Source organism: Lepisma saccharinum, chromosome 27, assembly GCF_977018435.1.
Source record: "Lepisma saccharinum chromosome 27, izLepSacc3.1, whole genome shotgun sequence".
Lineage (NCBI taxonomy): Eukaryota > Metazoa > Arthropoda > Insecta > Zygentoma > Lepismatidae > Lepisma > Lepisma saccharinum.
The window spans coordinates 55,351,368-55,495,546 of record NC_139255.1 but is presented as its reverse complement, the minus strand read 5'-3'; the positions used below and the strand labels follow the sequence as shown (position 1 = coordinate 55,495,546).

At 37.7% G+C, this 144,179-nt stretch overlaps 5 protein-coding genes across 5 annotated transcripts; all 5 read left to right on the top strand.

The window, feature by feature from the left end:
* The first annotated feature begins 2,503 nt into the window (after positions 1-2,503).
* LOC145980263 (uncharacterized) lies at positions 2,504-5,146 on the top strand. The gene has a single exon (XM_083113271.1). The coding sequence runs from the start codon at positions 2,504-2,506 to the stop codon at positions 5,144-5,146; it is 2,643 nt and encodes an 880-aa protein (XP_082969397.1).
* A 132-nt stretch (positions 5,147-5,278) lies between these two features.
* Positions 5,279-7,837, top strand: LOC145980262 (uncharacterized). The gene has a single exon (XM_083113270.1). It carries the CDS (start codon positions 5,279-5,281, stop codon positions 7,835-7,837), a length of 2,559 nt encoding a protein of 852 aa, XP_082969396.1.
* Positions 7,838-16,525: 8,688 nt separating this feature from the next.
* LOC145980261 (uncharacterized) lies at positions 16,526-17,125 on the top strand. Its single transcript, XM_083113269.1, has one exon. The coding sequence runs from the start codon at positions 16,526-16,528 to the stop codon at positions 17,123-17,125; it is 600 nt and encodes a 199-aa protein (XP_082969395.1).
* A 26,365-nt stretch (positions 17,126-43,490) lies between these two features.
* LOC145980326 (PHAF1 protein CG7083) lies at positions 43,491-106,574 on the top strand. Its single transcript, XM_083113358.1, has 11 exons — positions 43,491-43,689; positions 78,352-78,434; positions 83,176-83,259; positions 83,727-83,770; positions 88,111-88,270; positions 91,412-91,628; positions 94,174-94,385; positions 96,993-97,075; positions 97,751-97,844; positions 98,164-98,310; positions 101,552-106,574. Exons 1-11 carry the CDS (start codon positions 43,626-43,628, stop codon positions 101,618-101,620), a joined length of 1,257 nt encoding a protein of 418 aa, XP_082969484.1. The 5' UTR covers positions 43,491-43,625; the 3' UTR covers positions 101,621-106,574.
* Positions 106,575-123,597: 17,023 nt separating this feature from the next.
* LOC145980014 (programmed cell death protein 6-like) lies at positions 123,598-142,703 on the top strand. The gene is made up of 4 exons (XM_083112979.1): positions 123,598-123,749; positions 128,581-128,687; positions 137,444-137,712; positions 139,174-142,703. The coding sequence occupies exons 1-4, from the start codon at positions 123,703-123,705 to the stop codon at positions 139,273-139,275; spliced, it is 525 nt and encodes a 174-aa protein (XP_082969105.1). The 5' UTR covers positions 123,598-123,702; the 3' UTR covers positions 139,276-142,703.
* Positions 142,704-144,179: the final 1,476 nt, after the last annotated feature.

The following is a 144,179-nucleotide window of genomic DNA, read 5'->3' as shown; positions in this document are numbered from 1 at the left end:
AAAAACGTCTGAAAGATTAAAGATTCGATTTTGTAACTTAATGTTATTTATAAGTTACACAGGAGGATATGAAGCCAACGAGAATAGTAGGAATGACTTGAAGTTTGTTTGAAGTTCGGAAAAGCTCATTTGTGCATGTTATAATGCAGAAAGTTGCAAGTGTAAATATTAAAGCAATGAAATCTAAGGTAACGGTTCCTATCGTTCTATGATTTTTTTAAAAAATTCTCTTAGCAGGAAGGCTAATTATCGTAGAATTTTAGCAATCATTGTTACACGAAATTTGAGCCTTTCTTAAAGTAATTAGCACTCTTTGGATTTTTTAAAAATATTTATGTTGAAAAAACAACTTAAAAATTACCTTACGCAAGCTTGCACGCTTCCCAAGGACAATGTATTTTCCATTGACAAGGGACTGTAAGTATCGTAGACTAGTGGGAATTACTGTAGAAGTAAATCGGAACCTTAGTAAAATGAATTTAGGTAATTTATTTATAATGCTAAGAGAACCAAACCTGGCCTGCCTAACCTAACTACGAAAGCATACATTGAACCAAATCATAAGTAATCACTAGTTTTGGAAACAAAATGAGTGTAACTAACCTACATTTGCAATATATGCAAAATATTTTACAAACGTTTACACATGTGTTACTGTAAAGAAAAATCCTTTCTCACTGGTGCCACGGGAGGAAGATTTTGTGTTTCAAATCGCATTTTAATCTATGTGCTTTAATCCAACCCTACAGAATTATGGATGTTACTCCTATTATTAATAATAATATATTTTGTTGATGGAATCATCTAATTATACCTGTAGTTAATATTATTGCTGTAATAGCTCTTGTTGCTGGTCATGGGCTTTGATCTACTAGATGATATGGGGTGATTTTGATTTCTTGACATATTTCCTGTCCTGGTATCTTCTTCAGAAATATGTTGTGTCATAACATTTTTCTTGAAAGCACTCCCGGGAATAGATTCCATGATCCATTTAATGACAAAAATTGCATTGTTAGCCAGTTGTAGGTTAGGCAGTAAGCTTCAGGGACTCTTTCTAAAAGATAATGTGGTAAAACTTTGCTTCATATGTTAGGAAGTTTAGTGCAATATGTGTAATATTTTTTTATTTGCATTACCACACACTGTATGGTGCCATAAGAAGTAGTTACGATGAGAAATAATGTGAAAATTGAGTAAAAATAAATCAATTGAATGGTGACAAGCTCATAAAATTTTGCGCAATTGTTGAAGGAGCTATCATAGAATGGACCGTTATACATTTGACACTACTTTATTCAACAGATACAGATAGTGATCTAATGCATATTCATTTTCAGTAACTTTTCTTTGTGTTGACACGCTTTGACCTTAGCTCACTAACAACTCTTGCATCTTGGAATTTATCTTTTTTGAGTGACATAAAATGCAGAATGCTTTGTCTTGCATAGTTATATGTTTCTAAAATAATTTTTCGTCTTTTATTTTTCTCGTAGAGCTGAGATATGGTTGGAGAAAATATGGCGAAAGGACTTGAGGCACAAAACATACAAAAGTTACAGAGTTTGTAGAGACAATTTTTCAGAGAAAATGTTTATGAATTCTAGTAGAAATAAGTTAGTGCATGATGCATACCCAGATGTAGAACCAAGTAAGTATATTGCATTTCTTATGGAATAACACTGTCATCAGTTATGTGGCTCATGCATAAGAAATTGTATTTTCCCTTTTCTGCATTAAAAAAATATATGCTTTAGAGATAAATTTTGCTTAAAGTACATAACACCTAACAACACGGTACATTGCTTGAGGATGTTAGAAACAAATGTATTTAATGTTTCACTAAATATTCCAAGCAGGATGGATGAAAAAGATATGATATTCAGCTAAACAGTCCTGTAAAATATTTGAAAAGTTTGATTAAAGGAAATAAAATGCACATATTTTTCTGTTTGAGACTTTACATATGTGAACCTACTATGGAAATGTTTGTTGAGTGTGTTAATGATGCTTTAATAATTTCAGTAACTTTTATTCCAGTGAAAGTCTGTAGGACCTCAAAGAGATTATCATACCTTATGCAAAATATATTAATTACTAGTGATTCAATAAATATATATATACCTGAATAACAACGTGTTTGTTTATTTTCCCTTACATTTGTTATTAGCAATAGAATATAATGTTTTACGTTTCCACAGTATGTGTTAGATATTATGTGAGTTGGCACCTGGCAATATTGTTTACTCTGTTTTCCAGGCAATAGCCTGTGCAGTATTTTCCTTGTTCTATGCTGTGTTATATTACTGTCATCCCGCGCAGAAAAAGTATGAAGATTGTCATGTTTTTTACTGTGTTCTGTACATGTTCTTGAGAATATAGCCAAATGATATTAGCAGCGAGTCTTTTATTTCTCGATCCAACATTTATTGGCGACCGTGACAGGACCTGTCTTTCTTTCTGTGTTGGACCGGAGAAGAAGTAAGTGCAAATATCGGGAAAAATGTCAACGGACATTGATCGTCTCAAGAAAAGCCGTGCAGTGGCTAGGTCAGCTTTTACACGTGTTTCGGAGAAGATTGCAAATGAGTTAGCGATGCAAACTCCGGACAGGAATGTTATTCAAGCAAATATCCAGTTGCTTGAAAATAAGGCAAGTGATCTGCATGCTGCTGACATAACTGTTTTTGATTTGATGTTGGAATCTGGTGCTAGTGAAAATGAGTTAGGGAAAGAACAGTCAGTGTCGGATGATTATCAGTGTTCGTTCAACAAGCGACGTATTGAAGTGTCGAACTTTTTGAAGTTGTCGGAAGGAAACTGCTGTCACGGCGAGTCGTTTTCGGAAGTAAAGAATCGAAGATTCAAGTTACCTAAAATCGAACTGAAGAAGTTTGGAGGGGACTTGAAAGAGTGGTTACATTTTTGGGGACAATTCAAGAAGATCGATGAAGATGATACAATTCCTGCAGAGGACAAGTTTCAGTATTTGATACAAGCAACAATTGAAGGTTCTCGTGCACTCCAGCTTGTGAACAGTTTTCCACCAACAAAAGAAAATTACCCGAAAGTTGTGCTGTCCATGAAATCACGTTTTGGTCGCGATGATATGCTCGTGGAAGTGTACGTGCGTGAACTGCTAAAATTGGTGTTACAAAAGGTGTTGAACCGTCAAGAAAAAATTTGTTTGAGCACTTTGTATGACACACTGGAGTCCCAACTTCGAGCATTAGAATCGATGGGTGTTACCAGCGACAAATATGCAGCAATGCTGTTTCCATTGGTGGAGTCCAGTCTCCCAGAGGATTTGATGCGTGTGTGGCAGAGAAGAACATTGTCTGCTGCTGAGGAAAATAATGAGACAACACCGACCGGAAGACTGCAGTCCTTGATGTCATTCCTGCGATCTGAAGTGGAAGGAGAAGAACGAATCAACCTTGCAGCAGCTTGGTTTGAATTGGATGGTGCAGCAGTGAAAGTTCGGAAGAAAAGGTGTTCTCCACCGCGTCAGCCTATTATCCCCAGTGCGACAGATTTGTTGAGTGTCAGTGGTGGTAGGGAGAAAAGTTGTGTGTTCTGTGGTGGTAAGCACAGTTCATATGATTGCTTTAAAGCCCAGAAAATGTCTCTCTGTGAAAGACAGAAGGTTCTAAAAGATAAAAAGCATTGTTTTGCATGTTTAAAATTTGGTCATTTTTCGAAGAAGTGCAAGGCCAATTTGAAATGTATTGTTTGCAAGAAAAAGCATGTTGTATTGATGTGTCCTAATATTTCAGACAAAGATAATGATTCTGACCATTATTCTGAAGGCAAAGAATCAAATGCTGAGGTAAACAATACACTGATAAACCAACTTGAAAATCCGCATGTATTCATGCAGACATTGGTAGTAGATTTGAAAGGTAACTACAATAGGAGCAGGAATGTGAGAGTTCTTATTGACACAGGTTCACAAAAATCGTATATATGCAAATCTCTTGTAACAGATATGGGTTATAACTCCATTGGCAAACAAAGTTTGATACATTCGCTATTTGGTGGTACCATGTCTAGTCCTTGTAATCATAATGTTTATAATGTTAAGGTATGTAGCATTGAGAGAGAATATTCGTGCACATTTGATGTTCTTGATCAAGATACAATATGTGGTGAGATTCCTTATGTAACACCAGGTGTTTGGTTAAATGAGCTGAACAAAAGTCAAATAAGGTTAACAGATACTGGTAAGATGAAAGGTCCAGTTGAAATTCTTATTGGTGCGGATGTTTGTGGTAAATTACTGACTGGCCATGTTGTGAAATTAAAGTGTGGTTTAGTGGCTGTGGAAACTCAGCTGGGATGGACACTTATGGGTAAAGTTCCAGGTGAAAACAGAAAATCAGATACAGCTTTGTTGGTATCGAATTTATATGTTGGTGAAGCCGTAGCTGATCTGTGGGAACTGGATACCATAGGAATCAAGGATCCCATTGCCAAGAAGTCTGCGGAAGAACACACACTGGCTGTCAAAGAACAATTTTTGCAGACATTGACATTCAATGCTGAAGGAAGATATGAAGTACAGTTACCATGGAAGGAAGATTGTTCGCCTCTCCCCACCAATAAAGATCTAGCAGAAAAACGACTTTGGTCAACTACACAGAAGTTGAAACAAGAACATCTGTTGCAGAGTTACGATGGAGTGCTACAAGAATGGTTGTCCGAGGGAGTCATTGAGGTGGTTCCAGAGGATGAAACAGAGAATTTTGGCCATTACTTACCCCATCGACATGTAGTGAAAGAGAGCAGTAACACGACAAAAATTAGACCAGTGTTTGATGCTTCTGCTAAAGTAAAAGGACAACCGTCTTTGAACCAATGTTTAGAACCTGGACCCAACTTGATTGCTCTTATTGCTGATATTTTACTACATTTTCGGAAAGGAAAAATTGGAGTTATAGCAGATATTAAACGATCTTTTTTACAAATTGCTGTACACCCTAAAGATAGAGACTACCTGAGATTTCTCTGGTGGCACGATATTAATACTGGAACGGTTCAAGAATTCAGACATACTCGTGTAGTGTTTGGTGTTACGAGCAGTCCATTTCTGTTGGGTGCTGTTATTGAACATCATTTGGATCAAGCATTGCAGAGTTGTCATTAGGGGAAGGAAGACTTAGCTTATACAGAAGATACTATTTTAAAATTACGAGGTTCCTTTTATGTGGACAATTGTGCCACCAGTGTAGACAATCACAAAAATCTCCATAAATTTATAAGAGAATCACGTGCAGTTATGGCTGAAGCAGGTTTTGACCTTAGAGGGTGGGAGTATTCAGTCCCTCAAAGGGTTAATGAGGACATTAGCCCTACTTCAGTGTTAGGACTCAGTTGGAATCCTCAAGCCGATACATTTACAGTTAATTTTGACATTGAAGATGTTGAGCTCAAGACAGTTTCGAAACGTGTGATATTATCTGTAGCACACCGTATATTTGATCCTATAGGTTTTACTTGTCCCGTGACTCTTCTACCAAAATTGTTACTTCAGCAGACTTGGGCAGAGGGGCTCGGATGGGATGAGCAAGTTAGTGAAGAAATAAGAACACAGTTCTTAAACTGGGTACGAGAATTGCCGATGTTGAAAGAGGTAAGGATACCCAGAAGTTTCATGGGCTGGGATTATGAATCCAATGAACTTAACTCTATGAGCATTCACGTGTTCTGTGATGCTAGCAAAGTGGCATATGCATCAGCAGTTTTCATGAGGGTTGACACAAGGAGAGGTGTTAGCGTACAATTGATTGAGGCAAAGGCACGAGTGGCTCCAAAGAATAGTACAATTCCTCGGCTAGAATTGCTTTCCGCAATGGTGGGAGCAAGGCTAGCAACCAGGATTCGAGAACATTTGAATTTAAAAGATAACTCCATTATCTTTTGGACTGATTCTTCTACGGTGCTGACTTGGATTCGACGAGAAGGAGTTTGGGGAGTATTTGTTGGGAACAGAGTTAAAGAAATTAGAAAACTGTCTGATCCCAGTGCATGGAAATATGTACCCAGTGAAATGAATCCAGCTGATTTTCCTTCAAGAGGTTGTGATGCAAGGCAGTTGTTGAGATCCTTATGGTGGGAGGGACCTCATTGGTTGAAAGGAGATCCGTGTGAGTGGCCACCGATGGAGTTTCTTATCAACAAGGAGGAAATTGACAGAGAAAGAAGGAACGTGCTACCTTCATCAACGATGCTTAGTATGAAAGCTCAAGATGCTGAGTCTAGATGGTATTACAGATATTTCTCTAACTATAACCAAGTGATTAGACTCATTGGATGGATCAAAAGATTTTTGTATAATAGTAGAAATTCGAAGAATCATAGATCTGGAGATCTTGGTGTTCGCGAACTTCAGGAAGCAGAAAATGCAGTATTAAGACTAATACAACAAGAAGCATTCCGAGCAAAGGATGACAAATCCCTTTCCTCTTTGTGCACATATGAGGGCAAGGACAAGATTATTCGTTTGAAAACCAAAATTATTGCCAGAGAAGATACTGAAAATTTCAGGCTTCCCATAGTTCTTCCAGCACAACATCCAGTCGTTAAATTGCTGATAATGTATTGGCACAAGAAAGCATGTCATGCAGGTGTAAACATATTACTAAGTATTTTAAGAGAGAACTTCTGGATCCTTCGTGGTAGAAGAGCTGTACGTTCAGTGCTGTCGAAATGTGTTACTTGCAGGAGACACGCAGCCAAACCAATCCAAGCTCTTCCAGCACCATTGCCAGCTGATCGAGTTAGAGATGCTAATGTATTTGAAGTAACAGGTGTGGACTTTGCAGGACCTGTTTATCTTAAAGATGGCAAAAAGGCATGGATATGCCTTTTTACATGTGCAGTATATAGAGCCATTCACTTAGAGTTAGTTACTTCTCTATCAACTGGGATTTTTATCCAGGCTTTTAGACGATTCGTGTCAAGGAGAGGCAGATCCTCTGTAATCTACAGTGATAATGGTACCAATTTCAGAGGAACTGAGAATGCATTTATGACACTCGATTGGAAGAAAGTTGAAGAATATTCCACAGCTCAGCGAATCCAGTGGAAGTTCATTCCACCCAGTGCAGCCTGGTGGGGTGGTTTTTGGGAGAGATTGGTTCGTGTCCTGAAGGGTCTGTTGAAAAGAACACTCGGAAAATCAGTTTTGTACTACGAAGAAATGACAACAATCCTCTGTGACTGTGAAGCCATAATTAATTCACGTCCACTTACCTACATGTATGAAAGTGAGACAGAATTAGTTCCTCTAACACCTGCTATGTTTTTACAAGAAATCAGGGAGACGGGTGTACCTGATTGTGACCATGTGGATTCTTCAATGCTCAACAATCGTCTCCGTTACTGTCAGAAGTTGAGACAAGATATCAGGCATCGTTTCAGGAATGAGTATCTTGGACAGTTAACGCAAAAGGCCATAAACAGAGCATGTGGGTCTGTCAGGGTAGGAGATATTGTGTTGATTGGTTTTGACAATATGAAAAGATATAATTGGCCATTGGGTTGTGTAACTGAGATTCTTCCAGGTAAGGATCAAGTGACAAGATTGGTACGTCTGAAAACTTGCCATGGTGAACTACTTCCTCCTGTCCAGAGATTGTATCCATTGGAGGTGACTGCAGTGGAGGGTGAAGCAATGAAGAGTTCATTACCTAAACCACAAACCAAAAAGAAACATCAGAAAGACATTCTCCCTCCCACTGAAACCAAACCTTGTACCACACGTAGTGGGAGAGAGATAAAATTACCTAAGAAACTATTATTGTTTGATATGCCAACTCAGGTGGGAGGATGTTAGATATTATGTGAGTTGGCACCTGGCAATATTGTTTACTCTGTTTTCCAGGCAATAGCCTGTGCAGTATTTTCCTTGTTCTATGCTGTGTTATATTACTGTCATCCCGCGCAGAAAAAGTATGAAGATTGTCATGTTTTTTACTGTGTTCTGTACATGTTCTTGAGAATATAGCCAAAGGATATTAGCAGCGAGTCTTTTATTTCTCGATCCAACAGTATGAGTATTAAATCATTAAGAGTAATGTACTTACTCTGAAACTGTTCTCTTCTTCTGGAGTAATTCAACATGTAAATTCATTCTTGGTGAAGTATAACATGTCACCATAGTGTGTGTCCGACCAAGAAACCTATCAGTATGACACAATGGTTTGTCTAATGGAATTTCATTAACAATATTATGATAATATTCAATACAGTGGAAATTATTTGATGTAGGGTTTTAAGGATTTCTTATAGTCTTTTACGTTATATTCCATATGTTTAATGCTAACAATATAATTTATATGTGTAATTGGAAGTAAGATGCTTGAAATAAATTTTGGGACTTGTAGGCATAATGACCATATTGGGCCATTCAATGTATGTGAGGAAGAATCCTCTTATCTAATATCCTTACTTGAGTTTGAACTGTTCTTTTAGGTCTACTTTATGCACAGAAAGGCTTAATTTGGTTGAAACTACCGTTTAAAGTGGGATCCGAAACACTATGGGTCTCCACCGGGTATCGAACCCATACCTGAGTTAAAAAATGGGTGTGAAGAGCCCCTTGAGAAAGGTTGAAAGTGAAATGTTATAAAGACTTGCAAAGTATATACACAAAACTTCGAACTTCCTCAGAGACAGTATAAGAGCCCAGCTCTTCTCAAAAAGGTAATGACATTTCTTAAAGTGCTATCATTATCTCCCAACCTGGTCAATAATTGGTAAGATCGAAAGTTTGAGGAAGGAATAATCTACACATTAGGTAGGAATAAGCCAATCACTTAACATTTAGACATGACACATTGGATGGTCTAGCCCTTGCAGCAAATCATCATGAGTGAGACACCTATGTTCAATACGAGGCCAAGTTAAATTTACTTCTTGATGGAAGGGATGATATGAGAAACATGCACCAATGATCGACCTGATAGTGTGAAGCTTGAAAGAATGATTATTTATTAACTCTTTATGTTCACTTTCTTTTAGACTGACTAGAAACATGTGTGACATTATTTAGAAGTAGCAGGGATTTTGTCAATATGGCATCCACTATGAGTGAAATGTTGCTGTTCAATGGTTCATTTCCAAGTGGCATATGTCACATGTCACTTTGGTGTGAAATCTCTCTAAATTGCAAAAAATCCTGTTGGTTTCTTTGTCATCAGCTGGAAATTTGCACATTTCTTTTGTTTTTTTAATTAGCTTTAAAAAATTCATGTGCAATATTTATTCTGAATGCATGGATTGTATCATCTTCAGTAATGTATTAAGTATATGAATATATAAAATACATATCTGTGCAGAATAAGATCTTTCAGTGGTGTATTTTTAATTCCATTGTGTGTGTGTTTAGGAGTTGGGGTCTGGGAATGTGCTTATCTAGCCTGATCCTACATACTCAATGACTGCTTTGTTTTTTATTCTAAGAGATTCATATTTCGAGTCCAGATTTTTGGGTAACTATGAAATATGTAATGCCATATGATGAAATTGTAGTCAATATGTAGAGTGGTTCCAGTAAGTAACTTCGAACAAAACTCGCTTGTATGACATACTCCTACTCCCATTCTAGATTAAAAATTAGGGATTTTTGACAAATACTAAAATGAATAAGCATGCAGTGATTAGTTAATAATATATCTTACAAACATTCACACGTTTTTAGAAATGGGTTGAAATTACTCTCATGCAAACCAGAAAAGTGAAATTTCATACAACTTCGATTGATTGATTGATTTGGCGTTTCGAACCACTATGCGTCTCCATATACAACTTCGAGATGGGGTGGTTGCTATGTAGGCATTCTAGGTTAACTTGTGTAAGGTGTGACCTTTTCTTACTCTATTTTTCTATAACTATTCATTATCACCATCATAGTAGTTTTTACAGAGAAATAGACTCATAGAATTAAAACAATTACAATTTTATTCCAGAAATTATTCTGTTTGATAACTTCCCCAATGAGCTGTGTCACTCATAACTATTATTTTATTCTATTCTCTCATGGCAGATGACACTGAACTAGTTTCTATGTCGTATTGTCCAAAATACTATTTCATCTACAGAACACTGAATGTAAGTTGTGATAGAAATTAACTGTAGTGTAAAATATTTACTTTCATCTACAGCATAACATAACCCATGGTTCTACAGAATAGTTTCTCAACCTATAGGGTGCGACCGACTCCTGGGTCCTGAGGGGACATTTGGTGGGTCGGGAAGTTGGGTTCGAAACTTTGTTAACTGGGTCTTAAAAACCTATTACCTTAAATTACTTAGATATATTGTTTTAACAATTTAAATTCAGGCCGTGTTGTTGTAAAAGAGCAAATATATGATTATAGACTAGGTGCACACCCCTACAAAGTAATTCCGCTTGTTCCCATCTTATGGGTCCCATGAAATGTAATATCCTTCAAGGTGGGTCCCCGACTGAAAAAGGTTGAGATCCACTGCTCTACAGCCCTGGAAGGGCCTTGGCCTATCAACTGACTGCCAGTCTGCCTCCCACAACCCTACCTAGAGGTGTGGAGATCTTCAACCAGTAATGGGGTGACGTAGGGTCAACACATCGAACCCTCAGCTGTTATAGGAGATTTCCCAGACTGGGTTACGCTACTCACTTGTAGGTTCCCAATTTTCTTAGGATGGTGGTTAAGTTTGGAAAACAAGTACTGACTGACTATATGTATATATCTTTTATTCCAGTATATTTCATACCTACAAGCCGCCAGCCGATTTGTAATGGTTTCGTTAGATGAATAGCGTTAATGTTCCATCAGTAGTTTTTAATATACGTTTTATGATTTATTCTTATTTCTTGAGACAAAACCTTCGAATCCTGTCTTTTGTTTCCCTGGCATTTTCAGCATCAAATCCCCCCCCTCTCAGTGTACTCCACTGATATCAATTGCAGAGAAAGTGGATGCATTTGTCTTTCGTTTTATGAGGCCATAGACAGATCAATGAAATTTTCTACGTTGGTAAATCAGAAGTGTCTACATCTTGCGATTGAATATGGTAGGCCTACACAAGGGAGAAAATTACAGTGATGGCACCAGAAACAGTTGCTGGTATTAAGTATGCTGTATCCTGCAGATTGCCACCCACGTTAAACTGTGCAGCAATTGTTATGAAGAGAAAGAGACAATTTGGGAAATGTTGCAACATGGCTCGAGCGCCCTTTAGAACACTTTGGGTAGCGCAATGAACCGCTCACCCCACCCTTCCATTCCTGCTTTCATTTTCTGCTAATAATTCGGGACATATCTAGTAAGGTCGTAGTATTTATTTTATTTAAGTTCATAAAAATGTTCTACAAGGATAAATACCATTGTTCGGTTAATGCAGGGGTCCTGGGTTCGAATCCCTGTTAGAGCTTTCTTTGTGTCATCAATTTTTCATAGCATCGTCGCGGTTAGCCTAAAATTGGAAAAATGCGACGCTAAATAAAAAACGACGAGGGAGGGTTAAAATGCATTGATCTACGAACAAAGTAATCGCCGTAGAGTTTACACAAGATAAAATCGCGATTTGCCCAAAATGTCAGAAAAGCAACGCATAATAGGGAGAATACGAATTATTACCACAGATAATACACGGACCATTTTTCATGCACAACGGAATGATTTATGTGCTGGAAATTCAGGAACTTGAAATTATTTTCGTATGTTGTGCTTCTGGGCTACTTATTCTGTATATCTCGTAACTTAGATGTAGAAATCATTCAAACATAACGTGCATTAACTGAACAATGGTATATATCCTTGTAGAACATTTTTATGCACATAAATAAAATAATTAATTCGAGCTTACGAGATATGTCCCGAATTATTAGCAGAAAATAAAAGCAGGAATGGAAGGGTGGGGTGAGCGGATCATTGCGCTGAGACGCATTCAACTGTCACTGCCAAGAGTAAGATATGATTGGCGGAGAGGTTGCTATGACAACGCTTTACGTTTCGAAACAGCCGTAGGGTGGCTCCACATGTCCGGTTTGGTATACGCACAGATTACAAAGGAGAGATAGGAAGTAAGCGATCTTATTAATCTGTGGTTTGGTCCGTAAGGAGGTCTGTTCTGGTGTCAGTCTAGGAAGAAGTGAATAGTTGTATACCGCTCTTCTGTAAAACCTAGACTGGCCAAATAGGAACGGTCTAATCTAGGAAGAAGTGAATAGGTGTATACCGCTCTTCTGTAAAACCTAGGTTAGCCGAATGGGATATAAGTTCCAATTTAGGAAGAAGTGAATAGGTGCAAGCCGCTCTTCTGTAAAACCTAAATTGGCAATCTCGGGTGATAACTCCAAGTCTAGGAAGAAGTGAATAGGTGTATGCCGCTCTTCTGTAAAACCTAGGTTTGGGCCACCCTAGTTTGACCTTTCCAGTAAGTTTGAAATTATCTATTGATCTCCAAGTTCCAGTTATGAATTACCTAACCACTGGCTGTAAGTATTCCAGCAGTAAATAAACATTTCATAAAAACTTGACGACGTTGGTTGGATTTGTTCTGCACCTACACTGAAGATAGGTTTCAGTGTAGACCCTTAGAGCCTCAATGCTCCCGGCTATAGGAGTAAAGGGTGAGGAAAGTTACTAGGAACGTAACACGATCCAGCGGAAAGCTATTTTACAACCATGCCACGATTTAGTTAATCAGGAGATTTTATGGTAGGAAATCTGTAGAAAGTTGGGGGTAAACAATTTTCTCAAACCCTTTTAAGTTCGATGTTGAACCCATGTCGTTTGTTCCACCATTTTAAACAATTTTGGGTGGGGGATATTTACACTATTACATAACTGTTAAAAATAAGTAACGCAAGTTCAAAACTCTAGAAAAGCAGACGCAGAATTACAATTATCCGAAAAAAGTAAATAAATAGTAATAAATCCTACGACAATTTGGAAGCATTTAGCATACTTTCGAAGTTTAAGCAACACTTTTAATTATCGCCAATCCACACGGCAGGGAGGGAGAAGAAAATATAAATTCTTAGTAGTATGATTGATGCTATAACCAGCACACTTATAGCGTAGAAAAGAAGAGCTCATATGATTAAACAGCCCGATTTGCCTACACTTAAAACTATGCCAAGATGCCCTTTTTCCCCAATTCTTCAAGTGTGATATGCTCTTAATCCTAAGAATCTTGAATCCTAGTGTAGAAAAGAAGAACCCTCAATAGACAGATTTGCCTACACTTAAAACAATGTCAAGGGGGGCATATACCCCAATCGGCTATGTGTGTACATATTTAAATCTAAAGAATTTTGAGCCCTAGTGTAGAAATGAAGAACTCCCCTCAGACAGATTTGCCCATGTGTGTAAAAGCTACATCTCTCAGTTTGTTGTCCATAAACTTGTCAAAAATATGCCCCGCTTGATATTGTTTTGACTATACTTAAAACTAGGGCAAAAATGCTTATATTCTCATCCTCTACAACTTACAGATCAATACAATAGGACAAGGGCAGGCAAGAAGTTTCATGTTTTTTCTAATCTTTGATCAGTTTCATGTCCCGGCCAGCAATAAATTATGCACGCCTGGGAGATTTTATATGCTTGCATGCATGAGATAAAATCTACACTGTGCCCTTTCAGGGAAAATTGCCATGCCATCATGCTATTAACTCCAATTTACTGGAAGAGCATAAAACTTCACTCTTGCATGTTATCATATATGCCTGAATTGGATTCAGGTTTTGCCTTGTTCTGATAATATATACCCGAGTGAGACTTACAGAATATTCATTGCACAGTTCAAAGTCCAACTTTGAATTGTATTTAGCTGATATAGAGCTCATAACTCCTGGGTTCTGATATTCAATGTGTATTGCATGTGGACATAGTTCCATGGCTTATATGCTTTGTAATCAAGAGGCTTCTGTGTTTGAGGCCTCCCCTGATGGCAAAGTGTTAATATTGTTGCCTTGTAAACAAGAGCTCTGGGTTTGAGTCCTGGTAAAATGTGAGGCCTCCCCTGATGGCAAAGTGTTAATATTGTTGCCTTGTAAACAAGAGCTCTGGGTTTGAGTCCTGGTAAAATGTGAGGCCTCCCCTGATGGCAAAGTGTTAATATTGTTGCCTTGTAAACAAGAGCTCTGGGTTTGAGTCCTGGTAAAATGTGTAAGATTGAAATACATGTGGCAAAATAATATCTCCACACGTGAGATTTTGAGAATATTCACTGCTAGTTGATATACAACTGATAGCTCCCAGATCTGAAACCTGGTAAAGTGTGTTGTACAACAGCATAATAGAGCAAAATTATTTTATATTGGGGATCACCAGAGCCTAGTTATTGCTGTTGTCTGGGTATAAAAGCACCAGCTCAGCCACTAGCTGCTGTTATAATTGTTTTGGCATATTATCCATAGTTCTGTTTTTTTGGACCAATAAATTTTATATAAACAAACAACAAAAATGCCAAATCAAAAATATTGCAATCAGTGTAATAAAAATATATCTAGTTCTAATTGGTCTAGACACCGGCATATTTGTGACCCCAAGAAATGCAGAAAGGCCACAAAAATGTGTCCAAGATGCCATAAAAGATTAAGCAAGGCTTATTACAAATGGCATAAGTGTATTTGTTATGAACAGTCATCAACATTGCCCCCACAACCATCTACATCTGGTCTGAAAAGGAAGCATGAAACACCTGTTAATGCTGGACCGGCAAAGCAGCCACGCTATGAACCTATCCATAGCAGTTTTAATGGCCAACTTAGGGATTACCGGTTTGTATCAGAGCCAAGATGTGACATTAAGAATTTTTTGAACAGTATAAATCCTGATGTGCAGGCAATTCTAAATGCACAAAATGGCTCTTATAAGCTGTCCCTCAAATTGTTTACACAATATAAGAAGCCAAATGGCACAAAATTTACACAGCCCCACATAACAGAAACTGTACCGGTATATTCAAATGCAAATTCAGACAAAATAATAAGCAGTTTGATAGATCAATTGAATATTAAACACTCTGAATTTGCTGGAAAAGAGTCTGGATGGAGCCTATGCGGATCTCCACACAAGCTATATGTTAATATTTCTGAATTCAGCCCATTACAAGGATCTACATATTTGCCATTACCTGCCAATATTAAAAACAAACAAGCCGTGGTTAATATAAAAAATAATGATGAGAAATGCTTTTTGTGGTGTATTTTAGCTGCTTTGTATCCAGTTTTAAGGAATCCTCAGAGAATAAGTTATTATAAACAACATGAAAATGATTTTGATGAAGAAATGGAGGGTTTAGAATATCCAATGTCTGTTCAGAATATTGATAAATTTTAAAAAAGGCCAGGGATATTAATGGTAAACAATTATCTATTAATGTATTTATTTGTTCTACTGGCCGTGGCAATTGCTTGATAGCACCTCTCAGAATCAGTACATTTGATGATGATTCTGTTGTTCCGATTGTTCTGCTCTTAATTGAAGGGGATGATACACACCATTATACTCTGATACATAATCTTGAAGCTTTAGTCAGAAAACAACTAGAGTCGACGAGCCATATGAAAGCGGCTGACCTTGAACAAGCCTCGATGCGCAGTAGCAAAAGGAGGTGGTGGAGACTGCCGTGCAAAACGCGCGATGTCGTTCTTTTGTTTTACGAGCGGCAAGAATCGGTTTGGTTTTCGTTGTGACTGTTCGTGTTTCTTCAGTGTGATCACAAAAATTTGTCAATATACGTGTGCAAGATGGCTACAGAAACACCTAGGCGTCGTATTCTACACAAACAAGCACGAGATATGGTGTACAAAGTGTATCAGTTCTTCCAAAGTGAATCTCGCAGTGAAGACAGTGTCTCGTGTTCGTCAGGGAGCGGTGTTGCCAAATGTCAGGAGCGTACAGCGGCTGCATGTGGGATAGGTCTGCGTACAGTTCAGACGATTGCGAAGGAAGCCAGGTCGTCGATCGGCGATACAGGGTCGGTTTCTTTTCGCTCGCCTGGCAAACGTCGTAATCGGCGAAAGAATGTTACGCACTTGGACGATTTTGATAAAGGGGTATTGCGTAATATTATATTTGACATGTACGCAAATGGCGAATTTCCTACTGCAGTGAAACTTAGGGCTAAATTGAAGGAAGCTATCGGGTTTGCAGGCAGTACGTGGTCAGTGTTAAAAATTTTGAAAAACATGGGGTTCAGATATAGGAAAGGCAACGACGGGAGGAAATTTTTAATGGAGAGGGGTGATGTTGTAGCTGCGAGAGTGATCTTCCTCAGAACCATGCACGAAATCAGGAAAGCTGGTACTGCAAATATATACTATTTAGATGAAACCTGGGTCAACCAGAATCACACGAAGACGAGCTGCTGGAGAATGAGTGATGGTTCTGGTGGGTTAAAGGTGCCATTAGGAAAAGGTGCTCGTCTTATAGTGTGTCATGCTGGTTCAGCTGCTACAGGCTTTGTGCCCCAAAGTAAATTGGTTTTCCGCTCCAAAACAAACAGTACTGACTATCATTCAGAAATGGCGTCTGCCGTGTTTCGAAAATGGTTTTGCGAGCAGTTCTTGCCGTTTCTCGCTCCCGAATCCGTGATTGTAATGGACAACGCGAGCATACATTCCTTGCAAGTGGATAAAACGCCTTGTTCGAATACAAGGAAGGCGGATATTATGGCATGGCTCTGTAACAAGAACATTCCCCACACAAGCACGCAAACCCGAGCAGAATTGTTGCAGTTGGTGAAACATCATACACCAACTCACAAAAGTTACGAAATCGATATAATAGCAAGAGAATATGGTCACAGAGTTGTTCGTCTCCCACCTTATCATTGTCAGTACAACCCGATTGAAATGATTTGGGCCCAGGTGAAGGGGTACGTAGCTGACAAGAACAAGTCTTTCAAAATTGCCGACGAACAGAAACTGACTCACGAAGCAATAGACAGAATAGGTGTTTCCGAGTGGGCAGATTGTGTGGCTCACGCAGAAAAAATACAAGAAGATGACTTCCAGCGTGAAATAGTCAGAGATGATGTCATCGAGAAGGTCATTATAAATTTGGAAGACACGGATTCCGAAGAACTTGAATCAAGTGACGAGATTGACAGCAGTACGGAATGAGCGTTATGTAAGTAAATGGCATTCTATTTTTTATTTTCAGTTCATGTTATGCATGCCAGACAGTTGTTTTGTTATTGCGAGTGCCACAAGACCGGCGCCTGGTATCTGCGGCAAACGAAGTTGCCTTTGCCGCGCCGCGAAAGAATGAATCAAGTTCTTCTCTCGTTTTCTCAGTAACCAAATAACATATCGCCGTAAATATTATACGAACTTAAAATTTGGAGTTTTCTTTGTAACTTTCTCACTGGAAGTTATTTCAAATCTAATTTAATAAAAATCGGCTCGCAAGAGAACTTTTTCTCTATACAATAATGGTCAATAAAATATTTAATTTCTTTCACTTACTTTCAAGATTCTACACATTTAATTTACAACACAACACGATTGTCTAAATCTTTCTGGTAATACTCGTGCTGGATTGGTATCGATTGTTGCAATAATAGCCGTGCAGCGGCAATTTACAATTGTTCGAATGTAAGCCATTGTTTTTTTTATTTTGAAAGAATGGCGAGAACCTCGAACGGTGAGTAGGTGGCAACAGCGGAAATGTATCTCCCTCTCTCTCTGCGTGGACTTGTCAAGGTCAGCCGCTTTCATATCGCTCGTCGACTCTAGACAAATTTAATAGAATATTTAAGTTTTGCCGAAGATGTTTAACTGTATTTGAAGGTCAAAAAATGGTGAATGGGGTTCAGGAAGTGAATGCAGAAATTGCTAAAAACAAGTTAATTGAGCATCTGAAATACTGTGGCAACCATAAACTTGTTCATATGGTGATGCCTAATCCAAGTGAAAATGCCAAATTCAAAAAATTTGAAGCCTTGTTGGAACACCCAGCATATATAGTCTGTGATTTTGAATCAAACCTCAAACCCCTTGCATTCTGCAGCCCAGATCCTGATGAATCTTCAAGTACATCATACCAGCTACATGAACCTTCTAGTTTTTATTATGTTGTTGTACAGGATGGTGTTGTTAGTAAAGGATATTTATACATGGGACCAGATGCCATCAAAGAATTTGCACATAGAATAGAAAATGAGTGCCATGACATAGCATCTAATATCTTATTAAAATCAAAACCCATGTTGCCTTTAACAGAGGATCAGATTGAAGATTTCAAGAATGCAGAAAAATGCCCGGTTTGTGATTCTGAATTTTCAGATACAAATATCAAGGTACATCACCATTCTCATACAGATGGTAAATTCTTAATGGCCCTGTGTAATAGCTGTAATATTAAGATCCAGAGACCAAAATTTGTCCCTTTATTTTGCCATGGTGCATCCAATTATGATTTTCATCATTTGATCAGGTACGAGGGGTTTGACAAGCAGAATTTAAATATTTTAGCTGAAAATAATGAAAAATATATTGCCATTAGCAAAATAATTAAAGTTAATAGTGTTCCTATTCACTTAAGATTTCTTGATTCATACAGAATTCTGTCTGCTAGCCTGGCTACACTGGCCACTCAATTATCTGATGATCAATTCAAAATCACATGTGCTTTGTTTCCAAATCAGGAGCTGAAATGAATTAGGCGGAAGGGTGTATATCCATATGATTATGTTACAGATTTTTCTAAATTTGATGAGTGTTCTCTGCCACCACAACAAGAGTTTTACAGCAAAATCAGAGCATCTGGAATCACTGATGATGATTATCACCATGCCCAGTTGATGTGGAACAATTTAAAATGCCAGACATTTGGTGATTATCACAAGGCATATTTAAAACTTGATGTGACCCTCTTAGCTGATATACTTCAGGCATTTAGAAAATCTTCCATGCAAAATTATAAGCTGGATCCAATGTATTTTTACAGTGCTCCGGGCCTAGCATGGTCTGCAATGTTTTTAAACACTAAAATGCAATTGGATCTGATCCAGGATCAAGATATGTATCTGTTTATGGAACAATGTATAAGAGGAGGCATGGTGCAATGTTCTCAGAGATATGCCAGAGCAAATAACAAATATATTCCTGATTATGATCCAGCACTGCCATCAAATTATATACTGTATGTAGATGCCAACAGCCTCTATGGTTATGCTATGATGAAAAAACTGCCATATGCAGGGCTTGAGTGGGTTGAAGATTTTAATATTAAAGATCTTCAGGATTTTGATGACAGTAACTATGGCCTGTTCTTAGAGGTTGATCTGACAATTCCTGATGATTTACACAACACATTTTCTGATCTGCCCCCAATTCCTGAGGTTAAGTGTTCACCTGGCTCTAAACAGAAGAAATTGATGATGACTCTAGAGCCGAAACAGGATTATGTCATATATTACAAAAACCTCCAGTTCCTGATGAATCATGGTGTTCAAGTGACCAAAGTTGGAAAAGGTTTGAGGTTCAGGCACTCAAGATGGTTGAAGCCATTATTGATACAAACACAGAGCTTCGAACATCTGCAATGAGCCAATTTGATAAGACCTTGTTTAAATTGATGGTCAATTCTGTGTATGGCAAAACAATACAAAATGTCAGAAAACATATTGATGTTAAAATAATTACTGACCCCAGCCGGAGCAAAAAATTGATTGCAAAGCCCAACTTCAATTACAGAAGAATTTATGATGAGAATATGGCACTTTTCAACATGAAAAAAAACAAAGATTAAGTTTGATAAGCCTATTTATGTAGGGGCTGTGATATTGGAATTGGCCAAATTACACATGTTAAAATTGTATTATGATGTGTTGAAACCTTTTTATCAGGATCGTGTAAAATTGATGTACATGGACACAGATAGTTTTGTTCTTGATATTCAAACAGAAGATGTTTATAAAGATATAACACAGCCTGAATTGCTTGAATATTTTGATACCAGTGAACATACAAGGATTCAACCCCACAACAAAAAGGTGCCTGGCAAGTTAAAAGATGAGACACTTGGTGATGTTATTGTGGCATTTGCTGGGTTAAGGGCCAAGATGTACAGTTTTGAAACATGTAGTGGTGTTGTTGCCAAAAAGGCCAAGGGCATTGGCAGAGTAACTGTGGAAAAAGAGCTTGAATTTGAAGATTATAAAAATTGCCTCAAGACCCAGAATTTAATAAGAACATCAGAATCCAGAAATCAGAGTGTGGATCACTTATTGACTAGCAATATTGTAAGAAAAGTGGCTCTGGACCCACATGATGATAAGAGATGCATTTTATCATGTGGCATACATACTCTACCATGGGGGCATTGTGATTTGAAAAATAGCAATCAATGCCCAATTACAGAGCATGATTTGAAATAAATAAACATGCCTATGAACTTATTTGGGTTCAAAAAACAGGCTATTATGGACCTGCCAACACCACAACCCTCTTCTGATATAATATCTAAACTAAGTGCTTTGTTAATTATTCATCTGAACAGCATACTTACAGATGTTGATGATGAAACAGGTAAAATATTGTATATATTTAACAATAATTTAAATCATTACCAATTACCTGTAGGTGGTCAATTGCAATTTATTACAACCCCTGAGGGTAATGTCAAGATTTCAGTAGGGAGAAATATTTATAGAATTAAGCACTCAAACATGGTTTCTGGCACTGTATATACTGTTTCTGCTGGTGACTGCTTATATATTGAGGTCCCGGGATCATATGACAAGCTTATACCTTTTTTTATAGAATTAAGAATCAGATATTCAATAATAAATAACCACTAAAACAAAATGCCTAATGATATATTTAGCCATACAAGACATGAAGATCACAGTGATGAGATTCTGATGCTTGATGTCAGAGTCAAGAAATTAAGAAGTGATTTACAAGCTTTACAAACCACACTCAATGCCAGTCTTCAACTAGAAATTACAAATTTACAATCACAATGCATGGACCCTCTTCTTAAAATTGACTCAGAACTCAAAGTGCTGCTTCGGAAATATACTGACCTGGCCACATTAGATAATTTTCAAAGTTTAGAAGAGGCTGTAGCAGCTCTTCAAGCCAAATTTAAGACCCAGGCCACCAACTCTGAGCAACTGAAACAACAATTGGAAGAGCAGATAAATAATGTCCAGACACAGCTCCAAACAATTGTCAAAAGCATAAAATCACAAGAAGATTTTGATCTAGTGATTTCCACTCTAAAGGAACATATTCAATCACTCCAGATACCTAATCTGGACCCCTTGAACAATGCCATAGCCGAGGTTAAAGAAAAAATTGAGACACTTGAAAATTTTATGAACAACTTGCCATCTTCTGATGCTTTGAGTGCAATAACTCGGAGTGTTGCCAACATTAAGCTGCAACTTGAAACATATGAAGATTTTGGAAAAATTCAAAGTACCATAACCCATCTTGAGGGTACAATAGCAGCAGTGCAAAGTGATTTGACAAATGTACAAGAATCTCTAGAATCTCGCCTGCCTGGTATTGTAGACACACTTGTCAGTGTCCAGCAACAGATCACAAAGCTTGAAAACCTCAACACTGAATCTGAGCTATCTCATTTTCATCACTTGATCGATGATATCCAAACAAAACTTGAAATTTTACAACAATCAACACCCACTCAGGCAGATATAGCCCTGCTCCAAAATGCTATGCAAAATGTGGCTGATGCTTCTGAATTAAATAATGTGAAATTGGCACTTGAATCTTTGCAAAATACTGTATCAAATCTGCCTACATCACAGGAACTTAAAAATATTAAGAGAGCTGTGAATCGCATATTGAAATCAGAAGATATCAAGAATATCCAGACAGAGATCAAACAACTTACTCAGACAGTGGCCACTCTACCAACTAATCAACATATTAATGAACTGCATGCCCTGTTTGAGGATATCAGAAGACAGGTCCATGATCTTACTGCTCAAAATTCAAAATTGGCAGTTATTGAAAATTTGCAACAAATTGTAGCTAATATCAAGCAACAGCTAGGGACCATGGAATCCAATCAAGCAAATGCTCTGTCTGTTTTTGCCACCCAGCTTCAAGAGATTGTGCAACAATACAAGAAACTTGTTGTGGACATAAAAATCAAGCCAGGCCATGATGATGTTGTTAGGACCATCAATGAGCACCTTGAATCTGTAACAAGCAGATTGCTTACAGCAGAAAAAGAAATAACAGGCATAATCGAGAATCCTAAACATACAGTAATTCTTGAATTGTACAGCATCCCCAACAAAGAATATGATTCACCATTTACACCAGGTGGCAAAATATATATGCTGTCCCCTGCACAATTTTATTACCAGTTTTTTGTTGGGGGCACACTGAGACCAATCAAGATCAAATATTGGCTACAACCACAGGCACACCACTACCCTACCTTATCAATAACAAATGCTGACAACAAACCAAAAATCACCAGTGTAGAGTTAGAGGATTTTACAGATCCCAATACATTAGAAACATCTTATGCTGAAGATGATGGCTCTCTGGAATTTCATATACAAATAGGAGACAAACTGTATTTAGAAAATCCTGTAGTATCAGCTGCTGAACACCCCATAGTTGCAATATTCTTGTTTTCATATTATGTCTAGACAAATTATTGTTGATGAATTACACAGACAAGCCAGACATAATTATAAGAGACTGCCAGTAGTCACAAAAGGCATAGATGATTTATGGCAGTGCGACTTGATTGAGATGGCAAGTGGACAGCTGAAAAACTTAGACAAAATCAACAAGGGCTACAAGTATCTACTCACTGTAATAGACACATTTTCAAAATTTTCCTGGGCTGTGCCACTCAAATCCAAGACTGGAAAATGTGTTACAGAAGCCTTCAGGACAATCATCAATCAGAGTGGAAGATCACCGCGCTATTTGCAAACAGATAATGGCAAAGAATTTTATAATTCTGTGTTCCAACAATTTATTAAATGCCAGTCAATACAACATTATTCGAGTTACAGTGATCTCAAGGCCTCAATTGTAGAGAGATTCAACAAAACCCTAAAAAATCTTATGTATAAACAATTTACACTTCAAGGTAATTATAAATGGCTTAATATTCTTCCAGAACTTCTACATAAATATAACAACTCGGTCCATTCCACAATCAACATGAAACCCTCTGAAGTAACTTCATCTGATGAGCAAAAATTGATCAGGACTGTTTATTATCCTAGATACCAGCCAACAACAAGAAAAGCCAAATACAAGATGGGTGATCAAGTAAGAATCAGCAAATATAAGCACTTATTCAAAAGAGGCTTTACAAGAAACTGGAGCACTGAATTATTTACAGTGGTTCAAGTTAAACTTGGGACCCTTAACACATATATAATAAAAGACCACCGAGGAGAAATTCTCAAAGGCCGGTTCTATGAAGAAGAACTCAGCAAAACTAAACAGCCTGACACATATCTCATAGAAAAAATCATCCGCAGAAAAGGCAACAAGTTATTTGTCAAATGGCTAGGACTTCCAGAACACAGCTGGATCGATGCAGACAAAGTGATAATATGAGCACCTGGGATGTTATAGAAAAGGCTGCCAGAACCTGAACAGCAGATTAAGAGAAATGGCAAGTTGCTGCCTGATAATATTAGATGTCTTATTGTTGGGCCATCAGCTTGTGGTAAAACTACACTAATGATTGATAATTTTTATTAGCACCCAACTGGTTAGACTGGAAAAACAGGCACTTGTATGTTTTCTCTAAGAGCTTGGAACAATTAAAATATCAGCAGCTGATGAAGCTATATGATGGATTGGATATAGCCACTTTTGAACCAGATGTTAAGCCACTCCATGACTGCTCGATAATTCTGTTGTTGTGTTTGATGACATTATACTGGATAATCAAAACAAGGTTAGAAATTTCTTTACACAGGGCCGACACAAAAACATTGATTGCTTCTACCTGGCACAGACTTTTTCAAAAATACCGAAGCAGCTGATCCGAGACAACAGCAATTTTATATGTGTGTTTCATCAAGATCATACCAACCTCAAACACATACATGATGAATATGTAGGTGGGGACTTGAGCTACAATGATTTTTCCAAGTTTTGCAGTAGGTGCTGGAATCAAAACAGTTATCGGTTTGTCACAATTGATATGACAAGAAAACCCAGTAGTGGCAAATACAGAAATAAAATCAACAATTTTCTAGACATTGAAACATATATAAATAACCATGAAAAGGCCAATCATTGATGATCTTAAATTAAGAAATTATCTTGTAAAAAGATTTAAGGGATGGAAATCAGAGAACCGAGGAATTTATGAACAACACAAACAAACAGAACAGCCTATTATTGATGCTATTAGTGAATTAGGTAAAAATATCAAAACTGTTACAGAGCAAAATCAAAATTTGATCACAGAGCTTGTACCTGTAGCTGCTAGGAACATATTAGATTATCCAATCACCCCACTTTCTAGTATTCATACACCTAGTCCTGTTGCTCCTCGAAGAATTGAAGCTACTCAGGATCCTATTGAATTGGGTCTTCTTGCTCAAAAATATTTAAGCACACCTAAAGACAACAAAGATGAGGTCTTTGGCTTATATGCTTACACAGAGCGTGATGGTAGCATCATACATAGAATTGGCAATTTCAGAGTAACATTTATGGGAGATGATATAATTGTATATTCAGAATCTCATCTTGGAGAAAGAGGTGCTTTTCTTAAATATCCCGGCACACCTGGATTGTGGGAACTGATGACTAGGAAAAGGCCTGGCAGCTATACAGATCAAGATTATGACCATTACAAAGAAATATTAATAAAATCAGATGCTCTATACCAGAACAATGATCCCACACAAAAAAGAGTCAAGTCTAGCAGTGGAGCAAAATACAACAATTTAATCAAGCCCATATGGTCACAAATTAAGACAGGCAGTGGAATCAAACAATACAACACCCTGCCTAAAGAATCTGTCTGGGTTGATGATGTCAGGAAACTTGTAGATAGGTTATTGGTGATAGCTGGGGAGGAAAATGCTGGCAACCACAATTTTTACAATGAAAAGGTTGGAATTATGGACATGATAAGCACAAAATTGTCTAATTTTATAGTGAATGACACTAAGGGGATTGGATATCTTATAAAAATTATTAATACTCTACCACCTAAATTTTGGAATATTTCTGAGGGTCGGGGGTTGGTTAATGACATTATAAACAAGCTGCCATTTGAACTACATATTCCAGGCTATCAGTATTGTGGTCCCGGTACAAAATTGGACCATAGATTAAACAGAGGGGACCCTGGTGTTAATCCCCTAGATGCTGCTTGTAGAGACCATGACATAGCATACAACACACATTCTGATCTTGACAAGAGACATGTTGCAGACAAGAAATTAGAAGAGGCTGCATTTGGTAGATTTGTAAGCAAAGATGCTTCTTTGAGTGAGAGAATAGCAGCATTGGGGACCACCATAGCTATGAACACCAAACAAAAACTGGGGTGGGGGCTGTGAATATATATATATAATAAACCTAGAATGAAGGCCAAGAGTGTTATGTATCAAATACCTTATGCAGGTCTTAAATCTCTTAAAACTATTGATAGCCTTTTAACCAAAAAGCAGCGCAAGAAAAAAAGCTCTTGTCTTGCCAAGGGCCATGGTATGAAATTATTACTTAGCACCCCCCAATTAAAAAAAATTACAACAATCTAGAAAAAATTGCATGTGGGGGGATTTATATTTACTATCCCGGCCATCTTAGCAGCACTTGGGGCTGTTGGGAGCTTGGCTGGGGGATCAGCTGCCATAGCAAAAACAGTAATAGATGCCAAGAAAAATAGGGCAGAATTAGATGAAATAAAGCGCCATAACCTGGCCATGGAGAAACAAGGCAAAGGTGTTAAGAGAGCCATGAATAAGTTTAAAAAAAACAAGAGCCGCTTACAAACCAAGATATTGAAGCTTTAATCAAGCCACTGGGCATCAAAAATTTTAGAGGTGTGTACATGTCTGATTCTTTACCAGAACAACCACTCAACAAAGAGTGTGGCATTGTTAATTTGGATAAGTACAAAAATCAGGGCACTCACTGGATTTGTTATCTTAAATATTTAAAAAATGAGGCATTTGTGTTTGATTCATTTGGAGGTGTTCCAACTGAAAATTTAATAAAATATCTAAAATCAACTAATCTTTATTACAATAATGCCCGTGTTCAAAACTTCAAAGATGTTAATTGTGGACATTTGTGTTTATCTGTTCTCAGATATCTGTCTCAAATAAATAAACCATCAATTGAAGATTTTCAAAAGGCCTTGTGGTATTTAAAACATCATGGGGGTATTCCATCTCACCAGCCAAAATTCAATATTGAAACTCAAATTACATGATGATATAGTATATCCCAAAACAATAGCTCTCAGAGCATTTTATGGCATGTACTTGATCCCTAATATTACACACCACAACAACAAAATTGCAGTTGGTGATCAAAATATTGTCATCACTCCAGGGCAGTATAATCTGTCCACTCTAAATGCTCAATTACCCAGAGGTATAATATTAACTCAAAATTCTGTCACTCACAGAGTAGAGATTGTATCTGCTACAGAAACAGTGGATCTGGGTACTATAGGAGAGCTGTTAGGCTTTGAGAACAACACAAAACTTGAACCAGCCATCAAACACACTGCTATTAATATACCTAAATTTTTAGCCATAGAGACTCTGAATATTCACTGTAATGTGGCTGAGGGTATGATCACCAAATCAAATGGCATAGGCACTCACAAACAAACTGGCATCATTGCAACATTTAAACCTAATTCTGAATTTATGGAGCCAATCATCTACACTCCATCCCCAACATTATATTTTCCTGTGTGCCATAATAGAATAGATTATATTGAGTTGATGGTCACTAATGAAAAAGAAGAATTAGTTGATTTTGCTGGAGCCACAACAACTGCAATCATAGAGATTAATATTTAAATAAAAATACATACAAGAAAAATGGAAAATATTGAGAGTTATGAGCTACAATCATTCCCCCCAAACAGGAGGACATTTGCAAATTTAAATCAACCCAACACAGAGATTGAGGTTGATCTTGATGTAGGGGATGGCTTTATACACCCCCACAGAGCAGATCTATACATCAAATTTGATGTTGTAAAGTTCGATGGTACAGATTATCCGGCAAATTCAAATATAAGATTGGTAGACAATTTTGTGCCGCATCTGTTCTCTGAAATTGAGATCAGAAAACATGGTGTTGTTATAAACAGAGTGGATTATCCCGGCATTACCTCCACAGCTTTGGCCACACTAAAATTATCCAAAACCGAGGCTTCTTACTACAAAATAGGTGGATTTGAGGCTGGTGATAAAATTATATCTAAGAGCCACACAGTGCTGTTCCCTATGCGCCTGTTGCCAGGATTCTTCTCAGATTACAAAGATATTATGTGGAAGGGTGGTTTAAGAATTACATTTAGAAGAGCTGCCAATGATAATAATGCTTTGATGAGGTACAGTACATTAAACTCTACAGGGGAAGCTATGCCTAATACCCTACCTGATGAGGTCAAATGCATTATTCAGACTATGGAGCTAAGAATCCCGGTTATTGAATATGAATCCAGTTATGCTCTTAAATACAAAGCAGATATAATAAAAAATCCACAGATTCCTTTACAATTTTATACATATCAATGTGTACAGAAGCCTGCCGCTGGTACTTATTATGAGTTTGATGCTACAAATTCATTCTCCAGTATACAATATGACATGCCGGATTTTGTGGTGGTACTGCTTCAGACTGGAAGATACAATAATCAGGAAAAAAAATCAAGTAAATTTGATAACTGCAACATCAAGAACATATATCTTAAAAATGGCAGAAATGAGGTATTTCCTAGAGAAAATTATAATTTAGACATGTCCAAGGATGATTTCCTTAAATTATATGAAGCATTTACAGCATACAAAAGGGTCACTACTGGCAATACTGACATGTATTACACACCAGATGAATTCAAAGCACAGAGACCCATGTTTGTCATCAACACTTCAAAAAGGAAACAAGTTGTGGTTAATGACAGGACAAACATTAAAATTATCTGTGAATTCCACGATACACTCCCTGATGACACTATATGTAGTGTTATTCTTATAGGGGGAAAATCATATATTTATGATGTAAGAAATGAGAGAGTCACAGAGCAATTCTAGAAGATTTCTGCACAATGCATTATCTTAGTACTAGATATGCAAGTTGAGGCTGGTGTCCAATTAAAATATTGAGCATATTCCAGGTAACATATTAACATAACAGCAACAAGTATTTAAGCATATATTACATTATATTATTGTGTAAGCAAAAGCTCTTATGAGCATTTTTGCCCTAGTTTTAAGTATAGTGAAAACAATATCAAGGGGGGCATATTTTTGACAAGTTTATGGACAACAAACTGAGAAATTCAGCCTTTGCACACATGGGCAAATCTGTCTGAGGGGAGTTCTTCATTTCTACACTAGGGCTCAAAATTCTTTAGATTTAAATATGTATACACATAGCCGATTGGGGTATATGCCCCCCTTGACATTGTTTTAAGTGTGGGCAAATCTGTCTATTGAGGGTTCTTCTTTTCTACACTAGGATTCAAAATTCTTAGGATTAAGAGCATATCACACTTGAAGAAATGGGGAATAAGGGCATCTTGGCATAATTTTAAGTGTGGGCAAATCGGGCTGTTTAATCATATGAGCTCTTCTTTTCTACGCTATAAGTGTGCTGGTTATAGCATCAATCATACTACTATTCTTGCAAAATCTGAAATATCGTCAATGTTATTTTCGTCGTTTTTATAGGTTCACATATAAAAATTTCAAAGTGAGGAGCAAGGGCCCCTTGCCACACCTTGAGGATGGGTCTGCAGCTAACATTCCAAATGCAATGGGCAGTACAAGCAAAACGTGTGAATGTAATTGAACCCATTTTTCAAAACTTCCTCGGTTTACCATAAATTCTTCCTACACTCCGAAGAAGCCACGAGTCGTCACTGCTCTAAATCATACACTTTTACGCAGATCTGCATCCTTTACAACGAATCAACGAAACAATTGAAGCCGACAGTCTTGGCGGAGTGGTTAGCACAGTGCGCTACGACGCCACGGCCCCAGGTTCGAATTCCGGCAAGGGCATATCACCACTCATCCTCATCGCCGTGATTAGCTACAAAGTGGCAGAAAATGCGAAGTCAAATACACCATATCAATTCTATGCAGGCAATTAGCAACGCTACCCCAATTGACGGCTGACATATGACTATTTCTGCCAGTCATATCGTGGACGTGGTTTTTGGTGTTACTGAGTAAAACCAGCTGCCCTGTGGTAACTTTGTCGAGTGTAATTCTGACTTTTGCATGTTTGTTCTGAGCTTGTTACCAAAAAAAAAAAAACATTCACCCCCATGATTTTTTTAAACTTCGTCTCCTTCTTCGTTAGAAACTCTGCGCTTACAATACGTTCAGCAACTTATTTTTTCTCCCGCGAGCAGCGTTCGGCTCCTTGAGGAGCGAAAGTAAACGATGTTAGCCGAACACAGCCGAACCCATCCCTGATACTTTACTTTCCAGCTACCAGTCGAAAAAGGCAGCTAGTATACGACAATCCTAATCAGTCCGAAATCTATAACACAATCGAGTTATATGGTTAGGAAAATTGTTATTTCAACATTCGTTCTAAATTTAAACCCGAGTTCTTCACTGCTTACATTTGAAAATTTTAATTTTCTCAAAATTTAGGGAAGGGCTGTAGACCCCAGCCACCCCGTGCGTACGCCAGAGACTGGTGTAATAGCAGTCATCCGTGCCCCCCCCCCCCCCAGTTCGAGCACTGTTCAAAACAAACAACAAACTCAAATGTGTAATTCTAAAGAACGCCAGTAAATTCATGATAGTCTCCCTTGTAATTATTTTTCTTTACAATTTTTTACTGTTGAAAAAACAAAGTGGGCAGATAAGCTTTTCTAGAATGTAAAGAAACTTTCTATTCTTTACTACTTTTTCATTTCGTATATTATTATTCAGGTGAAAGATAAAAAAAAAAAATCCAACTGGATGCTCTCGTATTAGTTCTACCAATGTTTCTAGATGTCAGCAGCTGCTAAATGCAGTTTTCTGTACTAAGCAGCCATCTGGTGATAGATCTTTTAACTATGTTGTCAGGAATACTCCAACACCACCTGGCCAATGAGATACGTAGCAAGATGTTGATTTGTCACGTTCATCCTCACCGATTTGGTTAAACAAACAAAATACAAATTGTGTCATTCGGAACCCGGAATTGTCCTTATACGGCACGTGATTATCAAAAACAAAATAAAAGGTACATGTGGCAAATTTTATTTCACTTTGTTAAATTAATAGTGTGCTTTTTGTAGTATTTTTTGGGATGATTTCAAATGCGAGGTTGTTGCTATTATATAAAACTGGCTATTTTGTACGTTTAATTAACTGTACAAGACATTAATTATCTTAATGCGTACTTTTAATCGATTTTTCTTTTGGACTTTACTTCTCGTACATCTGTTTCTTGAGTCCAAGATTGATAGACACTGACCCGGTGATTGGATGGGGGATGGGTGAGACAAGGACAGTTTAGTTTCTCTTGGTAGACAAGGCTTAGCATTAAGATGGCATAGTGAGGGGCAAAAAGTGGGGGCAACTACCCCCCACGCCCCCTTAATTATAGCCACTGCCAAGGTCATAGGATGGCATATCCTCTAACCCACTTTGACGCAGGTCGTCTCTCTTGTATAATAAACAACTGATAGCGGCTGCAAATGCAAGGAGTGGTTATTCATTCTCTGGGTACGCAAATCAATATGTTATAGCCTTTGAAGTGCAATTCGTAGTTATTGATTGTTTTGAGTTGTTTTAATTCGTTTTTTCCCCACTTTTTGGCTAATCTCTACGATGACGATAGATGAATATTGATGAAATGACAATACAATCACAAACAAACATGGACACAACACAAGGATTATGCTGACCATGAGTCCAGACCAGGCGCGGCTCGTGCATTATTTACCCGGGGGTTCACTGAAGTGATGTGACATATATTCACTTTCCGCAAAATATACTTCCTTCGCCCAACAAAAGGATGGGGGAGGGTTTAAAAGCTTTGTCAAGAATTCTTTTTATCTGGGAGTATAAGGTTTTGTTGTAGGGGTGTGCGAATAAATTTAGGGCTGAAACTACAATAAATTGTGCCTTTATGAAAAAAGTTGAGTTTTGTTGGAATATCATGGACATCCTCAAGTAGGGGCAAGTAATATATTTTTTCCCCACGAGGAGCAAAAAACACTCCTTCAGTCTAAAGTTACTGCAACGCTTTTATAATAATTACCAAAAATTACTGTGACTGAAATTAAATTATATGCGTGTAATATATAATTTTTGGTTTACATTCAATTTCCATGGGGGGCGGCCCCCTTTTCCCCTTCCGGACGTCCATGCTGACTAATCAGAACTGGTCCTACATTTGTTAAAGGGAAATGGCAACTAATGGCATGCGCATACTAGAAATCGAACCTGAGACCCTTTCATTTATACGCGACAGGTTTGTTCAAATTTGGGGCTGGTCGACCAGCACACGCTTTTTTTCAGTGGACAAGGAAGTTTGTTTACGTTAATTATGTGCATTTCTATCGGTCATTTCTTACCTGCGCGGACAGCAACGCCTACACTGCATCAAATGACATAACCTAGGTAAAGTCCATCCCTCGTTTCACTCGCAGCATCACTTAATACTTTCCAACAAGTATCCAAGCACTTCAAAAACTAAAAAAACTTGAGACTTTGACACCGAGCGACAGCGAGTCACGTCTTCGCGCCATTCTTTCTCTTTCGCGAACCCGAAGTGTTTCCACCTTTAAGGAAAAACCTCTGAATGCATGCACAAGGTATTTTGGTAATGTATCTCCTTTATTTTAATTCATCGCATCTAATTCCAGCTTCTATTTGTTTCCACTCATCCATCTCTGACACAATCTTGCATTTATTCCAAGAAGTTCGGTGCAAAAATGATACAAGAGAAGATTGAATATGTAATGTGTGCGCTTCAAACTTGAACCGCACGCAGCAACACTGGAAGGGAGGAAGCAGCGAGAAAGGAGCCTTGTCCCGCGGCTTCTGCGAGAGAACGAACTGCGCATGACCGTTGGGTTGAACATAGGTTCTGCAAATCTCATCTCCCATGTATTTTGTCCTATACCCTCCTCGCGCTTCTGCTCCCGCACGAAGCTTTCACAATGGCACGAGCTGTCCTGTGGGGGTTCAACTGAGGGTCTGTATCAGGGCGGCCGATTCGCGGTTTCTTCTTCTCAGCAAGAGAGTTCGCCGTGTTACGGGCACAAATACATGACTTATTGTGTAGAATTTTTAGCGAAATAATGTGAAAATTTAAAGACATTGTTCATTGTTCATTCTCGAGGTGATTATCGTATATTACTGGGGGTTCACTGATCCTGTGCGCTATAGGGCCAACCGCGCCTGGTCCAGACGCCAGAGATTCGCTAGTCTGCAAAATGCAGTCCGAAAGGGACACCTCTTTACACACTCTTAAAAATAAATGAAATTTGTGAAAATTATTTTGTACCATACTCTTCTGCATTGAAGAAGAATGTGTTGATGAAGGTAAAACACTGTAGGATTTGATTTGGTTTGTGTTCTAAGTCCACTTTATGCACAGTAAGGTAAATCGGGACTGGACCTACAGTTTAAAGTGGGATCCGAACCACAATGCGCCTCCACCGGATATCGAACCCCGGACCCCTTGATTACAAGGCGATGACGCTACCACTGCGCCATCGGGGAGGCCTAAGCACTGTAGGAGTGGCCCGAGCTGAATCCTGAAATATCCTGTTGGTCCCGGGCAATAATGGATCAGGGTACCCAAATTTCTGTTCTGGATCCAAGTAATCCAATTTCCGTTCCGTATTCGAGTGGTCTATTCCATTTGCCTTTCTGAATTCGGGTACAGTCTTTCTTGGTCCGGGTCGCGAAATCCGGTTCCTGAATTCGGATATTTTTGATATCTCTAATCATGGCCACAACGAAGGTGGGGTTATGGGGGTCAGAACGTCTCCTCCCCCACCTTGGGCCATCATGTTACACAGCAAGTTACTTTTCCCCACATTTATAATGGACAATTTCTCATCCTTGTATCATTTTCAACTAACAAGATGCAGTCACTGTTTGGAACGGTAGAGCAGCATTTATCAATCGTTGCACCCCATTTGTAGGACTTTCGATTCATCCCGTACCAGAGTTGTTGCTTGAGAATAAGAGCCACGCCCAGTGGCGACAATTGGGGGAGGACAGTCTCCCCCCACACACACACACTTTTTGCCATTTTTGTTCCAGCACTATGCTAAACCTTATCTACCAAGGGAAAGTCAACTGTCCTTGCCCCACCCCCCACCAGTTTTGGAACCCAATCGCCGCCACTGACCACACCAGGGTTGTTTTTTTTTTAAATATTTTTCATTTGTTTGTACCCCCACTCCCCCATACAAAATTCCTGGGATTCGCCTATGTCACTAATCTACACTTCCTATGCTTTTGCGTAGTTGCTGTTTCATATATAGATTCATTTTATAGTTTGAAAGAAGTAACTTGAATGTCTGCTGCGCATATGATCGGATCGATATGTTTACATGCTTTATCTTACTTCAAGGTTTTTGAACTTGGAATTATCGCGTTCAGCTGACACCTTTAATATCCCTTGTGCTGACGATTGTTCCGTCTCATAAACTGCCTACGAAGTTGGTGGCAGCTGTTCAGTTCTGATATGAAATGAGACGGAGCAGATAACAAGTTATAAACTCACACACTGACCTTAAACAAAGAAAAAACTTGCTTCCCTGCAACAACTCGTCTCAGAAGTATTATTGCCCTTGCACTTGTTTCAAGACAGTTAATTCTTAAGCACAGGTACCGTAATGTTCCAGATATGGTGGCGATCTTACTGTTCTGTTAACTTCAATCAATTTCCTTTAGCTTTCCTCTTCGATTTTGTTTCACACAAAATTTGGAAGCTAGACAAAGCTAGAGGTCTTGGGTTCGTAAGGTGCGTACAGTGGGATGCATAAATATTGCCAAGCAAATTGTTCATCACCATGTTCATACTCTTTGTTTTATCCAATGAAAGACTCAAGAATTGAAACGAAAGGACAAACAAGCTAACAGCCTCTACACCAACATACTTACAAATCAATTTTTTAAAAGATAAAATATTTTTAGATAATAAATTTTAAAGATAAAAACTAAAGATTTAAAAATATATATATCTTTTAAAGATACACACGGTGCAAGAGAAAGAAATTAAAATAGTCATGGACAATTTGTCAAGCAATACTTGTGCATCCAGGCCCGTACCCAAGGGGGAGGGGGCCTCCCCGATGGTGCAGTGGTAGCGTCGTCGCCTTGTAATCAAGGGGTCCTGGGTTCGATTCTCGGTGGAGGCACATAGTGGTTCGGATCCCACTTTAAACTGTAGGTCCAGTCCCGATTAGCCTTACTGTGCATAAAGTGGACTTAAACAACAAATCAATCCCAAGGGGGAGGTATGGGAGTTATGGTTCCCCATCGAGCTATGAAATATTTTAATGCGAACCTATAAAAACCTACGAAAATAACGTTGATGATTTTTCAAATTTTGCAAGAATTTCAATTTTTCTTGCACAAATGAAAGAGTTGTTTCAGGAGAGGGGTAGGCCCCAGAAGTCTGCAGTCCAAGGTATGTGGACCCTTTTCACCACCACTCAGCAGAAGGATAAGAGAACTTGGTCTTCTTTCTCCGACATTATGTTATTTCTACAACTGATGTCGATCATGCCAGCCAAGGAATGGCTTAGGATTAATGAATATATTCCAAATGGGAGAATCCACTTCACAGCAGAAGTGTTGCTAGATTCTCTTTTCAAGAATTTGTCTGAAGCACTTCGAACAGATACTGTTATTTTTCCAAAACACTCAAGAAATAAGTACAATATTATTTACAAGATTCGGTTAATCGGAATTTATTTTACTGCAACTTTTCTTCTTTACTGCTTGTAATTATTTTGATTCAAAATATTTTTTGAGCATACACAACGGTCTGACCGTACAGTGGGATCCATGAGTATTACCGTGCAAATTGTCCATGACTATTTTCATTAATTTTTCTCTTACATCCTGTGTGTTTTTAAGCGATGGATTTTTATGTATGCTGGTGCAGAAGTTGTCAACAGTTTGTTTTGAGTTTTCTCTTAATTCTTGAAGCTCTTATTGGGTCAAATAAAGTGCACGAACATGGTGATGGACAATTTGCACGGTAATACTCATGGATACAACGCCGATAACATCACAGTGTGCAGAGGACATCAAGGCGAACAAATTCGATGCTACGAGCCGTTGAAAATGACATTTTTTTTATCCTGCTATATATAGCATATATGCAACCCTATTTGATAGCTTCTTGGTTGCCACTGGCATTTATTTTTGGCCGAGTCTGCTGCCACGCACGTGTCAGCAGTAAGAATAAGCGTCAAATTTGCTGCTGCCACGTAATTCGTCTGCTAAGAGGATGTTACAAATCTTAAGAACAGATTAAGACGAGAGAAATGCAAGTTTATGATTAGTGGGAATGAATGTGCAGGTAATTTAGAACCTTTTTCTTTATAAAGCATTTAGCGATATTATTTTAATGCTAACAGAACCTAACCTAACTACGAGAGCATTTAGGTTTATCTTAGAAGAATGCTAAGGGACATAATCTTAAAACATTTTTTGTGAAAGTAATCGCTACAACTTCACAGTATGTGTTACAGACGTAATTGCATCCATAGCATGATGAAATCACGATAAGACAAAGACCGAGTCTGCTGCCACGCGCATCTTTTTTGAGGTTCCAGCAGAAAAAGAACGTGGCAGCAGACACTGCCTTTATTTTTACTATCGAATAAGATTCTAAAAGTGAAAATACGCCATGGAAACACATATCCTTTGCTAATTTGTATGACTTGTGTCTTAGAGGCACCATAAAGAGGGAGATAATAAAAGCACAAGTTATTTATACTGGTATTATTACCTCATATGGAGCCAATACTTTACTTTTACACTTAGGGAATTAACATATTTTCCACAACTTACATTTTCATATCATGGTAGAATTCTATAAATAATACTTATGCACTATTTGTATTAAATAATAATAAAACGCACACACACACACACACACATATTTATTAATGCAGAAATTTTCTTTAGAATTTTGTACAGTTTCTGCGTTTTCTTTATGGATGGTACCGATACGATGGCAGCCTCGGGTTGCAAATGTCTACATTGCTGTCGGTCTCGTCTTGATTCGTAAAATTCTGCCTCCTTCTCGTCTCATCTAGTATAAACACTAAGCAATATATAAAACGTTTGATTTGATTTGGTTTATGTTTCGCCTTTCTTCCACTTTGGCTAATCGCGAAGAAGAAGATGACTGATGACATGATGAAATTGATGAAGGGACATTCACAAAGAATACCCATGCCCAGGCCGGGATTCGAACCCGGCACCCCTGGCGTCGTAGCGCGCTGTGGAACATACGTATAAAACGTGCCACTGTACATATTTTCACACCGTATAGTCATCGAGGCAAACAACATTTCTTAACGCTATTTTATTGGCGTGTCGGTTACTCAAAAAAATATAGCCTAACTACGTATGCAACCACGCAGCATAGGTTCGCAATTACCACTAATGAATTGATTTTGTAATTAAAACAAAATCCTTGACTTGACTAAATAATCAGGCAGAAATCCACATGTTATGTCCAGGGACGGCGCTAGAGGGAGGCTAGGGGGGGCTGAAGTCTCACAAAACCGGTCTCAGCCCCCCTGTAACCCCCTAGATTTTTGTAGTATGGTAGATGCATTTAGACTGAAAAGTTCAAAAGAAGTTTTCATTTTTCAACATAAAACTTCCATTGGGGCAAGTTTAATGTTCAAATACATTTTCTAAATTGGTTAGATCGCAAGGTTACGTTATTACGATGTGTTGTAAAATCAAAGGGAGGGGGGCAGCTGCAGACATGCCTGGATTAGGGATGGCCAGATCCGGATCCTAGCGGATCCGAAATCCGGATCCGGTTGGTCCCGGATCCTAAAATTTTTCGGATCCGGATCCGGGGATCCGGAATTTTCAGATCCGGATCCGGATCCAGAACTTTTGGATCCGGATCCGGATCCGGTACTTTTGGATCCGGATCCGGAATTTTCGGATCCGGATCCGTTTTGCCATCCCACCTGCGCTTCTTTGGAAAGTAAGAATGTGCTTATAACATATTGTTACCTGCAAATATAGATATATATATAATATACATACGTACAATTATATACCTGGTGGGCTGAAAAGTTCGTAGGCTGACTCATAGATGGCGTTACTAGAATTAAATCCATGTGATTTTTACTTAGTACTAACCTTCAAAAGATACGTGTATAAATTTCACAGCTGCCGGATAATTAGTTCGTGAGATATAGCATTGTGAGTGAAGCAGCTTTTGTTATTGTGAAAAAATGGATAAAAAAGAATTTCGTGTGTTAATAAAGCATTGCTTTTTGGCGGAAAAAAATACTGTTGAAGCCAAGGCTTGGCTTGATAAACATTATTCGGACTCTGCACCAGGAAAATCAACCGTTGAGAAGTGGTTTGCTAAATTTAAACGAGGCGAAATGAGCATCGAAGACGATGCACGCAGTGGACGCCCCAAAGAGGCTGTTACCGCCGAAAACACTTAAAAAAAGTCCACAAAATAATTTTAAATGATCGTAAAGTGAAGTTGATCGAGATAGCTGAGACTTTAAAAATATCAAAGGAACGTGTTGGACATATTGTGCATGAATATTTGAACATGCGAAAGCTGTGTGCAAAATGGGTGCCGCGTGTGCTCACAATCGATCAAAAGCAACAACGTCAAGACAATGCACCGTGTCACAAATCAATGAAAACGATGGCAAAATTATATGAATTAGACTACGAATTGCTTCCCCATCCACCATATTCTCCAGATCTGGCACCCAGTGACTTTTTACTGTTTGCAGACCTTAAAAGAATGCTCGCTGGAAAGAAATTTAGCACTGATGAAGAGGTAATCGCCGAAACTGAGGCCTATTTTGAGGCTAAAGAGAAATCGTACTATAAAAATGGCATCGAAAAATTGTATGACCGCTATAATCGTTGTATCGCCCTCGAAGGCAACTATATTGAATAATAAAATCGAATTTTGTCAAAAAAATATTTTTTACTATGTTAGCCTACGAACTTTTCAGCCCAACTGTTATATAGTGTGTGTACGCGAGTGCGCGATTTGTAATTATTTAATACACTTACAAGGGAGGTCTAAGTCTCCCCCTCCGATTTCCATGAAACTTGGCAGGTATATATAGAGGCCCCCCCCCCTCAAATGTCAAGATGAGGAGAAATTGAAGTGGGTATCTGACCCCGAAACCACGTAAATATGGCATAGGAAGAAACAGGGGGCATAGGGCCTCTCTATACACCTGTCAAATTCCATGGAAATCGGAGGGGGACACAGGGGTCAGATGACCCACACGTCAATTTGTACTCATCTTGATATTTGAGGCGGGTTTTGCCCCCTAAAATAGTTTTTTAGCCGAAACAAAAAAAACACGTATTTCTTCCTTTGGGCCCCTCTATACACCTGCAAAGTTTAATGAAAATCGGAGGGGGACACAGGGGGCAGATCCCTACTTCAATTTATCCTCATCTTTTCATTTGAGGGGATTTTGCCCCTTAAAACAGTTTTCAGCTGAAACAAAAAAACACATTTCTTCCTTTGGGCCCAACTATACACCTGCCAAGTTTCATGGAAATCGGAAGGGAACACAGGGGTCAGATACCCACTTCAATTTGTCCTCATCTTGACCATTGAGTGGGTTTTGCCCTGTAAAACAGTTTTTTAGCTGAAACAAAAAAAACACGTATTTCTTCCATTGGGCCCCACTATACACCTGTCAAGTTTCATGGAAATCGGAGGGGGACACATAGGTCAAATGCACATTTAAATTTGTCCTCATATTGACATTTGAGGGGGGTTGCCCCCTAAAACAGTTTTTTAGCCGAAACCAAAAAAAACACGTATTTCTTCATTTGGGCCCGTTTATACACACACCTGCCAAGTATCATGGAAATCGGAGGGGGACACAGGGGTCAGATCCTCACATCAATTTGTCCTCATCTTGACATTTGAGGGGGTTTTGCCCCCTAAAACAGTTTTTTAGCTGAAACAAAAAAAAACGTATTTCTTCCATTGCGCCCCACTATAGACCTACCACGTTTCATGGAAATCGGAGGGACACAGGGGTCAGATCATCACTTCAATTTGTCCTAATCTTGACATTTGAGGAGGTTTCCCCCCCTAAAACAGTTTTTTAGCTGAAGCAAAAAAAAAACACGTATTTCTTTCTTTGGGCCCGTTTATACACACACACCTGCCAAGTATCATGGAAATCGGAGGGGGACACAGGGGTCAGATCCTCACTTCAATTTGTCCTCATCTTTACATTTGAGGGGGGTTTGCCCCCTAAAACCGTTTTTTAGTTGAAACAAAAAAACACGTATTTCTTCCTTTGGGCCCCACTATACGCCTGCCAAGTTTCATGGAAATCGGAGGGGGACACTTAGATAACCTCCCTTGTTAGTCTACACTTTGTAATTATTTAACACTGCATATATTATAATGTTTTAATTTAATTTGTAAAACTGTAACTGTAGAACAATTGTATAATTTTTGTATAACATTTCTATCTTGTTATATGTGTTAAAGGTTTCATCCTGGAATTGAATGTCTCACATTTATGTATGTTTTCATTTCCAATACATTCGAATGAATACATATTCGTTTCAATGGCATTTACAAAATCACCTCTGACATTTTATGTTAAACAAGTAAGATTATTTTTGTGCACGAGTGTGTTAGCCGATGCGTAGCAAAGTATTTTAGGAACAACACTTGAAAAAAATTATTGTAGGACTAACTAATGAAAAATTTCTTTGTAGTCTAAGATGAAGATCATAATACCTTTTAAGGTGTGGTAATATTATAATGGGATTGAGATACGAAACTCTCGGATCCGGATCCAAAAAATCCGGAATTTTCGGATCCGGATCCAGATCCGTAACTCTCGGAGCCGGATCCAGATCCGTAACTCTCGGATCCGGATCCAGATCCGGAACTTTCGGATCCGGATCCAGATCCGTAACTTTTGGATCCGGATCCAGATCCAAAACTTTCAGACCCGGATCCGGAACTTTCGGATCCGGATCCAGATCCGGAACTTTTGGATCCGGATCCAGATCCGTGTGGCCATCCCTAGCCTGGATAACAGTGGCCAATGATCATTTGATACTAAGTAATTGGCCAATCACGAGTCCTCAAACTTGCTACGAATTCTGCTGCCTGCCTGGTAGGTGGACGTATTCAGTGACTGTGATATTGTTCTTTGATTGTTGGCATATACAGTTAATTGTGTACAATTATTAGCCTTTATTAATCGTATCACTATATTTCGGAATATGTCTAACAGGTGTGACAAAGCAGGACGACAATGAAAATCTAAAGAACCGTCATACATCTTTTCTGTTTATTAGTTCCTCATTCGAATACCAACAATTGCATGAGTGTTAGCAATGTTCTCACATTGGTTTCCTTTCATCTATCCTTAACGCTGCAAATATTCGAGAGGGAGAAATACGATGTAAAGAATTAAAGAGTACACAAACTACCTCAATCTTAAATGATAAGAATTGGAAATATCAAAATAGGGCTCCCAGCCCGGATAAAACTGCTGCCTTGATATAAAGGGATACCGGGTTTGATCCCCGGTAATATTTCATTAAGTGATTCGAATTCCACTAATATCTATATCTCTCGTCCCGATTAGCCTCTGAGCATATAGTGCACCTTACTTCAAATTCCAGTCAACTAATCATTTCAACTCAGCTAACTTGTGCAATTTTATTACTCGCAGTCTTAGTCCTACATGTTAAATAATTATAATTTGTGAGGTTAGAAAATAATTTCTGTTGGATTCCGTGCAGGAGAATCAATCTTTGAAGCACATCTAAAACTTTTGATCCAATTCTCATCAGTATTTATGCATTATTCATTCTGAAATTAAATTATAATCTTCAGCAATTATTTTCACTGATCAAAATGCCCAGAGAAAGAGTTGCAATTATATATATTAGTTAATTTTATGTTAATGTATTTGCCTCCTAATGAAGGTGAATTTGTAGTGAAAATATGTTTGTTCCTTGGGAGTGACGCCTCCTAAGTGGACGGTATTTCTCGCATCCTCCTCATTTTTGTAGGTATAAGTTCTGAATTCCAGTCGTTGAACAAGAAAACGTAACACAATTTCATCATGTCGATAAGGATGGAAAATATTGGATTGATCTTGCCCACGAGAGGGACAGATGGAAGGCTTGTGTTGTGATGCTGCAGGCATAAACCTTCGGGTTTAAGAAGGCTAGAAAGTGATTTAGTTATGTAGTTAGTTGGTAGAGAAAACGCTATCACTAATACACTTTCTATTGAAGGGTGGTATTGTTTATTTGATGTACTTTGTTAAGTTAGTGCCGCTTTTTTGAAGCACGAAAAGCCACAATCTATCGCCGCTCCCTACTGTTGTGATTAAGTGTGCTAGTTTAGAGATATGGCACACTCAGAAAGAAACTCAAAATAAAGACCTTTCAGCAGCTACTTGCAATAGTTGAAACATTCAAATTTGGCTCTTACGAAGTTTATAAGCTTTGTGTTATTGAAATGTTCATACCCCCATTAACGGCTGCTTGCGGCAATGCAAGTGTTACGTCTGTAATCGAATTAGTAACAAGAGGTTTAGTGTTCTATCTATTTTGTCGTTTTGGAAAGAGATTGTAAAATCTTTGGATTTGAACAAGGTTGTAGCTGCTCATTAAAACAGACGTAAACTGTACTATCGTAGTTTCTTGCTGTGGTTCATTTTCTCATTTTAGCAAAAAAGTAGCTACTCAAACCTTTGCCGCAGTAGCTCAGTCGTAGGGCGTCTGATTAGCATGCGAGAGAACTGGATTCGATCCCGGCGGGGGAGATTCGGATTTTTTCCCCCCACCTGTTCAAGCGGCTCCGGCGCCCACCCAGCGTCGTATAAAGTGGATACTTGGAGGAAACTCTGGGGGGTAAAGGTGGCCAGGGACGTGGTGCTGATCACACCACCCCCACCTTCGGCCGTGATCAAGAAAGTGTGGGGCCCTAACCCCACACCCCTATACGACTTTTTTAGTAGCTTACATAGAAACAGTGTTACGAAATTCAGCGAGTAAATAATTGTAGTTTTAATGGTGTATCTTGTATTGTTCATATGAATATTAAGTCTGTGATATAATTCCACTCAATAATGGCTTAGGAAAAGAGAACAATATAATTATTGTATTTTATTTGATATAAAAGATTCGTGCCTGGAACAAAATGCAGTGATCTATCTTTGGATCTGACTGTAAAATGTGTCACTGGTAAAATTATACACAAGTAAAGTATTAAGCAAATACCTTTTAGCCGGTATAAGTTATCCCCCCAACAATTTGACTCCGAAATATTTAGCCCCGTACTTATTTCAGGCTGGCGCCGTCACTGGTTATGTCTGAAGAAGTTGCCATAGTAAGACAAATTAGGTTTAGGCAAATTTTTCAAAGAACATACCAAATTCTTGGACACCCAGTTTCGATTTTATTGAGTTTTCTCTCGGTCTCGAATGATCCTAAGGCTCGTTCTTGTCTCGGTCTCAATTTTTAAGAAGCTGTTTCGGTCTCGGTACTATTCCTAGGTATCTCTTTTATGTGTGCTGAAACAGGTAATCTTTTTCGATGACCTTCCAAGACTTCGCTATATGTTCACTTGGAACATATTCTCCAATTTGTACTGTGCGTGACTAGACTGGCCGTAATTTTCTTCATGGTCGAGGCTTGCCGCTGCTTACTCCCCCTTATAATCTCTATAGAGTTTTAATAAATGAGTTCACGAAAGTGGTAGTTTATTTGAACAGGAGTGTACAAATAGTTCAGTTCGAAGAAGACGCAACTATGAGAGCTTTCGCAAGTTTTCGTAGAATCTGATATTGTTGCAACTCTTCTACCTACCTAAGTTCGTTGTTGTTCACGTGCAGTTTCAAATATCCTCCTGCAATAAATCTATTTATTTCTTCTATGTCATTTACTGCGCACAATCTAGGAGCGTAGATACAAAATCATGCGTAAATGACTAAAATATATGCTTGTAAAGGTAAACAGTGATAGTGCGCTATGAATTTCTCATACAAACCAGCTGTTCTTACGTCATTCGTAAACTTGACAGCTGGGAAACAACAAGATGGCGTGAGAGTGTAGCAGACAAAGAGCTGCCTGTAAAGACAAACGGTAGTTTATATTTTAGTAGTATTTGTGGTTTACTGTAAGTCATATGAACTTCTGAAGATAAAGTCAGTGTAAGAGAGATGCTAGAACTTGAAGTTGTTCCAGAGAGATCCCTTGGATGTGAACAATGGGAATTTATCTTAGGTAAGATAATATTTGTTTTCTTCGCAGTACTGCATAATGAGACAAAGTAAATATAGACATTGTTTTTTATTTCATTTATGACGATTGGAAATATATGGTGGCTAATTTTGGTAGCATTTATACTTACCCAGAACTGGGGTAAAAATGTATTACTCCAACACTTCACCTGTATACTTGTTTGTCGCAGTGTGAATATACACCCTGAGTAGTCACAAACAATAACCTAACCTTTATGTTGTGTCAGACGAATAAAATGAGGTGACGGGAAGGTGATATTAACATATTCATTTGTGCACGAAGAACATGCTACGTTGACTGAGTTTTTAATTTAAAAAATCTGGTTTTATAGATCGAAGTTCAGTCGCAAAAAGTGATGGTCATCTATCTTTTTGTAGTTCGTCCCCTTTGAATTGACAAGAAACGCACCTAAGCGTAATTCGATAGTTCGGCATTGAATCGGCCAAAAAATGCTACTAAAGAACGTATCGTACGGGACCTGTTAAAAAAAATACATTCTTTCAGCTGTATATTAGGATACGGAGCGTTGCCCTTGAACACTTTTAGCGATTGTAACGTGAAGGAAAGAAGTGTGCTTGTGTGTCACGCCTTGTATAGCTTTTCCCTAAGGGACAAGAGAGAAACAAATTATAGCTCTCAAAAGTATTATTGATATACTTCGCCAATGTTTCATTCACTTTGGACTGGTGCAAATAAGTGAGATGTTTTTTTGTTTTGTTTTTTTAAAAAAGAGAATACATTCTACCAATACATGTTTATCGGGCTTCATTGAAGATGACGAGAGTGTTCCCCGATTTCTTTCAAATTTTGTATACTTTCTATATGAGGCCTCCTGAAGGTCCCACTGCAGAACATGGGCTGCTTTTTCCCTCTACATGATGAACTTATATCCCCTGATAGTACGTACATTCTGCGTCCATTTTCCGGTGTTATTTTTCCGATTACTATTATATTTTTGTGCAAAAAAAATATTTGGTAAAAATTTACTATCCTTCGAACACCTCTAATTTTTTCGTTTTGTCAATTTTTGACATTCGTACTTATGTATCTGCTTCGCGGAACATTCCTGAAGGTGTATCAACGTTGTTTTGATGAAATTTGAACTATGTTTCCTAACCTAACAAAACTAACCTAACCACGCGCCAATGGTTCGTGGGGCTAGCGCCAATGGTTCGCAATTATTTCCAATTTCTAGATCCTGATACTAACACAACACCAAATTTTAACTATGTTTCCTAACCTAACAGAACTAACCTATCCACGCGCCAATGGTTCGTGGGGCTAGCTATTCTCCGTCGGAGAATTAATTTTCAACGAACAACATGAATTTCAGCTATGAAACATTCCCACATCACACAAAACACCTTTCCGATGTTCGACAATGCTACAGGAACTTATTACGGTAAGTAGTTTCTTCTGTAAAAATAAATAAATGTGTCTGAAGGATAGTAAACAAGTACCCATTATTTCAGACGAGTAATGCCTACAAGGTTAGGTTAGGCCTGTTAGGAACATGAATCTGACATTACAATTTCACCGTCACGTCTGTAACTTGAAAATTTCACGTGACGTTAGGTTAAATTAAGTTAGGTTTGGCAAACATACTTGAAATAACACTAAGCTTACACTGTTTGGCAACACTGTAGACAGTGCAACTCAGTGTCTACATTCCACAAAACATGGCTTCCTCACTTTTTTCCAGAGAAATGTAGCCATTATGAAAAGCAGTATTTTACACTTTACTCACGTAATATCCAGTGACCGGGACTACATAACCTCTGATACTTCATCTGGAAAACTTATTTGGTTAGTACATTCTCTAGTAAATAAATCGGAGAACACTCCAGTCACCTTCATCTTTCCATCACCATTTTCATTCACTTGGTGCACTAAATAAAAATTCTAACATTTCAAATAGCTGCTGCACGAGCAGCATTCCATTTTGTTCAAGTACACACAAGCAAATTAGAATACAGATTTGGATTGTAGGACTACATATTCATGTTTTAGATTTTTTACACTTTAGATAAGACATAAGGTTTGAGTGGAAAATGTCATTCCCAATATTAGAACTACATGAATAAAAATTAGTGACTTATTAGCCTACCAGGACTGTGGTGATAGAATGTGAACATTTATTTTGGTACCAGTTCGATCTCGGGACAACACGTCTAACTCGTTTATTTCGTCAATTCTTACATTCGTACTTACCTATTCTGCATTGTGTTATTTTGCTTTTCTCACGAAAATAATTTCAATTTCTGACATTAACAGTAATTGTTGTTTTTCCTTTTTTCGCTTCCGTAACACACAATATGGCGGTCGCAGCTTGAGTCGCATCATGGATCATGTGGGTATGCAGTGTTTCCAACATTTGTAACTGAAAAATACCTGAGTAGCCCCAAAAACCATTTATGGATAGCCACAAAAACCATTTATGGATAGCCCCACGAACCATTTCCAGCAAGGTTAGGTTCGGTTAGTTTAGGCAAGCATAGTTAAAATTTTGTTCGTAAAACAATGCAATACAGCTTTAAAAAAAATCACCTTCACTTCTTGCAAAATAACGGCGTGGTTGGAAACACTGACAGGAGGTTACTTCATCTAACGTACGCAACATCGGGTGAAGCAAATGGAAGCAACAACTATTGTGCATCATAGACATATTTCCCTTCGAAAATACATGAATTCCCGGTGAAACAGATTGAATGATGAAAGAAAATTGCTCCACGAACTAAGAAAATGCAACAGAAACTCATTTCGATAAGTACTTTCTCCTGTAAATTTTAAGAAATCCGTTGTCCCGAGATCGAACTGTTACCCCCCCCCCCCTCAAGGTTATTTCACATCACATCTATTCAGGGCTTTCGTCTTCCTTTTGTGTGACATGAGAAAAAATAGCTAAAACCATATATGAACACTAACTGACCTAAAATGAAATATATAACACTACCCTGCCCTGTTCTGAAAAAATAAAAACACACCCTTTATCTCCAGTGTATAGAGATATTCAAGCTGGGAGTGTTGCCTGTCTTAGACACAGTGGCGTATGCTGGTTCTAACGAGTGGGTAATCTCTGACCCTTGATCCTCAAACTCCAAAATGGTTGAAAATACAGGGATATAAGTAGTACTAATACAAGCTCTCCGACGACTGTGTTTATCTATGCACCGGATACACATGTAATAGTTTGCAACTGTGAACAGGGCAGTATATTCGTTACTGATTCATCATTACATTGTTACTGTGGTTGTCCGTGTTTTAGCCATAATGTAACAACGTGAACCTCGGATACTTCCGTTTCAGCACAAAAGTACCACAAGGCACCTGGACATAAACCTGTAGATATTAACCTTGCAACGATATTTGCAAAAATTTGACATGTAGCTGGGCGTAAACAGCCACATGTAAGCTGAAAGTCCAATAAAATTTATTGTTGTTGAAATTTGACATGTAGGCTGAGACAAAATCCGATATTGACACTTCGTTTTGTTCACTTCTTCCTTCGCCTGAGATGACTGCTGATTCTCTGGCTGGTAGGCTATAATGTTCGGACTACTGGACGCGTTTCGCGCTTCGTTTTACAGCTAATAATGTGTAGTTTGTCATTTTTCATAAAATTTTTGTGTTCCTTGCAATCCTGCCGTTTGCTGTTTCGCTGCAGGAAATGACGTCCCAAATCCGATCAAATGGTGTGTTGGGTTGCCAATATCCAGGTGGCAAAACAGTCTTTTTTGAATGGCTGTAGCGTCAAATCGACACACCAATGAGTAAAATGTTACTGAGTAAAGTTGTTTGCTTTGATATGCTCTATACAAATCTGTGGTCCGTGGGCACCATTAAAATTACACCCTGTATATATTTAAAAAAGAAATACAGCTGGGTCATCTGCGATTACCTAGATGACCCAGAGTATACACCGCTGCTTAGCCAATAGCTTTGTTGATAGTTACATTCTACACATGAAGAGAGAACAGAACATGAATATACTAAGGCAACTAAATGTAACTGTCTTAAACTATTCGTCATTCAAATTACCACTTTTGCACTACTATAGCTGCCAATATGGCTGCTAGATTCGGGTCCAATGCTTGCTTAGGCCGAAGTGCTCGTTGTTTAATTCTGAACTAATCGTGGTAGAAACACAATTTTTACATTTTTCAGTTCCTACTGTACTTATGTCTCTTAACACACATATCTACCTGTTTCATGGAGAAATATTATCCTTCTGTGTACTCCTACAGGATTCTTTGTTTGCAAGCAGTCATTCGTTTGCTGTTGCAATGCACTAAACGAGTATGGGGTGCGAAGGGCTATTTTGTCACTAAATTATTTCATTGGTAGGTTAGCGGGGTCTGGTTTAGGGCTCTTGGGATTAAAATAACGCTCCTTAATGCTTAAACACCTGATCACGTCTTGAGCACAAAACCCTTTCGAGCCTCGCTTGAAAATCTGCAAAAACTCGTGTCCAAGTCGACTGGAAACCAAGAACACCTGTTCGTTCAAGTCATGTTTCAAATCATAATTTCTCTGGTAACTAATACTTAGCGGAAATTTTAACTGTGCTAATTAGTTTCTCCAGGCTGTGAACTTACTCCCACAATAGTTTCCAGTATTCTAAAGCACTTGCAAGAAATCATTGAACATTCGGAACTGTTCCGTTTCCCTTGTTTACATTGCGATTCAACATTCGAGAGAAAATTTTGAATTATTGGAATGTTTTCATGTATTGTGAATGCAATGTGTGCCCAAGGATATGTACTGAAGTGGGAAGTATCATTCGGTCAGGGTTACCAGACGTTCTCTTTTTTCCAGAGATGTCCTACAGAATTTTTAGCACTCATAATTAGCATTAAAGAATGTGGATACAGTTGGAGACACTGCATGGGATAGTTTGCTGAGCAAACACTTACCAGAGTACAAATATTGAACTTTTTTTTTTATTTATGTCCTCACAATGAACCGATAATATAATTTTCACTTTGTAAAAACGTTAGGTATAGGTTCAGTGGGATTTATAAAGAAAATAACTGTTCAGAGTTTTATAATTATAGAAACTGAAATTTAAATGAAATAGCTCATGTGAGAAGTGTGTATGAAATGACATGTCCAGTGCTCTTGGTTATAAGATCAAGGGTTTCATACCCATGAGTTCAGTTTAATAAATTCTTTGTTTTAACTTAAATGTGTCAGTTTCAGATTTTCTGCTAAGATTTTCTACGTGTGTGTGCATGCAGGGTGTCCGCATTTTTTTTTTAGGGAAGGGCAAGGAAGATATTTTTTCCAGATGGGAAGAGGGTGCAAACGATGCATATTTCCCTCCACAATAGCATTTCCCCTAAAAGAACACACTTTCAATTTGAATTTATCATGTGACTGAAACAAAATTATATGTGTGAAATACAATTGAGATTGCTTTATACATAACTCAGTTCTGCGTAATTCCTATTTATACATAAATTACTCTAGGTCCCGACAAAATATAATGTAAAAATTTGTCAATTAAACCGTATTTGTACATAATATGAAGTTTGGAGGTTTACTAATTTTTATAAAATACAGTTGATTTGTATGTAACCAAGCTACAACAATGTCACAGGGGTATACATTGCTTGTCGGTACAATTTTTTTTGTACATAATCGCGATATGAAAGTACACATGTTAAAAAGATGCCGATAGCTGATGTTTGCTGTGTTACATAATATAAACAATAAATGTTATCAGTTGCTACTGGTTGGCCATGGACAACAGAAGGAGGAAACATTACATGCTTGACCAGTTTATTAATCACATAAAACTAAAACTGAAATACAGTAGAGTCTCGCTTACCCGACATAAACGGGCCGGTAGTACGTCGGATAAGCGAAAATGTCTGATAATAGGGAGGTGTTAAGAAAAAGCCTATTAAACGTCAAACTAATGTTATAATTTTGCACATTACTAACCTAATACAGTAATCATGTTTTACAACAATACAGAAAAAATTAACTGGAAAAATGAAGTTACAGTTAGAGTTGGGTAGACTCGGGAAAAACTAAAAATAGACTACGCTCACAACTTGCATTTCTTGTTGCCAATTGATGATTTTTTTTCCGGTGGTATGTCGGATAAGCGAGACTCTACTGTAGCAGATGTAGGCATCACATGCACCACACTTTGCACAGCCATTAGTAAAAGAAATGCTGGTTTTAGGCAAATTTTTAGAATTTGGTAATAACTCAACAAAACAGAGCTGTCAAAGAGAGGAAAAATATGCATATTTGGAAAAACAGCATCTTACCTATATTTAAGAATTAAACTTTTAGATTCATTAATTTACCACTTTATGACAGAAATAATCTGCATTATGTATATCTTGTTCCTCAAAATAGATACAATCATAGGCGTAACTTGGCAGGGGCCAGGTGGGGCACTTGCATCCCCAAAATTTTCAGGTTTATTAAAATTTACAAGTTAGCGGACCTGAGGAGCAAAGTAATAAAGAGTAATATTTGTGATTTCGCAAATGTCATAGTTATTTAACAAATAATCCGGGATGCTGTTTTTATTGGATGGAAAACCTTTTCGAATCTCTTCCCCAAACTTAAGCCCCAGGTTTGATTCTACTCCCTCAAAATTAGGCCCAGTTTGATTGTTACCTCAAAATTAGGCCCAGTTTGATTCTGCCCCCTCAAAAGTAGGCCCAGTTTGATTCTGCCCCCTCAAAAGTAGGCCCAGTTTGATTCTGCCCCCTCAAAAGTAGGCCCAGTTTGATTCTGCCCCCTCAAAATTAGGCCCAGTTTGATTCTGCCCCCTCAAAATTAGGCCCAGTTTGATTCTACTCCCTCAAAATTAGGCCGTTTGATTCTGCCCCCTCAAAATTAGGCCCAGTTTGATTCTGCCCCCTCAAAATTAGGCCCAGTTTGATTCTGCCCCCTCAAAATTAGGCCCAGTTTGATTTTGCCCCCTCAAAATTAGGTCCCAAGTTACACCCATGGATACAATTACAGTATTTTAATAATAATATGACATAGTATCTAAAGCTGATTTGTAAGTAATTCTCGGTTATAGCTATATATTATTTTCTCTTCATCTTGACATACATATAACTCAGGTTCAACTGTATATACTTTTAGGTTAGTATTAATTTTCCAGTGACGCTATGCACCCAACATTCCGAATGACCATGTGTGTGGGCATGTAATATTCATATATTATTTAGTATGAATGATTGTGTCTTGCATTTTGACATTTTGGGAACAGTGTGCCTTACTTTCTGCTTATATTGATCTTGTAGCATTAGATTCAAACAAGGTTTTATTTACTATTATGAACAAATCAATGGATAATGCAGCATTGTTATTTATACCTCATGTTATAAGTGACCGTGTTCAAATCAACTTATGTAATTGAATGTTAGTGACAATGGTTCTACATTAGCATATGATGTTAATTGGAATTATCCATTATCTAGCACTTTTAACTGTACTTATTCTAACACTGCAGTTTGATAGAGCACTACTTCACTTGTCTTCAGGTGAACAAGTATACCACAAATTGACTTATGTAGGTATGGAATTTGTTTTTTCGGTATATATTATATCAGTCATCATAATGGGATGACAGGGGGATGTGTCCCCCCAGTAATCTAGTATTGTGTATATTATGTATCAAACATATTAATAATAATAACCTGTGGTGCAACAGCCCATTTAGGGTCTACCTACCGACTACTGGCCTCACTTTCACCTTCCAAAGTGGGAGGTCATCAAACCAGTTAGGGGGTGATGTGTCGTCAGCACGACAAATCCCCAGTCAACGCTACTCATTCGTAGCTCCCCAATTTCCTCACGATGGTGGGTGGCCACCGGTCCCATACACAGGCCGAAATCTCAGGAGAAAAGTTGTTACACTTCCCCCAGGAGACTCGAACCTGCATGATGCCTTAGATCACATGACCACGGTGCAGAACTACATGAAACATATTGGTATGTAACATCAATTTTTTTTTATCATGTCCTTCCAATAAAAAACATGCATTTGCATAGAAATCCTCAGTCTAATTATATCAAATGCTTCCCTGCAACAATGGTTACACACAACAAAGCATTTAGTTGCAGATGTTTGGAGATACGGCAGATAGCAACCCCCTCCAGGTTCTACAGCATCGACTACCTTTGTGAACTGAAGGAGAAGTGATTTCCATTTTGCTGTGTTCCAATAATTTCATTTTACAAAAACGCTTGGATCAATCATTAACTGTACTCTTTCTCTTTTCTCAATGTATCTTGACACCTGTGTGCTCCTGCAAAACTCTTAAAACCTGTTTGAAATCCAAAGCGTGAGAGGAATGTGATGAGGGCCACTCTGCACATGTTACTGGAAACCCTGAATCTTATGCAGAAATGTACGATTTCCACTGTGCATGACGTTTTCAGATAATAATGCTAGTTATTTTGATTGAACAGCAGTTTTTTTTTAACCATGGATGTAAGGGGGCTCCCCGGTGGTGTAGTGGTAATCCTGTTGTCTAATAATTGAGGGGTTCTTGATTTGATCCCAAGTGAAGGCATGTTGCAGTGATTTGAATTCCATTTAAACTGTAGGTCCAGTCTTCAGTTGCTTATCAAACAAAAATCAAGCCCCAATCCCACAGACTCACTCACTCACTTACATAAATTCTCGCCATGAGGCAGAGGCACCCCACCCCCTAGGTTCAACTGAAAACACTAACCCTTAGTGTGTCATATTATGTCATGTCATACTGAGCACCGAATGTTATGTACTGAAGTAAGACCATTTTTATTGTATGCAACAGGCAAGTACTGAAAGAGATGCCGATACGATATGCATACTTTCCTGTACTGGCGGTAGCCTCTCTAAAAATCAGCGCCCGTTTTTTTCTTTCGTCAGCATTGTTATGAACTTTTTCTTCTTTGTTTCTTCAAGTGGTCTGTTTGTCGTTTTCGATAATTGCCTATAGCTTAATGTGAGTTATGTTGTTTTCTATTTCTTTTTTGCATTGTTGATAAACTGTTTTTTTTTTGTTCTTCCTCACAGTGGAGCAAAAATTGCAACTGCTTTCAAGGAGCAATAACTAAATTACATAAATTAATAAAAACAAAATGAAAGTTTCAGATATATTGCATTGTAGCAGAAGGAACAAGAGATTATGCAGCATGTACCGCCATATACCCTCGACTACAGCCTTGTACCAAACGTTCCCAAAGTCCCCTCCCCAAGAGAACTGCAAGTTCTGACTGGTAGAGAACAAGGTGCATGATATCTCCAGCTCTCCTCTCCTAGGATGGAAGCACCAACGTGATGGCTGCCAAAGTTTTCCTCCGATGACAGACCACTAGAAACTGTACCAGTATCTTCTGTAATGCTGGCCTCTTGAGTAAGACATGGTTACCCATGTATTGCTTCCAACAACCATAAGTTTGTCATCATGATTGATCAAAGATGTGGATGAGTAGTGTAAAATAAGTAAAGTAGAAAAGAAGAGTGTCAAAAATACTTACTATTACTTGTTAATAAGCAAGGAACTCTAATCTGGAAAATCATGCACAGACATGCTGCTTGTCCCTGTCCCGAAATTATTCCTGGACATGCTCATGGTCTGCAAATAGTTATTTTGGTCACAATGTGTGGAACCAGCCATCAAGCCTTTGGTTGGTCATTTATGTAACACACATATTTGGAAGATTATTTTCCCAAATAACTCCAGCCTTTCACCTCCCACAACATGCCACCACATTGCCCCCAGGTACTGCCAAAGTCTCTCGCTGACCTTGAACAGCCAATTACTTCAGCCTTCCACCTTCCTGAAAAGTGGCCGTTGTCATGAATTACCTTGCTATTAGACATGTCTCTCGTGCCTTGTGCATTTGCATTAAATGTTATTTGCACTGATTACATCTCCCAAGTCCTTTACCTAATACCAAATTATCTTAGAATTGATTTTCAAGGTGTTCACCATGTGGAGGGCAACCCTTACGAGGGCAGACTCGTGAAGGTGAGGAAGGGCTGGGTCATTGCGCTTCATACTTTTTGCCATTTTGTTCCCGCACTATGCTAAACCTTGTCTGCCAAGGGAAAGTAAACTGTCCTCGCCCCACAGTTTTGGAACCCAATCGCCGCCACTGCTTCCTACCAAACTCTGTGAGCAACTGCAGTGTTTTGAATATAATGCATTGACGCTAGCCACGGAGGCCGTTCCCTTTGCTTGTTGTTCTTGATGGTTATGAATTAGAACCTGACTGTAGCCGACATACACCTGGAGTGCTCATCCGAAGTGTCCGGATTGAATGCGGAAGAGTTTAAACTGCAATAAAACGCTAACCAATAAGCCAGGGTGAAAAATCGCCAATGTAACAATAAAGCATGCTAGGTTGGAGATGTCATCTTAGGATCACTCACCTTCGCGATTAGCCAAAAGTGACAGAAAAGCGAAGTCAAATAAAGCAAATCAATCAAGCATGGCCGGAGCGTGTTATCGCCCCATACCGCTTGCGATTGTTGGTAGTGGAGACCATTGCTCGCCAGAGGCGCGCTCGGTTCAATGGTGCAGTCTGGGAACTTTTTGAACCAACCTCCGGTGTAAGGTATAAATTCCATGAAGTGCTTTCTCCCTTCATTACAGCCGCGATGCGTAGTAATTTGCAACAGAGTTCATAAACTCGTGGATACTTTGTACAGTGACTTTGAGCGGGGGCTTGGAACACTGCACTTAACACCTCAGTGAGTCTCACTCTTGACTTCATGCGTAATTACGGCTATAAAGGTCAAGGCGAATCGATAAAGAGTTCGAAATCGTACACTCAGGCAAGAAAAGCGAGAGGACAAAGTTAAACCCAGGAACTATACCCGAGGGGCTCTTTGTTTTTCGATTTTTCAACTGAATATTTTTATATAAAAATTGAAAATTAATTACATTGTTGCCTAGGGTGTTCTCAATGTTTCTGTATTACTTTTGTTCACAAAATCATAAAGGTGACGTACATAGGAGGCAAAATTAACGTGGTGTGCCTATCAACCCTCTTCCTCCCTTGCGATGTGTGTTCCGACGTGACAGTCATGCCAGTGACAGTGTACAATTGGTTTGTAATTATGGTAATTTTTGTATTGATGCAACGTGTTTTTTTTTAGGTTTAGTGAATGATAAAATATGTGCATGATGCTCATGCAAAAATTGATTTTTATTTGTTATTAATGATATTTTTTGTAATTATTTTGTAACTGCACCTATGTAAACAACAAGAGGACCTCCCCGATGGTATAGTGGTAGCTTCGTCACCTTGCAATGAAGGGGTCCCGGGTTCGATGTTCGGTGGAGGCACATAGTGGTTCGGATCCCACTTTAAACTGTAGGGCCAGTCCCGATTAGTCTTACTGTACATTAAGTGGACTTGAACCAACAACTCAATCAATAAAGAAACAACAATAAACAAAATGGTTTCTTGAATTTTTGTGATAAAAAATGTAGGCATCTGAACCCCCACCCCTTCCCCCTTCAGGTAAGCTAGTTTGTTGTGCGGCAGGGGTAAGCATCGGATAGGATAGCGTACAGTCTTAGAAAAAAATACCTGGGCCACGGGACGTAGAATTTCGTAACGTCTTAAAGCCTGTTGTTTATGCAACCCAAATAACAAAATATTCGCTTAAGTTTGCCTGGTGATTCTGAGTTCTCGGGAAGGATTGAGCTTTGATAGCATGAGTCACATGACTCGTGCCCCAGCCACAACAAACAGCTGGGTGCTACGATGCCTCCAGAAGAAAATTTCAGGAACTGGTTTCTTGACAAGACCTACTCGTAAAGAAATACTATTCTTCCAAGTGATATTAGAGTCATTGTCAAGAGGTTCGCTGAAATGATGGTTCTCATCACAGACCACATGCCACACGTTAATTGTTTAAGTCCAGTTCATGCACTGGACCTACAGATTAAAATTGGATCCGAACCAAATGCCTCTCTATTTGGTATTGAATTCGGAAGCCTTTCATTACATGGCGAAGACGTTACCACTACGACATCAGAGAGGCAATGGAACCCCTTGAGAAAGAGATAAGCGAAAATTGCTACGTGACAAACCATATTTGCCCGTAAATTTTAAAAATAAGACAATATTTTGTACTGACAGTTTCGAACCGTGGGAGAGGCATATATTTTTTTGTACCATCGTCCATTTCACGAGTTTATAATTCTTCCTCACCGACACGAGTAACGCGAGTGGTAGAAGAAAAGCGAAGTAAAATAACTGAAACAGAAATAAAAGGAAAAAGCGAAATAAATTTTATTCATAATATTCTGCAGTCACTTGAGTTGTATTCACGGGATGCTATCTTTAAAGAAAGCCGTGGTCTCTTCCTTGTCTTTTTTGCTTTCTTTGTGCTTAGTGTTGCCCACGAGACGAGATTTTGGCCTGTCTCGTCTCGTGGAGTCTCGTGGAATAGCTGTCTCGTCTCGAAAATATTCGTTTGTCTTATGACACATGGTCAATCTCGTCTCGTCTCGAATTTTTAAAAGCCTGTCCCGTCTCGTCCCGTGGGCAACACTATTTGTGCTCTTGCTTCCCCCGTCACGATTGGTCTAAAACTAATTAATGCGACGTTAATTAAACAATCCAAACAACGAAACAATGCACAATCAACTGCACAAAACGACATTCCAAATGTTTTCGAATCGGAAAACAATTGAGATGCTGTAAAATGACTTAAGATGCAGTAATAAAGTGGGAATTCGGTACCGTATAGAATTAAATCGGTAGAGATGTTCGATTTGATTGGATGTTTGTTATTTAGATTTACTATTCTTTCACTTTTGGCAAATAGCGACGATGAAGATGAGTGATGCTATGATGAAATTGATGAAGGGACACTTACCAAGGACACCCACGCCCAAGTCGAGATTCTAACCAGGGACCCATGGCATCGTAGCGCGCTATGCTAACCACTCCTCCATGGAGTGGACATTATAGCATATTTTGTGTGCTCAATTGGGATCAATCAATGGAATGAATAGGCATATTATATGATTAATAAATTCATATCATAATACCACGTCATATTATTCGGCACGAAGTAACATCAGAGACATTCAATCTTGCATTTTTGCCTTTCAACTAATTCTTTGAATTCAGGTTAATCACAACAATAAGATAAATTATGAAGCAAATGATAGTGAATGTGGGATATTATTACGAATTACCTGACAGAAACAACATTAAGCAGGCTCGGTGGTCAAGCTCATTAAGTGATTGACATTCGATATCGTCGCCAAAGTTCCCGGGTTTGAGTACCGTCCTTGTCGGGGGTGTTTGACTATTTCGTCATCAATTTCATGTAATGGTCACTCGTCCTTATCGTCGCGATCATCGAACAGGGAATAAAAATTATAAAAATAAATACGATGGAAGAGTACTTATTTCATCTCTCACGAAATCTCCTACAAAACCGGAATATATAAAATACATGTATATTCATTCACATACATTTTCGATTTCTATATTTAACTAATCGAGACCGAGAACGGGAGAGCAATTTTCAATTCGACAAACCGAGAGACGGAGAAACTGTCAAGTCTCGTTTCTTCTTGGCACCTCCGTAATCGAGTTGTTCTGTTTGTCATTGGCTTTGTATTGGCAATTATTGCCAGTATTCTTCCCCTGCAGGTAAACCATAACGATGAATTATGATGAAATGAAGCAGATAAAAGGGCAAGAACAAGAAAGTCATGCCTGTTCGGGACTCCAACCCAGAACCTTATGTAAAGAGATTTGAAATTCTGGAGAAGGCGTCCGTGTTTCGCTTGGTTTTCTCTTTCCTCTACTTCTCTTATATTATCATACATGTATAATAAAAATGGATCTGATACGATATGTTGCGATTAATAATTGTGCTGGTTAGATGCTACAGATGTGAACTCCAAACTGCAATATATTATTCCCTTGTGTTTCGTATGTGGTTGAACATGAAATTTTCTTACACTGTGACAATTTCTTTCTTAGTTTTGGTTTGGTGCACAGATATGCTAATCTGGACTCGACCTTCAGTTTAAAGTGGGATACTAACCACTATGTGCATCCACCGTGTATCAAACCCGGGATCCACTGATTACAAGGCGACGACGTTATCACTACGCCATCGAGGAGGCCCCATGACAAAATGTTATTCACTCGATCTCTACCATAATTTATTTCAGCATTTACATTTTCGATTTCTTCTTCTTTTTTCCTTTTGTTAACTACTCTTATACAACTCTTTTTGCGTCTTCGAATTTCTTCTTGTTTCAGAAAAAATACATGCAGGCTGTATAAAAATCCCCGTTCAAATAGATAAAACGTTCACTCTCGAGAACTAATTTACATGTTTATCACTAAAGTAACCATTAGGAAGGAAACTATTGAAATGGTAACTGATATAACTGCAGATGAAATAATACTTACAGTATATGGTGAGTCATTCACTCTTGCTGACTACGGGCGAAGGTCACTGAACTAAAGGGTGGTGGCAAGCAAGCAAGCAGGCAGGCTTCTGCTCTACCAAAGACGAGGTCACGTGTTCCAGTTATCAATGGCGTACGAAATAAGGAGGAACACAGCTATCTGCCGTATGTTTTGGTCCCGTCATTGCACTTTATCGTCGTGGCCTTGAAGTTCCCTCAGGGCACTCCTACGTAAAGGCTTCTCAGCTAGAAGGATATCTTCCCCATTGAGTGGAGGAAAAGTGGGTGCGTATAGAGGTCCTTCAACTTTCGTATTCTTTTTCATTTCAGAACCCGTGCTGTATCGTCGACTTAATCCAATCTATCCGATGTAGGTTTTAGGTTCTGTTTCTGTTCGGTTATTTCACGTTGTCTTCCTGCTTATGTTATTCGCGACGAAGGTTCTGGATTCGATAATCTGGACAATAACGGGATTGTGTTAGTTGCTTGATTTGGTGTCTTAAGTCCACTTTATGTCCTGTTAGGCTAATCGTGAATGGACCTATAATTTAAAGGGGGATCCGAACCACTATGTTCCTCCACCGAGTATCGAACCCGGGATCCCTTAATTACAAGGCGCCCACGATCCCACTGCGCCATCGGGGATTGTGTTCGAAACGAATGAATCAAATTTGAGTGATATGATATGCAACCATTGGAAGACTATTGAAAGAAAAGCTATGGGAACCTGCCAGTTTTTCTACTGCAGACAGGAAACCATAAACATGGAAGAGAAGCTTATATTCTATGAAACCTGACGCTATGTGCTCGAATACTGGCTAAATATAATCCATAGAGGCATAGCAACGTTAAACAACCTCTTATATGATACATATAGGTTAAAAAAGGTCAAAATACAAAGATTGTGTGCGCCTCACTGATGGCGTAGTGGTAAGGCCTTGTAATCAAGGGGTCTGGGGTACGATACCAGGTGATCGCACATAGTGGTTCGGATCCCACTTTAAACTGTATGCACTTCAGATTAGTTTATCTGTGCCGGTGACTCAGTCGGTAACGCGTCTGACTACCATGCTATAGGTCCCGGGTTCGATTCCCGGCCGGTTCAAGCCCGGGAACTTTTCTAACGTTGGAAGCGGCCCCAGCGCCCACCCAGCGTCGAATGACATGGGTACCTGGGGGAAACCCTGGTGGTAAAGGCTGTCCGGGGCGTGATGCTGATCACATCACCCCCACTCACGAACGAATCAAGAAAGTGTGGGGCGGCGTGATGCTGATCACATCACCCCCACTCACGAACGAATCAAGAAAGTGTGGGGCGTTACCCCCACACCCCCTATACGCCTTCATGGCGTAGCGCCAAGCACAGGTGAGAACTTTACCTTTTTTTTTTTTTGCATAAAGTGGACTTACAACAAAATTTCAACTTGCGATAAAGATTATGATAAGGTATTAAAGAATTGGGTCTAACACATTTTTTTATTGTTTACCAATGACATTATTAACTAATATTCTTAATTTCAGTTTCAAGATGAAATCGGCTACGAAATAAAAGGAGTGGGTTCATATTTCTGTTACGAAATTCCACTTTTGTAGTAGACCTGTGCCACACTAAGTTGTGACAATAAACAAATCTGAGACACTTTCAAAGTATTAAATTGCTATCTACGTATTTGGGAAAAATCTTTCAATATAATACTTTTTTGGACGCGTCAAATCATAGTATTTAATTCCTGTTTTAGCAGCTTTAAGAAACCTGATTTTTTTTTGGGGGGGGGGTTACAAATGCCCTTTCTGCTCCCGTCAAGTTACGCCTATGACAAACAGGAATTCAAAGTAAAAGACTGTCCCGACTAAATCGGGAGACACGTCTGATAGATTTACAATTGGGAAAATCATAATTAAGCGTGTAGTTGAAAACAACCTATTTTCATATATTGCATGCAGCTCTACTTTTTCTGCAATGTGGATCAAGAACTGGGGACGTGGAGAAGCACAACACTCCACGTAACCAATAGTCACGTGACCCTCTTTGCTTTCCTGTCATGTTGACCTTCGCGTGGAACACATTTCTCGGTGTTAAGACAGGCAAAATCACCCGATCATCGAAGGGTGCAATATGTGTTGCCTACCCTCCTGCATTACTTGCTCCTATTAACGCCTTATGGGGAAGAACTTTTTTCCATGACTGTACATCGTGAAAACGGGTGTTCGAGCGAGGCAGGCGATTTTTATGGTCCTTAACGTAGTTGTGACGTCACTGGTCATGAATATGCTACGTCCGAAAACAATGCGTCTCCAGTCCTTCCCCTCGCCGTACGCAATGCTAGCTTTTTTGTGCGATGCCTCGTACTAAAGGGAAGAGCAATGACCTTGAGAGAACAAAGGTAGTTTGTTGTATGCAGCCTGTCTGCCGCCACTCTTTATTATAGGGCACTATTATTTCGCTAATGGTCATCATGCAACCTGTTTCGTAATTCGAGCTGTTATTACCCATGATTCTTTGTTCTTTTCGCGTTCGTGCACTCGGCATAATTTCTCATATATCTCCAGTGTGGGGAAATTACAGTAACTCTTTTGACATTATATAGGGTGTTCCAGTGACCTTGAATCAAAGTAGCAGAGTAGTATGAGAAGGAACCCAACCCTGTTTCAGACACGCCTCATTAAAAAGTTATAAGCCAAAACTAGTTGGGGCTGCCTATGACAGTGGAATAAGACAACGTATATAAGTTTTTAGGGTGCACTGCCTGGCAGTAACGGCGGACGATTTCGTGCCGTGCCGTGCCGAGCCGAGCCGAGCCTAGCCCCCTTGCATCTCCTCCTGGCAAGAATCCTTGCTGCCTGTAATATCGTCAGAATGACTGCAGGGATCTTAGAGTGGATGCAACAGAGCTTCTATAAGAGTATTGGGCTGAGTATACCTGTTCCTCTCTGTCGTTCTTTCACCCAATCGTACATTCTCAATCGCTGAGATTGACTTAGAGATGTATAAAATGGTGCCTCTATTTGTCGACCTAAAAACAAATATCTGATTTTCGAAAATAAAAGTGAGATGGCAACACGGATTTTCACAATTGATTTTTGAAAATAAAAGTGAGCTGGCAACACTGATTTTCATAATTGCTTTTCGAAAATATGTGAGCTGGCAACATTGATTTTCACAATTGCTTTTCGAAAATAAAAGTGAGCTGGCAACACTTATTTTCACAATTGCTTTTCGAAAATATGTGAGATGGCAACACTGATTTTCACAATTGCTTTTTCGAAAATAAAAGTGAGCTGGCAACACTGATTTTCACAATTGCAGGGGTCTTAACTGTACGTGGCATGACGCTTTGTGGCTTGTGGGTCATGCATTAGTTACTACCTTGCGTAAGACTACAGGATATGCGTGATAGTTTCCTCTTATAGTCTCGTGTATATGCTTGTTATCAAGTGAACGTGTGTGCATGTTTCTAAATAGCTTTAATATCAGATTGGCGAATCGAATGCGAAACCACAATTACAAGCGTACAGTATTCTTAAATGCGAATACTGCGAGGCCTCCTTCACGGGTTTGAAGACACCCAAATGTCTAAGTCCCTTCCACATAGTGGACTGCATTTTGCAGACTAGTAAGAAGGCTCTGGCGACAGGACTCACAGTCAGTATAATCCTCTGTTGGGCTGGTTTCACTCCCTTCATCAGTCATCACTATGGCTCGGAAGTTGAGGAAATATTCTTTTTTTTCCTAGTGTCCGAAGACTAGGCCCAACGTAATATATGTTCATTTTGGGTCATTGTAGGCCAGAAAAAGTGGGTTTTATTTGTCCTTTTTTTCCTTTTTCGGCTTTTTTTGGCTTATTGGTCCTTTTTTAGGTCTTAACGGCTTTTTTTGCAACTTCACCTTCTTTCGACTACGTTTTTACTGCCCATTCTCAATTCGAATCATCATCAGTTCATCACCTCTTAAACATCCTTTCTGTAGTAAAGAAATAAATAAATATATTTGAACCATCCCTGAAACGAGAGAAAAACATTTTTGCATGATTGAAATATGATCCGAAGTCCTATTTCTGTAACCCTAGTGTGGTTAGGACAAATATGATTCTTCAAATATGATTTTCAAGTTATGTTAATCTAAAAAAATATAATGTCTGAAAGAAGATGCATTTCATTCATATAGTTTTCTCGCACTGTGTGTTCCATACCACTAGAATTTTTTATTTTTTATTCATTAACTATGTAATTAAAACTGAAGTTATTAATTAATTTGGATCACATTTATACGTCCTTTTTTCCGTTTTTAGGTCCTTCCTTTTTTTATAGGTCTTTTTTTTTGGCAATTTATAGGTCCTCAACTTCCGAGTCCTAGTCATCACTATTCATTCTCATCTTCACGATTAGCCAAAACGGACAAAAAAAGCGAAGTGAAATGAAGTAAAGGTAAAGCAAGTTCCTTGTGCACGTAGCACTGTGTGCTGAAGGCAGATTTACATTCTCCATCTCGGGCACTTTGGAGGTGATGTGATCACCCACCCTGTGAATCGAACCAGGGTCTCCCGCGTGGCAGTCAGACGCCCTACCGACTAGGCTACCGGGACCTAAAATGAAGTAAATACGTCAATAAATTGGCTTATTGATTTATAATAGTTATTGTGTACGAGGGTCACTATTTATATTTTGAGCCTTGGCAACACTGATTGAAGTTAGGCGCGATTTGACGTTTGCACGGAATCGTCTGGCATTATTGACCATAACGTACTTCAAATGTTTTGTCAATAGCTTCATTTGTGTTGTTTATGTTGCCTTGGAGATTGCGCGACAACAATAAAATGGAATTAACTCGTGAACATTTTCGTGCGATGATTTTTTACGATTTTCGACGTGGATTATCAAGACAAGAGTTCACCGATCAACTTACTTCCACATTTGGCGATGAAGCCCCATCCTTTGCCACTGTGAAACGCTGGTATAACGAATTTAATCGTGGCCGCCATTCGCTCACCGACGAGATTCGCGAAGGTCGTCCAAAATCAGTTGTTGTTCAAGAAAACATTGATGCTGTGCAAAACCTAATACTGCAAGATCGTCATGTGACATACTGTGAGATTGAGGAAACCATAGGCATTAGTTCCACCAGCATATATAAAATATTACATGATCATTTAGCTGTGAGAAAGGTATGTTCTCGTTGGATCCCACACAATTTGACAAAAACTCAAAAAGACGCTCGCGTCAATTGGTGCAAACAAATGCTCAATAAATACAATCGTGGTGCTTCAAAAGACGTATATAAGATTGTAACAGGTGACGAATCATGGATATATGCATATGAGCCGGAACGTAAACAGCAGTCGACTGTACGGGTGTTTCAAGATGAACCCAATCCAACAAAAGTTGTTCGCGCTCGAAGCACATCGAAACAAATGGTCGCCTGTTTTTTCGGGAAAACTGGTCACGTGGCAACTGTGCCTTTAGAAGAACGTAGAACGGTCAACTCTGAATGGTACACAACAATTTGTTTGCCAGAGGTCTTCGGTCAAATACGGAAAACAAACAAACGCCGTCGGATCATTCTTCATCAAGACAATGCCAGCTGTCACACATCTCGTCTAACAACCGACTTTATGAACAGTCAAAAAATCGAATTGATGGGTCATCCGCCGTACAGTCCTGATTTGGCACCGAATGACTTCTTCTTGTTCCCGAACGTCAAGAATAAATTGCGTGGACAACGATTTTCCTCGGCGGAAGACGCCGTTGATGCGTTCAAAAACCATATTATGGAGGTGTCTCAAGAAGATTGGAAAAACTGATTTGACAAATGGTTTGAACGAATGCAAAAATGTATTGACCATAAAGGAGAATATAAACAATAAAGCAGTTTTCAATGCCAAATTCCTGTTTTTTCATTGTTAGGCTCAAAATATAAATAGTGACCCTCGTAATAATGATTATCATACCCATGGTGATATTACTATTATGATTTGTACCACTCAGGGTTTATCAATGACATTACCCCCTTCCCTCCTGCAAAAATTTCTGCCTACGCTCCGAGATAGAAACTGTATGGGATACCATCCTTAATGGAGAATAAAAGATTTGAGGGGAAAGCTGAACAGGTTCACGGCCCACTGCGTAAATAAGCGTGGCTAATGATTTCCACGTGCTGCATAATCGCCTTGACTTGCAAGAATGTCGATCACTGCGCTTCAATATCACTCACTTTCCATACCCTCCTTGTACCACTCTTCCTTCCTCCCGTAAACAGGTTACGTTTCCTTTCGCACAGTCTGCGAACCACAAGGTCACCGTTTACGAGGAGACTGATCGCCCCTCCAAGGTGCAGACTTCTGTGCTACGCTCCGCTCCTTACCACTTGCATGGCTGGTTTGGTAAAATGCGATGCGTTTCAGTGGCGTATTAACAAACGACCTTTTCTTGCGGGGATCCGATGACCTTTTTTCATCTGCCGCGTGTTAGGGAGCTTTCAGACCGAAGCGACAAGCGACAAATATAGACGCCCAAGCGACACGCACGCTTCCCCAATGGCATAGTGGTCGTCGCCCTGTAATCAGTGGGTCCCGGGTTCAGATCCCACGTTAAACTGTAAGTTCAGCCTAGTCCCAATTAGCCTATCTGTGCATAAATTAGACTTAGAACTCGTCTCCAAGCGACACGTACAGCTTGCCGTGCCGTTTTGGTTCGAAGGGTTGCGTTTATTCCTGTAGGTTCGTTTCCAGGTGACACGTGTAGTTTGTTGCTTCGATTTGGAAGTTCCTTGAACTGGCAGAGACCAAACCAATACGCGACAGGCGATGCGTAACACACGAGACGAACCTACTGAAATAAATTAACCAAAGCGACACGACAAGCTGTGCATGTCGCTTGCGTGTCGTTCGGAGTGGGCAGTTTTCTCAACAGTGTACATCATGTCACCTTGGTCTGTAAATGTTTTTTTGTACAAATTGGAATTGCGGTTGTCGCTTGTTTCTTCGGATTGAGGGAGTTTCACACCCAAGCGACACGCGACACATGTCGGTTGGGAACGAGTCAATCAACAGCAATGTTTCGATTGGTGAAATCCTCAAGCGGGACAAGTCGCTTGTCGCTTCAGTGTGAAATCTCCGTTAGTGAAACCCCTGCTACCTGAAAGCTCCTTTCGGGAGATTCCACCCCTGAGCGACTTGCGACGCATGTCGCTTGGGAACAAGCCAATCAACAGGGTTTCATAGCGGCATGATGAGCAATAGAAGTCTGCGTTCGATTGGGCTTATCGCGTCGGTGTGAAATCTTTCGACATCAAAGGACCCTTGTCCCTGCGGCGAACTGGAGAGAGAGATATGTGCGCTGGATGGTTTGTAGGGGGGGGGGGGAGAAAACGTAGCATTACGCTTATGGGAGTATTAATTTACATGTTCTCTTGGGAATATCAAACTTACGATGGCGTAGAAAAACACATGAACGGAAAGAGGACACGAAGATTTTATTCGTCGTCGGAAAAGTCAAAGCTCCCATTTCATTTGCCGGAAGTTGAAGTTGGTCCTTCTCCATAAGGAATGCATGGGATTCTGAAAATTCTTATATTTTTCAAGCATCGTGTCTAGTTCAATAATCAACTTGAAAATCCGCTTCCACTTGCAACATGGGGAGAAGTTCAAACTCTTGTACAGTCAGGTTTCTTTTTAGTAGCAGTGCCCATTCTGATGATAATGAAATAATGCAAAGCTGGTGCCAAACTGTCACTCTTCGCCTTAATCGACGTCCAACTGTTACTTTTGAAAGTGTCAGGTTACAGGCTTCAGGCGTACAATAGGATTGTCACGTACCATAAGTTCCACTGACTGTACCCTGATCGTAACTCGAACTCAGGCCATGAAATCGTTAATCGATCACTCAATGCGCTCAGCCACCGAAGTGTTGTACCTATACAGGGTGTCTCAAAAGTAATATCGCAAACTGACACAGGTGAAAGTACACGATAATAGAAGCAAAAAAGTCTCAGTAAACATGGGTCTGCAAACGAGCCGTTTTCGAGTTAATCGCGAATGTGTGATTACAAGCCGCCACTGACTTCATTGTTTGTAAACGTCGTCCTAGTTGGTAAAATGCTAAAAATGTGTGGGTACAAGCCGTCATTGATTGCATTTTGTAAACACCGAGTGCTTTACTCCTTGCGCGGTGCGAGGTTTGCTCTTTGTTTACAAAACAGAAGATTTCCGAGAGGTGGCGTTGTAATCAAACAGGTTGGATTCAATCAGTACACAATCTAATCGTACTGTGGGAGTCACTTTTCTTACTGTATTATTAGCATTTTACTAAACTAGGATGACGTTTACAAACAATGAAGTCAGTGGCGGCTTGTAACCACACATTCGCGATTATATCGAAAACGGCTCGTTTGCTGACCCATGTTTACTGAGAGTTTTTTTGCTTCTATTATCGTGTACTTTCACCTGTGTCAGTTTGCGCTATTACTTATGAGACACCCTGTATAAGGATAAACAGGGTGGCTACTAACCGGAAATTCCTTGAATTCCGGGAATGATACGTACGTGAATTCTGCACGAATGTTTCTCCACAGACGTGAAAAATTACAACTTGAAATATGTTTTTCACAATTTAGCTTTAACCTTTATCGATAATGGAAAATAAAGCTGTGTCGAAAATAAAATAGAATTCTCTCAATCTGCTCAGTCTGTCTTTCAGTGTCATTTGCAGAACAATCTGAAAGACGGAAGATTTTTACAACATAAGATATCCTGAAGTTGATTAGTTAAATTTGAGTTTGAAATTCTGATACAAATAACAATTTTTCGTAGATTTGTATATCACGGAATATTTGTGTGTTGTGGTTGTATCCCAAGGGCGAAAGAAACAGTAGGTGAATTGTCAATTATTATTTATTATTTGAAGTAGGGTTACACTTAAGCTTACAGTATTTTTACACGGATTATCTTACTATAGAAACAGCTTTTTACCCTACATGGATTAATTTGTTATGCTATACAATTCTGCTAACTGTTTGTAAATGTATAACTAATAAATAATAACTATAAATATAAATGTGCCTATATAATTGAAACACACAAGGAATAAAAATACAAGAAATAGAAATTAAGTAAGTATATGTGAAGGAGGCAATGAGGCAAATGAGGCACGTTGTAAGTATTCGTAGATTAACATTTTAATTTGTTGTTTGAATTTTGCCAAATTTCTCTCCTTTTTCCAGGCTACAGGCAGTTGATTCCACGCCTTACTTGCCAGCCATGATAAGGATTTTGATCCGTATCTTGCCTTGTTACATTTTCGTACTCGGATACTATTGGTGTTATTAGATCGCCGATTGGATAATGCATGTTACTACATATAATTACCTTGCCGCTTAATAAGTGGTTGTGTGTGTGTGAATTGCCTGATGAATTTTGAGTAGGGACGCATATTTGCGTCTGGATTCAAGCGTGGGTAGTTGCAGTTCTTGTCTGCTCGATCGTGAAGTCATGTGTGGTGTATTTCGTATACTACGAATTGCCCAATTTTGCATTTTTTCTAATTTGTTGGTGTTTTCATTCGCGTCGTCGCCTTGTAATCAAAGGGTCTCGGGTTCGATACCCGGTGGAGACACGTAGTGGTTCGGATCCCACTTTAAACTGTAGGGCCAGTCCCGATTAGCATTGCTGTGCATAAAGGGAACTCAAAATACAAAATCAATCAATCAACCATTTTCATTCGGTCTGTTCTGGACAAGACGATGATAATGAGGTGAAATAGTGACGTCAATAAGCAGAGGGCAATGCCTGTTTCCCACCTACAAAATTTCATTTCCTTAAAACGACACAGGATGTGCAAAAAAAAGGAATAAAAATAACAATGGACAATTTGCCTACCATTATCTTTGCCGTTGACTGTACAGATGCATTTCAAGTCCGAGTATCTGAAATGGCAACTGCAAACTCCGCACCTTAAATTAAATACCGTTTAATTGAATTGAATTGAATTTTTTGGGTACGTTGGAATCACACGGACCCAGTGGCGTGCCCAAGGAGGTGTTGGTGGGCGTTATAAACGCTCTAGACGAAAGCGCAGGCGCAGCGTTTTGTTTATAAAAAATTTCCGCATGGCGTCCATCGAAAGGCATGTCCTTCTGGCAGAAATAAACTCTGCTGCGAACACTGTTACTCATTTTAATAACGTTGTAAGAAGAGTTAAGGCACACTCATCCTGCGCATGTTGCTTCATATCACTCTCTGTTAAAATTATAATACATTTTCCAAAGTAGTGCAGTTTGAAGCCATCGTGCACGCACGTTGTCTGCATGCAGCAGACGATTCTCACCGAACAAACAGGCCTCCTGGCCTGTGCGTTTGGTGAATGTCGTTCTTTCACGAGATGCACGGAATGAGACTTTTGGGACAGCATAATGAACCTCACGGAAGCACTTATGGGACAGCCAGTTGCCATAACGCGTTAAACTCTTGCGACTTTCGGAACGGGCCCATTGTTAATATATTTGTGTGTGCGTATGTTGTGGGTGGTGGTGAGAGGCGACGTAAGGCTGTGAAATAGAGAAAACATGTGTTTGTACCCTTGAATTTTTAGAAAGTTCGCCTTGAAAACCGGGAATTACAGGTGAATTTTAACATGGTCCTAGATTGGCCACCACCCTGATGAACAGCATTCTGAAGTGGAATGATACTGTTCTGGGAGGAAAAGGAAACCCAAGGTAGTCTAAAACGGGGAATGAGGCTAGCGTGAGCAGTCTGCAGCCTAATTGATTGGTTCATGCCCAGCGACACGATTGGCCGATACGATCTTGTGATGGCGTTCTCCAGCAAAGTTTCCACTCGCCTTGCCGTTTTTGGGGGTTTACGCGTGTGAAAAAATTGACACATTTTCTTTCCCGTCCGTGCACCCAAATGTTCGTGATAAGGCTACGCTTCAGCGATGTACAACCAACGGCAATAAAACGGGCCACTTAGATCCTGAAATACTATAAGTTTCCTGCAAGGCGTTGTGTGTGTTGCATAACTATACGGCGGTGGTAGAAGTTGCCATTGAAAATTTGCTGTTTAGATCTATTCGTAGCCATTGAATTAGGCAACACACACACCACCTTGCAGGAAGCGAGCATTTAAGGATCTAGGTGTCCCATTTTTATTGAGGTGACTTACCTAAACAGGTAACGAACCTTTCTATATAAAAAATAATCTTTCATGTCGCTTTTCTGCTTATTTAGGCTAATCGCGAAGACGGTCGCGTTTTTAGGTCTCAAATCGTAAGAGGCAATTTGTATTTTACTCGTTTCTGAATTGTCGAACTACAGTTATACTCTGTCCCTGGGATCTGTGGAAGAAGGCTGCGCATAGCTGCAGAGAAGCAGAGGGCGGTATGGAGTGGGCAGAGCGAAGCAGTACACGCTGCTGGAAAGGTTTGTAACTGCATTCGCTTCACCCCCTCCACGCAGTCCACGTGTGTATTGGTGGAGCCGTCTCGCGTAACGAGCATTCCCTGACATTCGCTACGAGACTCGGCGGCAAGCGGCCCGGCGTCAGCGCTTGTCTTTCCCGGTGAACGGGGTCCGCGACAGTCGCACGCTACAGTCTGTTTTTTTCGCTCTCCCTGCCTTCGCTCTCTTTCCCTTTCTGTTGACGTTGCAGACTGACGCCAGTATAATCCTCCGTCGGAAGTTGTGTTGTGTTGTGTCGTGTCCGTGTGTTGAAGATTGTGGCTTAATATGGCACCACAAAAGTTTACATTACAACAAAGGATTTATCTTGTCGAGTGTTACTTCGGAAAAAGGAAATTTCCTGGTGTTCCCGTTCCACATAGGACCACTATATTAAACGTCGTGAAAAGGTTTAGAGTAACAGGGTCAGTTCTGAATAAAAGTGGAAAGAAAAATGGGGATTTTTTTTAAAAAAAGTATACAAAGACAATCCGCACACCATCCGTGAGTTAAGAGTTGTACGAGAAATCTGGAGAATTACAGTAGACGAACTTGCACGTGAAAATGCCAATTTCCTTCGGAGATGCCAGGAATGTGTTGCAGCAGAGGGACATCATTTTCAACACCATCTGTAGTCAGGGTTAGTAAACAATATGAAAAATATAATTTTAATAGCCGGCTCTAACGACTGTGGCGGACCCCGTTCGCCGAGAAAGACAAGCGCTGACGCCGGGCCGCTTGCCGCCGAGTCTCGTAGTGAATGTCAGGGAATGCACTGTACGTGCGCAGACTTGTTTTCATTCACTTGCTCCGGAGATACTCGGAACAGAGTGTATTGGGGACTGGACCTACAGTTTAAGGTGAGTTCCGAACCACTGTGGACCTCACAGGGTATCGAACCTGATCCCCTTGATTACAAGCCGACCTTCGCTTGCCTGTAGTTGAAAATTCGACGGCAGCGCCATCTTGGTTTTATATTGTATTAATGTCTACGCCCACTGTTGGAAAATGGCCACAGAATGCAATAAAATTGTGGTGTTTGGGATGTGATAGAGCCATAAATAATGTAACTAACCGGCCTGAAAGGGGTGATCCTTTAATAAGACACTCAAATGTCAACCTCACTTCCACGTAGTACACTCTCATGGACATCCGCAGGATTTTTTCCACAGAGGGGCAAGGAAGATATTTTTTTAATGCGGGCAACCAAGGCACATTTCCCCCAAAAATAGTGTCATTCACTAAAAAAAACATTGCTTAAATTTGAATTTATGGTGTTCATGCAATATTTAATATACATTATTGTGGCTAAAATTAAATTGTATGTGTGAAATAATTAATCTTTGGTTGACTTTTGTTTTCCAGGGGGGCCACGGTCCCCCCTTCCGGACGCCCCATGTCATGGACGTCCGCAGGATTTTTTCCACGGAGGGGCAAGGAAGATATTTTTTTTCAGGGGGGCAACCAAGGCACATTTTCCCCAAAAATAGTGTTGTTCACTAAAAAAACATTGCTTAAATTTGAATTTATGGTGTTCATGCAATATTTAACACATATTATTGTGGCAAAAATGAAATTATATGTGTGACATACATAATTTTTGGTTGACTTTCGTTTTCCTGGAGGGGCATGGCCCCCTTGCCCCCCCTACACTCTGGACTGCAGTTTGCAGACTAAGGAGCCTCTGACGTGGCCATGGCCAGTATAATTGTGTGCTGTTCACTTGTTTTTGCCCTTTCACCATTCATCCTCATCTTAACAATTATCCAAAAATGACAGAAACGCGCACTGAAAGAAAAAAATGAAATGAATATAAAAAATGTAACATCATCTGACGTAACTTGGCCTAAAAGTTGTAACTGAAATCGGCCTCCACGTACAGTGTAAATCCGGACGTACACATAGGCCCACCATTTTACTGACGTCAGCCTCTGCTCGGGAAGGGTGGGGGGATAAATGCGTGATGTTCTCATACGCGCAATTGAACCGCAGCCTGCGTTGTGCAGACACCCACCATTGTAGCGTTGTCAAGGACGAGCAGTTGCGAACTGCGTATCTGGCCTCAACAATTGACGGGAAGATGAAACCGCGGGTGGGACAGCAGTTATGAATAAAATGAGGCGTTTATCCTCGAAAGCGAACTTGAAAACAAGGCCGCTTTGCTGTTTCCTGTTTTTGTGAGCGTGGATATTTTGTTTTCCACCGTTTGAGCGTTATTTTGTCGTCTTTCTGCTACGCTATTCCGTTTTCACCATTTTTAACGTATGCTCTAAGCTCCTCGGCCTGTACGACTGGCGATGTCGCTGACCGGGGTCAATTGTTCTGTGAGGTAACTGTTCACCGCCATCACCAGCGAGCGGTTACTTTGTCGGAGATTGCTGTAACGGGTTACGAACGGTCATCTGAGGGCGTGCATGGAAAGAAAAACATGAAATTGCATCTTTCGCACACGCTGACGATTCTATAGACAGCATACGCGTTAACGTAGTGGTAAAACATTCGCCTTGTAATGAAGGGGTCCCGAGTTCGTTCCCCGGTGGAACCGTTTTGAGTTCGGTTCGGATTCAACTTGGAACTGCGCTTGTAAAGGGTGTCCCCTTTTACAGACACCCAAATGTCAACCTGTCTTCCATGTAGTACACCCTGAACTTCACTTTGCAGACTAACGAGGCTCTGGCGTCTTGTCTCACGTGTGTTGTGAATGTTCCGTTATCCATTTCATGACCACTTCGCGATTAGCCAAAAGTGGCAGAAAAGTGACATAAAATAAGTCAAAACCTCTTTGAATTGTAGGTCAAGTCCCGGTTAGCCTATCTGAGAGTAAAGTTGACAAAGTCATCCTCTGTGTCTCCGTTACGTCAGTTCATCGGTGGCGGAACATATTCAGTGGTCAACTCCCGATCTCACCACCAAAAGTTTCCTGATTTGGAAATGGATGTTTCTTTGCGAGTGCCCTTGCATCCATAGGCGTCCGAAAGGGGGGCCGTGTCCCCCCTGGAAAATGAAAGTCAACCAAAAATTATGTATTTCACACATATAATTTCATTTTAGCCACAATAATATGTGTTAATTATTGCATCAACATCATACACAAATTTAAGCAATGTTTTTTTTAATAAACAACACTATTTTTGGAGAGAATGTGCCTTGTTTGCCCCCCCTGGTAAAAATACCTTCCTTGCCCCTCCCTGGAAAGAATCCTGTGGACGTCCATGCTTGCATCTATTTCATCTAATCGTCATGAATCCTCGGCCCTCCCTGATGGCATAGTGGTAACGTCGTCACCTTGTATTCAAGGGGCCCTGGGTTCGATACCCGGTGGAGGCACACAGTAGTTCGGATCTCACTTTAAACTGTAGGTTCAGTCCCGATTAGCTTTTCTATGCACGAAATGGACTTAAAAACAAAACTCAAACTCGTCGTTCATCTTCATCGCGACGATTAACCTAGGTAGGAAGAAAAGCGATGTATAGTAAAAAAAATTGACAGCACAAAATACGATGCCAGGTAGGCGAAGGAGGTGAATAAAATATAAAAAGCGACTCATGTGGTCGATTCCTTAAATTATTTTCCAACACCATGCAGATATATCTAGAAATTATTATATTAGCTGTACTCTGTCCCAGGAATGTATGGAGCAAGAGAACAAAAACAAATCTTTGCGCTAGGAAAGACTTGATAGGGCATGGCCAATGAATGCATGGGATGGAGAGGGGAGGGAAGGTACCAGCTGTTTACAGCAGCATGCACTGCTTTGGTCTGTCCACTTGCTTTCTGTCCTTCTCTAGCATTATCTGCGGCATTGCTTCACACATTCCTGGAGTATATAACACATCTTATGGAGAGATTTCAGATTGAAGCGTCTCGCTTAGGAATGAGCCGATCAAATGCAACGTTTCACACCATAATGGCATTGCAAGCTGTACAAGCCTTCATTTGATTGGTGAAATCGTCAAGCGACACACGTCGCTTCGGTGTGAAATCACCTTTAAGGAGATGTATGTCACTTAAACTGGTCCTCTTCTCAAGAGCATGGATCATGTCACCATTGTCTAGTGGTGTCTTGCATATGCAGTTAATGTTGTTTTTTATAGACTGGATGTGGCCCTTATTGCATTCCACTGTGGTGTCGCCTCAGTCTGAAAGGCACCAGCATGTTGAGAAATTAACTCACAATTTCACTATTGAAGATTATGGCGTTCCTTTGTGTCTGAATTGTTGCAGTTAGTCAAAAGTAGCTTACAGTAACATCCTCCAGGGGTTTATCCAGAATTTTTAATGGTGTGGGGGGGGGGTTAAGTTCATATTTATGAGGGTGTAAGAGTAGGGTTACTAGATCGCTGTAAGGAAAATGTAGGACATGCTGTCCCAAAATGTAGGACATTAAGTCAAAATGTAGGACGCAACACATTCTCAATAAATAATACATATTTCTATAGAACACGTTAGGAAGTAGTTGAAAAATGACACATCAGTTTTTTAAAAAATATTTCCCAACGAATATTTAAATGCAAAATTTCAAAACTTGCAATCGTACTAATCAATGCACCTCTTACTTCTTGATTTAAGTGGTACTTCTCAGAAGAGAGAATTTTTATCAAAATTTCAGGTTTAGTCAAACTATATATTGATGTTAGAGTGGACAGTCAAACTCGTTGAAATTGTAGGGACCAATACCAAACATTTAAAGTGGCCGCGGTGGCTCAGTCGGTAACGCGTCTGACTACCATGCTAAAGGTCCCGGGTTCGATCCCCGGCCGGTTCAAATCCGGGAACTTCGAATAACATGGGTACCTGGGGGAAACCCTGGGGGGTAAAGGCGGTCAGGGGCATGATGCTGATCACATCACCCCCACTCACGACCGGATCAAGAAAGTGTGGGGCGTTACCCCCACACCCCCTATACGCCTTCATGGCGTGGTGCTAAGCACAGGGGAACACTTTACCTTTTTTTTTTTTTTAATACCAAACATTTTACAGACTTTATGAAAAAATAATTTCTCTCGTGAGTCTGTTGTGCTGATGGTAATGAGAGTACTCTCTCAACATTTGAATTATGACCTGTAATGGCAAACAAATATTCAGCATTTACTGTAATTTAAAATAGTTTCATGTTGGGTAGTTTTTAGCTCAATAACAGGGTGTCTACATCCAGAAATCTTCTTTTTCTGGACTTTTCTACATTCTACTTAGGTAAAGTTGGAAATTAGTAATTAAGAAAATAAATATTTATTTAATGAAAATCCCTACCAAAGGGCCAGTTAAGATGAAAACTGAAGCTGAATTTAAGAAGAGAATTAGATCTGCTATTTCGTGTTAATGCATCTTGAATTGTGTTTGGCAGACAAGCGAGGCTTTGGCGTCTGGACTCACAGCCAGTATAATCTTATGTGGGGCTTATCGGTTGTCCCTATATGTTTATGACTATCCATTCATCCATCTTATCTTACCATCATTCATCCTCATCTTCGTGATTAGCCAATGGGACAGAAAAAGTGAAGTAAAATAAATGAAATCAACCAATCAATAGCAAAAATTCTTGACCAGAAGAATAATTTATTGCCTTTTTAGTGACTTCTTGACCTACTTGTTGATTTTTTTTACTTTTTCTTGACTTCCATGACTTTCTTGACTGGCAGACACCCTGAATGACTTTGTTCTCTATACCCCTGCTTTACAATCAAATTGTATTGAATGTTGAATAAGAATGGGCAACACCTTGTTCCATCAGTATAAACCCTAAGGCAAGAAATTCTGCTCAGGCATTGAACAGTGACATTATCAGAAAGTGGTCCCAAGACTTTGTTCATTAATTGCTTCAGTTTTCCCGTTTGTTTAATAGCAGGACAAACTTTATTCTTTATGTGCAATGACTGAATCAAAATAAATTTCACTATTGAGTTTGGAAGCGCAGTCCATAGACTTGTAATTTGCATGACTTTTTTCTGTTACGTATTTTCCTAATTAATATTATGTGACGCTCAAAATGTAGGACATTTATGATATTTTTTTTCAAATTCCTCCCGGACGCTGGACATAAGGCTAAAATGTAGGACATGTCCGGGAAAATCTGAACGTCTGGTAACCCTATGTAAGAGTATATTTAGAGCCAAAATGACCATGACTTGGGTCTTTGTGGAAAATTTTAAGGAGTGTTGTGGATATTTGGGGTGTGAATCCACCAGCTCTTGAGGTATGCCAAGAGGTGTTTCATTGGGTCACATTACCACTGTTTTGTGACTTTCTAGAATTGGATCCACTACTTTTCTTTTCCAATCCCCCCCGTCCTGTCTCCTCAATTGCCATTGCAATACTGGATCATCTGCGAAATTTTGATGCTTCCTCACACAGGAGACCGAACTCAGGAGTGCTCACACTGAACCAGTAGCGTACGCAGGATTTCATCAAGTGGGGTGTTATTTCTAAAACTTTTTTCCAAATTCACATTACAATTTTTTAAATATACTTTAATTAAATAATAATAATCACAATTAATTAATAATACGTATAATTAATTAATTAGCTGAATTAATACTAATAATACTACTAATACCACTATTACTATTAAGTAGTAGAGATTACATAAATATAGTATTTATGAAAACAATAGAACGAAATTACTTTCTAGTCATTCGATTTTTATCAAATTCTGGGAGCATTTTTTTGTTTCTTTGTTACGAAATAATTGTCTGGACAACAAGGTGAGACATTTCATGGGTGAAGAAGATCCATATACACAACAAAATATATTAAAATAAATTGAAATAATCAAAGTATGGAACTCATCCAAGGAGCTGCGCTGATCTGATCGGTAGAGCGGCTGACAAGTGACAATCACGCGGGAGATTCGGATTCGATTCCCGAAATTGGTTGGAATTTTTCCGGCTTTTTCCCCGCATAAATGTCCCCGATAATTCACATCTGTATTATCTCACTGTTTTTACCAACAAAACATTTTACAATAGTTAAGCTTATTGTCGTTTGAATAATTGTCTAGTCAACAAGGTGAGACATTTTAAAGAGAGACATTCAAACGAGCTGTCGTAAACAATATAATGGGAAGGCGAATTGGTGACTATTCTTGTCCGCCTAGCCTTTGTCTATACATTAGCCTTTTACAACGTACCAATAACTTTATTTAGTTCATTCTCATTGTTCACACAAAAAAAAATACATGTTCGTTTAACACTGTCGTATGTAGAGGGATGGCCGATGGTGTTCCAGCCCCTACCGAAATTTTGAGAAAATCAGAATTTTCAAATAAAAATCCGTTAAGAACTTTAAAAAATCAAAATGAGTAAATGCGAAACCTCTTTTAAAGTGAATCCTGATTACCATTTTTGTCCTTGAATACAATTTTAATAGACTGGAAAGCTCCAAAAATACGAAATATTTTATTATGCATCCTGCCCTTGAAAACGAAGACATGTACTATCCACATTTACTATTCCAGCTCCTCCCGGAAACAAAAATCCTGTGTACGCCAGTGTGTTAAACATTGTTGCAACTGAGATACAAAACAACTTTTTCCTCTTTTAAATCATAGTTACCCTAACCTAACCTCATAAACTCGTGTTTATTTTCAAGGCATCACTGTGAAAGACGCGTGTGTTTGGGATGCTGTGCTTTTCTCCATGCTACATGGAAATAACAATTCAAATTATTATTATTATTATTAGTAGTAGTAGTAGTAGAAGTAGTAATAGTAATATTATTGTCCCAGATCTTTGACTGTGAAAAATTGGCCATTTAATTTTTTCCCCACAGCATTTTTCATATTTCACAAGCTCAAAAGGGGGGGGGTGTTCAAACCCCGTAACCTCCCCCTTGCATATGCCACTGCACTGAACGGAAAGAGTCCCAACCATTCAGCTATGTGGGAGCTCAAGACAAGTTACTGAATTGAGGCAATAATGTCAGACAACTAGGGTGACAAACTCTCCCGTATTTGAGCTAATTTTTTTGGTTTGAGCTAATTTTTTTTGGTTTGAGCTAATTTTTTTGGGTCCTCCCAGCTCCTCTATTTATTATGCATTGTTCATTAATAACAAAGATAGCGAAATGTCTATTGGAGTGACCAATACAAAATTTCAAGTCTCAAAATCTTGCAGGTTTAACCTTTAGCAGGCGGAAGTGATGTCATATCTTGCAGTAGTTGATTGATGCTTAGTTCTGCAGCAACAATGAACAAATACATATAGGTTAGAACTAAGAAATATGCAAATTTGTATTCTCCATTTTGATCTGTATATTATGTAAAATGTAAATTAATTATTTTGTTTAATATTATCCATTCCATAAACATTTACTGGAGTGATGCCACACCACTAAAAATGCACAATGACATAATCTCCCATAATCTCTCGTAAATTCAATACCGAAAGTTTGAAACTCTTAAATTCATTGCTGAAAGTTGGTCACCCTACATACAACACACAGGAAGTCCACAATAAATAATAATGATAATAATAAGTCCGTAATAATATATAAGACTTCAAATGAATGAGTGTGTGGGATTTTAATGGGTAAGAAAAGTTGTTTTTATTTAAAATGCACTATTTAAAGTATGAAGCTAGACATCTCAGGTAACATCTATTCTAGGATTTGGATGCTATCGCCAAAATCCTCCTACATGCTGTCAACATGCTTCTACTTTCAGGCATTAAACTAATAGATGTAAGAATGTGCCAATTAAATTGAGCTGAATGAAGAATGAAGTTTCAATAATAATTTATTGAATCATTAACTACATAGGAACACAATGTATTGACACAATTTATTTTCTTTCAGGAATGCATTTTTCACAAGCAGTGGCAATAATTCAGTCTCAAGTTGGCATTGTAAAAGGTGTTCAAGTATTGTATAGTGACATAGTAAGTATTTTCTTGCTCTCTTGTGTGTGTAAGGTTGAGTTCGAGAATGTGTGGGCCCCACCTCTGTACCCCCTGTGTCTTGTACCATATGTGTATGCACACTGCTTCATGTTAAGGTTCTCGAATTAGTGAATTTAAGGCAGTGCTCAAAGTGGAAATTTCTAGCTGGGAAGATGCTTGGTCGAGTTTGGGGATGCTTGTATGGATCAACATGGAGACAATGCAGAAGGTGGAGGGAGGAGGGATAGCATCACTTTGAGTGCTGATTTGGGGACAAAATTAAAGGCTGGAAATGTTTGGAAACATGTTTTATGACACAAACATATTGTGGCATTCTTTCCTCATTATTTACATTATGACGGGGGTTCCCAAACTTTTCGTTTCACAGTGCACTTAGTGTATCAAGATTTCCCGCGGCACCCAAGTCAGAATTGTCTATCTAACCCTTGAAACGCTCAGTTAGTGTGGTTAGGTTACTTGCCTTAAGTTAAAAAATAAACAGGTATTTCAAATTCAGAAACATTTTAAGTGTAAATATTACTGAATAAGAACATATTTGGAACAATCATATCATTGAATCAGTGGCAGCGATTGAGTCCCAAAACTAAGGGGGGGGCAAGGTGGCAAAACTAGGGGGGCAAAGACAGTATATATCCCTTTGTAGATAAAATTTAGCATAGTGGGGGGGGGCAAAAGTGGTGAAAAATTGTGGGGGCAACTGCTCCCCTAATCGCCGCCGCTACTGCATTGAATCAATAAATATTGGAACATTTCGTGGCACCCCTGTAAGCCAGTGATGGTACCTCAGGGCACCATGGTGCACATTTTGGGTATTGTTTCATCACTTTGAATTTTTTTGTAAGCTAATCTGTTCAACTGTATTTTCAAAAACTGAGTGTTTTTTTGCAAGTTTTTTCAAAGAAGGTTTGATTCTGTTTAACGATTATTTTTTTTATATTTGGTGCGGTTTGTACACACATTCATAACAAAAATAATACAACATACACCAACTCAAACAATATTATTTGTAATTTTTTTGTACATGATTTACAGTGTGATATTATGATAAGTGTAATGTTCTGAATTCAGTAGCGTACGCAGGATTTCATCAAGGGGGGTGTTATTTCGAAAACTTTCTACAAATTCACATTACCATTGTTTTATTATACTTTATTTAATTAATTAATAATAATAATTAATTAATTAATAATTATTATGATTAATTAATAAATTTAATTACTACTAATAATTATTACTAATGCAGCTGCTATTTATGAAAGAAATAGAACAAAATTACATTTCTTTTGTTTCTTTGTTACAAAATAATTGTCTAGTCAACGGTTATTTGTATATGATAAGTCAGACATTTTAAGTGTGAAGAAAATCCATAAAAACAAGCAAATATATTAAATTTATTGAAATAATCGAAATATGAAACTCATTCAAGCAGCCGCACTGGTCTAGTCTGACAACTTCGTGGGATATCCGGGTTCGATTCCCGGAATTGGTTGGAATTTATCCAGCCTTGTCTCCGCACCCAGCCTCATAGCAATGGGTACCTGAGAGCAACCCTGGGGGATGAAGGCTGCCAGAGCATGGTGCTGATCACATCACCTGCAAAATAGTTCGAGATCGAGAATCTTTGGGGCCCACCACAGCACTACGTGTGCCTTCATGGCACGGTGCTATATGCACGGGGGAATTTACATTATCTTTATCTATGGAACTCGCCCAGGATGATGATGAAGCGCGAGAATACATGTTGCTAAATTCCACTGAGTCTATGTTTTCGTTGAAAAGTAAGTTTATAGACATTCCAACACATTTATCACTTCTAGGTGATTCACAAAGCACTTCTTCAACATTATTTAATGATGTGGATGTAGACTCATCATCACTTGAGAGTTCACAAGGGGATGTGAAATCAGTACCGGGAAGAACGTTTGCAATAAAGTCGGCACAATGCGACGAAGCAAGGAATTTTCACAATTCTCGCGAGAGTCACTGCGCGACTTTTTGCAAAAAAAATTGCAAAATTGAACTTTGCGGCCGCTTAGATTGTGTTTGGAATGTTGTTTTTCTCTTCATGCTGCATGGGAATAATAATTCAAATTATTATTATTATTACTGTCGCAGATCTTTGACTGATAAATTAGCCATTTTTAATTTTTTCTACAGCATTTTCCATAATATTTCAAAAGCTCAAGGGGGGGGTTTAAACCCGGTAACCCCCCCCTTGCGTACGCCACTGTCTGAATTAGTGAAGTATTACTTATATTAAATAATTTATTAGTGACATGTTTTTCAGTATAATTTGATACAGGAACTGAATCTAGACAGTAAATGAGAATTCTGCTCTTAAAGCTATTTTAAGCTACTCAGTGTGTTCGGTTTCATTCTATATTTTCTTCTAGCATTAGACTTCCCAGAATAAGGATTATCAACTTCATTTAACCCTCATCCACAGCATGTACTACATTTACAAGCTGCAAGAACTTAAATTACATTGAGTAAATTTTAGTCTCTCTTCCAGGAAAGAAGGCAGAAAAAAAGAAGTCACAAAGGGGAGGGGCAATCTGAATCATACCACCAAATATCATACAGAAATGTATATTTGGTCTTTAAAAAGCATTTATTTATCTACCTTTTTTTTTCTTTGCTCATGAGGAAACACTTGCCTCCTCCCCTCTGGCGTTATAACTGCACCTTCCTTTATGTATTTTATTTTCCAAATGAAGGAAGAACTGCCAAAGTGCACCAGTTGTGCAACGAGCTTTTTCTTTTATGGTGGAATATTCGGTAAATGTCTCTTATATCGGAGACACATTTCTTCATTTTTACAGAAGAAACTACTTACGGAAATGAGTTTCTGTAGCATTTTGAAAGTTCATGGAGGTATTTTCTCACCATAGAATGCTGCACAACAAGAAATAAGCACTTTTGATATAATAAACTTGCATTTTGTGCAAAGCGACAACATTATGCCGTTGTTTCCATTATGTTCCTGCAGATGGCGCGAGCGTCGAAAGTCACGTGGTCTCACCAGTGTTTCCAAACGTGGGGCTATCCGTCAATGGTTCTGATGACATAATTAACACAAAAGTAGGTATTTTTCGGTTAAGAAGGTGGAAACACTACATACCCACTCACAATCACAAAGCACAAGCATGACGCGCGAGGATCCACAGCTGTGCGTGCCATATTGTATGTTCCGCAACGGAAGAAAAGAAGCAAAAGAATTACTCGTAATGTGAAAAATCGAAGTTATTTTCGTGTAAAAAGCATAGTGGCACCTTCAACTAAAAGTAAAGTAAAGTAAAGTATTCCCCTGTGCTTAGCACCATGCCATGAAGGTGTATAGGGGGTGTGGCGGTAACGCCCCACACTTTCTTGATCTGGTCGTGAGTGGGGGTGATGTGATCAGCATCATGCCCCTGACTGCCTTTACCCCCCAGGTTTCCCCAGGTACCCATGTTATTCGATGCTGGGTGGGTGCCGGGGCCGTTTCCATCGTTAGAAAAGTTCCCAGATTTGAACCGGCCGGGGATCGATCCCGGGACCTTTAGCATGGTGGTCAGACACGTTACCGACTGAGCCACCGTGGCTTTGTTCCGCAATACACAATTGGTAAGTACGAACCATCCAAAACACAAAATATCTGATTTTAATGTGTCTCCGATATAACAGACATTTACCGAATATTCCAATTGTATGTTATTGTCAGTTGTTTGAAGGAGTCAGAAAGCCATTTCTGTGGCTGATTGAATTGAATTCTTTTCTCACAGTCTCACTGAAGATTTCAAGTTTAAGGCCTTGCTGTTCTTTTGTGAAAATCTCTTCGCCAGTTTAATCAAATCACCATTCCACTCATTGTTCATGATAGCCAAAAGTGGCAGAAAAGTAATGCTTAGTACAATAATGCACAAGTCTGAATTAAACATTTTAACTGATCATATGAATATATAAATATACATTTTTGTGTGATAAATATCTGTGCAAATAGGAAAGTACATCTGAAGATGATAATTATGTACCATGTTTTTCGGATTATAAGATGCAAAGTCGAAAACTTGGACTAAAAATATATATCACACTTTATTCTCAACTACCGGTAACATACCAGTACAATGAATACCCAATTACACTTCATTTTCACTTTCACTCATAGTGTTACGCTGAGTTACTATTATTTCTATGGTCTCGTCCAATTCTTCACTTCTTTTACCAATTGAAACTATTTTGCTGTGTACATGCAAAAAGAACATTTTTTTTTCCAAGTGTGATCAACTGATTTTCTTATTTCTGTCAGTCGTGAATCATTTTCTCATTTGGTGGTAGCCCAAAATGTCTTTCTTCTCCCATATTACCATGCTCTTTTGCAAATTGCACAATTAGTAATTTTGTCTCTCGTGCACAGGAGGCACTGTGTAGAAATTTACTTTTGCGCTAAAAGCTTGATTGCTGGATGTCACTGAAAACTGTTGACTGCCATATGCATTCGGTCCACCCACAAATGTCTACTGAACACGGAACAAGTCATTGGGGTTAAAACAAGATTTCGCTAACTGTCATTTCAGCATGCATTGATGAACCTTCAGACAGTAAGATGCAGTTAAATTTTAGTTAGTTTTTTTTTAAAGGAAAAAGTGCATCTTATGATCTGAAAAGTATGGTATATTTTGTACATTAACAGCTGAAAGTAACTAAAGAAATTATCTGGATATTTTTGGTCATTTTTCAGAATCCCTTAGGAGTAGATCTTATTATTAATTTGCCTCAGGATGGTGTGAGATTGATATTTGATCCTGTAGTACAAAGACTGAAGGTAAGGAACACTTTAAGAACACTTAAAATATAATATTTGAATACTAATTGACATTACATACTTTTAAACCTTGTGTGATTTAATACTTAATAGAATTTACTAAGCCACAATGATGAGAAGCTTGGTGCATTATTTCTAGGTCAAGATTATATGTATATTTTAGTAGAGGGAAAATGCCTATTATTATTGATTGTATCAGAGAACCTTGGATATAAATAATAATGTAGTTTAAGTTTTCTTGTCAGTGCATTGAATAACATAATGCAATGTTATCTAATCAGAAAAAAATCTGTTCAAACATGGAGAATTTGACATTTTATATTAGAACTCGTTTACGTACTCCATTCATTTAGGTGATGTGTCACTACAAGAATTTACCTGTTTTAACTACAAATTTCTGAATCTGATAGCCATTTAAGCATTTTGACAGTCTTATGTTTTATTTAAGAATATTATTTCTATTTCAGATAATAGAGGTTTACAATATGAAGCTTGTAAAGTTGAAATACTGGTGAGTACTTTTATATTTTAGATAACTTGTTAAATCTATTAACAATTCGGACCTGAGAACGTGGACATCACTCACCTTACATTCAAACTGCTGTTCCTCTTCATATTCCATGTCATATCATGTGTGGTTGATTCATGATGATCTGTTTGGACTTTTAACCACTCTGCATGGTTCATTGTACCACTATGTACAAAAAGTACCCGGAATTTGTGAATAAAAGACAAAATACATGGTTAATCATCAACATTTATTTTGTCGCCTTCAAAATAGGCCACCATCAGTTGCAACACACATATGCCAACGCTTCACCCAGTCTTCAAAACACTTTTCAAACGCAGAGGACTGTATTGCCCTGAGTTCCTTCTGCGAATTTCCTTTAATGGATTCAATTGATTCAAAACGCCTTCCCCGAAGTGGTAACTTGAGTCGCAGAGAGAGAAAAAAATCACACTGAGCCATATCTGGAGAATATGGGGCTTGGACGAAGACATGTTTTGAGTTTCTGACCAAAACTCTCAAACAAGAGTCGACATGTGGGACGACGCATTATCTTGGTTCAATATCCAAGAATTATTTTTCCGTAACTCTGATCTTTTCTGGCGAACATTCTCACGGAGGTGCCTCATAACGGTCACATAAAACTCTTTATTCACAGTTTGTCCCGCTGGAATGAATTCTGAGTGCACAACACCACGATAAAGAAAACAATGAGCATGACCTTAATTTTTGAGCGATTTTGGCATGGTTTTTTTTGGATTTTGGTTCATTTTCGAAGCACCATTCCGAAGATTGTTGACCTGTTTGCACGTCTCATCACCAGTTATGATGAGTTTCATGAAGGTTGAGTCACAGAGGCTCGCAAAATCATGTCTTCAGCAACATCCCTGCGATGTGCTTTTTCCAGGAAATTCATCTCCTTCGGAACAAGTCATGCCACGATGCGTTTCATGCCTAACACATCAGTCAAAATGTTGTGAATGGACGTGTGTGACATGACAAGCTCACGAGGCACCTCTCTCACACACTCACATGCTAGTTTTCAAGCACAATTTTCCATCGTTTTCATCAGTCGTCGACGTGGAAGGTCGACCAGAATGGGGCAAATCAGAAACAACGTCTCTGCCTTCTTTGAAAGCCTTGTACCATGCATACGCTTGTGTTTTCAACTGACACGAATCACCAAAGGCCTTTTGTAGCATTTTCAACGATTCAGCACACGACAGTCCATTGGCAACACAAAATTTCAAATAAATTCTTTGCTCGATATTTGTCTCCATTCTGCAAATTGCAGGACACTCATCAACACAACTAACGTAAACAGCTGCTGTGCACAAACTGATGGATAGATTACTCTACCCTCTGCGTGGTCATTCAGTACAGTGCTGCCATCCTATGGACAAAATGAATTCTCGATACCTCCAATGTCGGACTTTTACCAGCCAAATTCCAGGTACTTTTTTTACTGTAGGTATACGAACCAACATTTCAGAGACTGGTTCTGTCTCCCATCTTCAGGGTAGTATATTTTGCTGCGAGATCATATATCGGTAATTCCTGAATACAGGGTGTGTTTGGGGAAAATGGCAGACTGCAGTATAGCCACCACTAAATAACCCTCCCAGCCATTGTTTTTCTTTCCATTTGCACTGTGCCTGTTCATATTGATGCCTTTCCCAAACACATCCTGTGTTCATGGACTACCGACATACGATGGAGACAGTTGGTGCATATACAGGGTGTAGCAGAAGTGATAGCACAAACTGAAGCAGTGAAAAGTACATGAAAGTAGAAGCAAGAAAAGTATCGATAAACATAGGGTCGCAAACAAATCGTTCGCAAGATAATTGTGAATGTATCGTTACGTTCTGCCACTGATTCGATTGTTTGTACATATTGTAAACTTGTGTCCCTCTGCACTCTAAGGTGTCTTTGTTTAAAACTGAACACTGCCGAACATGTAACATACTGTACAGTACAATGATCCTTGGTAGTCAACAGTAATGTCTAGCGAGGTGAACCTTTTAATTCTGTTATTTGTTACTCAGCATGACTATTCCAAGTAACCGAAAGTGGTTGGGTCAACCGTACTGAAAATGGTTGGCGAAACGTAAGAACATACCATTGGGCAATGGTAATTTTGGCCATGGTTCCAACGTTGGGCCAATGTATGGTTTTACGTTGGGCCAACATACTGAAAACTAAAGAATGGATATGTTTGTGTTCTGATATATACTGTACATAATTTATTGTGAGGCCAAATGTAAACAATGGTACAAATTATTTATGAAAAAGAAACTCACACCACTTTCTCATTCACGTGGCATCATTGTTTTCAACGCATCGTACCTTCAAGTGGTAGCACAAAAACCTTCTCGAGTTGACTTAGTTTTCCACGTTTCATGGAATTTAGTCTGCACATAACATTGCTTAACCACCTTCACAATAATACCTGTAAGAATGTTCTTGTTCTACTACAGCAAAAGACACAAACAATAACCAATTCCCAACACATATTTCATCCATGGCAGCTGACAAAGGACTGGCGAGTGACTGCAAGTTAAAAATAGCTTCTACTTTTATTTTTAAGAAAATGTTATATTTACAGTATGTGCTGTGACTGAAATATTCGAAAGGAATCACTGTTACATGTTGTTTATTTTACACTCTATAAATTACAGCATACACTTTAAAGTTGTCTTAGCATGAGAAAATTGTTTTTAAAACTGATTTTGACTCACTTTTCCATGGTTGGCAACCCCTGTTGGCCCAACGTAAGACCAATGTCAATTTGCCAACCAACATAAAGCCAACCTTTCCCACGTAAAAACTGACGTTGGCCCAACAGTTGTGGTTACTTGGGATGGCACCTCACATCTGAAAAACATATGATGTGTACAAACAATGTAGTCAGTGGTGTATCATAACCATACAGTTGCAACCCCATGTTTACTAGACTTTTTTTTGCTTCTACTATCGTGTACTTTCACCGTTTCAGTTTGCGTGATCACTTCTGATACACCCTATACAACAAATCAAGTACAGTGGTTTAAAGTCCAAACACACCATGTTACCTGACATACTTGCACCATCTTCTCTGCTACCAAAAGCCAGTCCTACCAGCATTCATATTCTTTCCAAAATCTCCTTTGTCTGCGCAATAGATTTGTTTTGTCAGCGTGTGTGTATGTTTCCAGATTGGTTTTCTTGTAAGAGTACAAAGGCTAATGCTTAGTGAAACCTTGTGTAGTTTTGAAACAGTTTTTAGATTAGGAAAATTTCGTAACTTTGTTTAAGGGTAGAGATGACTGATATTAGCTCTGTTAGGAGAGAGGGAATATGTTTTCAGTTTGTAAAGAACAATAAATAAGTATGCTTGTGTTAACCAATGTGTACTTTACTTCAACAAAAGTATTGAAAATATGAATCAATTAATTTAGCAAGTGTCTTATTAGCAGAGCTCGGATTTGTATGTAATTACATATTCTATTCCTTGCTAGATACATCCCTTGAACAGAAATATGTCAACGAATTACATAACTGACATGACTTTGCATAAGTGTTATGTTACATATTTGCCAGGATATTATATATTTTACATATTTGCTAATTAAACATATTTTGGTAATTTTTTCCCATCTTGATATTTTTTTCCTATATTTTTGATCTCTGAAACATGATGAAGAAAATTTGTATTTCATGTGATGTCATATTTTCTAATCAATGAGATGCATAGTGCTTACGGTCACCTAAAATTGACCGCCAAGTCGAAAGACATGCCGAAGAAAAAAAAATGGAAACTGTTATTTATGGAAATATGCTGGAGTCTCCTCTCCCCCCTTTTTTCTGGTTACATATTTTTGTTTCTCTTTTAAGTTTAGGCAAAGACAAAACTTGGCATCGGTGGACAAGAGAGCTACTTTCCTATACGTAGCCAGTTACACAATATGTTTCCTTGTACAAAAAGAACAAAAGTGGCTATGTATTTTTTCACTCGGTTGTTCTTTCTGTAGACTTTTTTTTTTACAATTTCTTGAAATTCTTGAAATCCCCTGGATACTCGATTATTATTAATATTACATATTCTTTGATACTATATATTTAGCTACATATCCTTTTGATAATACATATTTAGGAACACATTTTTTCAATTATTGTTACATATTTCTGTACATATTTTGTACATCGATATTACATAAAAATCCGGGGTCTACTTATTAGTGGCGTCACAATTATTTAACCTTGAATTACTATAGATGAAACTTTGAATATACAGTAATTCAGTCACAATGCATCATTATTATTATTATGTACATATAATAAATATTGTTCTTCATTTCCAGTGGTATTACATTCAATTCTCCAGAGGTTGTACCAAGCATAGAGCAGATAGAGCATTCTTTCGGTGCCACACATCCAGGAGTGTACGATACAGAGAAACAGTTATTTGCTCTCAATTTCCGAGGTCTTTCATTTTGTTTTCCAGTGGAATCTAAGTACCAGGTATGTGTTGAAACTGGCCAGTCAGGTGCTGGATGCAACACTACATAAATAAGAAAGAGTGGACTAAATAACTTTGTAAAGAGTTATGCATCGCCGTCGAGTATTGTCTGGTTTAACGGATACAACCCCTCATCAAAATGTTTCATGTATGCAGTACGTAACTTTTTTACTAATCTGTATTTTCAAAAAGTCTTCATTTATGTCACTCTTTTTAGCATAAGGGACCATGTTTTATATACATAAGATAGAAAAGCAGTTTCTGCACTATCAGAGTGTTGAGAAGCTGAAATCCATTCCATATCCTTAATATTATAGAGAAATGTGTATGAAAAATGTTTATAAACTTTCGTTCCCTAAATAATTACTAATTTAGTACATAAACTCGATGATCTTACTCACACAAGGTTAGGTAAGATGAATAGTAGTGCATGTGGCGGGTGATACCAACTACACTAAATGGATTTTTTCAAAAACTTATCTCAACAATTTTTGTTGAACTTGCATTTATACTGTTGGTATATTTGTGAATCAACGTTGGTTTTAGATATGGGGATTTTTTCTCATATACTTAGAAGGTTGCAAAATGACCATAAGTGCCAACACACTCAAAAATTTTAACTGAATCAATCAGTCAACAGTAATATTTTAATAGGAACACAATTAAGCCTTGTTTCGATGACAGAAAACAACACTACACGTGCTGAACAAGGCAGTCTATATTTTCACAATGTGACATTTCAATCATCTATAAGGGCCTTCCTCATACTTGAAACAGTCAAGAAAAAGTTGAGAAATTATACTTGTGGTCAGGAATTTTTACTATCACAATGACTGATTGATTTAGTTTATTTTACTTCAATTTTCTGTCTCTTTTGACTAATGGCGAAGATGAGGATGCATGGTGATAAGATGGATGAATGAACAATCACAAATATATAGGGAGAAGAACACGAGCGCCACATATGATTATACTGGCTGCGAGTCAAGATGCCAGATCCTAGCTAGTCTGCCAAATGAGTCCATGACGGATTAATAGATAAGCAAGTCTAAGTTTCTTGTTAAATATAGCATCTTAACTGCCTTTTTGGTAGGGTTTTTTCATTAAATAAATATTTATTTACTTAATTGCTAATTTCCAACTTTACCTAAGAAAGGATCGTATAAATAAAGGTTAAGAAAAACAGAAAAAAAAAGGTCAAGAAAAGTCAAGAATTTTGGATTCATTATTTTGATAGACACCATGAAACCAAACTTAAATCTCAGTTTTAATAGTATTTTTTTTAATTATTGAAACATAAACTGCCTTAGTCAGCATCTGTAGTGTTTTTTCAGTGATATTCCCATTATTTTAGTCTCTGTATGTATGTTTGTGTGTGGGAGGGGGGTGGTTGCACATACATGCGAAGAAAATTATTTAAGGAAAATGTTACTCTGGGTTGAAAAGTATTTCCTATATATTTATACAAGCCCTTCTGGTGTTCCTCCTTCCATTCCTTCACTATAAATATGAAAAGGGCTCCCACTCACCTGTGGTATGAATGTTCCTGTGTTTGATTTCTAGTGGGAACACCCGAAAATGTCAGTGTTTACCCAACATTACCAGGATAGTTTGGGTGCTACTTCAAAAGTAGAAGTTGCAGCCTCCAGTTTCGAAAGCCAGGAAACAGTGCCGATGGGAGTTGATGCATCACCAGGCATCACTTAATGGAAAGGAACCTTGACATTCCCTGGCTCTCAGAGGGCTTTTACACCGTGGAGTGGAGTTTTTCAAAAATATATTGTCATGTGAAATCAGTGCCACTGTTTCAATTAATACAGGGTGTCCACAAATGAAGTATACAACTTCGGACTGTAATAAAAATAAAATTGTAATATATAGGAAATAGTTCGTCTTGAGAAAATAGTTGGTGACTTTGAAAGTTTCTTTGTAGACTGGCAACATTGCACTAGTTCAAGACTGGCGAGTGGCAGCGCTAGTTGTATTGTTTACAGATATAGTGTCTCCACAGTAAAAAAGCCGTATGTGTGTGTCTTGTGGTTTGCAGTGGGCTAAGATGCTTAAAGAGACAGGAATTGTTTTAAAGCGTACGACCATTGGCAGACCTTTGTGGGAATGACATATCTAAACATGCTGCAACCAACAGAGTGCATGTGAAGGTCTACTGACCATGTTATATAAAACTTCCACAGTTGGTATGTAGTGTAGAAATATAGGCCATGTCCGAAAGGTGCAAGACCATACTTCAAGCGAGCATCCTCAGAGTATGGTCTTGGAGTGCGGTCTTCAAGTCGTGGACTGGAAGTGAAAGTCTTTCGAATTGCACTTCGACTGCAGCACCAAATACGATCAGTAGATAAAACAGAGTACTCCTTGTTTTCCCCACATCTTAAACACTTGTTTTTCACCATAGAAATCACATAGCATTTTCAAATGTTCGTACACATACAGTTCCACACATTAGAAGCACTTTAACCAACAACTTGCTGGCCCATAATGTATATTTAGCCTGTGTTACTGGCTTTCTACCTCCGCGATTTTAAACAAATGAACAACGTGTATGGAAATCACGTGACCTAGTCAGCAACCATATGTACTGCGAGCTGTGCACTTGCGTACTTCTGTTTTTGGTGCTTTCGAACTGTACTAGGTGACGCCACTTCCGTCAAGTCCATACTTCAAGTCTGTACTTTGTACCTATCGCACAGAGCCATAATTTCTTTTATTTTTATTTCTATTAAACTCCGAAGTTGTAATAGTTTTTCTTGTATGTATGCATTGCTTGCATTGTAGAATTATTTTCCTGTAGTTTACGGTTATTACAAGCATAAGAAAACAGTTTTTCATGTGACGTTTCAGGAGAACACATGCTCCCTTCATTATTTTCATTTTGACTAAAGATAGAGTTATAACAATGGTTAGCAATTTTTTTAAACAAAAATAATCTGTTATATAAATGTCTGATGAAGGGAGCGTCTGTTCTCCTAAAACGTCACAACGAAAAACTGTTTTCTTATGCTTGTAATAACTGTAAACTACAGGAAAATAATTCCAAAGTTGTATATCTTATTTTTATACATCCGGTATTGCACCCAAGATTTACTGTTTACCCTGTAGATTATTTATTTTTTAATCTCTCTCAGCCAGGTTATGCGCATGGACTAGGGTCTTTGCAGTTTCCGAACGGATCGTCTCCCGTTGTATCCAGGATGTCCATATACACGGGAAACAACTTGTCGGAGACCAAGGCTCCTACCTTACCCATGTGTTGCTACTTCAACCACTTGTACCTAGAGAGCGTGGAGGTGATGAGGGAGAACCTAAGAACACAGGGCATCAGGTTACATGTTTTCACAGAAGGTGAGGAGCATTTTATTGGCATCGTACCTGGAACGTAACCATACCTTAATGTCATGTAGAATTTATTGTGATTAATCTGATAGTTGAAATATGGCATTGGATATACTTAATGTTTGCTGCCTTGGTGGCTAAGTAGCACAAATACATTAATCGGGGCTAGATTTGGTAGACACTTAAATAAGTCGATGCTGGAAATCGAATCCGGGGCTTGTTGGAATGTTTGACCCACAATCTCGCCCTGATGGTCCCAGATTCAAGTCCTGTCGTGTAACTGTTTCTTCGTCAAATGCATGAGATCATCATTCATCTTCATTGTCCTGATCAGCATGTGCAAAGGGATGGTTTGAAGGTGTTACCACCCTCTGACTCATCATTTCTGTCACTTGTGATGCTGCGATCATTCAAAGATGTAAGTGAACCGTACAGTTTGTAAGACCTTTTGGAAATGGATACAGTATGTTTATACTAACAGATTGTGTTTTATATGTATGGAGTTCATTGTAAATTGTCTAGTGGCATTTTGATGTTAAATAAATAATGTTAGATTTTGCAGTGCATATCTTTTAACATCAACTCGACACCTAACCTTAAGTGCATTCTGAGGGTGTTTGAATACACAACTATTTCGAAAAGAAGAAAAACGACTGGAAAATTTGGCAAAATTCAGGGCTGACTACTAAAATGTAGGACAATCCCCCTCCTCTCCCCTTTCGAAAAACCTGCCTTGCCACTGGCCTCAAGAGAGATAGTAACATAATAAAAAATTAGGATGGACCAACTTGCTGATATCAACATTCTACTGACCAGATAAACAATTGCAAATGTTCCTTGAAGAACATAACCACCTAAATTCATGGATGTAACAAACAACTACAATGGGTTTGTCCTGTGAAAGAAACCACATATTTAGATATTTATACATTACAAAACCAGGCCATGTGAATTATACGAGAGTCGTTCCGAAAGTAAATTTTGGCATTTTTTTCCACAGGGAAGCTTTATTACAAACAGAAAAATACAATGTCATAACAAAATACAATCTTTTAGCAATTTTTCTACATAGTCGCCACCGACATTGATACATTTGTTGTACCATGAAATCAAATTCAAGAAACCCTCCTGGTAAAAATCGGTGCCCAGCGATTTAAGGAAGTTCTTCGCAGCCTGTTGCATCTCTTCGTTGCTTCTGAAGTGACGTCCCGATAGTGCTGACTTCAACGCAGGAAAAATGTGAAAGTCTGATGGGGCAAGATCGGGGCTGTAGGCTGGGTGATTCAATATCTCCCATCCCAGACAACGAATGTGTTCTGCATTGACCCTTGCTGTGTGGGGTCTTGCATTGTCATCCAAGAACAAAACCCCTCAACATCGTCTCCATTGACACTCTGTAGGCGTCGATGAATATCTGAAACACTAGTCCCACGTGCCCATTCATAGCGCATGACAGCACACACTATAACACATACTTTAAAAATATTTAAAAGTATTCAAAAAGCACAAAAAATGGTACTTACATTTTATGAGTACTTTATTTACAAAACTACGTTTTGAAAATCTACTGTTCTCTACTTCAGGTCCAAAACTTCGACTACGAAAAACTTTCCATAGCTACGTCAAGATATTTTAAAAACCAGGAATAAGGATGTGGATTTGATATAGGTTAGACAGGAATTCAAAAACAATGCCTAAAACTGTTGTAGCCTCCATAGTCCGTTACAAATTAACAGTCCCTGAAGTTAAAAGATCCTTTCCATCTAAAACACGTATTTTAACATTGAACAATTTTAAAAAGTTTAAAATCTGCCTGGATCATTTCACTACCCGCAGTGTCCCCAGAATGTTTCCTCACTGAATGCAGGAAGTTGTTCGCAAGCAGTTCTCCTTCCGCTTATTTCCCCCTACTCGCTTACGTCATATCATATGCAAAGTTGTGCGTTATCTGAGCTGCCTGCACTTCCATTTGTGACCACGTTTCCAGCACACGTCTTTCCGCCATACTGGTTTGCACTCGAATGAGCTCCGACACATCTCTCTTCTTTGGCACTCTGCGCATGCGCCATCACTCCTCTGCTCTCGCTCGTCCCGTTGTGAATTCAGGAAAGATTGTCTTTTGTTATGGCAATGTGTTTTCTCAACAGCTTCCCTGTGGAAAAAAAATGACGAAACTTACTGTACCTCGTATGTTAGCATTCATAAAAAACAATTTTCAAAATGACAACATTTTACACCAAATTATAGGCTGTTTAATGCTGTTTGAAGCTTATTGAAGCACATTGGTCATACCACAATTTTTAACTTTTCCTTATCATAAGTTAATACATATAGACAAACCTGCAACAGATGAATTGTTACTCTATTGCTATTTGCCAATATAAACATATCTGCAGAGAAACTTAGTACTCACGTTTCCTGCAAAGCTGTTTTTAATATTCTATTCATTTTGGAGGCTAGTCGGAACTTGTTTGACAGTACGGACTACTTGAAGGTATTGTGCAGCCAGATCAAGAAGTGATTTCCATGTGTGTAAATCTTTGTTCATTTCCAGGTCCTTCCAGATTAATGGAGCCGAAGAAGCAGTCGCTAACTAAAGAAATAAAGTTTGGTGATACGTGCCAGGATGTTGCCAGTGCGCTAGGAGCACCCTCTCGGGTATTCTACAAGTCAGAGGATAAGATGAAAATACATAGTCCAAATGCACATAGGAGAGTAGCATCTAGGCGTTCTGACTTCTTCTATAACTACTTTACATTAGGAGTGGTGAGTTTTTATCCTATAGATTTTTTTGTTTTTTGCATCCGGGATCTTTGTATGATTTTATATTTGTTTAATAAGATTCATGTAGTGGTATCATGTAGAGCTAATTCGATACTTGTAACAATTCTCACCAATACTGATACTTGAAAATCATAACAAAATATTGTTAAACAATAAAAAATTCTAACAATTCAAAATATTGAATAATATTAGTGTGTAAGTATTCCATTCAAATTATATGTGTCAACTTACCAGAGTTTTGCTTTAAAATATTCAAGAAAAAGGTCATAATTAGAGCCTGGAAGTTTGGCAAAATGCCTCTTTTTATCTACTGCATATATTGATAAAATTCTTCCGGATATACGTATTTATGTTGTTTCGAATGTTTTAGAAGCCTTTTCATTTTGCCTATTTTGCCTATTTGGGACCCCACTGCCTATTTTTAATTATAATGCCTTTTTTTGCCTTTTTCAATTAAATTTGACCATTTTTGTAAAAAAATGTGTATATAAATTATTTTTCTCCCAAAAGACAACGTTGGCATTTATTTTTCTTCCGTTTATTATGTGAATAATTTTCGCCTTATTTAAGTAATATTGAACTCATGCATGTTTCAACATTGCTGAAGGAGAAAAGTGTGAGAAAAATGTATTTCATGCTCAGTTAGGATATTGCCTTTCGGTTAACATTTCCTTGTGCATGATTGACTGCTGAAGTGGACAGGTTGATTTCGAACACAAAGAAGATATTTCTGAAATCTCCCTCTCGAACCAGAAAATTTAAGGAAGTTGCATCTGAGCTTAGTTTACCTCCGCAACCAGTGTTGACCAGATGAGGAACCTGGATATCAGAAACTATATATTATGCTAACAACCTTGAAAAAATTAGTGAAGTGATGGATGCTCTTCCAGAAAATGAAGCGGCTTCAATTCGTGAAGTGAAAAAACTCCTGTGCTATTCAAGTTTATTTTTGCACATTATGGTGCATTGCCAGAGACAATTACAATTATAGCATCCATGAAAATCTATGAGGAATCTATGCAGCAGATGATGGAAGTGCCAGGAGAAAAGGGGTCAGCTGTTGCGGAAAAGTGCAAACGGGTAGTGAGTGCAAATGAGGACTTGAAACAATTGAAAACATTTTGTGATATTCTAAAAGGTGAAAATGCTGTTACCAAAATGAGTCCAGCTACATTAGCTTGTTTTATGTATGCTGCAATAACTTCTGTCGAAGTAGAAATATTATTTTCTATTATGAAAAACATTCTCTCTGATAGACGACTATCAATGAATGTTGAGAACTAAAAAAAAACACCTTGTAGTTATGTGCAATCAAGACGGAGAAAATTGAAATGCTCGTCCCAATGTAGATCTTAACATTTTGCCAGAAATTATAGATAAAAGTAAGCGACTTCCAAATGTGCCTTTTTTCGGTTTATTTTGCCCTTTTTTTTTTTCATTTTTTGTGCCTATTTTCCACATTATAAATGCCTTTTTGCCTGCCTATTTTAACGAAAATAAATGCCTGAACTTCCGGGCTCTAGTCATAATATTAAAGTGCATGTTATGTAATCACAAAATCCAATTTTTTTTCACAATACATGTGCAAAATAAATGGAAACTACGAATTTTGAGTAATTTCCAGACTCCACAAAAGTCCACGTGCACTGCTCGAAGTGAGGGTGATGTAATGGGGATTGTATCTCCCAGCTAGAAAAATGTTTGCAAGCCATCCCCCCCAGCTGTCTCATGTCACCATGTTAAACCATAGGAGCATCCTCCCCAGCTAACAAGACTTGACCAAACATCCCCCAGTTAACATTTTCCATTTCAAGCGCATGTCATGTGACCAGTCTTTTTTGGCAGATATGATCTAAGGAAGCCATGCATCTAACAAAGATTATACATTTTGAAATATGATCTTAAAACATTTAATTAATTAATACAAGATTGTATTAAAAGTGGCCCTCCTAAAGAAGGATCTACCGGTAACAGAATGAATAGCTATGCAGTATATTCTAGTATATGGCCGTGTCTATCATATCGCCACAGACTTTAAAATTCGTTTAGCAACAGTGAAAACATTTATAATGGCATGTTTATTATCTGATTTAATGGTACATATGATACAGAAAACACATAAACATTAAAAAACACATACCATACTTGTCATTTTAAAAAAAAATAATGAAAATTTCCATGAGCAAACTTGGAAATATTAAAATCCAGATGCCAGGTGATAATTTTCAGGCACCATGGTAACTGGGTACCCTCAATTTTTCTACCCCTGCCCATAAGTTTGGTAAGTTGAGTGCTTTGACTGACACAGGGAAATATGAGTTCTGTTCCCAGGATTTGCCTTTTTAAGACAATATCTCTGTATAAAGTATCCCAGGGACTTCTGCCAGAGTGCAGTATAGATGACATCGCATGGCCGAGATTTAAATGTGTGGAGACACCCTTGCATGTGTCAGTGGCACGATGTAATTCACAGGATATACTTTATTTTTATTTATGCATGAAAGGTGGTTGTAAAACTGTAGTTATAAATAAAAAAGAGTTACATATGTATTTGATTGCAAGAATATTAATTTTTACCTTTCATTTTAGGATATGCTGTTCGATGCCAAAACGCAAAAAGTGAAGAAGTTTGTACTTCATACAAATTTTCCTGGTCATTACAATTTTAATATGTAAGTTGAATGCAGTTTCTTGTAAAACATGTATCTTCCCAATTACTGGTAGGCACTGGCGTACGCAGGATTATTATTTTTTTTTTCGGAGGGGGCTGGAATTGTAAAGGTGGTAAATATTGCATAGTACCTGCAGTCTGAGAGGGACTACACTATAAAATATTTCGTAATTACCATTTTTACCACACATTTTCAAAGTTGCCCAATTACAAAAATGGTAATCTGGTGTTATTTTAAGATTTCTTTTAACCACTTTGGTTTTTCCCTAGTTCTTCATTGCTTTCATTTGAAAATTTATATTTTATCAAAATTTTGGGAGGGGCTGTAGCCCCCCCCCCCTTACCTTCTGCGTACGCCAATGCTGGTATGAAATATATAATATTTTGTGCATTTAAATGCTCGGAGCCTCTAGATTTCAGTACTTAGGGTTTGGTAAGACCTTGCGCGAAATTCCAGAAAGATATCTGTGATACCCTGATTGAGCTACAACTTTTCATTAAGTTACAATGGCATATTAATTTACCGTTTCAAAATTTCTGTATGATAATGAGCCATCCCCAGTTTGTGAATTTGAAATTTGAGTATCCTAAAAATCACACTTCTTAACCACAGATGCATATTTCTACATCCACAAGTGAATTCCAGCTCCTCTACTCCTTTCGTTCTTAATTCCAGGTATCATAGATGTGAATTCCATTTGACTCTTCCTCCAGATAGAAACCCTGCTGATGGTGGCAAGTTGATAGACGTGTCTCCGGCAACAGTTGTGGTAAGCTGTGTGTAGAACTAACTTAAGTATTAGGTTTTAATAGTTGTTAACATGAATGGCAATTTATCAAAACAATTGTGATGACAACACAAATTGATTAGAACTCTGAAATGCTACACTCTTCTTTTTCAAGAGATACATTTCACATTTCTGAATTATTGTAAGAACATAATGGTACATGGGATTAGTATTATTAAGCTTTAAAATAATTATAATTTGGGACAAAGGTGATAAAACTTACAATCTGGGAAAATTTGATACAATGAGTAAAACCTATGATAGAGATATTAACTAACTTCCATTGTATGGATTCTTTCAGATTTCAGCTTACACAAAGTGGGATGCAATATCAGAACAGTTGAAACCCAGTGAAAGGCCTGTAGTCCTAAACAGAGCTTCATCCACAAACACAACAAATCCGTTTGGTTCCACATTTTGTTATGGGTACCAGGATATAATCTTTGAGGTATGTCAAAAATTTTTAGTATTAACTTTGGATGTGATAGTAAACAGTTTATGACATGAGATTTTTTTTTTTTTGGTAAGGATACTTATTCAAGCATTATGACAGGCTAGTATGGTATAAAATGTCCAACAAAGGATGTGCTCCACCCTTTTTTTTTTCCTAGCATAGGATTTTAAAGTAATTTTATAGCCTAAGAGGATTGCACATGCATTCAGTGATGGATTGAGGTGGGTACACCATTAGGCCCAGATGAAAACAGACGAGACATTTCCCCGAAAGCTGAACAGTTTTCTTTTGCTATATTAACCTGAAAATTAATCTTAGAAAGAAATTTGGAGCCCCAATTTCGGACGCCTAGACACGGCATTACTTATTATGCAGTTACTATTATTCTTTGCGCTGTGACGTAACTATAACGTCGTGTTTATTGTTCACCGAAGATTTCAAGTTAATGCTATCAGTTTTACGTTAAACAGTTTACAGGCCCAATTTCATCTTAATCCGGCCCTGCATGCATTGATAAAATTGTCAGATTCTCCGAAACTGATATCGTCAGCACCAGAAATCAATAGGCGTTAATGGCACAGCTGCACACGTGGTCTGGCATGATACATTTTACTGAATGACCAGCGACAGGTCAGTATGCAGCCGGAGCTCCACTTGACAAATCGGCAGTCTGACGGGACTGATGACCACTCGCTATGATAAAGAGACTTGATTGATTAATTGATTGAACTTTTTGTGTGCGTTAGCACTTAGGCTATTTTGCACCCGTCACATTATATGGGTTCCAGCCCCCTTCCATAACAAGTATAACATAACTGTAATTCATACTTATGGAATCAGAGATGCAGTAATAGATAATTAAGGTACTCACGTTTTCTGCGAGGATGGTGGCAGTGGCTACCGAAATTAATAGAAAATAATGTAAAACAGCTTCGCGGAAAACGTAAGTACCTTAAGTAACTGTAATGTCTGTGACATTCACTAGTCAATCATTTGCACGATTACATTTCGTTTATGAATATTCCAAATTATAACGCGAAGGTGAAGGTACAACTTCTATGGGTGTAAGTATTATTAAAATAACTGACCAATATGCAGTTCACTATTATCTATTTCCAATTTCATTATATCCATTGCTACATAATAACTATTGATTCTCGTTGCTATAGCAACGTTAGAATTCCAAATATTACCTCATTTATACAGCGTATAGCACAATAAATAACATAAAACATAATTAATGTTGTACAAGTAGCTATTATACATTTTAACTGTTATTTGAAAGTGGCTTGTATAATATGAAATTAATAATTTCAATAAACATATAATTAATTATATTGTGAGGATCCACAGAACCGTCACATGTCGGAGGACTAAAATATTCTTTCTTGTGTTAAAAGCTGAGGCTGTAAAAGCTCAGCACACAGAAGGACGAAACACAGGACAACACTCACACAGCCCTTACACTGGCCATAGGTCCAAATGTCAGAACCTCGTTAGTCTGCAAAATGCAGTCCAGGATGTAATATGTGGAAGTGAGGTTGACACCCCATGAAAAGGAGACAGACCCCCAGTCATAAATTTTATACATGTGAAGGAAGAAGGTGTGTTAAAATAGCCCCTCCCATCCCCTTCGGCATGGAAAAGCAAAAAGGCAAGGAATTGAGATTTTGATTTCTTGGAACCTGCCTTTCACCAAATTAAGAGGGAAGAGCAAGTTGGAAGAACTGCCTTCCAGAGATATTGCGGCAATTATTGCAATGATTTCGCTTTCTGGGATGCACCCAGTAAGATCTTTTATTTCAATTACGGTTGTATTTACGTATAAGATGAAACAAACACACCTTTTACACCAGGCAGGAGCCATCTCCACTCTCAGACTGCCCACAACTTCTTGTGCCCACCAAGGTATCGGCGAGAACTCCAATTTTATCGGTGCGTGTGCAAAATTTGTTCTGGTTTCGGTGTCATCACCGGGGCTCGAAAAATCATGATCGCCAGGTTGCCATGGCGACTAAAAATTTCAACCTGGCAACTGTGATCTTTTGCTGTAATATCGCCGTTTTTTTAAGTTTGCATGTATGAAATTTTGAAGATTCTAAGTTCAAATTTGCAGTACAGCGTAAGTTAGCAAATGATTTTTTTTATCAACGTTGTGAACATCCCATAGAATCAGTATTTACTGATGTTTTGATTAATTAATTTAGTTTATTTTACTTCGCGTTTTGTGCCTCTTGGCTGATTTGCGAACATGAGGATGAGTGATGAAATGATGAAATTGATGAATGGACATTCACAAACAACCAAGCCCAAGTGGGATTCAAACCCGGGTCCCTTGACATCGCAACGCGATGTGCTAACCACTCGGCCACAGGGTCCGGCAGTGATGTTTTGAATACGGCGATGCTCAGCTTCTTATAGATTGATTGATTTGCTTTATTTTACTTCGCTTTTTGTTTCACTTTTGACTAATTTGCGAAGATTGGGATGAGTGATGATTTCATCATGAATGCGAATTTCATCATGAAATTGATGAATGAACACTCACAAACATCCATTCCCATGCTGGGATTCGAACCCGGGACCCCTGGCGTCATAGCTCAATGTGATAACCACTCTGCCACGGGGGCCGGCTCAGCTTCTTATAGTATGCACAATTGCTAGTAGGTGGTTTCCTGGCGCCTACCTCCGAGGAAGATTTTTCGAGCACTGGTCATCAACAATAACAACTTCAGCAAAATATTGATACATGTTAAGCACTCCAAGTGGTGTTGAGCTAATGCCACATTGAAACAAAGTGGAAATAGTTGGATTCAGAGAGTTGCTGCACAGAAGGAAATTTAGAAAGAATGAAACTTGGGCTTAACCTTTAGGAGGGCATAAAAATATCCCCCAGGATTATTTACTTACATTTGCGAAATCACAATATTACTATTTTTTTTTTTTTACATTGCTCCTGAAGTTCCAGGAGGTTAACAAAAGTATGCCTAACTTGTAATTTTTTTTAAAAAAAAACTGAAAATTTGGAAGGGCAAGTGCCCCCTCACCCCCACTAAGTTATGCTTATGACATCAGCATCGCTATTGACTGAGCTCTCAGTCTAAGTAGTTGGCATGCATTTGTTAAGTGATTGTTGAATAAAGGTATTCGTACGGAGGAAAAACTAAACTTCACATTTTAATGTTTTTTAATATTAGCAGCAACAATAATAAACATTCTGTTCTCTTTACCACAGGTGATGCCAAACAATTACATTGCATCAGTCACGCTGTATGCATCAGAATCTTCGCATCAAGACGTATGACAGTGGCTTTCTGCCACCTGTCTGGTGTTGACAGGGAGGTATTGGCAATTTTGAAGTGTTTTCATTATTAATGTTATTCACTGTCGTTAGAACTTGATTTAGCTTCTGGATAAAAGCAAGAAAAAAAAATATAAAAGAAAGAAAAAAAGAATATTGTCTCTAGTGAAGGATATAGTATTTATTTTTTGTGTAAAGATTATTATTGTAGATATCTGCTGCTGTTTATGCCTTATATGTGTGTTACATGTGTGTGTATATAGGGCAAAAATTGTTTCAGGGATTCCTTTTTCTACTCACAAACTGGGTTATAATCCACAGCAGTGTGTTGCATAAGTCGTTACCCTATTTCTGTGTGGTACAGTTGCGTAAAGTGTCGGGTTTTTTTTTCTTCCAAAGAATTGCTTTTCTAAGGGACCATTGAGGTGTTTATAGTTACAGCAATCAAAGTTGCCCTCAGATATTTGTATTCTCGTCCATTCTAGAGGTGATAGTGTCTCAGTTCATAGCCGAAATTTTCAGTGTTGTGTGAACTGCATTTCGAAAACTATTTTAATTCTACTAGTCAGTTTTATTATTTAAAAAAATCAATTCTTAATACTTCACCAAAGATGTTTAGAATTGTTAATAACTTGTTGCGGAAGGAAACAATAACTCCCTGGTGATACAATGTGAAGGTAACTAAGTTGGTGGCATTGGTGGGCAACGTAAAATGGTGGTGGCAAGAAAATATGGTAAAATGATTTTTCCTTTCCTGTTTCGCCTATATGCATACAGTAGGAACATTAGAAGGTAGTACGATTAGTCTAAGTATCCTATTTTGTTACTTTCTAAATAAATATGCAGAGAAAATAAGTTAGCAGTTGCATTGTTTCTAAATATTCTGCTATGCCTAGAACTACTGGACTGAAACTTCCTCAAACAGACTAGTTTTGGCTCAAGTTCTTTTTATAAACAATAAAGTGTGAATTAACCCTTTATCGGTTGCATCTGGAAAAGTAACACAATCGGTCATGCTATATCTGTGAGGTACTAGTGTTTTTACTAATATATTCATGATTACTTTTTCATTTTCACTTAATTTTATTGTAGTCCTACTTGTAATGATTCTTAAACACCTTAATAACATAAGTTTATTGTCACCTTACAAACATTTATTTATGCGTGTCACTCTGCTGTTCACCGCACTGGTCATCACATGCCAGTTTCGTCTCCTAATCACTATCTTTTTATGTTATTGCAATCGCTGACAGAATTTTCAACGCTGATATAATCGTTTTCTCTGCTGCAGCAGTCCATTCTGCAAGCAGACTGTGCTACCACTAAACCAAACTAAATTGGTTGCTCTGTGTGTCTCGGAGCTTACTAAATCCAGACAAGACGGGGCACCAGGCTGAGAATGTGGTCGCCTGTATTCAGCCAAAGAGAGAAGCAGCTACGGATAAGCTTAGTACTGCACACCTAATTGCTTCCGAGAATATAAACAATTTTAGCTGCATGTACCTCAGAGATAAGGCACGACCAATGTAGGTTTAAGTTTTATTTCTTCTGTGGTACACTTTTATTATCTATATATTTGAATAACATGCACCAGATAATGAAAACGAAATAAAATCGCAACACATCTTGTTTTATCTTCGAAATCTTCGGACTGACCTCAAGTCTTGCTGAAGTGTTGAGCTCTGAGAATGAAATTGAAATGTTTTACTTTGTGTTTCGTGTTGCATATAGGCAAGGCAGTGAAGTTTTTCTTGTGAAGTGATTTTTTTTTATGTCAGAAGTAAGTTTTGTGCCAAAGATGCATGCCATGGATCCAACATATGTACAATAGGGTGGGGGAAACTGTGGAAGAACTAGAAAAAAGCTACCCTATTTTCTACTAAACCCTATCATAACATTTTTAACATCAAAAAGAAAGAAAATAACATTCAAAAATAAAATTCTTTAACATTGATACAGTTTTTATGCGAGACACTGACTACAACAGTTGTCAAGAGTTTTGATTTTGAGGCAGGCAAAATATGTAGATCTTGTCTTGTATTTTCACTTACGTTATCACGATCACAAAGGTAATTTGTGTTTTGGCTAAGGGTCTTTGGTGAAAGGATAATGTTGTGTTTAAATGCTGTGTCTGTAAATTAATTCACAGAATATGTTATTGCGAGGTTTTAATCCAGTAATGTGAGAAGTTTTGACTTCTCAGGACCTTGGATGAAGTGTCTAAATATTTGCAAATTAGAACTTTGTGCAAGAAGTCTTACTGCACGTATTTGTTTATTAGTTGCTGTATAAATAGCACAATTATAATGACACTTTACATAGTCACTGTTGTAAATTTTATTTTCATTTCATCAGAGTGAGACTTAGTAATTAGTAGAATTAATGTATAAGTTATTTATTTATTGTTTCTCATACAATATAAGAAAATCACATATTCGACTTGCATAAAAATATTACTTCTTTACCAAACTATATAGGTATCTGAGGGCCGAAAATTTATTTCTGAACAATAACCAATAACAATACGTTTGTACATAAAGTGTAGTTGTAGTGTGAACATTTATGCATAGAACACTATAGTTATTATTTTCAATGGTAGATCTCTCTTAAAGGAAATAAGCAAATTGTGTTATGTTTCTTGTTAAAAAGGAAAGTGCACGTGCACATACTCGAAACATTACATCATATATGAATAATGAAAAAAATGTGTACTACGAGAAATAGAAGTTAAGGAACTGTGTAAATATAAAATTGTTCTAGACCATAATATTTTATTGCCATGAAACCAGAAAGGTTCTTACACAATATGTATAATGTAATCCAACTTGCAGGGTTATCTTGCGTAGTTAAGCACGATGTTGATTTCTGGAGCGAGATGCGTGTGTGCATGGGCGTGCATATTAATTTATAATGTTTGTGTACATGTGAATATACGATGTGCTGGTTTTTATGAAATGTTGTGCTATATCATGGTAGTAAAAAAATGTTTTCTTGTAAAAATTTGGTTGTGCTAATTGCAGAACGAAAACATTGTGTATGTAGGAGATTAAGGTAAGTATTTAAAAAAGAAACAAAAGCTACTGGTCAAGCTGATGTCGTATTTCAAGTAGAAAGAAAGTGAGAAGAGAAAGGATGTGTAAGGAAAATTTTGTAAGTCAAAGTAATTGGCACATTCTTTGTCTCCAAATAACTGTTCTTTCCACTCTAACACTTTCTCCAAGGAAACATATAGGCTGTGTACAAATACTACAGATTGAAATGAGTGATTGTGTAAAAGCTGACACTTTTCATTAATCATTGTGCATTTTAATTTGCATTACTTACAAGCTGTGGCTGAAAATTGCATGTGTGAATTGTTCAACCGGTGATCAGCTTATACTATCTTTTACACCAATGGTGTTAAAAATTAGAACACTGAGGAGCTTTCTGAAATATTCGCATAGTGTATCTATTTTGTGTGGACCTATTTATGTTTTATGGAAGGTAATATCCTTGACCGTACACAAAACCCCTTTGCTTATGTGGCATTACTTTATTTAGGTGCAGTGTTGAGTATCATGGTTCTGCACAGTCTGCTGGCTTTTAGTATTGTCTCTAAATTGTGCATATAAAAAACGTTTCAGTTCTGAACAGTGTCATTAGTTACGAAGAATAAGCTTTAAAATTTGAATATTTTTTGTACTAAGATGAATTTTTCACGATTCCACGGTCTACAGAAATAAAGTGCAGGTTAGGTTGGGCCTGAATAAATATATAGCTAAACAGCATTGTCATCGCCTTGTAATCAAGGGGTCCCGTGTTGGATACCTGGTGGAGGCACATAGTGGTTCGGATCCCACTTTAAACTGTAGGTCCAGTCTCGATTATCCTTACTGTGCATAAAGTGGACTAACAACACCAACTCAATCAATCATAGCTGTCATTTACTAAAAGATCCATTTCTGTGCAACAATTTTAGCAAGAATTAATGAATATTGTGCATTTCCCAAAGTTCACAGAATGCTCTTGCTCTGAACAATGTTCGTAGGCATTTGGCATACCTCGTAAAGTTCTCTAAGACATGGACGTAGAGATTTTTGGTGGCAGGGAGAAAGGGGGGGGGGTCATACATTGATATAAATTCCATAAATAATAACTAAATTACTAAAAAGCTATACAAACAACTTGTTCAGTTTTTATCAAATATATTCTGGTTCTTTGTTAAAACTTTTACCCATCTTATTTCAAGATGTTCGAAAAGTTTGTTGCTTGGTTTCTCACCTGATGGCTAGAAGTATCTAGACTTATCATTTTTCTTCATCTATATTCATGCATATTCAAACTCAATAATAACTGAATCAAAATGAAGAAAGAAATGCTTAGTTCTGATCTGGTCGCCAGTGGTGGTGCCAAAAAAAAAAAGTGGTAGGGAGCAGTCGCATTTAAAATAATACTAAATACATTACTCAAAAGTGCATAAACATAACATAACCTGTGGTGCAACTGCCCATTGAGGGCCCGGGCCTACGTACCGACTGCCGACCTCACTCCCACCTGATCCTCCTCTCACTCACCCAAGATGCGAGATCATCCAACCTGTTAGGGGGGATGGTGTGTGGTCAGCACAATTAACTCTCCCTGTTGTTTTAGGTCTCCATGACCGGGTTACGCTACTCATTCGCAGCTCCCCAATTTCCTCACGATGGTGGGTGGCCACTGGTCCCATACACTGGCCGAAATCTCAGGATTACCCTTCCACCAGGAGACTCGAAACAGCATATAGCCCGAGTCCAAAGCCTGACGCCTTAGACCGCACGGTCACAGTGGAGGACATTATCTAGCCAAAAGTGGCAGTAAAGCGATTGTAAATAAAAAATGCAAATAAACAGTGTAAATTGTAGCCTCCCCCCATCATCGTTATGCATGTGCACAAGATATCTATTATATTCAAGTCTGACCTGGCCCGTAGCTAGAATTGATCTCGGGGGGAGGGGGGCACAGGTTATCTGGGGGGCTTTGTAAACAAAGTCCATTTTTAAAAAGTTTAACAGTGTAAAATGCAGGTAAATTATGTGCATGTGTGTGGGAGGGGGGTCAATAAGTTACATAAAATTTAGAAATATACAAAAACATCACTTGAAGTGTTGATTGACTGCTATTGAAATCACCCCTTACTACACAATCCATACTACTTTTGATGATTACAGATATTTATAATGACAAAAAAATTGTACTATATTCAATCATAGTGCCTACTATACATTCCACCCCTGGCCGAAGCAATGAAACTCCCCTCCGTTACCAAAAATCTGTTGACCTTTGGCGCAGATGCGGAGGGAATTTGCATGATGCCATCAAAGTCACAGATTTTTGCCTAAAAGGGAGGTTGCAACAGCAGTAACGAAGGTACGGATAAATAATGTAATAGCTGCTGTTCATGTTTTGTGAATTTATACTTCACCAAAGTTGTGAGCAAAATAATATCTGCTATCTACATTTTCACTCTTCACTGTAAACTAACCTTTACAATATAGTTTTACCTAATGTCAAGGGGGGGGGTGACGGCAGTGCCCCTGTCTGGCTATGGCCCTGAGTCTGACTTGTACAAATTCTTGTGCATCTGATCGGCTCCAATTTAAAATGCAAAATGGGGAAATGTATGGCCCAAAACAAGTTTGAAACCTTCGGTTGTTTTGAACGCAGCACTGTAGAAAGACCGTGTGTAAAAAAGTGTTGAATTCTTCATTCGTATTTTGGAAAGAATTTAAGAAAAAATTTTGGTAATTTCCACACTTCAGAACTGAACCGTTCTAGAACAGTAAGATTTTGATCTGAAATACTGTGATGTAGAATAGGGTCGTCAGTAAAACAATATACTAATGAATATATGTGCATGTATTTGCTCAAACTTTTAATAGTACCTCACATTTTTTTTTTAGTTTCCGAAAAACATGCATGCATATAGTAATAGTGTATGAATAATTGATGCAGTTAGAAAATACTACTAAATACACGGATGCTTCACACACAACACATGGCACCCCTGTTTTCTTCCTTTTGTTATGTGTACACAAAGTGCTATTATATTTTCAGGGTGTAAGAAAATGATAAAATGTTTTAATTCATTTTGTATCTTTACTTGGGTGAAAGCCTTATCGTGACTGTGCCAATGTGATGAAAAAAAATAGACTGTTTTATATATTAGTGTGCATGTAAAAGAACGCAGGAAAAAAAAGACAGTCCATGCTTAGAAAAATGTTTCATGTGATAAGACTGCAGACAGTAAATGTGATGTTTGAAACCCCAGTTTGTATAATACAAAAGAAAAAAAATTGTGAGATTATATAACTATACATGTTTCTTTTTAATTGAGTAGTAATGATACTGCTTTTTTGTTTCATGTAAATAGAAATTTCCGAGAGGGGAAAGTACTTCGAAGTGGTTAGGAAAGTTGTTTGAAGTTTCTTTTTGTCATCTCAAAATGTACCTGGAAATTTCAGTGTTAAGGCAAGTATTTGTGAAAAGTTCTCTGTGCCACTAGGGTGTATTGCAGGTATAAGACTTCAGGAATAAGATTATTTTTTGTTTTTGTTGAAAGATCAGAGTTGGCATATATCATGTGGATAGATTGTGTTGTGCATGCCCACCATTTCTAAGAAAGGTAAGAAAAATATGGTACGTTCAAGAAAACATTGCAAAATATGGGACTAACTATAACTACTCCCTTATTACCCCCTCCCCAATTTAAAAGAAACTTGACACACCAGTAGGGGTTAATCCAGCAGAATTTTCCATCTGGATGTGTGTAAGTTCGTAATTAGGTAATTTAGACCTTTCTGGAAAATTGTAGGGGTATTTGAATTTTTTTCTGAGGGTGGGATTTAGTAATGGTGTGTGGATAGATCACTGCATGCTACTAGAAGTATGTGAAATTGAAGAAAGGTATAAGTGATGATTGGTGTTTTGGCTAAATTACTTTCATCTATTCATGGTGCAAGATCTGGCAAGTAGGCTGGATGGGCCACAGCCAGATGTGGCCTTGTGACTTTTTTCATATGTGAGCTGGAGCATTGTCATGAAGCAGTCACACATTTTTACAGCATTCTATGACCTCAGTTTTGTAGCAGAAAAACCTAAATGTAGTTTTCATCAAATAGGTGATTAATAAAAAAATAGATTGATTGCGAGGCTCTCGGTGTCATGATAAAAAACTTCAAGAAACTTGTGTTGAAGATCCATGGGAATTAGTTATGTTGTAGGTGGAAATTAATATTCATTACATGAGGTTTCTTCCATAACTATGATTGAAACTTGAGAGTCCTTAATTTACTTCGAGATACACTTCTCTTGTTTTGCTTCCACTGCTTTGTTATGAATGGAATCAGATGTCTTAGTAGGATGTGTGAAGAGTCCAATTAGCTGATTATCATGACTAAGGCTTAGAAATAAACCGTGTGAAAATTTCCATATTTCAGAAGTTGAAATGTTGGTAATGTAGTGGCATATTTACAACCAAGTAGGCATTCTTTCTTAGCACAGTGAAGCTGGATGTGTGATCAAAGTGTACGGCTGTTGACAGCATCCTTTTCAGGGTGGGGGGATGGGGGAAGATAGAATCAAATAAATGCCTATTCTTTTATTCTTGTATCTGCAAAATTATTACTCTATAAAGTTGAAATAATAGGGATAGCATTTGCGAAATAATTTTATTTTTGCCTTTTCTTTTTCCTCCAAAAAATTCACAGTATTTGAAGTATTTCCAGTGATTTATTTTGAATTCATGCTTTAGGTCGCAGAAGTAATTGATGTGGATTAGTTTTGTAACTGTTTAAAATTTTAGTAGTGCATTCTAATGTATAATATATATTTTGCTTTATGTTAGATGTGTATTTTACTATGTATATTACTAATCATAGAATGTAGGACTCTACTGTACATACTTATAAATATATATTTCATATGTTAATTTAATGTATCACACCGCAAACAGATCTCGATTATAAACCAAAAAAAGGTAGTTTTTTTCTTGTTATTTTATGGCTATGCAACAAGAAGTACTTACAATAATACAAGGGTTTTATTATAATAATTTATTCAGAGAGCTGGAAAGGTTAATATAGACACACAAATGTAATAACAATATATTAACAATCGAGATACAATTGATAGAATTGGTTTAATGGAAACATGTAAGGCATCCAAGATTTGAAAATATTCAAATATTGCAATTATTCATTTGCCTGTAGTTTGTAACAGTGCAAAATTTTAATTTAGCTAAGTTAAAGTTTTCAGAGTGTAATATGGACAATGTTCCTTGTAAGAAATTAGCAGACAGGTGCAGTGTTGCCAACTCTACATGTTTTTATGAAAAAGTTTATTCATTTTTTGAGTAAGAAAAAGCTCCATCCAAGAAACTAGTAATTGATATTGATGCAGGTAAAAAATATCTTGATGAGAGAAAGTTATACTCGCACATTTCGCCACTGGTGCCAGTTTGATTTGTTTCATTGCAAACTTGCCCATAGCACATTGTAATGAAGTTTGTGAACATATGTTTCTTTAATGGCAAACATACAAAAAGAAACATCACTCCTTGGTGGATTCATATGTATAGAAATTGCCAGAAAATTTGAAGTTGTTGGACTTCTGTTTCTGTTTTACTTGCATTGGTGTTTTATTTCTATTATATCTAATTAATATATAACAAAATATATATATATATATACAATAAATAAAAATTTTCGCAGTTAACCAGTTCAAATTTTCAGAATACGTCACTGCTAATTGAACTAAAGCGAATGAGCAAACTTCAAAAATATATTTGTGTCTTTTTCTGTTGAGAGCCAATCAGCTTGGTCCAGTTGCCATGATGCGGGAAATTCTCGTGGTATTCTGCGTTGCCAAATTTTTTGTTTAGAGTCGTTTTCGAAACAAGTGGCACCTTCAACAATGCCAAGCACGGCAAAGTCTAATGGTTGCTGCCACGTAACAAGGAAATGGGTCTCCGTTTCCCTGCCTCTCCCTGAAATGCGAGCAAAGGGTGCACATTGACAGCAAAAGGTGTTGTGTAGGACTGGTCAAAAATCAGGCATGTAGCAACATCGCTTTTCCTCCCTTGAAACTCTCACAACTGGAGACGAAAAAGTCTGGGTTTCCTGAACTTTGTTCTTTGGTCGATTGGGCTTTAGTTCAGTGGGACAACTCTAGCTTTCTGACCAAGAAAGATAGTGACTAGCTTTTGGGCTAATTGTAAAAAATGCTGCCTAACTAGAACACACAAATAGTTATCAAAAGCTTCTCAAATGTCTCTTGGACAGATTTGCAATAAAACAGTCGATCAGGATGTCTCAATGAGACCACAAAATTATAGAATTTAAATCAATCTAAACTTGCATTTACCATTTCCTAAAACCCGAATAGCCAATGTTACGGTAAACTAGATTTCTGGCCATACATAACTCTTTATTAGACCTTCCAGCTCTTGTTTTATGCTGTAACAGAGCATGTCACATAATAATATTATTGGAGCATCTATAAAACTCAATAGCTATGGAGGGAGTTATTTTTCCTTGATGTAAGGATACTATGTGATATAGACAAGTTTAGTATTGTGGTAGTCCTTATACAATTAATTTTTATTGTTAATTTTACCTAGATGAAGGATAGCTACATTGGAATGACTGAAGTTGAGTGTTTGTATATGTTTGTAGGCGTTTGGAATTCCAATCGTTGATAAGAATTTGAATATTCTGTATGTTTTTTAATGACACTGTAATGTATCTGCAATATAAATAATTATGTACATGTATATATTGTATAGTTAGAAATATTTCAAGTAGCATTCCTAACATAACTATTGAGTAATAAAGTGTGATGTTGTGTTCATAATCTCAATAAAAATTTTCACTTGTATAACATTACATGTTTTATTGTTTGCTAACCCTTGGAACAAAATTAATGAAAAAGTCATGAAACAACAAATTAATGTGCAACTAAAGTCAATAAAGCAAAGGCAAACATTGGAACTCCTTACCAGTGTGTTGACATCAGATACTGAGATATGCGATTTGACTGTCTATGCGAGTCAATGGCGATTTTCTCCATGTCACTGCATTTACTGCTGGTAAACCAGCTTCTTGCACATATTTTTATAGGTCTATCTCTAGGGAGCGGAAGTTTATGAAATGTCACCTTTTTTCTGACATCACCGACACGATGCTCATTAAATATACACAATATTACACTTAGTCTAGAACCCACAAAAGGTAATTTTAAAGTGCATTTTTTTGCCAATTTTCAGGTTTTAGGTAATTTTCCCTGATTTTCAGCATTTTTCCATAATTTTTCGCAATATTCGGTGTATTGTTTCATCATATTTTCATATTTTGTCACTTTTTTCATTTTGGTAATATTCTTGAGTCTATTCACCAAGGTGACATATATATATCTCGCAGGATTGCAATTTACAAGCAAAAGAAATGCTGAACTGGTGACAGTCTTTGTTGTGTCGGGGGAAAGTACCAGGTGTCTGTCTGGGGCAAACTCGAATTTAAGATCAGATAAGGAGATTGCATTTCCTTTTCATTTAAATTTTTAACCCGAAACTAATAAATTTAATGGTCATTTTTTGCATTTTTTACCCATTTTTAGGACATTCTATAGGTCATATACCTATATTTTTTAGGTCATCGACTTCCGCTCCCTATTTATCTCTAATATATGGGTAACTGCTCATTACATATTATGCAAACTATTTAAACAAGCTTCTAAACCAGAATTTAAGTAAATTATTTCAAAAACTTAAAAGACTGGTTTATGTAAGCCAGTGATCATTCTTCATCACACCTTTTTCAGAACTGGGTTTCCTCCCCCATTTGGACAGGGAGAGGTCAAAAGAGCAGAAAACAAAGTGGGAGACACTATTAAAAAAAAAATTAAAAAAAGTCTGGTCAGTTTCACAGCTGCAAACAGTGTTGTCGGGAGAACAATGCTTGTTCTTCCTGTTTTCTGTGCTGCACTTGGCAGAAGCAGTGTTGCTACATGAAGGAAATTTCCCTTGGTGAAGGGGAATGCAGGTCAAATTTCAGGTACAAAGGGGAATTCTATTAAAAATGTGGAAGTTGTTGGACTTATCTTTTTTTGTTGGAGATTTATTTCTATTGTATCTAATTAATCTACATAGGGTGTATAATTAATATATACAATAAAAAAGAATTGTTGCAGTAAACCATGTCAAATTGCTTCCATGCACTGACGGAACTGCAGACAATGCATGGTTTACTGTTCCAAGTCTGAGCTTACCGTTTCCTTCACGAGTGGAATTTGAATCCTTGCTACCACATTCACAGCAGAGCGAAGGGCCTGCCAATTGGTCGCACACAGCCAAATGCCTTTGGTGCAAGTGCATGTATTTCTGATGGGAAGACAACCAATACATGACAGGTATATCAGATGGTGAACTGAAAACAACCCTCTAAGGATTTGACTAAATCATTGATATTATTACCGTAACCTCTTGAAGGACTTGAACAACAGCATGGTCAGTTGCCACGTTTGCACCAAGCATATTTTGGTGAACAGTAAACAGATGACAGATTATTGAGTTAGCATACAATGTTAATTGAACATTATCAATTTTCTGTCCCGTTCAATTATACTTATGCTGCTGACACTGTGTGGCTCCATGGTCACATCACCCACCCTCGATTTCGAGCACATCTCAAAATATTTTCGTCCAAAATGAAGTTTCTTCTAAGAAAGGGAGTTCCAAACAAGCGCAGAAGATAATTTTTAGAGTTCTACATGCTACGAAACTTACATTTTTAAAACATTAAAATTCCTTACCCACGTAACGTCAATATGGTTTTTCAGGGCTTCCATAATGGATTCATGTCACAGGTGCATGACCCGCTATTCGTTCAGTGCCTGGCCTTGGGATAAACAGGTAAGTTACCTGCTGAGGTTTAATTTTTTTGGTACCTTCCTAATGTTTCAGTGTGGAAAATGTGTTGGGCAGGTGGCTCCGGGCAGTCTCTAACATGCCTTCCAAAGGGACTCTAGAGAAAGGTGGGGCAGCGATAGTGGGCGGTAGGTTAATTACCCCAGGGGCGGAGCCTGGAATCGGCAGGAAATTTGGACAGCAATTTTCCTGACATTTCTTGGGGTATAGCCCTGAAAAACCGAATTTTACATACATCCATCGGTACGGGTGCTACAAAACTGACATGGCCGCAAGTCGACTTCCACCTCACAACTTCAAACGGCTACATCTCAACTTTAAACGGCTCTACAGTCGTAAATACTTCTTTCCGCGCTCCAGAATTTTGTTCTTCACAATTTGGAACACACAATCTTCATAAAAAAACAAAAAAATCCTTGCGAAATCGAGGGTGCGTGATGTGACCACAGACCCCACTATGTTTCGAGAGAGCATATCTTCTGTCGACTTCAGGTGTACAAATTTATTTTTTGCCAGTGGTGAGGATCGAACCTACGACAGACCTGTGATTTTGCTATTTCAATTTTTTAGTGGAGATACCAGATACCAACTGAGAACACAGGGTTTTGGGGCCATTCCTAAGAAGGCTGCTGCTGTGATTCTCCTTAGTTTTCAAAGAACCAGACCTCCCGCCACTATACTTTTTGTGTAGGGGTACATAAACGATAAAGTTTACATACAGTACAAAACTGTCAAGATTTATGAATTGCAGGCAGCCATTGAAGGAGAATGCACACAAATACTGAATGAAATTATAATTATTTGTGTTGGGGTTCAATTGATTCGAGTTTCCAGCAGTGCCTGGACCAGAACGGTCATCATAATTAATATCCGTATATTGTTAAATTTAATAAATGAACTGTATCTTAATAATAATAAACAATAACTTTGTCAAAGTGTCTATACACATTATTGGGACACCCTGTATATAGACACACCTCCTATTCCTTGGTGCGGTGCATGGTGGAATGACAAAAAGGTGGATGCAGGTGCATGGCTCTCAACCATACGTCAGAGCTCTGACGTCAACATAGTGGCCACAGCCAGGAGACGGTGCTTTTAAGAGGGTGACAAGTGGAGTTTCCGGTTTTGTTCTTTTCTGTAGACCATTGAACTTCTGAGTGTTTCTTCCTTTTTTTGTTGTCTTTGTTTCACATTTAGTGAGAAAAAATGCCTAACTGTGCTATTTACAGCTGTAGCAATCATTACAAAAAGAAGAAAGGAACGAATATCAAGTATTTTGGATTTCCTGTTAAAGAAGAAGAAATTTGTCACAAATGGGTATTGGCTTGCAGGCGGAAGGACAAAATAAACCTCAGAAATAAATGGTAAGCGTTTATCTCTCTCTCTTTATCTATCTATCTATCTATCTATCTATATATCCATCCTTCCGTCTGCAAGCCAATACCCATTTGTGACAAATTTCTTCATCTTAAACAGGAAATCCAAAATACTATATATGCACGTATATGTGCTTTCACGTATCACATTTTACGTTGCTTTTCTGCCTACTTGGGCTGATTGCGGTGATAAGACTTGATGATCATATGAAATTTGATCAAGGGACAAACACAAATACTCTTAACCAGTTCAGGATTCGAACCCGGTAACTTCCGTGGCGATATGGCGAGTCACGAACCCGGCGCCCTCAGTCACCGAAGCGACTCACGCAGTCTTATGTGTGTGTATATTTATGTATATGTATGTATACATATGTGTATATATAGGGTTATTAATGCAGCCTGTGTTATATGCTCTTTCGTGCCTCAAACTTAGTTCTAAGTTTCCAGTGCATATAGTACCGTACCATGAAGGCACATTTTAGAGGATGTGGAGGGTAAGAACCCACACATTCTCGAGCTCGGCCATTTTCGAGGTGATGTAATCAGTACCACGCTCCAGCTGCCTTTACCCCCCATGGTTGCCCCCAAGTGCCCCATTTATTTAAGGCTGGGTGCGCTCCAGAACCGTATTATGCGGGTACAAGACCGGAAATATAACCTGAATCAATCATTTATATATTTCTATATTACGCCGCTTTTCTACCTCTTGGGTTAAATGCGACGATGAGGATGAATGATGAGCCGAAGGAATGGCGATGGGACAGACATGATACAACCATACCTGTCCAATGTCCGAACCTTGGACCTCTGGTTTCGTAGCGTGTTATACTCAGTGGAATTCTAAGGAAGAAAAACTGTAAAAGTAGGGTGAAAAGAAGCAAAGTTGTACGATGCATAAAAAGCCATGTTTAGTTCTTCTAAAACCTTCCAATTATCGAGTTCGTGTTTTAAGTCCACTGCATGCACAGCAAGTCTAATCGGGGATCCGAACCACTATGTGCCTCCATCGGGTATCGAACCCGGGATCCCTTGATTGCAAGGCGACGACGCTACCACTGCTTCATCGAGGAGGCCGAGAAAAACTTACACTTAGTCAGTAAAATTAATATTGAGGGACAAGGCCTGCGAAGAGTTCTTTCATTCGGTTGCGCGTGGTCATCACATCGAGTCCCATTGTTTCGAGAGCAGAATTTGCTTCCATATCGATTTCAAGTACTTCCCAAATTGTCCTCATGATGTTGGAACAGCACAGAAATTTTGAGACTAATACAAGCAGGCGCATACCCAGGGAAGGGGCTCGGGGCTGCACTCCTTTCCCGAAATCCTACAAATATCTGATTTTAATAATGTGCAGTAGTAATTAAATTTACTTCATTAATAGGATTAAACATCTTGTGTATGGTAAGTTGCAATATACCAACAAATTCATCTTCAGCGCATTTACTCCTCCCCCGACCTTTTCGTCTGTAGATGGCGGCTGCCGATAAGGGATAAGCCCCTTCCGAAATCAAATTCTGGCTACCGGCCTGACCACCAGCGATCGAACCTTGAACCTTTCGATTGATTGATTAATTGAACTGGTGTTTTATGTCCACTTTAGGCACAGTAAGGCTAATCGGGACTGGACCTACAGTTTAAAGTGAGATCCGAAGAACTATGTGCCTCCATCGGGAATCGAACCCCGGCAGGTTGTTGAACCTGCCGAAAACAAAGACGAGAGCGTAATTATTTGAGCGTGTGGAAACTTTATTTTATCCAGTGCCATCATATATCAGTTTTCCACACACAAATAAGATTAATTTTAAGAAATTAGACGTGTGCGTATAATTTTTATCGTCATCATTTTCCAAGTGAACAATGAGATGCCATTGATGACTCGGGCCCGCCCTTGAACTAAGAGATACCGGATTCGATTCCGGTATGAACTGTATACATGAGATGCCTAGCTTGAACTCATTACGCACACATTTCATATTTGCGTTGCCAATACTTGTAAACCTGGTTCCAGCACTTTATATCTAAAACCACGGAAAAGGGTTTTATCTACTTCTCAATTTTTTTCCATCAAATTTACAAATCTAAAGACTAATAACATTGTTCTTGGTGTATCAGCCATTAAGCTAATGAGTTCATTCTGCATTTAGTTTCGCGAATAATGGCTGTGTATTTCGCGAGAGTATATCCGTAGACTGTTGGGGGCTAGAGAAGAAAATGATGTTCCTTTCCAATATATTGATTGATTGAGTTTGTGTTTTAATTCCACTTTATACACAGTAAGGCTAATCGGGACTGGTTCTACAGTGGAAAGTGGGATCCGAACCACTATGAGCATCCACAGGGTATCGAACCCGGAACCCCTTGATTACAAGGCGACGATGCTACCATGCGCCACGGAGGAGACCCTTGATCCTTTTCTTTCCAAGACTATATATATACACACACATACATACATATATAATGTATGTATACAGCATAGGCCTATATGGTGTATAAATAGTTTGTTAATTTATAATGGTTTGATAGAAAAATCTTACGTTTGAAGCCCCCCCCCCCAAACTGGTCAACATAGCTACGTCTCTGAAATATTGAGATATTTGACAACGAATATCTTCTAAAATATAGCAGGGTAAAAGTTACAACTTTTACTGTTCCTTTCTAATCAATTTATGACAAAGTTGATTCAAATGTGTAAAATGGTTTTCAAGAAATCGTGTTACGAAGGAACCCCTGTTTTGTTCTCTCCAGGCTTCCAATGTAAGGGAGTTTTAACTTAAGCGCGTTGGATTTCTTTATGCTCTATGTTTTGAAATAAGATTATTTTGTTCTGGTCAACTGAAATCATGCCTAAATGCTATGGAAAGCTGTGAAACTATTATCAGAAAACTAACGGAAGAAATCTAAAATACCACGGCTTGATTGATATAAAAAATGCGGGATTGCTCATTTTTGTGAAAAAGGCATTGTGCGAGATCTAAAAGCAAAACTTTTTAATATTGTATGTAAATGCAAGGGTGTAATAAACGTGACTGCTTCCCGTAAAATATCACTGCACTCTCCACGTTTCTCTTTTAATAGCTTCAACACGTTGTTTTTTTTATATATATATATATATATTTGTCACATATTTGTTTTAATTAGTATTCTGCTCTTTCCGCCACCTGAGCGCAGCAGCTAGGGCTCAAAGGGCAGTGCAGCTACACCGGAAGAAGGCTCGGAAACAGGCCCGTAGCTAGAATTGATCTCCAGGGGGGGGGGGGTTGTAAACCAAGTCAATTTTTTTAAAAAAATAAATGAAGGTAAATTATGTCTGTGTGGGGGGCGCTCATTCATTTATAAATATCATATACTACACAAATACTACATTTTTCTACATCTTTTTAAACAGCTCTTGAAGTGTTAATTGACTGATACCGAAATTGTCCCTTACACACCCCATACTATTTTAGATGATACAGATATGTATATCACACACAAAAAACACACAATATTTAATCACAGTGCCTACAGTATATTCCATCCCCGGCCGAAGCAATTAAACTTCCCTTCCTTCCCAAAACTTGGGAGATGTTGTTGACCTTTGAAGCAGATGCGGAGGGAACTTGCATGATGACATCAAAGTCACAGATTTTTGTCTAAACGGGAGGTTGCAACAGGGACAGTGAAGAAGCTCCCCTATGAAAGAACTTTCTGAAGTCTAGAGAATATTCTAAATACTTGCAGCTACTTCTGCTCACAAACAAAATGAGCGAATGTAATAGATACTGTTCATATTCTGTGGAATTATCCTTAAAGTTGTGAGTTATCTACATTTTCACTCTTCACTGCAAACAAATTATGCAAAATAGTTTACCTAATGTAAAGGGGGGCTGATGGCAGTGCAGGGGGGGCTGAGCCCCCCCTGGTCCCTGCCTGGCTACGGGCCTGCTCGGAAATGGCAGGCCTCAGAAGTTAACTCATACAAATTAAATTAAACAGGTATGTGCTCTCTCTAAATTTAAATCATAGTTCACAAATAATTTGTTAAAAAGTTTTAAAACTATCTGTTTTATTTAATAACGTATTAATTGGTACATTCTTCTCCGGCATAGCTAAAGGCAGTGTCCACACTACCGTTAGGGGGGGACAGGAACGCCCCCCTATTCTCGTTCGACAATTTTTTTCTCTCTCTCTCTCTTATCTGCCCCCAGTAAAACGACAAAAATAAATACATGAATGAATGCTCTTTTAGCCAAAATATGCATTTTTGTGTCGTATGTAACGGAATAATAAACATGATTGCCCCGGGAAAATATGATTTACCCCTCCATCTTTTCTATTCGCGATTAAAATTATCCAATATGCCATCTGCTGGGATTTTCCGGAACCTCTCTATGTAGGATACCGTTGTGTTGAAGTCGTTCAAAGCATGGGAAATATTCGAAGGAGTAACGTCTACTGTTTATAAATCGTTTTGTGGATCAGGACAAGAGAAACGTTTACATGTGTTTCCACCCCGTGGAATCAACAAAATGAAATTTGTAAACAAATCAGGGAAGACAGAGTTGATTGACAGAAGATTGGCATGGGGGATAACATTGCAATGCGGCAAGGAAATTACAAAGAATGCACGAGTCTGTTCACATTATTTGCCGAGAGATGATTCTACATATGTGTGTGGGCCTCCCCGATGGCGCAGTGGTAGCGTCGTCGCCTTGTAATCAAGGGGATCCCAGGTTCGATACCCGGTGGAGGCACAGGTCCAGTCGCGATTAGCCTTACTGTGCATAAAGTGGTCTTAAAACAAAAAATCAATCTATCGATATTACCATGTGAAAGTAAAGTTTTAAATTGTTCTTTATGAATAAAACTTTTTTTAAAAGTCTATTAAGTGTGAAGATAAAAATAGTTTGACGATTAATTACGGTTTGATTCAGTAAGTCATTTTTCAGTGAAGATAGCCTCGACGAAATTGTGAATTATATTATTATTATCCTGTGTCATTATTATTAAGCCAGCCTGCCTCTTTGGGGGAAGAACTGCAACGGACTGTTTACATTTTTCTCCTGCCCAAGCTTTGCAAATACAGGTGAATTACTTTTTAAATCATTTACGAGAGCCCCAGTTACAACCTGAGGTGCAGATGAAACAGCACCTGCTTTGAAGAACCAGTGCGTATACATTAGTTTCGTCTGCGTTTTCCGTGTTATTTTTGCGTATCATAATTAAATGCTTCGTTCTCAACACAGCTTCACCTTCGTTATAGTTCCTGGAATTCACATCGCATTCGCAATATTTAAAAAAATATCGCGTAATTTAAACGTTTCTTCCGTACCCAGCCACGACAACACGCTGCTCTTATGAACTCCTACTGAATGTAAAGAAACTATTTATCCTACTTTGAGCGGAAGCGGCACAAGCGCATATTAAAACATAGATGCCATATGATTGTCATTTTCTGTTTATTTCCTTCTAATGCTGACCTCCGTGGCAAAGTGAAGTACGATGCCAAGAGCCCCCAGGTTCGAATCCCCGCCCGGGCATGGGTCTACTTTTCTTTCATCAATTTCATCATATCATCACGCATCCTCATCTTTGCGATTAGCCATATGTGACAGTTAAGCGAAGCAAATTAAACTAAGTCTATTAATCAATTATTTTTAAAACTCTTTAATTCTTCTTTAGCATGCCACGTTTTTGTTAAAATTATATTACGATTTGTAAAGTGACGAAATTCTAAAGGAGAACACGCAACTTTCTTTGTAGTTCATCGGTCAGAAAGTTTCAGGAATATGGATTTTCAAAATACATTTTTCACATGTACTTTGCCCCTTTTAAAAGTAGCGCGTTTTCAATTATGTTACTAATCATTAAAAGGATGCCTCAATACCAGCGGCGTATACTCTGGGTCACCTAGGTAATCGGAGATGACCCGGCTATAATTTTTTAAAAAGTTGTTTTTTTTATTTCTTCACAATATTCTTCCGAACCAATCTTTGTCACATATTTCTTTCCTTCCAGCGCGCAAATGTTTTCAACCGTTTGCCGCGGAATGTCCGTGAGGCTTTTTCTTCAGCTGGTGGAATCTGGTGACGTCATGGTGAGATTCCACCGGCTCCCTTTAAATCCCTTACGGGAGGGGAAGGAAACACTGCTTCTCAGGCGCGGTTATTCCGTGGCAAGGGTAAGCTCCTTCTGGAGAGAGTCCATCGGTCGCACTCTCCACCCCAGAGCCTTTGCCGTTCCGTCGGCTGGCAGTGGCGCCCTCTTCTGCCATTCTTCCCCGATGGCCTTTGTATCGTAGGAGCTGTGTTGTTTACGACAGGGAAATTTCTCGGGAAAAAAACAGAATTCTGGGTTCACAAATTGCGTACTGAAAAAGAAAGTAGAGAAAATACATCTGAAAATGCGCGAGAAACAGGGAAATCTGAACAACATTTGCGAACCAATTCTATGTTAATTCTCATTTTACATTTGCTTCTGTCTTACTGATCTCTGCTATTTCAACAGATATTGTAAAAGGAAAAAAAAAAACTTTAATATTGAAAATGAAGGTAATTAAATAAATTAAAATTTGAACTAGAAATTCAAGAAATTACACCGACCTCCGTTGCGGAGTGTTAGCACAGCTCCCTACGACGCCAGAGCTACAGGGTTCGAATACCGGCCTGGGTGTTCTTGGTAAATGTCCCTTCATCAATGTCATATCATCACTCGTAGTGATTAGCCAAAAGTGGCAGAAAAGCGACGTCAAATAACAATTTAATCAATCGATTAATGAAGTAATTAAACTATATGCTTACTTTTTTTCATTTTTGTATTTTAAAATGCGTGATTACTTTCTTTGTAGCCTTCGAAACCAGTACTTCTTTCACAGAAATGAATAATTTTTAAAAGGGAAAGCTATGAGAAATAAATTATATATATATACGTACACATAAATTAGTTAATTTAAGTTGTTTTCCCCCGCTTTAGATTAATAATGATCATAAAGATAAAAGATGTATGAATAAAATATATAAACAAAAAAAGCAATGATTCCAACTTATAAAACCTTGCGCATCGCAGGGAATTTAAAGCTGGGAAAGGGAATTTTTCAGCATCCATAGGGAATTTAATTCTGAGTCAAGAAGTAAGGAACCACAATAGAAGATTGGCGCAGGGAATTGAATGCGTGTTGTAGGTGGCTTTGTGCTGTTCTTCCTATTAGCGATTCGAAAATGTTATATTTGTTTAGCTGTTAGTGGTTTAGTATTCGTGCTAGTGATGTGTTTACTGAAGTTAAAAGCAATGGATATAATACAATATTTGCGTGTGAAAAAATTTGGAAGGGGATCTTTTCCGGAGAAATTGGAAATAGTTAATGTAGGTAGGCCAGTAACATCTCTTGTACACAGGTCTTGAACTTAAACTTCCATGTATACAAACAAAAATCGGGAATGCACGAGTAACTGGACACTGGGGTAACTTGAATTTTAGACTTCAATTAATATTGACGGTTTTTATTTCACTACCGCATTCCTTTCATATTCTTTGTTACAGGTTTTTTCTTATAGATTTATTATATTTTCTTGTTTTATTATTTGAAATTCTAAACGTAGATTAACTGCAAGTGCAATCACAACAATTATTCGACAGTGGTCGCAACAATAAGGTAACATTTTTATCACATATATTCATAAATCCTGTATGGATGTTGAGGTAAATTTGCAGGGAGACTTCAGGAGTGGGTGGATGAATCAAGTGTCGGAGATTACCCACTAGTTAAAACCAGGATACGCCACTGCTCAATACCATCTTGGAGGATGACAATTAATATTTCCCCCTCCTAAAAGTAATAATATACTTTCGCTCTCTGAATCTCCCATATAAATGCTAGGGGCCGTTTGCTACAGCTGAGCTCACTCCCTCTCCGGTGACGTCACGCGTTCGTGCAAAATCGGCAATCTTCGGATGGCTATGTACCTTGATGCAGACGTCATACTCTTTAGTTTTCAGGATCGGCTTGCATCCACCTCTGTGATCATTACGTTAGGAATGATTGTGGAAGGTACGGTTGACTGACTCAGCCAGTGAAAGAGGATATTGCAGCCAGCCAGAAGCAGTGTTGCCACATGAAGGGAAATTTCCCTTTTGCAGGAAAATTCGGACCGAAATTTTATCCAAAAGGGAAAAGGCGATTTCGATTAAAAATACCATAATTTCAGGGAAATTTTAAGACATCTGACTACATTATTACAGTTTATGTTAAGTTCCAGTTTCATATTCACATTTTCATTTTTTCTGCTCTCTTGAATATAGCCTGTCCATTTATATTTCTGTTAAGTACATCGCTTTTTTGCATCTTCGGATAATAGTGACGATGAGGATTAACGATTAAATGGATTCCTCCAAATCTGAGACATCTGGTCAGGAAGCGATGAAAGTGACATGTATATGAAAAATTTAACATTTTTTATTCACACGGACATGGACCGACGGAAATACTACTACTACTGCTTCGACAACCACATCCACAACTAATAATAATTATTATTATAGCTACTGCTACTACCACTACTACCTATGCTACTACTAATATTTATTATAATTGTATGATTTGCTTAGGTGAAGGGAAAAATTGGTCCTAAAAGGGAAGGTTTTCCCCTTGGAAAGGGAAATTGTGCCCTCATATTGTGGCAACATTGGCCGTCAGAAGTCTGAAACGAATCACGTGTTGTACGTGATTAATTCTTGTACGAAACTTGACATTTTGAAATTGTTTTCCTTTTGCATGTGCAGGTGACAACATGTCGCAAGTGCCAAGTCGTGAATTTCTGTGGAACGTCTTCCAAAGGTAAGCATATTTTTAGCATCATAAAAGCAACTATGGGATACATGATTGAATGACGGGAGGGAGACCCATTATGTACTTCATTTTCTATGTTAGTGTAGATAAAATAAAGTTTTGATATGTCTTCATAATCCTGGAAAGTGAATTCCAGTCAAAAGTTACTTATTTAATTTCAATCCTAGTATGGCACTAGTTGAGGGAGATATTTTAGAATGACATGTGAAGTGGACTACTTTGTATGTAATACTGACTAATAACGGTTTCCTTATTACATCGGGCCGTTTACCCACTATACCCCCCCTCGAGAGTTAAGTCATATTTTCTTTTAATCGACAGATTTCGATGTTTTACGTAATGTAAAAGTGGTTCCAGCTTTAGGAAAGCACAAATATTGATATATATTTGATCCCATAGAATGGATCACGTAAGTTAAAACCTCCAATTTCAGGGTTTTTTCGCTGCTTTTTGTTAGTAAAAACTGTTTGTATGCACACTAAAATAGCGAAAGAACACGTCGAAAATAACTATCAGTACCAATCCTAACCGAACTACGTAAAATTATAACTGCTGTTGTGGAAAGTCGTTTTGGGTGCTATATTCACTTCCGCGAAGCCTTTGGGCTGTTCTGCTACACGCTATGGTTGCAGACGTACTTTACTTCACAAGAACACATTTCCAAGAGCAAAAATCAACTGAAAACGTTCATGAACAAGAAAATATTCATAAACCATACAAAATATTTTACATTCTCCAGAGGGTACCATGCTTTATAATACTGGGTAACAATTTTGTATGGGCACAACACCTTCCACTCGTTTATTTCGTCACTTTTAACATTCGTACTTACGTATTCTGCATTGCAAAAGATTCTACAAGGTTGCATTTTGCTTTTTTCACTAAAATAATTTCAATTTTTCACATTAACAGTAATTATTGTTCTTCCTTTTTTCGCTTGCGTAACACACAATATGGCAGGCCTAGCTTGGGTCGCGTTGTGCATCATCATTGGGTATGCAGGGTTTCCAACTTTCTTCACTGAAAAATACCTACTTTTGTGTTTGTCACATGTGTAATTTGTACATTATGCATGGATTTTTATTTTAACTATGCTTGCCTAACCTAACCTTACCGGAAATTATTCGTGGGGCTATCCGTGAATGGTTTGTGGGGCTACCTGTGCATTTAACTATGCTTGCACAGGTCGCCCCACAAACCATTGACGGATAGCCCCACGGACCATTTCCGGTAAGGTTAGGTTAGGCAAGGCAAGCATAGTTAAATGCACAGGTAGCCCCACAAACCATTGATGGATAGCCCCACGAACCATTTCCGGTAAGGTTGTGTTAGGTTAGGCAAGCATAGTTAAATGCACAGGTAGCCCCACAAACCATTGACGGATAGCCCCACGAACCATCTTCAACACCCTCCAACAGCCTAACGACGCATCCTGGACACGTCATCTTGTTCCAAAACAACGAGAAGAACGTCGTGATTTGAAACACTGACAGGGAGTTACGTCATCAAATGTACCCAACATCCGGTACACGTAGTGGAAGCAAATAAAAGCAACGTCTATTGTGCGTTGGAGAGATATTTTTCATGAAAAACACATAAATTCCCGGTCAAATAGATTCCACGACGAAAGAAAACACCTCCACGAACTTTCAAAATGCTACTCATTTCCATAAGTAGTTTCTGTAAAAAATGAAGAAATATGTTGTGCCGGTACGAAATTGTTACTGAATACTGGGAAACAGCCGAAGTTCCTTTCATTTAATTGCGATTTCATCATGCTACGAATGCAATTTTAACATGATTTGATTTCAATTTACGCCTGTTAACACATAATGCGGAGTTTTAGCGATCGCTTAAGATTTTGTTCAATATATGCTTTCGTTGTTAGGTTAGGCAGGCCAGGTTTGGTTTGGTTCTCTTAACATTGAAATAAAGTCCCTAAATGCATTCTACTAAGGTTCTGATTTACTTCTATATTAATTCCCGCTAGTCTACGATACTTACAGTCGCTTGTCAACAGAAAATACATTTTTCATGGGAAGTTTGCATGCTTGCGTAAGGTAATTTTTAAGTTGTTTTTTTCCCAACATAAATAACTTTTTTTTGAAATTCAAACAGTTCTCGTTACTTTAAGGAAGGTTCAAATTTATTGTGACAATGATTACCAAAATTCTACGATAATTAGTCTTCCTACTAGGAGAATTTGAGAATCCTAAAACAATCTGAACCTTTACCGATTCAGAATTAAACAATGCACTGATTTATTCATAAATTTATTTCATACATAGAGGATAATATAATATTTTGAATCCATGTATGTATGTAAAATTATGGCGCTGGTGATCCTTGGTATATCCCAGTGAGAAAGTAGAAAATTTTTCATTGTCTATTTATTTAATATGAACATTTTTTTTAAGCTCACAGGACATGTGTTACAGTGGAGTAATGGTTGGTTTTATTTAATGTGTCATGACTATGTTGCTGATAGTATAGTAATGTTACATTTTTGTTAAGTTACAGGTGTTAGGTTTAATACTGTTATGATTTTCATAAGGTTTTTTTTTACTTTGTGTATTCACACAATGGTATTTTATTTAAAAAAAAGTGTGGAAAGTGTTCTGGAATATGATGGATTGGATGAACACTGGTGACACGGATGCTATCACATTCACGAATGTCCTTTTTGCCCCTGATGGATATGCATATTTTCAAGTTATGTATATTTATTTATTTGATGATAGTTCCCTCTTAGTTGCAGTTGGTTTTATTTTGTTAGGTTTAATAATGGTAGTAATTTTTAGTTTTTGTTAGGTTAGGAATGCCTTACTTTTTTCCCCCTAATGCACGAGCATACAATGATATTTTTTTAAAAATGGTAAAACCTCCAGAATAGGAGAAATTGGGCAAACCCTGCTCCTGGTTAGGGGTGAGAAACTCACTCGTAGCTCACAATGGTAGGTTGCCACCGGTCCTATACTGCCACGTCCCGGAGAGGGTGACACCAGTCCGGCTTAGGCCAGGGTAAAACATGAGATTCTCAGGGCAACTAAAACTGATTGATAACTTATTTTAGAAGGAGAAAAGGAAAACAAAGGAAACACTTCTTTAACCTCCTACGGAAGGTACAATGCACCGTATATTCTTAATTTTCATATTACATTAAATTTATATACAGGATTGTATTTAAAGCTGTCTCTTTGTTTCTTGGTCACATATATATCTATTAAACATTTCATCTACTGGAAGGCTTCTTCTTCTTTATGGATACGTGATGGACTACTTCTTCTATTTGGCTAACAAGCTTCTTCTTCGATGGACTTCTTCTATTGGCTGATTCATCTGTTGGTCAAGAGACTTCTTCTTCTATCTGTTGGTTAATATACTTCTTCTTCTATCAGTTGGTTAATATACTTCTTCTTCTATCAGTTGGTTTATAGACTTCTTCTTCTATCAATTGGTTAATAGGCTTCTTCTATTAATTAGTTAGTAGATTACTTCTTCTACTAATCAATATACTTATTCTTCTATAAACTTCTTCTTCTATTATTTAATACACTTCTTCTATTTGTCAATATGCTTCTTCTTCCATTAATTAATAAAATGCTTCTTATACTTCTTCAATGTACTTATTCTTACCGTGATTACTAGACTTCTTCTTCTAATCAATGTACTTCTTCTTCTATTCGTTAGTAGACTTCTTCTTCTGCTTATTCTTCTATAAACTTCTATTATTTAATATACTTTTTCTTCTATCGATGAAATCATATGCCTTTCATATATTTATTCTTCTAGTAAATATATCCTTTATTTACAAAAGCTCCTATATCCAAATTCCTTCATTTATTAAACATTGGATTGATTCCCGTATCTTCCCTGCTATATTTCCCTTCTTTTTGGGCTTTGTCAAAGATACAACAATAATTCAAATCAATATTTTTCTGCACAATGGCTTAATACAAGCAGAGAAAAGGGGTTAATCGTGGGGTGCTGCCTGTCCCATGCTCGAATACAATCCGGGTCAGCAATATATGCACCACAACGGAAGTGCTTGGGGATACCGCACCGGGGAAAACAATCAAAAAGGTCTAGTGGGAAAACTCCTTCCCACTAAGAGGGTAAAGATTATAAAATTGTAATCGCTTTTTAACTTCATTAATCTTTACATAAAATCACATATGCTGCACTTGTCGATCATTTCTTTATCTCGCCTTTAGCCATCAACATTATTTATCTCAGTTCATCAATTTATGTAAGCACAATTAATTTCAGTTCTCCCATACACTTTCATTCAATTTGCATGCTCATTGTTACTATAATCTGTGATCCTAATATTTCTTCTGCGTGCTGCCATCTATGATTCCTTATTTCAGTCATTGGCCATATGTTCCACTCATGCAGGTACGTAACAATGCACAGGTCGAAAACCCAGGCAGGCTCAAACCCATTATTCTTGAGAAAACATACAGTAGGAAATCACTAAGACACTGAAGAGTGTGTTAACAGGCATAATTAGAAATCAGAACATGTAAAAATTCTCGTGCACCATGATAAATTCAAAATTAAGCAATCTGAACTTCGGTCAGTTTCTGAAAACTTTCTAATCATACACTATTCAACTGGTGCTTGAGAATGGTAAAATAATAATAATGAAAAGATCATAGCCCCATAAATATTTAATTTATGCACTATATTATAGAGCTACTTCATGTTTTAGTACTTGCAAACTTCTTTAGAGACAGAGATGAAGGACTGATTATGTATAAGTATTGCATGCACTTGGACATGTAGGCTTGACTAAGTGTTTTCTTGTTCTTTTCAGGGTAGATAAAGATAGAAGTGGGTACATAACGGCCGATGAACTACAGTCTGCTCTGTCGAATGGATCCTGGACCCCTTTTAATCCTGAAACTGTCAGGCTAATGATAGGTTGGTAATTAGTGATAACACTGATTCTTGCAGTACCATGTGAGGGTTTTCTTCTCAAATTTTCAAACTTGTAATCTGTCCTTTCTGGTAATTGGCATCGTTCATTTCAAGTTTAAAAAAAATCAGAAAACTTGTTATTGTTAATATTGGAAATAAAATTCAGTTAGTCATTATTTATACAGAACAGTTATTTTTTTCTCTTATGGTTCTTGCAAGCAATATAAACATAATTTTCAATGTAATGTTTCAGGAGAACACGTGTAAGATCTTGTGCATGTAAGAACCGTAAATTACAAGACATACAATTCTACAATGCAATCAATATGTACATAGGAAGAGAAACAGATTAATGAAGTAAAAAATGTTGAGTGTGAAATACAGTTTGTTTTCATATTCTACCATTTAAACCAGTAAATGATTTCACAGTTTCCAAGAGGTCACATGAGAACTTCGTGAGTAAAGGTTAACCCTAAGTTATAAAGCTGTTTTCTTTTAAAGATCGGTAAAAGATAAAAACAAAATAAAATATCTGTACATTTCAGTACACCAATTGTGTGAAATGTTATAAAATAATAAATACAGTTGTGCAGGATGTTCCCTCATCTCTGGATCAAGTAGAAAAGTCTTCCCAAGGATATAATGATGATAAATTTGCAATAAAATTGGTTTATTTTAATGACTTTATAATAGTTATTATTTTATAATAATAATTATAAGCATGGCGATAATAATAATTATTATTTAAAATATTTTAGTTTTTGTCACTTGCATGAAACCTCTACAAAAATTTCTGGTGATGACCATGCTACGTATTAACTGAATGTTATTTTAATTTTTTTTAAAAAAAATGCTTTTAAAGATGACTATTACAACCATCAAATATATTTTAATTTTTGAACAGTGTGATCAATGTAAATATAAAATTATGAGTAAATATACACTGTTTCTGATATATGAACTTACTTGAGAAAAGTTTGTTGAATGTGTTAATGAAACTGTGATAATTTCAACTTTCTTCCAGTACATTTTAGATGTACAACATAATTGTAACTTAAAATATTTTTTGCAGTCTTTGTAGCTGAATTTGGTGATTTTTTAGTGATAGTTTGCAGAACACATCAGTTGCCTTGTTTGTTTAGAGCTTAATGATGACACTGTTTACAGTTTGACATGATTATTATTTTGTATTTTATTCTACACTAAATATTTGTCATTTTTGCCTATGATAGTTACAGAAATTTAGTTTGTTTACAGTGAACTTATTACTATTTCATTTCATATGAGCTTCACCCCAGTGGTACATATATTTTGTTCCCATCTTTTCCTTTGAAAATGTTAAGAGTATCTAAGAGCCTAATGACCACCAATGAATGATTAATGTACTTTTACCAAAAGTGATTGTGTAATTAAAAAAATACTGATGTACTTCATTCTGTAAATTATTTCTTTATTTTTAAATTGATTTAAATAACAGATTTTGCAAAATAAAAAAAAAGTACATGATTTAAATCAAACAATCTTGATTAGAATATTAGATAAGTTGGATTGTATCTGAGTATTGTTGCCAGAGTCCTCACAGTCTTCGAAATAAGTCCCAGGACATACAATTTGTAATATTTTGATTAATTTCTGATGAATCTTGAGTATAATTATGTGGGCCAGTCAAAAATTACTTGCACACCCCCATCAAAAATGTTGGTACAGGGATATTTTCTTGCAACGGGTTGGCAACACTGCAGACATGTATCTACGGTGCGTGACGTAGCGGCATTGACATGGAAGTTGCTTGCTAACCAGTCGTGAACATGTTTCGGCAGCTGCAGGTGGCATCCAAAGTGGAAGTGCGTGCAGTGATTCGGTTTTTTGGGCAAGAGGGTGTAAGTGCACAGAAATTTATCGGCAGGTGCACGAAGTGTATGGTGAAAATGCAATATCGCGTCAAGCTATCGCAAAGTGGTGCACCATGTTTGAGAACGGACGTACAGATATCGACAACGCTTACTGTGAGGGAAGACCATCAACTTCGACGAATGCAGAGATTGACACTCGTGTGAATGAACTCATTCTTGCAAACAGACTCGTAACAATAGACAAGATCGCAAATGAACTCTGTATTTCACGTGGAAGTGTGCATACAATCATTGCCGAGCAATGATCCGTAAAATTTGTGGGCGAGGGGTGCCTCCGCTATTGACGGACGAACACAAGGGAAGCGTTTTGACACTACTTATGCATTTTTGAAACGTTATCAACATGAAGGACAGGAGTTTTTGGATAAAATTGTGACCGGAGACGAGTCATGGGTTTTATCATTTCTCACCTGAAATAAGACACGGCTCCCTCGAGTGGAAACATCCCACGTCCCCGACTCGAACAAAGTACCGAACAGTTCAATCTGTGGGGAAGGTAATGCTGACGCTGTTTTTCAACAGAAAAGGTATGGTGTATACCAAATTCATGCCAAAGGGTGCCACGATTAATGCATCGTCTTATTGTGAAACCTTAAAACTATTGCGAAAAGCACTACGGCCAGGTAAACTTTCAAAAGGCATTGTGCTCCTGCATGACAATGCGAGACCCCATGCACATGTTTTTCTAAAGAAACAGGAGAGAGGGAAGAGAAAGAAAAACAGAATTGGTTTGGTATAAGGAGTATGGGGAAAGCCACAGAGATGATAAATGAAGTAGTTAGAAAGGCAGACATAAAAACGTACAGAAATGGAGGCCGCAGTATTTTAAGGATAGCTAACAAGAGGAAGGAAGAGAGCAGAGTAGGAAAAGGAAGGGATAGTGTGTACATACGGGAAACAAAAAAGAGACTGAAAGACAGGTTGAAGCAACATAAGAATGATGTAAGATTAAAGAGGGAGTAAAATGATATATACAAGTACACAAAAGAAACTGGACACAACATAGGGAGGGAGAGGAGAGGAATAGTGAGGAAGTAGAAAGAAGCCAAGGAAATAGAGAAAAAAGGAAAAGATGAAATAATAAACTGGAAAGGGGGGGGGGGGCTGAAAATTAACAAAGAATGGAAAGTAGTGCTAGAAAGAGTGGAAAGGATGAGAGAAAGGAAGGAGTCCAGGAGATAAGAAATCTGTCTAGGTCCATTAGTGGAGGTATTGATAAGGCCAGACTCTTACCAGGTACCTGTCAATCACCTGTCAGGTAGTGTCATTTACCTATCAGGAGATTCCACACTCAGGAATTCCTGACAGGAAATGTTCTAAGATAAGGACTAGGGATGGCCAAACGGATCCGGATCCAAAAAATCCAGATCCGGGTCTGAAAGTTTCTGATCCGGATCCGAAAGTTCCAGATTTGGATCCGGATCCGAGAGTTTCGTATCTCAATCCCATTATAATATTACCACACCTTAAAAGGTATTATGAGATTCGATTACAAAGAAATTTTTCATTAGTAGTCCTACAAGAATTCTTTTCAAGTGTTGTTCCTAAAATACTTTGCTACGCATCGGCTAACACACTCGTGCACAAAAATAATCTTACTTGTTTAACATAAAACGTCAGAGGTGATTTTGTAAATGTCATTGAAACGAATATGTATTCATTCGAATGTATTGGAAATGGAAACACACATAAATGTGAGACATTCCATTCCAGGATGAAACCTTTAACACATATAACAAGATAGAAATGTTATACAAAAATTATACGATTGTTCTACAGTTAGTTTTACAAATTAAAATAAAACATTATAATATATGCAGTGTTATATAATTACAAAGTGTAACACTAACGAGGGAGGTTATCTAAGTGTCCCCTCCGATTTCCATGAAACTTGGCAGGCGTATAGTGGGGCCCAAAGGAAGAAATAGATGTTTTTTTGTTTCAGCTAAAAAACTGTTTTAGGGGGCAAAACCCCCTCAAATGTCAAGATGAGGACAAATGTCCCGCCGATTTTCATTAAACTTGGCAGGTGTATAGTGGGGCCCAATGGAAGAAATACGTGTTTTTTTGTTTCAGCTAAAAAACTGTTTTAGGGGGGGAAACCCCTTCAAATGTCAAGATGAGGACAAATTGAAGTGAGGATCTGACCCCTGTGTCCCCCTCCGATTCCCATGAAATTTGACAGGTGTATAGAGAGGCCCTATGCCCCCTGTTGCTTCCTATGCCATATTTACGTGGTTTCGGGGTCAGATCCCCACTTCAATTTCTCCTCATCTTGACATTTGAGGGGGGGCTCTATACACCTGCCAAGTTTCATGGAAATTCAGAGGGGGAAACTTAGACCTCCCTTGTAAGTGTATTAATTAATTACAAATCGCGCACGCGCGCACACACACTATATATATATATATATATATATATATATATATATATATGTGTGTGTGTGTGTGTGTATATGTATGTATGTATGTATGTATGTATGTATTTATATATATATATATATATATATATATATATATATATATATATATATATATATATATATATATATATATATATGTATATTAGCAGATAACAATATGTTATAAGCACATTCTTACTTTCCAAAGAAGCGCATGTTGGATGGCAAAACGGATCCGGATCTGAAAATTTTGGATCCGCAGATCCGGATCTGAAAAATTTTAGGATCCGGAATAAACCGGATCCAGATTTATCTAGCCATCCCTGATAAGGACTGGTGCCTTCATGTTGTTTTGTGTATGGACCCTGTCTGCGAGTGTATATATAAGATGATGATTTGTAACTTTCATCAGTTTGTTGTGAAATTTTTGTCTGAAGAAGACCCTGTAAGAGGGGCGGGGGAACGTTACATTTCAAGTTTAAAAAAAATCAGAAAACCCCCACTGTCTGTCGGATCTCCTCATTCCTTATTCTATCCCTTCTAGTCTTCCCCAATGTACTCCTTAAAATTTTCATCTCCACTGCCTGCATCTTTCTTTTGTCTCTCTCTGTCATTGTCCAAGTCTCTGCTCCATACATAATTATTGGCACATAGCATGTGTTGTATATTACCTTCTTGTATTTCATAGGTACATCCCTGTTCCATATTAATCTTCAAACACTTTGATATAGTCCACCACCCATTTGTCCTCTTCTGTTTACCTCCTCATCTATTCTTCCACTTCTTTCAATCAATCAATATGTTTATTCATCATTAAGCATTACAATAATGCAATAGATGTCGTCATTGGTACAAATATAAAACATAATACAAGAATAATATAAACATACAAATATAAGACATAAAACAAGAATAGTATAAACATACAATTATAAGTCATGATACAAGAATAGCATATATATCTAAATATAAAACTCTCTACCAGAATAGCTTAAACAAGCCTACATAAATAATGAATATATAGGGTGAGTATGAAGAGGACAGTATTACATGTATTACGAGTTCTAGAAATTTAAATCATATTTGAGTGCAGAATAAATTCATCTATTGAGTAGAAAACCTTTTCTCTTAGCCAGTCTTGTAGCACCCTACTAAATTTTTCAAGAGGTGCAGAGTGAGCTGTCCCTGGCAGCTGGTTGAAGAGTTTTATTCCTATGTGTTTGTAATTATTTTGTACTTTGCTTAGCCTGGTTGGTAGTGTGTCCAACTTATAACTGAATCTTGTGTTGTGTCTGTACAGAGCGTCTTGAATTTATGAATATTTTCTTTGATAAACATTAGGCAGCTAAATATGTATAGGCATGGAACAGTCATTATTTTATATTGTTTGAAAAGAGGTTTGCATGAAACAGATTGGTTGAATATTCCAGCCATATTTCTTACTGCCTTTTTCTGCCAAATGAATACATTGCCAGCATGTGACGAGTTACCCCATATGTTAAATGGCTATGAAAAGAGGCATAATAAGATTGTACCAATAAGTTTTTACTTACACAGGATCTAAGTTTATTTAATAAAAAGATGACTCCGGCCAGTTTGCAGCATAATTTGTTTGTTTGCACATCCCACGATAATTTTGAATCTAGATATAGACCAAGAAGCTTTACTGAGGTACATTCAATGTCCTTATTTAGGGTGAATATTATTTTTCTCTGTTTTGTTTTGATTAATAGTCAATTGATTAGTTTCAAACTAGAAAGTGGACTTCTCTTCTACTTCTTCGTCCAGTTCTTCAAGTATGCATTTATTATTACCAATTGTGAGGAAAGTGGTATTGTCTGCATACAAAACTGTTTTATGGGGTATGAAGCTGGGGAGATCATTTACATAAATGTTAAAAAGGAAAGGACCAAGAACGGAACCTTGGGGGACTCCGCTTTCAATATTTAGGAGATCTGATTGTTTACTGTTTATACTGACCCTCTGCTGTCTATTTGATAGATACGATTTTATGAGTGTGTGTTCAGCTTCTAGGATACCATAAGAGCGTACCTTTTTTATCAGCATTTGATGTGAGGCTGAATCAAAACCCTTACTTAAATCAATAAGTGTTGCACTCACAGAAAGTTTAGATTCAAAAGCATCCAGTACTGTTCCAACAATGCTTTCATTTGTTTTTGTGGTAGATGAGTGAGCTCTAAAACCATACTGAGCATTTGTGAGTAGATTATTATTTGAAAAATACTTATCTAGCTGAATATGTATGCAGTGTTCTATAATTTTTGATAGAATAGGCACAAGTGATATTGGATGGTAATTACTTGGATTGGACTTATCTCCCTTTTTATGTATTGGAACAACAACTGAGACTTTGAGACATGTAGGAAAACACCCACTGTCAAACATCGAATTAATAACAGTAGTAATTGGGTACTGCATAACATCAATAATTCTTTTTATAACAAAGTTTGATAAACCATAAAAATCCTCAGATTTTGAATTGTTAAATTTTTGTGTTGCTTTAATAATATCAGTTTTTCTTGTATGTACGCATTGCTTGCATTGTAGAATTATTTTCCTGTAGTTTACGGTTATTACAAGCATAAGAAAACAGTTTTTCTTTGTGACGTTTCAGGAGAACTCACGCTCCTTTCATCAGACATTTATTTTCATTTTGACTAAAGATACAGTTATAACAATGGTTAGTAATTTTTTAAACAAAAAGAATCCATTATATAATGGATGTTGTCAATGTTACATTGTTGTAATATAGCAACTTAACTGAAAAAAGCAGTCTGTTTTATTTTTATTTCAGATTTTTTTTTTTAAATTATGAATCCCAAATATCATCAGGTAATTCAAATTCATCATTGTTTTCACAAAGTCTCTTGATGTTTTCTGTTACATTAAATTTTAAAGATGGTGGCTTTCTCCATTTGTGAAAAAGAAAACTCCATACTGGATCTATGTTACCATTTTCATTATTTAATTTATTCCAGTGTTCTGCAATGAACAAAACTTCCCAGACATTCAACTCTGTGTTTCCCGTTAATCTTTTTAAAACCTTTCTCTTTTTAATCAAATGCTTCTCTTCGATGATATGAGTTGACAAACCTGTTCTTGGGTTTAGATTTATAATGTCCAAATCGTGTTAGTGCCATCTTATTGCCATTTTCTTTGCTGTTTGTCCCACATAATCCTTTGAACATGAACAACTTATATTATATATTCCTGTGGTTTCCACATCTGGTAAAGAGTTTCTCATTTTGAATTCATTAAATGTACATTTAAATCACCAAGAAGTCTGGTGTAATTGAGATATTCTCATTTGGTTTGTACTTCACTTTGCCTAGCTCAGTTTTAATAATATCCCAAGCTGCCTTACATTTATTATTGGAATTATTAATGAAGTGATCGTTTGCGGCAAGTTTGGCTTCTTTTATTTTTGACTTATAAATGCTCTTAATTTTCAGATATCTAGCCTTATCAACCTTATTATTTTTATATCCATAGTAATACATCATAAGCTGTGTTTTTAATTGAGTTAATTGAGGAGTGTACCATTCACCTATGTGCTTTTGTTTTCTTTTGCCTTAATTGGTTTTTTCTTAAGGACTCTGGGGCAGCAGTCATTGTATATTTTGGAAATAGTGTTGATAAAATTATTGAATGCTTTGTCCACATTTGCACAAGAAGTAATTAAGTAAAACCAATCAATTTCTTTTAGTTAGTTTCTCAGTGTATTCAATCTGTCATCATTAATTAACCTAGTAGACTTGATCTGGGTATGTGCATTGTTCAGAGCCCTATCAGTATTTACTTTCAACCACAGGCCTTTATGATCTGATAAGTAAAATGTATTAAATATTCCAATTTCATAACTAGAGTTATCTAAATTCGTTAAAATGTTGTCTAAACATGAGTCTAGTCTTGTTGGTTTATCATTTGCACAATAATAGTCGAGTGATCTTAACATATTCAGAAGGTATAATTGCTTAGGGCTGACATGTCGGATAACAATATTAATGTCTCCAAGAATTATTATTTTGTGCTTACTAAATTCTTTATCAAGGTGTAAGATAAGGTTTTTTTTTCTGAGCATTGAAAAATGATATCAGTCAGTTTCCCTTAAGTTGAAAATAGAAAACCTTTTTTTTTCACTCTGAAAGGAAGTGAGTTACTTTTACGGAAAAACATTGAAGTAAAAATAAAGAAAACTACATTAGCACTTAATTGCTTTTTCCCCCTTTGCTTCAGTAGTTTAAAACACCAAACAACAGTAATTGTTATTATTCAGTTTACTCTGTTGTAATTTACGAAAAATTAAGCTTTCATTTTAAGAATGAAATTAATTTTAAGGTCATTTTAAAAGCTAATTTAGGTTATCAACTTCCTAGCTCTAGTAATGAGAGAACAGCTAAATATTATTAAATTCTCATTTGCAGGCATGTTTGATAAATATGGCCGAGGGACGATTGGATTTGATGACTTTGGTGCCTTGTGGAAATATGTAGTGGACTGGCAAAACTGCTTCAGAAGCTTCGATCGTGATAACTCTGGGAACATAGACAAGAGCGAGTTAATGATAGCTCTCCAGACTTTCGGATACAGACTGTCTGATCAGCTTGTTACCACGTTGATGAGGAAGTTTGACAGGTGTGGAAAGGGAAATATATATTTTGACGACTTCATCCAGTGCTGTGTGACATTGCATGTAAGTATTTTTCTCTCTTTATTTTTAATATTAGCAAAAGAAGAGCACGTGGATTGTTGGCTAACATGTCACCAGAGGTTTTGATTTTGAACCTTGGTCAGTTAATGTCCTTTCACTGAATCGAAATTTAACCTCAAGAGGTAGAAAGCAACATTAAATAACCACATACAAAACCAGGAGCTCTTTGTGAAAAAAATGTATTTACTTTGTTTGTATTTTTTCGGGTAAAAAGTGACAAAAAGATATACAGTGGAACTTCTATTTTATATTTTTCAGGGGACAAAGTTGAAATAATTTACAATGCGGGAAAATGTAAAATCGAGGAAGCATTTTGCTATGTTGAAACAGGGGTAGACAGAACTAGAAATAATTTAGATGCCAGACCCTTTTTCTCAGGTACCAATTCTTTTTTGCCATTTTTCAATTAACTTAGTAGTGTGATTAGGTGACAGAGACAGACCCAGGGGGATTTTTGTTGTTATGTCTGTAGAATTATATTCCTGTAGTTTATGGTTGTTACAAGCATAAGAAAACAGTTTTCTTATGCTTGTAATAACTGTAAACTACAGGAATATAATTCTACAATGCAAGCAATGCGTACATACAAGAAAAATTATTATGTCTGTACAAGGCTAAATGTTGTGACATAATTTATTCAACGATTTGTATGATCTCCAAGTAGTAAATATGTTAATCAACGAAATAAGAATAAAAACTTGTTTCTGGTGGGGTAAAAAAGATTGGTATATTGAAATGAGCCACTGACTTATTCGTGAAGTGAGTACGTCATTTCAGTGTATTAAGATGGTTCATTGTGATGGCCAATGACAGAATTATTGTCACGTGTGTGCTGACTTTTTGTACTTCTATGTAGTGTCTTTTTCAGCTTTGCTGTTTAGAAAATTTAAAAAAAAATGATCTAAGATGACCAGGAAGGGGATTATGAGTTATGTAAGAAACTTTTCTCTTATGTGTAGGTTTTAGGAACACATTGGCACAAGTTTATAATCCAGGAGTACTTTTGCACATTAATGCACATTTGCCTTTTTTATAGTGAATATTATCACTGTAGATATACACATTTGTTATATAGGAACCTAGGTTTTTGGGCACTAATATGTCTGTCTGCATGTAAAATAAATAAAGGAACTTGTCTTCGTACTAACTACCAAGCTCTCTGTGGCAGAGTGGGTAGCACAGAGGGCTATGACGCCAGGGGTCCCATGTTCAATTCCTGGCCTGGGCATGGTTGTTCTGTGTCAGTGTCTCTTCATCAATTTCATCATTTATTCTCGTCTTTGCTGTCAGATAAACAAAGTAAAATAAACCAAATCAATCAGTATTTGTGCTAAGTATACTACAGAAGGTATGGATCATTCAGTGGTATGCCCATGAGAGGTTGCATAAAGGTTGATATAACATAGAAAATACATTCTAACGTTTTCCTACTTTTCTTTCCAGACATTAACAGCTGCATTTAGGCAGTATGATACAGATCAAGATGGTGTCATAACAATCCACTATGAACAGTTTCTGAACATGGTTTTCAGCTTAAAGATGTAAGAATTGTTGGATACATTGTTCCACATGGCTTGTTTCATCTGTTCTGAATTTTTTGGAGCTCCACAATTTAGTGGATCATTTTAAAGACTAAACATCTGTTTCAGCATAATAATATTGCTTTTAGAAATATTTAAAAAAAAAGTCATTTGAAATGAAGCTTTTTACTTAGCCTCGTTGAAATCATCCAAGTGACTAGTTCGTAATGTGTACAATGGATGACAGCACCTGTTGATAACAGGTAGATTTATTCAACTGTTTGAACTGTTTCAGAAATTTGCTCACTTATACCTGTAGCAATTAAAGATGAACAAAATCTGACACTTCTAACGATTCTTACGGATACTTGAACATTCCCTGTATGTTAGTGACAATGGTTCTACATTATCATGCAATGTTAATTGGACATTATTCATTGTCTAATGCTAAATTATATTTATTCTAACACTATGTTTCAAGAGAGAACCTCTTCTCTCATCTTCAGGTGAAATTTATTTTGCCGCTGGTGGGAATCGAGCTGTGGGAGCACCTTGGAGTAGTTGGTTAGAGCACTAGATTTGTAGTAATATAACTGTTCTGTTGTATGTTCGACTTCCACCATCGGCAAAAGAAATTTGGGTAAATATGCGATATGTCCCGAACGGATTTCTTCAAATTTACAGGAGAAACTACTTACTGAAATCAGGTTTTCAAGGTATTTTCTTTCGCGGAAGCTGAAAACTTCACCGTAGAATGCTGCAGAAAAAGAAATAATAACTTTTAATGTAAGGAACTTGCATTTTCTGACAACATTATGCCATTGTTTCCATTATGTACCTGCAGATGGGGCAAGCGTCGAAAGTCAGTGTTTCCAAACGTACCTTTTTCTTATGAATTGTTTTTTCTTTTTTTTTTAACTATGCTTACCTAACCTAACCTTGCCAGAAATGGTCCGTGGGGTTATCGTGAATGGTTTTTGGGGCTATCCGTCAATGGTTTGTGGGGCTATCGCGAATGGTTTTTTTGGGGGCTATCCGTAAATGGTTTGTGATGACATAATGAACATGAAAGTAGGTATTTTTCGGTGAAGAAGGTTGAAACACTGCATACCCACTCCAAATCGACAAAACACAAGCACGCCGCGCGATAATCCATGATGAGTGCATGCCATATTGTCTGTTACCCAAGCGGAACAAGGAAGACAAATAATGATTCGTAATATGAAAAGTTGACACCATTTTATTGAAAAAGGCATAACCTCACCTTAGAGAATCTTCCGCAATGCAGAATATGTAAGAATCAATGCTAAAATTAACGAAATAAACGAGTGAGAGTTGTTTGGGCGATATCGCATAATTACCGAAATTTGTTCACCTGAAGACGAGAGAAGAGGTTCTCTCTCGAAACGTAGTGTTAGAATAAGTATAGTTTAAAGCATTAGACAATGGATAATACTAATGCTAATACTTGAACATTGTAACCAGTAAAAGATACTTAGATTAAATATGCCCATGATATTACACCACATAAAGTTATCAAAATTTTACTCTAAAATTAATATTGTTATTAAAGTAGGTGTAATTTATCAGCCAGTATCGATGAAAATTCCAGTCGGCACTTTTTGGTGTTCACACCTCTGGGCTGGTACCATTTGTTTTTACGGGATAATGCATCACGACTAATCTGTCCCATAGCTGCACTAAATCCTTCATTGAGTTTAAATATTCATGCATATTTTTTGGGTAACATGTTTGGGTATGGTAGATTCTCACCTCCCTAACTTCCAGTTCAATTATTAATATTTACTGTATCTTAATTTCATGGCACAAGTTGGTTTTCATTAAAATGAAGTGTCAAAATTTGTTCATCAGTGGGAAATTAAGTCTTCTGATCTCTCTTGCTCATGAGAATATTGATCAGAAAATAACCAATTTAAGAGAATGCAGAGTATTGTAGTGAAGCGTGAAGGTAGTATAATAGATCTTCAAATGTTCGTACAGATTAAACTGTGAACATTTTCCTTCCCCAATGAAAGTCCCACTTAGCACTTTTAGTACATAGCAGAACAGTTGCTATGAGAATTGATTATCTTAATGCTGTAAATATATTATTTTTTTTTACTGTTAGGACACACTGGTGTGCTTTTTATTTTTCATTTTAAGTGAAATTAGTTTTTAACCACTTCAATTTGAGTTGTTATTATCCATGTTTGGCCAGCCATTTTTGTGCCAGTTTATTTTTTGTGTTATTTTCCAATTTTGCAATATTTGATGGTCTCTTATATGTTAAAATATACTCCTCTCAGTTCGTGTTAATTTGCTGCAACGAGGAAATAATAAAAAGATTATTGAGCACCAGCATATATTTACAGTGTGTGTCACAAAAGATTTTGTTACTAGTGTTGATTTGTTTTTGCTAGTGTGAAACATGTACAAGAGTCCACAATTTATTGTTAACCTGATGAACATTATTTTGAGACCTTGTTTGTCATGAAAGGAAAAAGTACAATGTAGTATAGGTAGGTGTAATCTTCAACTCAAGTTTTGTAAGTGTACACAGATACATAAGCATTGTTCTTATGTACCACGTGAGCTTTTTCCTTCTAAGACAGTCTGAAGTACTCAAACCATTTGATTGATAATGAAATCTCCACAAAATGAGCTTGAAGCCAGTTTTATATATTCTTTATGTATATATGTGTAAATACTAAAGTCAAGTGTTTATAATTCATGTGAAAATGTGTCAATTTGTGATGGTGAAACATGTGTATGTTGCATAGCATATGCAAAGAAGTCCTCATTCTGAAAACCATACCTTATTTTTAATCTTTTAACATGTTTTTGCCTTAATGTCTCCATTCTGCCTGTAATTATATCCATTTTTTAAATTTTTAATAAAAAAAACACATGCTATGTGCTGGAACAATCATATCTGACCTACCAAAGAACCTGTAGCTTAAAAAACACAGCATACCTAAATTGAAACGTTAAAAATGCTTTATTATGTATTCCAGGATACAGCTAATTTAAAAGAAAACTATTTTGTTTCTATTTAATCTTGATAGTTTAAGTTACTAGATTTTTTACTACAAAAAAATTATTGTGACTAACAATAATTCTGAAGCAAAAAATATCACTTAAAAGAACAGGAAAAAAACATGCCAGTTCTCATAGATTGCCAATGTAAGTCTGATTGCAGGATCTCTGTATTTAATATACATTATTAAATTATGAAAAGCAGTTGATATACACATTTGTGCACAAGTTAAGGCATGCAATAGCCACTTTATTATAGCATTGATAATTTGGAGTCAGTTTTCCAATGAACCCACTCATTTCACATGTGGCAACTTTTTTCAAAGAGGAGGATCTATATCTTGTACTGCAACAGACAGTGTTTGCAGTATATGCACGAGATGTACCGTACCTGCCTTTTGTGTATTTTGCTGGTTCTGTTGCAGTATGTCCTTCACCTTGATGACTGGGAAGGGATCAAAAACTTAGTTTTGATGTTTTGCTGTATTTTTTTACTTTCTGGCTCTTAGGTAAGTCAGAAATGATATCCAGTAGTGTTTTTGTCACACCGCTTCAGTTGTACAACAGTGAGTTGTATATTTTTTTTGAAATTTATTTGTATTGTGCTATAATTACAACGTAGGAGCTTTTGTGGTCTAGACAGTGTCTTGACTGTCATGCAGGAGATGTGGGTTTAGATACCGGGGTGGGTGATCTAAAGTTGGAATTTTTCCAGCCTTGTCCCTACATAAAGTGGAGACAGGGGAAGGTGGTCGTAGCATGGTGCTGATCACATCACCTCAAAAATGGCCAAGATCGATGAATGTGGGTGGCCCTACCCACACATTCCCCTATGTGTGCCTCATGTCATAGGAAAGTGCACGGAGAACTTATCTTACTTGCCTTTTACAACATTAATTAGTGATAATTAAGTTCACCTTTGCCATATAATCGGTACCCCAGCATTTTGTTTAACTGAAAACATAGTAACAATATCAGAATAGATTATTTCCATTACTATTATTTGTGTTCGTACATTGTGAATGTGCAAATTCTAATTTCCCAATCTGCTTAGATATAGTTTATTACTAGGAATTGCCTCATTTTATCTATTTTATGTTAAGATTTGCAAGCAATATTGAAATAGGCATGGCATGAATATTTTACTTGCATGGTCGACAATCTGTACTTGTAGTCTCATGTGGCTGAAGTTTAGTTATTGATTTGAAATAGTTGTTGCACTGAGAACTTAAGAATTTGCCACAACAGGAAAGAATAGCATGAAAATGTGCCATTACACACATTAATTTTGTAGTGAAACAAACCAAGACTGTGGGTAACAAAGTTTGAAAGCATCAGAAGTATTTGGTACTGTTTTTTTAAATAGTCTGTGCTTTTAAGTAGATAAAAAAGGGAGTGTTCTTTAATTGTTTCAGTAAATGTAATAGTTCTGAAAATGTTCATGATAAGTAATTTAGTGCTGCCATATTTTTATAATTTCAAATCTATTTATAATGAAACTATAGAATATACAGTCGTAGAAAGAAATACTTTCCTCCATAAGACTACTGATATTAAGGCTCTAAGGGGGAAGTATTTTTTCCCATGACTACAGTAAATGCATAAGCTGTAAGTGCATATGAACTCTGTGGTATGCTTAGTGGTGGTCAGAATCTCAAAACTTCAGTACCAGTTTCCCTAATTATAAGGATAACTGTGTGAAAATTGGAACTATTGACAATGTTGAAATGCTGTGACAGAATGTATTGTATTACTTATGAAGAATGTAAAGTGCTAAATAAGGTTTGCGTAAATGGCAGGTTTTATTAAACACGCTACATAAGATCATGAAATTTGTATATTTACGAAAAAAAACACTCCCTGTGCTGATTTTGTGTAATGCAAAAACATTCT

Bases quoted from the DNA above. Each gene is read 5' to 3' on its own strand.
- LOC145980326 (XM_083113358.1), top strand. From the start codon at position 43,626: ATGCTAGAACTTGAAGTTGTTCCAGAGAGATCCCTTGGATGTGAACAA. The intron at 83,771-88,110 runs GTGAGTACTTTT...CTTCATTTCCAG, and splicing joins CTTGTAAAGTTGAAATACTG to TGGTATTACATTCAATTCTC. The intron at 98,311-101,551 runs GTATGTCAAAAA...TCTTTACCACAG, and splicing joins ACCAGGATATAATCTTTGAG to GTGATGCCAAACAATTACAT.
- LOC145980263 (XM_083113271.1), top strand. From the start codon at position 2,504: ATGTCAACGGACATTGATCGTCTCAAGAAAAGCCGTGCAGTGGCTAGG.
- LOC145980014 (XM_083112979.1), top strand. From the start codon at position 123,703: ATGTCGCAAGTGCCAAGTCGTGAATTTCTGTGGAACGTCTTCCAAAG. The intron at 128,688-137,443 runs GTTGGTAATTAG...TCTCATTTGCAG, and splicing joins AACTGTCAGGCTAATGATAG to GCATGTTTGATAAATATGGC. The intron at 137,713-139,173 runs GTAAGTATTTTT...TTTTCTTTCCAG, and splicing joins AGTGCTGTGTGACATTGCAT to ACATTAACAGCTGCATTTAG.
- LOC145980262 (XM_083113270.1), top strand. From the start codon at position 5,279: ATGGCTGAAGCAGGTTTTGACCTTAGAGGGTGGGAGTATTCAGTCCCT.
- LOC145980261 (XM_083113269.1), top strand. From the start codon at position 16,526: ATGGCGTCTGCCGTGTTTCGAAAATGGTTTTGCGAGCAGTTCTTGCCG.